This window comes from Heterocephalus glaber, unplaced genomic scaffold (assembly GCF_053883595.1).
Source record: "Heterocephalus glaber isolate CG9 unplaced genomic scaffold, H.glaber_assembly_v1.0 deba00001457, whole genome shotgun sequence".
Taxonomy (NCBI): domain Eukaryota; kingdom Metazoa; phylum Chordata; class Mammalia; order Rodentia; family Bathyergidae; genus Heterocephalus; species Heterocephalus glaber.
The window spans coordinates 8,916,910-9,061,088 of NW_028258305.1; the positions used below are offsets into that span (position 1 = coordinate 8,916,910).

A 144,179-nucleotide genomic window follows, 5' to 3' on the forward strand; every position below is an offset into this window, starting at 1 on the left:
GGCTTGTCGCTGAAATGATATAGGTAATTTCCTCAGTCCTCTACTTTGCTCTAGCTGTGAAGATCTGAATACAGAAACAAGATGCAGAGCTAAGTTGAAATTCAAACTCCAGTACACAGCCACTGCAATGTTTACATTTAGAGAGAGCACACAGTTCTGCAACTAATGTTAAAATAGCAAAACTGGGGGGCTCAGGGGCATTGAGGTAAAAACTGAGGTGAGTCCAGCAGAAAAAGTTAAGAGGATCAGTCTTCAAGGCTTGCTTTGGTGGCTGTGATCTAGTTTATAATGTCTCCCAAACTGAGCCTTTTTGGTAGGCTTAATTTCTTTTTATCTGTCCTAACTCTAGTATTTAAACAAGAAGACAAAAAACAATTTTTATAGAAGTGTATGCGATTTAATATGATAGACAAGTTTATAACAGTTTTTATGATTTGATCAAGAGCAAAGGCTCCTCCTAAACCCATTAGATTCTGTCATGTGAATATATATTCAGGCAATTTAAAAATGCATATTATGTATTCAATAGACCGTCACAGGTCTGAATTGTATCATGTTATTCTGTTCTATCGGTCCCCTCCCAAGTCTTAATATGAAAATCTGTAATAGAGTGACTATGGAGCTACTGTAATCTGTTTTCCAATGGTCCTAACTTAGTTGTTCCATGTATTTATTTTATTTCATTTTATTTTGAATATCAAAATGTCTAGTCCAGACTATGAGCTAATGGCCCACAAAAATTTCTTTTAATAAATAAAGTCATTTAAAACTGTGTAATAGCTGTATACACTGTTAACACTAACTTTTCTTTTTTGCTATAATGTCCTAGTGGGTTGCAGGATATTGTTGTACTTCACAATTTATTATCATTAGGTAACCTCTAGGAAAAATTTCAAACTTTTATTCTTTGAAAATGCCGTTTTGGATTTTGATGAAGCGTGTGTGCACGTGTGCACATGTGCGTGTGCGTGTGTGTGTGAGAAAAATCCATCTCTATGCAACCTGGATATTAAAAGGTTTTGAGATAAAATGAATTTTTCCAAATTTTAGACGGGGAAAGTGTTGAAAGTGAAATTGTAGTGAATTGCAGAAGTGAATTGCAGAAGGAACTCTGAACTTGACAGGATATGGCTGCTCCAGGAGCAGGGTCAGTGGGCATTTATTTCACATATTAACCAGACCTAAATGCTTCCAAATTTTATTTTCCCTTTCTTGGACAACCTGTGATTGCAGCAGGGGGCACCACCAACATGCGGATTACTTGGAAGAAGGCAGCTCCAGCTCTCTGGCTTCCCTTACTACTTGGAGGCATAACCACTGAAAACAGTTATCTCTCAGAAATTTGCATATTTATGGTGCCTCCTGCAGGTTCCTGTGATTGCTTTACAGTCAGGAAAGGTAACAGAAAATATATATCCTCCTTTAAAACATGAAAAAGGATCATATAGGAACATTGACTCTAATAGGAGACTAATCCTTGCAAAGTCCGTAGGATGAAATTTGTTTCCTGAACATTTTTGTTTTGGTTTTGTTTTAGGATTTGAAGGGAATATTTTGGAAGTTATAAGACTAAGTCTCTGATTTCTTAAAAATAGATATAGGAAAATACTTAATGTTTTGGAAAAAATTTAGCATAGATTTACTTATTCATTGAATGACTACCGTAATTACCTGTAATTTCTTACAGGCAAGAAACAGCCACCCAATATATCATTTAAAAGCCCAGTGCCATGGCACATATATTGTTTTAGTCCTCGTCATAAGCAATAAACAAATGTGCAGTGTACCTTTGGGTATAAAAGTTAATTAGGTCTCAGAAGAGAATAGTTTCATTTTTATTGGCTCTGAGTTCCAAGGATACCTTTGAAACACCTTCTCTTTCAGCCCTTTGTGACCTTCTTTGTGGAATCTGTTCGTGGTCCAAACACTAAGGCCTGGGGTTCTGAATGCTAGATTTTTGTTACTTTGTTTGCTCTCTCACAAAGCATTTCACCAAAGTAGCATCATAATTGAAATTACATCCAGAAAAAGATCTAATCTTATCTCCACCTCAGGTCCAACATGCAGTTAATGTGCTGTTTTATCAGGGGTTTTAGTTCAGTGAGAGATTTCACATACTCTTTAGTTAGCAATACCTGAACATAGAAATATTCAGGCAAGACAGAGACTGAAGCTTTAATTCTGAGTCACTCTGTTTCTGTGTATCTTCATCAGACCCTCATCCTTATTTTATTACAAGTCTGTTGTACTTAATTTCCTTTCTTCGTAGAAGGCCAGTGAACAGTACTCACAGAACTGGTATCAGCAATCATCAGCAAACATCCTTAGTGATCATGGAATTCTACATATACTGCTTCCTCTGTATCTCACTCTTTCTAAGGGAATGCCTATCAAAATCTAGAGGATAAAAATAATTTTTCCTGCAATTAGGTTTTATGTAATAAAGACATGATGTAGTAAAAGTAATATGTGCTATCAATAATGTGGAGTGGCATAAATGCCCAAACTGTGAGCAGAGAATTCTCTTATCACACGGTGTGCGTACTTGTATACTACCTTTCAATGTAACATTAGGTGATATATCTGTTTGTTATTCTGGCTGGGGAAATTCTCATTAAAATAATGACTGCCATCATCTTATTAATTCAGTGCCTGTTTACCCACAACATTTAGGCATTTGGTATTATGTTGAAAAAAATATAAGCTCCAGGATTCATATTTATTTTCTTGCTGCTGGTCAATCTGTCATCCCTCAAAATTTAAGTGAAGATATCAGCTGAAATCAGAGGCTCTTTTGCCCACTTTAGCGAAAAATTCCTTCCTTCTAGGATATCTAAAAATTGGAAGTAATGAATCACAACTTGTTAGCATTGTTATAAATACATTAATTTTGGATGTTTCTATGAATCAAATATCATGTCAGTCTTCCTGAGCGTAAAATAGCTGAAAACAAAGGCCTGGACTCAGCATTTAAATTTCTCTTTGTCACATTAATTTTGAAAGATTGAAATTCTTACACGTGAAGATCAGTGAAAATAAAATGGCCCATCTTGGAATTCCAAAGACAATGCTAAAGCTAAAGTCGTATTAATTTTTTTTAAAAAGAAGTAGTTCTTCTTTGGTTTGCCACTGCTTCTCAGTTGATTTATTTTTGCTAAAATAAAAAAAAATTGGGGGGTTGCAAGTTCCCATTCAGGCATTCAGGAGAGAAGACTTGTAAACTTATGTTTTCAAATGAGCATATTTAAAATTTTTACAACCTTTAAGTCAACACATGCCAGCAATCTATAGCCTCAAACAAAACCCCTTTACATGTTTAATATTCAAATAATTAATAAATATTCTTCCCCTTAGTATATTTACAATAAAGAATTGAGTTTATTTTGAAATTCCATTAATTCCATATTTTCTCTACAAATTAAACTCTGAGTTCAAGATTCAGTACTTTGAGAAGAATATTTTTCATGTATCATATTTGAAGAGTGTGTGCTCATATTTCCTTTGCTCCCTGAGCCAGGGGATATAGAGTGGTACCAATACAAGGTTCTGTGAGCTTCACCTCAGAGAATCACCTCTGGTTCTCCAATGAGAACCAGCTAGAACAGGCCTTGATATTTAAATAGATAATACCTGGAAAAGTAGGCTCCAGAATTCATCTTTCAGAGTTTCCCTGTGTTAGGATGCAGCAGGAATTTGTCTGTTTGAATATTTTATTTTATTTCAAAATCTGAGAATAGAGAATAACAAAAAGGGCATTTCATCTATTATAGGAATTTTTGAAGTTCCTTGGACTCTTAAGTGGTCTCATTTGTAAGTTTTCATTCATGTACCAGACAAGACATTTTCTTGAGGCCCTATTCTGTGCTGAGGGGGGAAAAAAGACGAAAATTACACAGGCTGCCAGAAGTATTAACAACTTAAAACTAGAGTGATATGGTGGTTTTTATGACATAAGTTATTATATGAAATATATAGAGAGATATGCAATTGTTTCTACTTGATGCACATAGACATGTAGTCTATAATATGTAGGTCAGACAGCAGCAGTGAAAATGCCTCATACTTTTTAACTATTTAAAAATGAAATAATATAATTTTCTACTAGGTGAGTAATTTAGCAATAAGTGGACCCAAATATCTGTTGTTACAGGCAGCAGCAACTGAAAATGCATTTGTGGAATTCGTTGCTTGTTTCAAGCATGTATTAAATGCCTACTATGTGTTAGGGAATTGAAACAATGCCATAATTTTAAGTATAATACATTCACAGATGCATCCCAGGAATAGTCTATAATGTTGCCTACAAAACAAATGTTAGTAAAGCAGTTCATTTTTTGCGAATAACTAGTTAAGCTATTTGATGACATTATAAAAACTGTGAAAATAACATATTATCATAGCTATCCATGATCAGACCTCATTATTCACCACTTTTATTTCTAAACAGCCAAATTCTTTTCTCAAAAAGTAAAAATCTGGTGTCAGAAGTAACCAGAATGGTATTGTCTCACACAGATTCTTGTTATAGATGGTTAGAACTATTCAAATCAGCAATGTGAAGCTACGACCACACTAAGCAAGGCTGCCAGTGTGAATCTGTATGGCGTTAGCATGTGTGACTGATGAACTTCATGTGACCTGCTTGTATCTGTGTATGTCTGTGCTGGTGCCTTAAAAATAAAAAGCATTCAAAAGTAGAGACCATGACTCATGTTTGCTCAGTAAAGAAAGAAAGAAAGAGTAACAACACTTAGATTCTTAAATTTATGGGAAGCTGGAGGTTTAGAAAACTGAACTTGTGCCGAGAATTTTTTAAAGAGAAAGAGAAAATAAACAAATTATTATACAGCCAGGAATGGGAAAATAAAGAGGTTTGTTTATTCTCTCTTAATCTGCCAATAAAGATGATAAAGGGATAGGCATTTTTTTTTAACCAGGAGAGTTCCCTTTACTGAATTTGGCAGGGGGAAAACCTGATGGCTACCAGGGAGAAAAAAAGGTACCTTAATTTCTGGAAAAGAGGCCAGAATAGCCCCAGCTATTTGGTGGGAATAATGGCATGCATCTAGAGTGGTTGTAGGGGTAGACATGTGTGGGGTTTATGAAAAACTGGCAGAGAAGGAATTTGAGTCTGATGACATGCTTAGAGGACTGCTTCCCTTTTGTCACGCAGCTAATTCCAGAGAAGACCAACTAAATCTAGTGTTAAGTGAGAATGATCAAAGCCTTATGGTACTTGCTGGTCTGATTTGGCAGTCTGACTGCAGGCAGGGAGAGTGAAGAAAAGGAATTGCTCTACCTCTGGAAGTGAGAAGGTTCCTAAACGCAGATGTGGTTGCTCACAGCGCTTGGTAGGTCTTTCTGTGTGAAGTCAGCAGTCTTCTGGATTGCCAGCAGCACCCAGCCAAGGTCACCTCTTGGTGGTGGGCACAGAGCTGCATGCATTTTAAAACTTCACTTTAACTCATCTTCCATCTGATATTTCCAGAACGACTTTTCCAAAGCAACAAGAATTGGAGAAACAAGGATTTGAGCTTCTTTTTTTTACCCCATCTGTTACCTTATTTCTACCGCCCTCTGCTGGACATGCCAACTAGAATCACTACCACCACTGCCACCACCGCCACCATCACTGTGCTCTCCACCATTGCTGCCACTACCACCGCACTGCCTCACCACACTGCTATCTCCACTGCTGTCACTACCACCACCACCACCACTACCACTCTCATCCCCACCCTCACTCTAGACCGCCATCACTCTTGTTTTCTTCACGTGTGGAATCAGCATCAGCCATATTATTAAACAAGCAAGCTCTGCTGGTGAGTATTCTCAGGGCAGAGGGTAAATGGGTTAATTACAGTTTATGGTGGTGATATACCAGGTACATCCTTCAAAACCCTGGTTTATTAGATAATCCAAGGTAAATTCCTCATCAATCTGTCAACAAGGTCAAGCATAAAAACAGACAGTATTGGTGTACAGTCCTAGGGCAGTTCATTGCTGACTGCACTGTATTAGCTGTTGTTTTCCAAACAAATCAAATGATACTCAGAAATCTATAATATTTATAAAATGAGAAGCTAATATTATCTCTTTACATCTGCACACGCACCTCTACTGCAGCACTGTTCATAACAGCCAAGACATGAAATCAACCTAGGGTGTCCATGCACATATGAATTGAAAAAGAAAATACAGTGTTTATATGCAATGGAATAGTATATAGCCATAAAAAGAATGAAATTCTGTCATTTGTAGCAACATGTATAGAACTGGAGGACATTACGATAAGAAAAAAGCCAGCCATACAAAGACAATACCACATATTCTCACTTATATTTGCAAGCGGTATAATTGGTCTCAAAGTGTCTGGCAAGAGTATGGGAGAGGGGAGAATAGAGAGAGGATGGTTAAGGGCACAGGGGTACAGTTGGAGAGGCGAGTAACTTTTAACATTATTCAGCACAGTAGGATAACAATGGCTAATAACTAACTGAATATTTCAAAAAAGATGCTAGAGAGAATTTTTAATGTTCCCAACACAAAGAAATGTATATGTAAGAGTGTTAGATCTATCAATTACCCTGCGGATCATTACACATTGTATACATGTATCAAAATGCCACATTTTATCCCATATGTATAATTACTGTGCATCGGTTAAAATAAAAATATACTTAAAATACTCTTTTATTCTCACCATACAGTTTCTAAAGGAAACGAAGAAGTTTATTTCTCTTTGGTAAAATGATACTTTTTCATGTAACATGGAAAGTAACAACATTTCTTGGCATACACTCTTGCTTTTTGTGTGTGTGTGTGTGGTACTGGGAATTGAACCCAGGGCCTTTGTACTGAGCTACATCCCAAGCTCTATTTTGTTTTTTATTTTGAGACAGGTTCTTGCTTAGTTGCTGAGTTGCCCAGGTGGGGCTTGAACTTGTGGTCCTCCTTCCTCAGTCTCCCCACATACTGGGAATGTAGGAATATAGGTGTGTATCACCTTGGCCAGCTACTCTTGAAAAAAATATATAATAAATATATAATAAAAACTTTTAAGAATAGCCAAGCATCTTGTCCAAATAAAGGACTAACTGCCTATAAAATTTCCTTTTAGACAGTGAAGTCATAGCTGGGAAAAGTTGGCCATAAGACCATATGAAATTACTGAAAATGATTTCTGCAATCCTGGGGGTGGTTAGAGGGAGGGGGAGAGAGGGAGAGAGAGAGAGAGAGAGAGAGAGATATTCAAAATCTTCCACAGCTGAGTTATTTTGCCTTTTATAAAACAAACTTCACATCTGGACTGATAACTTGAATTCCACCCAGTGCCATTTAAATAGCCCAAGTTATAAACCTCTTAAACTTGGGGTTTATAATAGAAACACTGACAGACCCCTTAACTATAGTGCCTCTATAGTAATGAAAGCACAACTATTTCATTATAGCAATGTCTGGCGAGGCTGCTATAATTAAGAGTCTGTCAGCGTTTCCATTATAAACCCAAATTTTAAGAGGTTTTTAACTCACATTGTTTTAAATCACATTGGGCTGAAACTTGCTCTACAAAATGTCAGACCAGATGTGTATGTGTGTGTGTGTTGCTTTCCCTTTTATTCATACACACAAAAAAGGAGACAAATAGGTGAAGGTTGTATTTAAGATTAGGTGCTAAAAACATGTACTGAAAAATTATCCCCTTGCTAAAAAGCAAAATATTCTTGGGAGGGGCACAGAGAATAAAGTCCAAAATATCTTTTATTTTTGGTTGTTTTGATTGCATTTTTTTCCTTTAGAACTGCTCTTATTTAGAAAAGCAGATTTGCACATATCCAGAAAGCAATGTTAAAAAAAAATGAATCATTTGATCCTAGGTTCTCGTTACTTATTTGGAAGACAAGTCATAATGTAGGCTACCAAAGATGATATAAATATCTTGCTTTGTATTGTTAATTGTTCAGCTGTTCTTATATTTGGAATAATCTTGTTTGAGCTCCCTGCCCTTGGTGGGAATCACTTTTGGGCTGAAATGTACTCTCACAGTAGGGTTGCCTGATCAAAGCCTCACTGGTTTCTGGGGAAATGAATACAATTTGGATGGTTATGCTTTATGAATGTGGTGATAGGATCTATTAGTTCATTCACTCAAAGACCATTTAGTGAGAATGTACTGTGTGCCCAGCTCTGCACTAGTTCAGTACATTCACTGGGGTGGCAGCATTGCCCAGCATCTTTGTCTTTGATGTCAATGTTAGGAAGCTAAGTTAAGCATTCACCAGGAAATATCTAATCAGATTTCCATGTCCCTTCCAAGGGGCCTCTTACTTACATGGTGAGGCTACTGCTCCTCTCCTTCCCATGCAATATTGACTCAGCACACAGCAGCCTGGTCTAGAGGCAAGTAATTCATCTTCCTTCCTTTCATCCTGTTCTCTTTTCTTTTGGATGGGTCCATCCAGGTGTATGAAGCAGCCCACCAGCCCTCTAAAGGCCCAGGACGACTCTGGGAAAAGATGCCGCACTGACTCATGGTTCTCCCAGGAGCCCCCTGGCAGAAGTCTACGCCTTTGCAGGAGGTGTAGACACTGCCCCCTCCAGGGGCCTCCTCCACCCCAGGCTCTAGGTCACACAGGGAGCAGAGGTGGAAGAAGCCCATCCCCTTCCTCAAACACAGTCTCTCTCACCCTTTTAAATTAATTTTCCATTGTCTAACAACACCCCAGCACCACCCCCAACAGCTCCAGATTCAAAACCTAAGCCAAACATAAAATCCAAAACTAAGCTTTATTTTTATGAAAATGTCTACCCATTTTCTATTTTCTGATCTGATTAGGGAAAAAAATAATGGGAAAGAAAGAAAGAAAGAAAGAGGATGAAGTAAAAAGCAAGGTGGGATTGACTGTATTTTTAGTCATTCATTTATTTATCTTTAAGTCTATAAAAATCCCCCTAAAAGCAGACGGTGAATATTTTACTTTAATTTTGTAGTTTCCATCGAGATAGGCCTTTTAACCCTTCATCCTCCAGCTCAGCCCGAGTCCCCGGCCAGGCGATCCTCGCAGGAGGGCTGGGACTGTATTAAGACTCCTTCTTCGAGTTGTTTGCTGACCACATTCACGTTCAGAGCCCTAGAGCTAAAAGCATTTTACACCATAAAATAAAAGCACTGTCTTTTTTTCTAAAAGGTTACGTCTGGAGGCCACGCGGCTCGTACTTCATACCGAAAACTACTGAAAGGACTATGAAATCCTCTATGATTTACACCCTCTCACTGCATTAGGGTATAGATCTACTCGACTCTAAAAATACGGTGGGTTTCTAACCGACGTGAATATACGTGCATTATTTCAGAAAGTCTGTTAGAAAACTTGTCAACACATTATAAAGCATAAACCAGGACTTGGTTATTAAGTACGGAGATCAGAGGCAGAATATATACTGCAGGAAGTACTGGGGAGTCTCCTCCTCGGGCAGGATAGAAAGGGGGAGGAGGAGGGGAGGGGTCGCCTGCTGGCCTGGAGTTTACGGGCAGTGTCGTCACCAAAGGTTTGGGAAGGAGCCCCCCCCCCCCCCCAGCCTAATTACCCTCTGCCTTCGGAGCAGTGAAGGGCCCACAGCCCCAAACCAAGTTAACTGACCGGCCAGAAAATAATTTTAACGTTGTCATAATTTATTACTTTCTAAAAGCCACTCCTGGAAAGGTAAATATACTTATTGTGTATCCAAGTGTGCGCGTTTAAAGTGATCTTTCACCTCCCTCTGCAAAACCACCTGCATCATCAATCAATACTTATGTAATATTTTAAAATCTCCTAAAACAGCACCTTTTTACTTCTTGAAACACACGGTACGAGCCCGTCCCCTCCCCCACTTTGGGGCTCGGTAGTGAGCCTCCGACAGCGGAGAGGAGGGGGCGTCGCCCGTACAGAGAGCCCCGGGGACTCGGGAGGGGGTCGGCCGGAGGAGCGGCCAGAGGCCGACGCGGACCTGGCTTTCCAGACCGGGTGAAAGCTGGCTGGGGGAGGGGCGGGAGCGGAGGGCAGTTATTTCAACCTGGGCATTTTATGATGGTGAAATCAAATATATGTTAATGGTGGAAACGTCCCTGCTTACCTCTCCACTGGCACCCAGGGAAAGCAGCTGCGATGCTGGCTTTTTAATGTACGTTTTAAGATGTGGTTTTGGAAGGGACCCCCTGGAATCTGAAACAAGTGCAGGAGCACAGCAGACCTACTTGTAACTAAGTGCTTAATTTCCTATGATTTTTTTTAAAAAAGAAAATCAATAAAACGTTGCCAGTTATTTATTGGAAATAAGCACAGATAGCGGCCCTGATAGGGTGCCGGTTTTAAAGAGCACACAATTGTGTAATGAATTGTAATTCAGAAGATTGTTAAATGTGAACCACAGAACCTTTCAGAGGTAATAAAGTCATTACTTTTTACACACCATTATATATAAATCACACACATACAGTCTGTATTTCCACAACACAATTCACCCATTTGTATATCTTCTCTCTGTATGGACTTTTATGGATGGACGGGAACAAGATTCAAATCTGCAAAGCTAGGTTCTGAAAGAACCTGGCTCACCATTGTTACCTGAAGGGGGCTTTTATTTAATTTATTTATTTTTCGCAGGCCTCCTAGTGGCACTTTCTTCTCCTCTCCTCCCCTTCCCTCCAGCGGGCCACCTCGAGGTCCAGCCTCCCTCCTCCCCCCGCAGTGACATTCATTCGGTGGCTCCGCGGCTGGTTTAACAAGACAAAGTACAGACAGTAGTGGAAGAGAGACAGATGCTGACCTGCTCGGAAGAACTCAGTGAAAAGGGGAAATGGTGTCACGCACATGCTACAGAGCTTTACTGCCAGTGAATCTTCCTGCTTCTTAAACAATTTGAAGTCCCCTCCCTGAACTGGAGGGAAACAATAACACCCGCCGCCACCACCGCCACCACCACTCCCATTTACCCGGACCCAGTCCAGCCCACACCTCTCCTGATGTTGGGCATCAAAACCTTTTCTTCTTTAGAGGGCCCCGAAGCTTCGCCGAGCTAAGGCAGCCAGTTATTTCCTAATAGGTTCGAAACTTTCCTAAGAGGACGCAGGAATAAACAGCCGCTCGCCGGCGAAGCTGGGAGAAGGGGAACGTGTGCAAGCCCAAGGCCCTGGCTGGAAACAATAAAGTCCCCCGCCGGGTGGGTGCGTTTACAGAAATGACCCTCTGAGACTGAGGAGGGGGACGAGAAGACGCGAGGGGACGTGGAGCCGCTCAAAGGACAGAGAGGGAAGGCTCCTGGCTCCGAGGACACAACTCACACGCCTCCACCTGCAGCTCGGGGTCTCGCGGGCCGCGGCCACCGGTGTCCACCCTGCACCCTCGCGCCGCCCTAGGACTCGAGTCCATTTTCTCTCCCCTCCAGGCCCTTCCTGATTTGGAATCGGAGCGCGATCTCCCCGGCGGCGGCGGCGGCTGGGTGGTGTAGGCAGGCAGGGAGGCTGGGAGGCGGGAGACGCCGGGGGACTTTGCAAGCACGTTTCTGAATAAACTTTCCAATCGCAGGGGGTGCTGTTGCTGTACATTTTACGTAAAACTGAAAGTATCCCACGCCAGAGTGAAGCCCGCTTTTTGACAGCGGTAGCGCGCGCGTGTGTGCGTGTGTGCATTAAAGAGACAGGGGTTTATTTCCAACAGGTCTCCCCTAATTTCCAGGCAACGTCTGCAGAAAGGCGGGACGGGGCCGCGGGCTCTGGCTGGTGCGCGGTGGCCTCCGGCGCCCGGGGAGCGCGACGCTGACCCGGGGCGGTCATCTCGCCACCGTGGCCTCCCCGCTGCTCCGGCGAGCTGGCCGCTCCCTGTCCTTTCCCCATTTTCTCTTTCCGGTAACAGCACAGGAACAGTTGTGCTGTGCCCGTAAGAGACATTTCTTTGCATCCCTCCGTGTTTTCGCAGTTGCTCTGGAACGGGAGGGGTGTGCCCCTCTCCGGGACCCAGCCCAGGGACCTCCCGGGCACCGGGATCGCGTTCCGAGGGATCAGGACTCCGGGGACTGCCCGTGCTTTGTCCTCCGGTCCTTGGCTGCTCAGCGGTGGACGCCTTCGAGCCTCCCTCGCCCCGGGCCCCAGTGCTCCCCTTCCCGGGCTGGAAAGCGCCCTGACTCCGGCCCCCGGGTCTTTTAGTCTTTATCCCTCCGCCCCTCTCCCTCTCTGCGACCCTTGGGAACTAGGGACTCGGGGCTTCCAGTTGCATTCAGACCCAGTCGCTGGTTGAGGTGCTCAGCTCCCCGATTCCTGGCTCGGCCTTGGGGGCGCCCTCCCCGGCCCTGGGGCCCCAGCCTGTCGGCCTCGACCCAACCCCCTCCCTTCAGGCCGCCCAGGTCCTGGAGGCCCGGGTGCTGCCCTTCCGGACCCGCAACCTCCGAACTTGGGCTGGATCCCGCTTCGACGCGTGCTCCCGCCCGCCTTCCCCTCCCCTCGCCCGCTGCGGAGCTGTAACTTGGAGGTTCAGCTCTTAACTTCGGGGGATTTTTCTTTTCTCTCCTCTCCTCGGCAAAGTTTCCCGAGCGCTGCCGCGGGCTCGGGGCTTTCACTTCGGCCCCAGGCGTCCGCAGGCGGGGAGCGAGCGCGGCGAAGGAAGGCGGCGGCGGGAGGGGAAGTGGGTGTGCGCACGGAGGAGGGTGTCCGGGAGCAACTCTACCTGGCTCCCTCTGCCCGCGCTTCCCGGGCCCCCTGGGCTGCAGCCTCCCGTGGCACTCTTGCCCCCCCTTAAGTAAGCTTTCATTTTAGGGTCCGCGAGCGCGTTGGGGGGGGAGCACGGTGCAAGTCTTGCTCCCCCCCACCCCCTCCTCCCTTTTCTTCTCTCCGGGCCACGCCACCGCCGCGGCGCTCGCTGCGGCCACTGGTGAGCCCGCGGCCCCAGACCTCCCCCCTCCACCCGCCCCTCCCCCAGGGGCCGCGCCGGGCGTCTGCGGAGCCCCCCGCCCCGCACCTCCCCCGCCCCACACTGGCCATTGGCTTGTCCTGGTCTCTTTTTCATGTCCAGCCCCTGATGTGTGTCCATTGGTGTTAGCTTCCCCTTCCCTCCTCCCCTTCTCTCCTGCTCGCCCTGCCCATGTTTTGTGTGTCTCTGTCCATCCAGACTCCTGACGTTCAAGTTCGCAGGGACGTCACGTCCGCACTTGAACTTGCAGCTCAGGGGGGCTTTTGCCATTTTTTTCATCTCTCTCTCTCTCTCTCTCTCTCTCTCTCTCTCTCCCTCTATCTCTCTTCTCTCTCTCTTTTTTTTCTAAAAAAAAAAAAAAGCCATGACGGCTCTCCCACAATTCATCTTCCCTGCGCCATCTTTGTATTATTTCTAATTTATTTTGGATGTCAAAAGGCACTGATGAAGATATTTTCTCTGGAGTCTCCTTCTTTCTAACCCGGCTCTCCCGATGTGAACCGAGCCGTCGTCCACCCGCTGCCGCCGCCGCCGCCGCCCGCCCCGCAGTCCACCATGTCTCGCCGCAAGCAAGGCAAACCCCAGCACTTAAGCAAACGGGAATTCTCGCGTAAGTAACCCAATAATAGTAATAATAATTATTAATAATCACGAGAGCGCGCAGGACTAAAAGCAAGAGCGAGGGGGGAGAAAGGGGTGTGTGCATGCATTTAAATTTTTTTTTTCACTTGAAAAACATCCGAGAGTCGAGATAAAAGAGATTAAAGGGGGTAAAGAGCCCCTCATCCCCTCTTGTTCGCAGCCGACTATGCACTTTTGAGATAAACGCACCTTTTAATTTTATTTAATTTTACAAACATTTGACGCCCCCTCTTTCCTCCTTTCTGAGGCGGCTTGATTTCTCTTTTCGAAAAGGAATGCAATGACCCCCCCCTCCAGTTTTGCAACATAATGAACAATGCTAAGGATGCGAACAACTCACTGCAAACCCGGGGGGGGGGTGCGGAAAGAGGGGTTGCTTCCACTCACTGTAGGGAAATGGAGGGGAGTGGGAAGGAAAGCGTCCAAGTCTAAAAAACAATTCCTAGGGAGAAAAGAGGTGAGACTGGCCCTTGGACCCCAGCGCGCTCACAGTCAAATGGGAAGCGGGAGGGAAGTAGTCATCGCCACAATAGTGAGAACGCGGGACCGTGGAAGGAAGGGGCCCTCTGGTACTGCCGAGGCGGGAGAGGGGCTGTGGCGGCAGGGAGCGCCGGCTGACCGGGAAGGACGCTGGACGCAGCCGGCGCTGCCGCCTTTTGTTCCGGCCCGAGGTGGGTGTTTGTCCCGCAGCCTTTTGTGCCGGCTCCTCGCGCTTGCCCTCCTGCGCCGCCGCCGCCGCCGCGGAAGGGCAGGAGCCAGGGCCGGGGGAGGAGGTGGCCGGGGACCCGCGGGAGCAGGAGGGAGGGAGCCTCTGCCTGCCCCTCCCGGCCGAACCTTAGAGGCGGCCAGAAGACTTGCAGAATGAATAAAGAAAAATAAAATTATAAATAAGGCAAGACAACCTACAGTTAATCTTGCCCCTAAACAAGCCAAACGCTCCGCCAGTCCTTTTCTTCACCGCTTTCCTCTTCGACTCCCCCAACTCCCCCCCCCCCCGCAAAAATCTCATAATCTCTAATTCAGAGGAAAAAAAAATTAACACTCACCCCCTTCCCCAAAACCTCTTCAGTTGCAAACTTAGAGCGCCGGCGGCACAGAGAGGGAGCGAGGAACTCCCTCCTCTTACTATTTTTTGGAAGATTTTCAAAAAAAGTGGAAGTGGATTTTGATTGGGAAAAATCTCGTGTCTGAATGTTTACAAGCACCGCGTGTGCGGGAACCTCCTGCCAACAAACAGACTGAGGACCGAGCGCCGCGCGGCAGCCCGGGAGCAGGCGGCGGCCGAGGCCGGGCCTCGCCCGACCTCGCCGCGCCCTAGCCCGGCCCGGGATAGCCCACCCGCCGCCCGCCGCCCACCCGCCGGGCACCGCGGAAGGCCGCGCTGTTTCGCCGAGCCAGTCCGGCCTGCGGTCCCCGTCTGCCCCCCAGCACAGTGCCACGCTCTCCTCCTGACCTCCCACACTACGAAAGCGGTGCAACTCGATTTTGCAAAGCATTTTTATTTTGCAAAGCAACTGTAAAAGCGCGCTCTGTTCGCCCCCTCCGCTCTGCCCGCCCCCTCCGCTCTGCCCCGGGCACTCTCTCCGACTTCTCATGTCCGTAAGTCCAGACCGCGGGGAGGTCACCACGTGCTTTCCCTGCCCCCCTCCCACTCTGTCTGGCCCCCAGCCTACTGCGACCCCGGGCGCGGCCAGGCCAGGTTGGGGCTGGGGCCGGGCTGGGGCTGGGGCGCGGGGGCGGGGGCCGCGGTGGGGTGTGTTGGAGAAAACCCTTCGGGGGCGCCGGATCCCAGGGCCCTGCGCGCCCCACCCTTGGGTTGTCCTCTACCCCGAGTCTGGCTCGGTCGGAGGTCCTCGCGTCTAGTGGCGGGGTAGTGGTGGCGGCGGCAGCGGCGGCCGTCTTCAGTTGAGGTGTTCCTGGAAAGGCTGGCAGTGGGCACTTAGGAAAGTTTGAGAGTGAGGAAAACAAAGCCGAGAGGGTCTGCATCAGATTCCCCTTCGGCATTTATGACTCTTAATTTTTGATGTAAGTTTAAAGGGCCACCTAAACCAGCTTTTAAACATTTTTTAAAGGGGGGGGGGTACGCGCAGGGAATTGAATTTTTTCACTGGGCCCTGGAACTTGTCACACACTTCGGAAGCTCCCCCGCCCCGGCACGTTGCGGGGCCCTCCCTCTCCCCACCCCCGCGCATCCCTCCCTCGCCGCTCTCCCCCGCCCCCCACTCCCCCGGCCGCGCCGGATGCGGAGCAGACTCGGCGCTCGGCGGTGTGAAGTTACAGTCCGGCCAGGTACCGGCGGGAAGGAAGGGCAGGCAGTGTTCGCAGGACTCGGGAAAGCCGGGCCGTTCGGAAGGATGCAGTGGGGGCTCAGAGGACCAACCGGGGCGCGCAGTCCTAGATGGTCCCTCCTCCCCTCCTCCCTCTGGGTCCACTTCGGGACACCACCAGGGGGGAGGGTTAGCCCCCCAAGCCCCGTCCAGGTGCGGGCGCAGGGTTGGGGGGCCAGTGTTGGGAAGGTTCGGGATCGCTCTTTTTTCTCATCTGGGTACGCCCTGGAGGCGGGAGCCGTCCGGGCCCTCAGGACCCCCCACCCCCTTACTTGGGCTGAAAGAACCATTTGGTCGCTAGGAGGCAGAACAAGATCAAGAAAGCTCAGCGAACTTGAACCTGTACCAGAGCCCTCTCCCACCCCCGGCCCGGTGTTTCTCGGCCAGGGAGGGACGAGCTTTGCCGAGGGTGGGGGTGGGGGGAACGTACGGTTAGGCAGATTTCCCTTTTTCTCCCCCCTACCCCATCAATCCTTAAGTCTTTGTTCTTCATTTTGACTTTTAAAATGCTCCTGGCCAGGGCCGTGAAGAAGCTGCCGGGCGCGCGGCCGACACCCCCGTGCGCCTGGGAGCGGAGCAGGGTGGTTTTCGCTTGTTTTCCGGGCAGGCATTTTTTGGTAGGAAGGAAAAGGTAGTGCTCCCTTTCGGGCTTCGGGGCAAGGCCGAAGAGGTGGGAAGTGCAAGTTTGCGCAGGGTCTTGTGGTTCACTTCTTCCAAGCCCTCATCCCCGCGCAAAGCGCAGACTCGGAGGCCGCGGTAGGTTTGCCAGGCAGCTTCGCAGCCCGGAGCTCCCCCTCCGCGCCTCGCCTCCAGCAGCTCTCGCCTCAGAGCCCGAAATCACAACAATAGTAATAGTTATCATCATAATGATACGGGCAAGCAGCGTCATTAATAATGAATAACCGTGGCCGCCGCCTGGCGCACACCGGGTGCCCAGAATTGCGGGCGGGGCGGGGGGGGACGACTCATTTGCACAAATCGTCCAAAGTAGAAAATGTTAAGCTTGTGGACACAGAATGAATTTTAGGACCCGCGCTCCGGGTATGTGCGGTGAAAATAAGAATGCACGAGGTTAGCCAGCCGAGTTTTCCAGACCCCTCACTTCCTTTTTCACCTACTGGCGGGCTCAGGGAACCATCACCCCGCGGCGGGGCTAGATGGGCGTGGAGGCAGCAGTGGAGGCCCCTGGCTGCCCGCCGCCTCCAGACCCTGGGTCTGCTGCCCCAGGGCCTCCGGTGCACGTGTTCGCAGGCTGCGCGGCCGGAGCCTGCAGCTAATAAGCTGCCCGCTTTGTGCCTCTTAGAGTCCGGGCGCTCAACTTCACTTTCTGTGCGGTCCCTCCTTGCCGGGCTCCTGGCCCCAGGCCTGTAGCCCTTGGCTTCGCTTTTGTTTCTTTGCTTCCCCCCCCCGCTTTGCATTTCAGCCTCCGTTTGCAATACTCCGTTAAGAAATTTCAGAGGAAGGACTTGGAAAGCAAACTTGAAGACAAATCGCCCTCCCCCCTCCCCCCTCCCCCTTGCAGCCCTCCTTTTCCCTTGCTCCTTTACATTTCTTTATATATATATATATATATATATATATATATTTGCAACTACAGAGAGGAAAGAGTCTGCCATTGGGACACTGAGACGTTCAAGTGTGTCTTGCTGAACGCTGAAGCATTTTATTTTCTATATTTTCCTCACCTTGTAGATAGAATTCGCGGTTAATTATTATGATTATTTGCTCACTCCCTTCCTCTTCAGTCGAGGACTCCCTGCTTTGTAGCCAGAGTTAGGCCAGAGCTTAGTAAAGGATGGTATTGTGGGGGTGAAGGAGGATGGGAGTTGAATTGAGGGAGGGGGGTAAAATGGCTGAGGTTAGGAATGTTTTTAGGGAAAGAGGAATTTGCATTAAAATACAGAGAAATTATCTGATGCCCAGAAAGGAAATGTTGATTGCCACTGAGCAAAGATGTCAATGCAAATCAGTAGACTGCGACAGGAGAATTGTATTTTCATATTTTCTTTGTGCCCCACTTCGTCTGATTTTTAATAATACAGCAGCAATAATAAAAACACGTTTTGGTCTTCCTCTGAACATTACTAGCCAAATGTTTTTCATAGAGCCCGATGTTAAATGTGTTTCATACATTAGGATATAATTCTTGTTAATTAGCAATAATTTACGTTAAGAGCATAGAAAATGTTGAGGTTACAGGTTTTATATCTGTACATTTGATCATCTTGTTATTTTCAAGAACTTTGCCTCCTATAAAATTAATTAGGTGAAATGTGGAGGTGTAATCAGCAACCTGTGAATTACCACTTCATTTCCTGGTTTTGATTGTAAATCAGTTCAGTCACTACGTTTAGAAGACTTTAGCCAAGTCTGTTTTGTACCGCAATACCTTTAACTATTTGATACCTAGGAGAATATTTCCTTTTCATCCTGAATAATAGTCCCACATTCAGAAATGTGTCAGGCCTTGGGAATAAAAACGAATCTTAACAGTGAAATTTGCAAAAATGGTTTAACTTTAATAAAACCTTTCTTCAGTCTGTAAACCACAGAACTTGTAGTTAATGCTAAACAAACAAAAAAGCTAGATTTGTCTATGTGTACTTAAAATCCTTTATTCTAATGGCAGAGATCTTGGAGAATGACTTCCCTATTACATTCCTTACTTGATCAAAATGAAAGAAAATGTAAGAGAAAAATTACATAAAGGCACAATGCAGAAGCGCTTGGGTTCATCTCCTTCCATTTGAAAAGTATCCATGTGCATTCTGTATTTGTCTTTTGGTCAGAATGTTGGGTGAAGAAACATTTAAATGCTTACTTTGCTGTCTTTATTAGTAAGGATATAACCTTCATATTCCTGTAGTGACCTTATGTTAAATTAGGAGGCGTACCAGAGGCTAGAAATTATGACATGTCCTACTTGAGCACAGGTGCAGCTAGGCAGGGCTCTCTCAATATTATTTCACCCAGCACATCTGGGAGTTACTCCAGATCTTCCCCCTCAATATTCAGCCTGGGTAGGGTTGAAATAAATTTAACCTGAGTTCACTGGATTTTTGCACTTTATCAAAAATCTGTTCCAATATTCTACACTCAAATTAAAATCTATTTTTTGATTCTCTGTGGCTTTAAGTTCATTAAATGTGAAATTGGCAGCTTGCTAAAGAAGGTCAGACTGATTAACTGTTTAAGACTTGTACATTTTCTGCTTCACTTTTATTAACTGGCAACATCCTGGGTGTGTTTTGTATTTTGTGATTTTTTTTTTTTTGCATACAGCAAGCATAAGGTTTCATGAGCAGACTTCTCAGTTCTCCTTTCCCCTTTGGAATGTTTTTTTAAAAAATGATAAAAGCTGTTCAAATAGATGCTAGGGTATTTTGGTGCAGTTTTTTTTTTTAAGCGAAGAAGAAAGAGACATGTCTACCTTGTTATACCATCCGCTGACAATTATGTGTGCAGAAATAGCCCCATAATGAAGCGTTTTGGAGCTCATTCAGAAAATTAGTCAACTTTGACAACATTAGGGGAAGTATTTTAAGTCTGAAGAAAGGACTTCTCAGCCTTGTTCTGAAATGTAGCATTTACTTGACCATTCTGATTTTTATGTCATGGATGCCACCAAGTGCAAAAATGTTTTATTTTAGGCATTCCTTTCTTCACAATGAAGAAATGACTAATTGGCTTATTTTCTTAAGTACTCAGAAGTATCCCATTTAGCTGTGTGTCTCAGAATTGCCAGGGAATTTGGTATTTCTTTGATTTTTGTGACACTGCTGAGAGTGAGATCAGAAAGGTTTTTGGCAGCATGAATTATAGTGCGATATGATTTTTATTCAGATCAGTTCACAGGTGAATGCAGTCGTTTTCTTATTATGGCAGTGTAAATGTGGCACATTTTCTGTATGGTGTAGTAGCTTTCTAATTTATGAAGCTACATCTGTATACTTAGGAGTATGTACATTCACACACAAAGGGTGTGTGTGTTTATTCACATCTTTTATTCTTTGGTACAATAGACAACTTCATGTACAAAAGAAAAAGAAACAAATTTGGTTTCAATCCCTGTTTTTACCAGTTTTTCTTGTACTTATCACTTAAGGTTTTTTAATGACCCCTGTGTTAACTATTTAAGTCACATTCCTTACAAACTTACGAACCATATAGTCATATTTTGTGTGTGTGTGTTCATGTTCATGTTCTCTGGAGTTATGAAAGTCAAACTGATTTCTTTAAATACATGATGATTTGCACTCATTGGTACATTTACTTTCTTGTTGATAACCTCCACGTCCTTATACATTTTGTGTGCTCACATTTTCTGAGTGTTTTATGGAGTAGGCAAGAATCATTTTACATATTGTGGTAAGGTGGGATGGGTTGCGAATGTATTTTGCCTCTTTTCTACCCTCCCTAGCACTCTTTAATAATTGTGCTTTTGTTTCTCCAACCACAGCCGAACCTCTTGAAGCCATTCTTACAGATGATGAACCAGACCACGGCCCATTGGGAGCTCCGGAAGGGGACCATGACCTCCTCACCTGTGGGCAATGCCAGATGAACTTCCCATTGGGGGACATTCTTATTTTTATCGAGCACAAACGGAAACAATGCAATGGCAGCCTCTGCTTAGAAAAAGCTGTGGATAAGCCACCTTCCCCTTCACCAATCGAGATGAAAAAAGCATCCAATCCTGTGGAGGTTGGCATCCAGGTCACGCCAGAGGATGACGATTGTTTATCAACGTCATCTAGAGGAATTTGCCCCAAACAGGAACACATAGCAGGTAAATGAGAAGCGAGGAGAAAAGCTGTTTGCATGTTTTCTTTTAATTTTCAGAGGCGCTTTAGCCAAGTAGTAAGGAGTGGTGAAGTGCTTTCTGTATTTCTCCATGTGACTGTCCATGACAGCCCTGCAATGTTAAAGTAGTAGTTCCCATTGCTTACATCCAGAACACAGAAAATAAATATTTTCCACCTTATGGAGTCAGATGTAGGTGGAATAGGTACACACACCTGATACCCTCTCTGGATCTGCTGATTCTGAATTTCTTTCCTCTTCTTGGCTGCCTTCTCATTTTAAAGTATTGGACCCAACTACATTACGCCCAGCTCAGTTTCCAGTGTCCATTTTCTGCTTTGGTGACATGGCAGAGGCAAAATGGCCATATAGACATTTGTAGTTCAGCCAGTGATCTGTCTGCCTCAGGATACCTGGTTGGGCCTCTGTAGTGGTGCACTTAGTTCTCTGGGCTTCCCTGAAGTGAGGGGGCCTGCCAGGGTGGTGTAGAGGGGGTGGAAAGAGTTAACTGAGCTCCAGGGCTAGCCTTGGATCCATACTGGCTGTCAGCTCGTATGGGGCTGTAATTAAACACAGCCCCGTGGTGGGATGACACTGTGACCTTGACTTTAAGATGCCATTTTCGACTGGCCAGGCCAGAGTAGAGAGGGCAGTTGCTGAAGCGCACAGACACGCTTACTCGAAAAGTTTAAGGGCGTGTTGGAAATTTCAAAAGGTTGGTTTGACAGGAACGGCTGCTCCCTGCAGCCTGCCTCCTCAGCTCAATGATAAATGCTTCTCTGTGCTCTCTCTTGTCTCTGATGTGGTTTTGACAGATGTATCTTGATTTTGTTTGTGGTTTACACAACCACATGTCACCCTTACAGATGTCCAGTCCAGACTCCACTGTTTCTGCTATAATACAATGTAAAAATTTTCTTGGGAAAATGCATATACATATTCAAGAGCTCTCCTTCCTTCCGTTAATTTTACGAGGAAGGTAGCTAGGTGTGTAGGTTTCTTAGTGGCCCAAGAGAAAAGGAATTAAAGGCTAATAGAGGGACTTAAATTCCCCACTCTGGATGATAAACAACAGTGCAATGTAGTGACCCTTAAAACATTTATTTTTAAATTTAGCAGATTAGACAAAATTAATGCAGATTCTATGATGACAGATATGCCACACCTGTCAGTGCTTCACTTTCTTCCATCTCTTCCCACTCCTGGAAAGGCAGAAATTTTGTTCAGTTTTAGGAAAGGTAGTGCATATAATCAATGGATTCAATGGAACTTGTTTCTCCAACATAGTTTGACTATAAAGTTGAACCATAATAGGTCAGTGGGGCGTGGGGAGTTAAATGACGTATTATTTCTCCTCTTTCCCTCTGGAATTTGATCATTAAAATCAAATGTGGCATTTTCTTTCTTCTTTTTAAAAACACATTCTACAATAACATCCAGATACTTTTCCTTTAGTGAAATGAGAAGTCTGGTACAGGGAAGCTGCATTTGCAAGGTGTTTTCCTTGAATCCACCATATTTAGCTTATGTGATGTGTAGGTTAAGATTTTTATCTCCCCCACTCCCCAGTAGTACATGACAATGACCATTTCCATGTGCTGCCTTGTGACTGGAAGGAAAATGAACAGAAGTGTAAGGCATGATTGATGAAGCAAGAGCAGGCGGAAGGGGATTTGTCGTCTTTGGAGATCCAAAGCCTTGCTAAATCACCAAATATGGAGTAACACTTGCGTGATGTAACATCGTATTTACATATCGAGCTGCTCGTTTAAAAGACAAAACACAGTGTCTGTCAGGCAAGAATTAAAACCACAATTCTTGCTGAGGTCCCGGATAGGTTATTCATTCTCAGATTAGCCAGTTTGAAATTCTGGGCCTCTGTATTTAGAGGAGGAATCTGAAGGCTGGAGAGGGCCTTATAAATAGTTAAGGCTTTTTAGGATAGATTATTCATTCTCAGATTAGCCAGTTTGAAATTCTGGGCCTCTGTATTTAGAGGAGGAATCTGAAGGCTGGAGAGGGCCTTATAAATAGTTAAGGCTTTTTATTCTTACATTGTGAATCTGCATAGTGAAGGAAATTGGCTTTAACTCCCTGGTTGTCATAATGATTCTGTTATTTTATTTTTAAGAATTTGTACAATAGCAAAGCCTAGGGAAGCCAAAAAAAAAAAAAAGAAAGCAAATTTAAAATATATTTTACAGGGCTAGTACTACATAATTTCACCAAGTCAGAAAGCTATCTAAGGTGTCTTAAGATATTCAATGGGTGCACAAGTGCTGTGACCCAGGTGAGGTAAACCTTTCATGCACAAATAATTACAAAGTCTTGATTCCTTTCATTGTGTTTAATCACCTGTTTCCACACTGGAATTGGCTGAACATAAATAGCATGGTCACATCTCAAAGTGAGATGTCAGTAACTAGAATCATGACTTCTCATAATTCATAGTAATGAATTAAGAGTTTCCTATGGTGAAATTAACATTCTACCATTGCACATAAATTATGATGTTCTGGCCCTCAGGTGCCCCTGAAGTGAAGTTCTGAAAGGATGGCTGTGTATTCCCAGCCTATTTCTCTAAAGCATTTCACAATTACAGGCCTGCTTTTCTTTTTTATGATGAAGAAGGAAACAATAACAGTAATCATTCAGTAGATATTTAAATTGCATGTTACAAAAAGTAAGGAGAAGCAATGTTATACATTAGGAAAGAGATATATTGATGAATCTCCAGAGGAGTATGTTCAGCAACTACATAAAAGTAGTCATTTGAGCACGATGTATGGGAAAGGCTTTATTAAAGTGTGTAAGTTAGATTTGAGTTCACTGTGTGCTCTGTGCCATTTTATAGGCAGGAAGCAGGAGTAAAACAGTGACAGGTTTTCCTAAGATAAATAAAGCTTAGAATTGAAGGCTTTCAAATAGGAGAATAAGGTAGAGTTCTTAAGATCTGCAGTAAAATGGCATGTATTTTTGACTGTACTCAGGCATCCCAAGGCTGAGTATTTCTTGGAGAATGCTTTTTTCCTGGAGAATAGATGGACATGTGTTCCCTTACTCCATCCATGTACATGTTACTTGTACACACAGACTTTGATGAGGTTTCTTTTTTTCACTTTATTCAGATAGTCAAGATATTGTGTGATTGTGCTCCATGGAGACCATTGACTAGAAATTAACTAGAAATTAGCAGCTTATGTTGTATGGACCCTATTCATTGATATGTATGTCAAACACCCCCCCCCATCAGATATGAGCAGATTTTGACTGACAAGAGCTTTCAATATGGGTTTTGTTTTTGAATTTCTTATTTTATGATGGAGGGGTATTCGCTAAAGATTAGTGAATGTAGAATTGCTGATCCATTACAAAAAAGGCCGAAAATGTATCCCACAGTGTTAGATTAGAAGTTTTGGTTTACTGCACATTGGAAACTTTAAATTAGGGTTGGGCTATCATAAAATTAGCATATAGACAGAATAAGGAAAAATACTACAAATCCTATGAAATGCAGTAAACTCTGCTGTTATTGATATGTGACATTGTTTTCTTCTCAAAATAATGAACATAGACATTTTTATCAGGGTATTTGAAATTATACTCCTAGATAGTGTAATGATATGTAAGACAGCCTACTGAAGGGAGAAATACTAATTCGAATTAGAAATACATTAGCATGTTACAGGTAAATCAAGTGTAATATACTTACACTTTTCAGAATTTAGAAAATTGACTTGCCTTTTCTACTTGTACCCATTCTAATCCTTTCCTAGCTCAGCATGAACTGGAGGATGTATTTGTATACTTTCTGGTATAATTGTAAATGAGATTATAAAGTATCCATTATGACTACTTATTTTTCATTTCTTTTTATTTGTGTGTTTCTGAATAAAAACTACTGACCTCTGAAGTGAATTTTCAGCCTAGCAGCTAGCTGAAACAAAAAACACCACTACAGAAAAAAAAAAGAAAAGAAAAGAAAGCAAAAGAAACCAACACCATACTGGCAAACATTTTATTTACCTTTAGAATCCAGAGAGTAGAGAATATTATTTCTTAATAAATATCTAGGATTTTCATAGGAAGCCTACTATGTCTGTGAGGTCACTATACCCAAAGACTCATGTTCATGAAACTGGAGTCCTATATACAAGCTGTATTTGTAAATAAGACAGAGAAAGGTTGTGAACTGGCAGCTTGGATGTTTTGTCAAAGTACAATGTCAGAGAAACTCTTTCTAAGACAAATTGTAAATAGAACTGTCACAGTGATTGCATGATTGAGCCGCAGAAGTGTCCTACAATTGTTGGCATTGTCAGAGGACTTTTGAAAGCTTAATTAAACACGGTGGCCCGCATGGCTGCTAAATTTACTTCGGATAGCCAAAAAAGAAAAAAAAAAATTCTGAAATGTAGAAGATCCCGAAGATCCGAAAGTTTTTCAGACATTACCTTTTTGGTGACACAGAAAAGATGCATTGTGCATTTTCCTAGTCGTCTTTTATAAATAATAGTTTTGAGAATAGGTCCACGTGATATGAAGATCATCCTGTGTGTGATGTGGAGATTGTGTTAGTTTTTCTGTCTCCTGCTGTTACAGACAGTTAATGTAAAAATGGCCTTTTATTGGAAACACAAATATGTATTCACTTCAGGAACAGGAGCAGAGGGGGACAAAGTTTCCCTCCCATTCTCTGTGTTTATTCTGTGAAAGCTTAAAAAAACAGTGCTGTCATTTCTCAAATCACCCCTTCCTTGTTGTGTTGCAGGTTGTGCCTTTTCCTTTAAAGGATCTGAAATATGTTTTGCACACCTTCCAGTGAATGTGGCATTTAATTGTGAAGCTGCCCATGGGCTGGAAAATGCAACTGGGTGTAGAGTCGCGCAGGCAGGGTCAGGACAGGCACCTTCAGCTCAGGGAAGAGGCGAGTTGGATGCATATTAATGGCACATTTTAGAGTCCTGGAAAATCATTAATTTCACACTGCAGCCTCCATGTAGTTTGGCTAATGTGAGAGGACTAAATTGGGGTACATAACAAACATGCAGATCTTCAGGAACCATTTTTCAGATTTTCGTGATTTCTCATGATGGTGTTTAATAAAGGAGAAAGGTAGATGCCTTCACACACTAGACATTGGAGAAGGAAGAAAGTTTGGCCCTCCTTTTGGGAAAAATATGAAAAGTAACTGAAGTAGAAAGCCCAGCTAGGCAGATGCACCGAGATTGTGTCATTCAGTGTTAATTTAATCCACTTTGGTTGGTCTGTTCACACCCTTTATTGCACAAAGAAATCATTTGACAAAATTTACCCCAAGCCCAAGTCTGTTTTTACATACAGTAGTACCAGCTTTGTGCAATAAAAAGCACTTAGCATCAAGCTGGACCCAGCCTGGCACCTTGCCACTTTTTTAGCATGAGATTTAATCGCCAAGGATCTTTAGTACCTTTCTGCTTGTTCAGATTTCATTTGGGTCACGGCTGTGTCAGCAGTGTTGTTATTTCAAGGACTTAAAAAAAAGGATTTTTAACTGAGGGCCCACTTTTAATATTATTTCAAATCAAGCAGGTTTTTATTTTATATGTCAATTTGGAGGACATTAATAAAGTTCATAAAATATGTTCAGACTATATAATTTAATGAAGAATGACTAGTATTTTTATTTGTAATACAAAATAGAAAACTGACCATTGTGTGCCTCTCTTCTCTGTTCTTTTCCCTGGCCCAGGTAACTAAGCACCCTTAAATCACTTTTCCCCTTTACTGCCAGGGTATAGAGCACTGGCCAATACCAGTAAATTTACCTTTGTAATTTGCCATGTAGTTTTTACAACAGTGACCTAATTAATTTGAGCACGAACCATATTATTGCTACTGGAGTCATTTTCTGTCACAAACTTAATTTCCAGGAAATGTAACCTGACGAATAAGAATTCTTTAGCTCTGTACATGTGCTCCTAGAGACCAAAGGCAGATTTAAAATAATAATAATAAAAAAAATCCCAGCATTATTAAAGCCGGTATGCTTGATGCCAAACTCAATTTGAAGCCAGTAAACATCAGACTGTATTTCTAATCAGTTTTAGAATGTAACGTATTCCATATGGGGTTCACTGGAATTTGTCTCCCTGCTTTTTACTGGCCAGCTGCACTCCCTATGCATTTTTAAAACATTTCAGCAAAGGCTTTTGCTGTTCTTAGCAGGGTTAGTAACTTGGGGTCTATTTCTGAGCTCATTCGTCATTCTGCGATGGCATTGAGTTAGGTTGGCAAGGGAAGGATTTGAGGCATGGGGGGTGGTGAGGTCACTTCTGATCCCAGCAGGGAATAGGTGAGCTTCATTTGCCTTTACAATAGGCGCACAGTTACTGCACCTTGGAGGGGCTCTCAGGTGCCGCTCAGATGGGCGCATGTAAATGCCCTGTCAGATGCGGAGCCGGAATATTAATGCTTCTTCCACCACCGCACCATAATAAAGCTGTACACAGCAAGCTTAATATGCAGCTAGTCTGGGGAATTGTATAAACTTAGATAGCCCAGTGTGAAAGACAGCAATGGAAGAATGCTCGCTATGCCACAGTTTCCATCTTGTTCTCCTTTGATCTGTAGCAAAATGAAAACATCATCCTTTCCTCCTCTCTGAGCTGTCTCCCCAACTCTACCACCTCCCAGTTCACCACCAGAATTTTTTTTGCATGTGCTGGTGTGGAGAAATGCGACATAATTTGTTTCGTATGGTTAATTACAGGCGTTTGAATATTTAAAATTTTAAATAGCCACAGTTCCAGATTTTCCTGTTAAAAGTATGTGATTTGAACAAAGGGATCATACTGTAAATATATGTGGTGATTTGTAACACTCCTCTTTCCCCATTTAACACATACACACACGTTCAGTTTAACTCTAGTGCTGGCTTAAAGGACTTCTGTACCTTCATTTATACTTTTTTTTTAAAGAACCAACTCTCAACTGGAACTCCATTAAAATATTTTACCATTGTATTTTTGAGTCCGCTGTTGCTTGAGGTTTTAGAGAGGATCCTTGTGATGTGTTCACTTAACAGAATCAACAGCTGTCAGAACCAGTTGTGGTAAATCCACAAAACGTTCAAAGAAAAATGCACACATTTCCTGAAACAAAACACTTGGAAAAATAAGCTGCCAAGAACTGGCGAATTAGAAGTTTGCAGACAGGGAACCAAAGTGTCTCATCTCTCCGTTTGCCCTGGAGACTGATCTGTGCAGGTCTGACGCAAGGCTTGGGGAAGGTTCACCTGGCAGCTTGCTCCTCTAAGGCAACACGATGGTGCGACTGACGTGCGCACCAGAGGTAGGCTGGGTCTCAGCTCTCCCTCTTTTCTCCTTTTTCCCCTTCAGTCCCTTTAGATAGTTAATATACCAAGTTCTAGAGTGCTAAATAACAAATTACACCTACCTAAATAAAGGTGAGATGATCAGGTTTAAACTTCCTGTAAAAGGGGCACGAAGGTGCCTTGCACACCCTTTTCCAGATAGCGTTGGCAGCATGTTATTCAGAACCAAATCTCCTCTCTGCCAGGCAATTCCCAGTGGAAACCTGCAGCAGATATGTTGATGAAGGGGATACCTGGGGACCTTTGGTCACTCACAATGAGTTTTTGTTTGTGTCTTCACTGTTACCATTGGTACTGAACAATTACACCTACAATTTGATCTCAGTTTTAGATAGAGGCAAATCCACTGATGAAAAACTCCCATTATAATAAATGGAATTATGAAACCTGCAAGGGTGCTTTCAAAAAAGAGCACAGGTGTTAGTGTCTCTCCCCCACCCCTTTTTAATTTTCTTTTTGAACTTTATAAAAAACAACAAGGAAGCCTCCTGCCAAGCATCAGGGCATTTAAATTTATATTCATCAGTTGTTCATTTTTTTGATATGTAATGATACATAAAAGGCTGTGAAAAAAAAATCACATCTGTTAATTTTTAAGGAAATAAGAAGTAGCTTGGCTTCTTACCTTAGTTGAAGCACAATGTACTATATGCCAAGTCCTATCTTTCATGTTTCAAATACAGTTTCTCTTTAGGCAAGAGGATGCAACACCCCCAAAACAAAACCAGAAGCATTTTTCTTCACCAACTCAAGGTATACCATGATTTTATGATTTATTTACATTTAGGGGGAGACCCACAATGAACCATTGACTGCCCAGTTTAAACCCCCCACCCTAAATCCTTTGAGCTCCTAGTTGAAACAATGCATTAACCAGTGTTAAAATTTAAATCTCAAGAGTTTCTCTTTCTTACTCCATCGCACCTTAAGATTTAAAAAACAATATTTTTTTACATTTAAAAGTGAACATTGGCTACTGAAGAACGATTTAAAAAATTTTTAATAATCATAACCTTCGCATGTTATGTTTTTGTTATGTTAAGGGGAAAAAATCAGTAAGGGAAAATTTAATTCTGATAAAGATACTCTTGGATCTTTGAAAACAACTGCTGTCCTTTTAACTAAAACATTTGAGCAGCTTCAAAGACTATGTATTTCTTCTGATCTTGGAGCTGTGTGACTGGTAGCAAGAAGGAGAAAAAAATCTTATTCTACATACAAGTGGATTGCTTAACAAGTCAGTACAGACACGTACTTGTTTGTACAATAGAGATAAAAATTCCTGTATAAAAATAATTCAGCTGCTGACAGCAGGCATTGTTGTTGGACCTGTCTTTTGTGTTTGTCCCAGCTCTGGGCCCTCCTCCCCTCCTATTTGCGTGGGGCAGCCTGATGCCTGAAGACTCCTGACCAGAAGTTAATTGCTATATATTAAATATGTAGGTATTATATTTAAAGAGGAGAATCCCAAATCCTCCTGTATGCATTTTACTCTGCTCTCTGATGTGACTGCTGCATTGCCAGCAGAGGGGTGGTAGGCAAACACTCTAATAGGGAAAATGACTTGAAGGCAGTTAGGGGAAATTTGGCCTTCAAGTCCCATTTGCTCTGCAGTGTAGCATCGGTTTCTAAACTTTTGTTTTTAATCTAATTCTGATTTACCCTGTCAAATCCCATATCAACCCTTATTGAACTCTACTCACGTAGAGTAACATTAGTGTCAAATGGAATTGGTCAGGACTGTGGACCTGTGGCTGATACAGATGCTTGTAAATGCAGGTTCCATGCAGCTTTACGTCCTGTCCTTTCTAACAAACGTTAAAATGTGCTGCACTTCTGAGCAAGGTCCGTGGATAGGAGAGCCTGGAAATCAAGAATAGTACCTGAGGCTTTTTTCCTTCTCTTTTCCATTTCTTGATGCGCCCACATTTTTGGTAAAATCAACTAAAAACTCTGAGGCTGGGAGGGCTGTAGGGGGAGAAGGGTGGCAGAGAGAAGTTACTGTAATGTTTTCCAGTAGGAGTTCAAACAAAATTCCCACAGCAGAGAGCCTTTTGGGTTTAGTAGTGGAGCTGTCAGGATGGACACGTGGCCCTTTCAAAGCTGTTAGTCTCAGGCTGACTTTTACACTGGCTGGAATAGCACTTCCACATACTTCCATGCTTTCACCTGGGTTGGGGTATTTGGGGTGGGGAAAGAGGAGGGCTTCATTGGGAATTCTGTCACTAGATTTTGTTAAATGTCAGGAGGTTAGTGAAGTGTCAGTTAGCATTCAAGCAAAGGATTCTTCCCCAGACTGGTAATTGGGAAGCATGGAAATCCAAATTCCCACGATACTCTCTAATAGCTGGGGTGGGCTGGTGGTGGTGGGTGGACAACACAACTTTCTGAATGTCAGCTGATGTCTGTATGACCTCTTCTTGGATTAAGTGCTGCCAGTGCAGAAAGGGAGAAATCAGGATGACAAATACCAAAGGACAGGATTTTCACTCTTCTGAAGTAAACCTCTGCCTTCTCTTCCCTTCCTCTTCTTTCTTACTCTCTTCCTTTGGGAAGCAGAAACTTCTAAAATTAGTGCCACTCTAAGCTGATGAAAAAGCTGTTTTTCTACCATAGTGGATGTTTACACAGGAGAGGCAACTTGAGGGGAGAAAGGCTTTCTGGGAGGGTGGAGGGACGTGTGTTAATCTGTGCTGTTGGAGGATTGCAGTACTGCCTATGAGCAACTCTGGGCTGTTTTTGATAAATTACCATGTTTAGAGATAGGTTTGGCTCTTAAGGGCTTAGTTTTATGAACAAAGTCTGTAACGATGTTTGCAGCCTCTGTCTGTCTCTTAGCCCCTTTGGCTTGACTAGAAGCTCTATGTTTAGTTTAAGCTCAGTCTGGAAGATATAACAATTTTGCATTAAAAAAATGAGGAAATCATAGGAAGAAAAACCCTTTGCTTTTTGGATGAATCTTACTGATAATTTGCTAAAGCTCATTTGAATTTTAAGCACTTCTTTAATCTTCAAAGGCTAAATTGCTTTATGAATATGCATGGTGTGGGCAGACTTCAGTTCATTACCTAGTTGTAAATTCTAATGACCATTAGGTCCTTCCAGTAATTGCGAATTGTTTTGCATTTTTGATTGGCCTATTAACATGTACATTCGGTGCACATCAGGCTGGCCTGTCAGCCTGCTGAAGGAGAAAAAAAAGGTGAAAATTGTTTATAGCACCAAGATTCTTAGATTTTCAATCTTGCAAAATTGATGATATAAAAAAATTAAAGCAGTGTTTTTTCTTCTCAAGATTGAAAGTTCACCAAGAGATTTGACATATTTAATTTACATGATGACTTTGCACTCCTTCATTAATGCAATTTGCATATGAAGCTGTTGTTAATCACTTTTGATCATGTTTTGTGTATTAGCTGCCTCAGTGGCTCTCCTCCTCAGATGCCCCAGTAGAAAGGAGCAAAATGATGCATCTTCTTGCCAAGTTTCCTTTAGTGAATTGAGGAATTAGAAGTCTAACCTTGAGTAATTACATATGTTTTATCCGTTTTCTTTTAACGTTAAGTACAGTTTGTGGATGTGTTGGCTGGAAATCGCTCTCATTTGGGGAGGAGATTGTAAAATTTAAGTATGTGATTGAGGCATATCCAGAGATGCACAGAAATACGGGTTGCTTGTCTCTGTCCCCCACAGACACTGCTGGGCAGCTTCATTGTTAGCAATTTGATGGCAGAGAGGTTTGAATGTTGTAGTATTAAGACATCAGGTTCCTCTTTTGGAAGAGTGAAAGCTACAAACCTTTCTAACAATGTTTTGGCTTTCTTTAAATAAACTGCTAGCACCTCAGTAGTCTCTTGGGCCTGGCTTTGCACGCCTCTTTTACCTTTTAGGTCCAGTAAGTTTTCTAGCTCTGAGAGACTGTGTGTCCTTTTCTAGTGGTTAAAGTAAATCGTGGTCCCCAGGCTCCCTCGTGCCTCCCTCAAGGTACATGAGTGCCCTGGTTGTGAAAACAAGGTGCTAACGGTTTCTGATTTTTGAGGGCCTGGGATTTTGGTGTTTTGGCCTTTGCTATGGAGTAGGCTCTGCTGTATTATTGACGTTCATCTTTGGTTTATGAGTTTATCACTGGTTAACACGCAGAATCAGAACACTGAAACTGATATTCTGATTAAAAGGAATGTTTAATGAAAGAAAATAAATTGTGATGGAACATGAACAGTGTGTAAGAAACATAACTATAATTTTAACCTCCTAGGGACCTAGCCTTGCCCTACCATGACTCCCATCCATACCATGCTAAAAGCATGTTTCAGTTCAAAGTTGTTAATATTCAGCTGGGAAACAGTATCCAGAACACAAATAAATTATTAAGTGCATGAACTTTTTAGGCAGTAAGATGAACTGATGGGGTCCATCTGTGAGATCCAGGGGCTTTTTATTTGTGTGTGTCGAGCGATTCTGCCCTCTCCGACTTCACAGCCTTTGGTCTCCGGCCAACTGCATGCATAATTGATTCCACACGCACTATCATTTTCTTGATGTAATTGCTTTACTAAGATATGATGAAATCTAATGGATAATTTGCTATTTGAAAATGGGCAAAAAAATCTTCATACTTTATGTTGGGGGGGGGCTGGGGAGTAGAGAAGGGTGTGTTCAGGTGATCCAGTATTTAAACAACAGCAACAAAAAGGCAAGACTTAACTTAGGCATACTGCTTCGGTTGCGTTGGCTGTGGACAGGAAGGTCTTTGTGACATAAGGAAGCCTGTGTATAAATCTTTCTCTCTGTCTCATATCAACCCCCTTCATTCCTTCTCTCTCTGTCTCACCCCCAAACTTTACGAGAAAGGGATCCTAACAAGGTAAAAAGTAAACAGTTTAGTCATCACAAGCCTTATTATTCAGTCTATCCAGGAGTTTTGCCATGTCGGTTTATTTAACTTCCAGGAATGTAAACACTGACACAGCCCTTGAAGCAGCAAGAAAGATTACAGTATTAGAGTTAAAAACCTGAGCATGGAGTAGCTGTGCTTTATACTCTGTTATAATAACACTTTACATTGAAACATAATGGGAAGTCAAAACCGGCTGGAAACTTCTGCTTATATGGAGTACAAATTTCACTCTAAAAGATTGGCATAATCTAGTGTAGCCAGGGTAGATTGTTATATAATGGAGAAACTGTATAAATGTCAAGTACACAAATAATTCTACAGGAAGTAAATGAAAAGTATTAGAATTTCTTAAATCACCATTAAATTTTGTTGGGGGACCATCTCATTAGCTCCTTCTAGATCATGTGTGGCTTTACATAAGCCCTTTGAAAATGTATTTTGAGGGAATTTACAGACACTGAAACATTGTTTTAATCCAAACCAGTTCATGCTTTAAATGTACTCAAAAAATTGTACTGTTTTTCAAAGTACTTAAAGGGAGTGGAGGGTTAGAAAGCATATAAAGCAAATCCATCTCACTGTGGCAAACTGTTTTTCAAGTAAAGTCATAATAATGAACAACACATGATCTGAAATTTGATCAGCAAACATATACTTACGCCAAGGAATTTTCTTTCTTTTTTCTGGTGTGTGTGTGTGTGTGTGTGCGTGTGTGCCATTCACATACCAAGATTTTGTAAATCAGTAAGCCAGGCAGGGAGTAACTACTCTAAGGGGTAGACCAAATCCTAATAGTCAGAATGTTGCAGAAGCTGTCTATTTGAAGAAACATTAACACCACCATCACCATTACCAGAAAGAACAACAAAAACTTTTTGCAAAACTGGAAATGACAGAATAGTTTTAAGAGGGTTAAAAAAACCACTACCTTCTGATGCTCAAAACTTCAAACTATTAATAGACCACCAGTGAGATAGACTGCCTTTGTGCCTTGAAATGCAAAATGAGGGAAATAATTAGCAGAGGAACAAAATTCTCAAAAATTGAAGAACTTCTGTGATTACTGAGGGTACAGTGAAAGGAAAATGCAAATTTCTTCCTGATCTTAATTAGATTCAATTGTGCAGTGGGTGTGTTGGATTTGGGAGGAGGGCTGGGGGCAGGGAGCGCTCGGGTGAGGCAGAGGCTGAGTGATGGGGAGACAGGTTAGCAAGGGCCTGGCTGTGTGGCAGGAACAAAGGCGGCTTCCAGTGCTGTGCACTGTATGGTGCCTTAAACCAGGTGCTGGTGGTTCTGGAATCCTGAGCCTTTTAAGTTGTCTGGGCTTGTTACCCACTGGGGCTGGGGGGAGCTCATTTGTCGTGCATGGGGTGAGTGGTCAGTGACATTTGTCCTGCTGGGGCTGATTTAGAAAGAGGAAGCAGCCCGTGGCCAACTTTTCCTGACCACATGGCTAAGACGTTAAAGAACCTTACCTTGGGTGCTAGGGCCATTAGCTTCTCCATGTAGCGGTTGCACAGAGGCCCCGCCCTGGGCACAGCCCAGACACACTCTTTAGAGTTTAATGGTGGTGGTCTCTCAGAGTTCTGCCAAAGTGTGTGTAGCAAGTTTCGTTGGCTGCTTTTCCCTTTGCATGAAATAATAAAAGCCCTGGCTAAAGCTTATGAATCTGTTTTTGTTTCGTTAATATTATTTATTATGTATTTTATTAATATTTTTAGGAGGGACTGTGCTCTCATTTGACCATTTGTAGTTATAATTAATACATTCCGTACTGGTTGTAAAAAATGTACTTGCATTTAATTGCAAGTCAGGCTAAATTAATGGATATGATTTAAAACAAAACTCACTTAAAATATTCTTGCAGGGAGCAAAGGAGGGGCCAGTCCCAGCATTTCATTTATTTTCTGGGTGAGGGTCTGTGGTGAGAAAGTGGAAAGGCTTGTGTGGGTCTCATGGGATCGGGGTGCGTGTGCAGGAAGATGGGGCACGGAGGGGGAGGGGAACCTGCGCAGGAGGAGGGGCTCCAGGAGCTCTGTTCTTTTTTTTAATTTCTGAGGTTGCCAGGAGGGGTTTAAGCAAAGTGGTCAAGTCCATCTGCTCTGGAGAAGGTGGTAAAGAAAAGAAGTTAGTGGCAAGAGGGAAGGAGCACAAAGGGAAAATTGTATGTTGGGAGCTTTGCTCTCCCTGGCTGTGGTGTTGTAGCCAGACTGGTTTAGCAGACAGAATGATAGATTGTTTTGTCAAGGGTCCCAGGGTGAGCCCTGAACTTGAAGCACTTTGTTTATCTTGAATAGAAAGGGAAAAGCACAGACATAATCGATGTCTAGTTTTTAGGAGCTGGAAAGAGGTAGGAGAACAGAGAAGACTCGGGAGGGGCAGGGGGTGGTGGGGGAGGTGCAGGCCCGGGTTGTGGCTGTCCATTAACAGATGAACTTGGCCGAGGGCCAGGCTTTGGATGAGAGCGTGTCAGGGCCCCAATGTGGCCAAGTCTTTTCAGCCCCCTCTTCGTTCTTTCTTTCCTCTTTTTAAATACCTGCTGACTGTACATCAAATGCTCTTAGGTCTTTTGGCTAAAGGCTAAAATAAAATAAAATAAAAAGACACACAGGTCAATATTTTTCTCCTCTGAACCAGTTGAGGCTAGTCTTTTGGCTAACACATGGGTTCTATCATCTTTCCTGGCTTGCCATTGGGAAAAAAGAGCTGTGATAACGCCAGAAACCGGAGGGCTGGGATTGGAAGGGTTGGTTGTGTTAGGAGACCAGCGTGTGTGAGCTCATGGGTGCAGCTGGGCAGGGCATGGCTAGTGGGCCTGTGTGTGCAGGTAGGAAATCAGTGGAAACTATTTTTTTTTTAATGGCTGAAGTTTAACTTTTTGGAAAGGACTTGTGAATTAATCTGTTGGCAGCTGAGAAAGATAATACACAAGAAAGGCCCAGGATGGGAAAAAGCCACCCTTGTTGGCAGCATAGTATTTCCTGTGCAGGGCTGATGGCAAATCCATGTGTTTGGGCTGGTTTTGTTCTCGATTATCTTATCCTTTTTGGTCTGTTTCTGTGTTTTTTAGTTTACTGTGTCATTATGCATTCCACATATGAGTGTTGGCAAGCACAAGTCATCAGCCCAATAACTTCCTGACATTTTTAGCTCTTTTAATGTGCAGTCCTGGCCCTCCTGCCACCAGTGGTGAGGTAATTGAATTTCCCTGTTACTTACTGGCAGGAGGATATTCTGATTCCCACCAGAGAGGCTGCTGGGGCTAAAGCTGGGCTCATAGAATTCCAGATAGGGGACACCCAGGGATCCAAGTGGTTCACGGACCTGTCCAAAATACTATTAACATAATACATTTCCCCCCTACCGTAGCCTCAAAAAGGCACCATTGTGAATATCTATATAAAATGTGATAAAGTCATGTTTTGTCCCCCAGGCTGAAACCTCATAAGGGAGGTGGATCTTTAGACTCCTTATTTGTTAGCAAATAGAAACTGGAAAAGTTTAGGGGCCTCTGGGCTCATCCTATACATTATTCACAAAATTCAGCCTTAAATGCAGTCTTACTACCTAGGGGTCTTTGTAACCTAAGTTGGTAGGAAAGGAAAGAGGGCCTCAAAGAAGGAAAGGAAGCCTTTAACATGTTTCTCCTTTCTTTTCTTCAGCCTCTGATTACATGAAATACAGTGGTTTAGGCTAAAAGCGAGGAAGTATTGACATTTCTAGTTATGCAATCTTAGGCACATTTTATCTCTCCAAGCCTCAGTTTTCCTCATCTGTAAAGTGGGGGGAATTGTAGGGCCCACCTGCTATGGCCATGTGAGAACCCTTACTGGCATTTGTCTTAGTGCTGGACACATGGTAAACACTTACCAAGCACTTATTAGGGTAAGCACTTATTATGATCATGCCTCGAGACTTGCACTTTTTTCTCCTATAGGAACAGGGGTCTGAGGTAGTTCCCTGTGTGTGGGGAGAGCAGGTTGGTCTGAGAGGAGAGCAGAGCGGGAGGGTCTTAAAGTGCTCAGAGTCTTTTTATACCTCAGGGTGGGGTTCTTCCAGGCTGAGCCAGTGGGGAGGGCTCCTGGATGGGGGCTGTAATTCAGTAGCCATTGCAGATGTGGTGAGCTGAGGTGTAGGGCAGGGGCTTCTGACCACTGGCAGCTCCCACAATGGATGGGATTTTCCTGTCCCCTTAGAAATGTGCTACCTCATGTGGAACACGTTCTTGGGTATGTGACAAGGTCACCATGGGTTCAGATTTCTTCTTCACCATCAACTTATTGGAAGAATTCTGGCAAATCCTTTAACCTCTTTGTGAAACAGAGACTGCCCAGGTCCCCACCTTATGGTGTCTAGGAGGGTAAATGAGAGAAAGCACACAAATCACTTGCCACCCAGAGTGCACATAAGAGTTGCTGTTGTCATCACTCTGTATCTGATGCACCGTTACTCTGTCCCATAGCAGAGCCAGAAGTGAGGTACTCTCAGTGCCATTAAGTAGGGTAGGAGACTGAGGCTTATCAAGGGTTGGATAACTCTCCCAAGGGTCCGTGGTTGTCAAGGATTCAGCCCTTTGGTTTTTAGTTAGTACCTTCTGCTACTTTCTCAGTAGCTTTGCAGCTGTCTGCAGGGGGGGATGGTCACCCACTGGGGAGGAAGCTTTGGTGCAGGACGGTTGGCCCTCCCATGGGTTCTGTGGTCAAGTTTTTGTATTTTCTGGGAAAGAGAAGAATTTTCCCATCCAGTCCCTGGGTGGATGTCTCAGGCGTATTGGAGGAGCCTTGGAGCTGTTGGAACAGTTACAGTGTAAGGAATTTTGCTTTGCATGTAGTTCCTTCCTGCCTCTTTCTGAGCCAGAAATTGGGTGAGGGTCTTGTGAAGTAGAAGGAGAATGATTTATTATTTGTGTGTGATGTGGTGTAGTTAGGAGGCAGGAGTGGGTTGACTAAAAAAACAAACTAGGACTTTTAAGGACTGATAAGTTCTGGCTTTCTCTTTGCCATTGGCTTCTCTGGGCACACCTTTAAAGGGTGTGGAGATTGGAGATTCTGAATTATGCCATGAGGTAGGAACTGTGAGTATATGCGGGTGTGTAGGGGGAGGGGGTGTTGGGGACAGTAGTGTGCTTCAAGTGTTTCAAGAAGGTTTTTATTTCTCACTGAAGAAGCACTGGGGCAAGGCAAGTCCAGAGACTGAGGGAAATTCTGAATGGAAACTGCAGTCAACAACTCCATATGATCCACTTGTGGCTTTCCCTGAGGCAGTTTTCAGCTTCATGGTGCCCTCCTTTAGTCACTCAGCAGGCTGCTCTGACACCATTAATATTTGCTGAAGCAAGGCTTGAAGTTCCTTCCAGCGGGATTACATAATGTATTCCAAAACCAAACAGCAATGTTCCCCACATTCCCCACCCATTTGTGCCACTGTAATAGTTAGAAGGCACCTACTGTGTGCAGAGGCTCCGTGAGCAGTGGAAGGTTGGCAGAAGGGAGTGCTGCTCACTTGGAAAATTCTGCTCACACAAGGAAGGCTGTTCAGATCCACCCCTGAGGTTCTCATTGGTGTAGATACAAGGGGCCTTCCCGGTTGGGGATGGGGATAGAGGTAGCTGCTCCAAACCTTCAGCTTCATTTCTCAGTCTGTCCTGGGGAGACATGTCCACCCTTGACGGCTTGTGTGCAAGTCCCTTCTGCCACCCATCTCCTTCACTTTTCCCTCTACTTTGCCTCTACAACCATGCCTCTATGTGGTTCAAGAGTGTAGTGGGCCTCTCTGATTGCCCTGAAAGAGAAGCTCTTGGTTTTATTTCCTGGGACTTCTGGACCGGAAAGCTGAAATGATAAAAGGAACACTATTGCTTTAGAACCCTTATTTTTCTCCCCCTGCTTTTTCTTTAATTTCTTTAAAAATCAGGCTAGATCTCAGATGGTGGCCTTTTGTTTCTCTTTTCAGTTCTGCCTTCCTTAGGGTAAGCATGAATTTAATGTCCCAAGAGGCAGGCTGGTGACCCTTCAGGCCAAGTGCCTGGATGTGGCAAAGCTACAATAAATATCGAGTGGTGAGAGCAATGGAAATTTAACAAAGCCGTAACAGGGGAGACCTCAGAGGGGCAGCAGACTGGTTAAGAGGCTGTTGGATGAACTGGGTAGTATTTCTACTTCAACCTGATTGAAATGTCGACTAAAAATCAATGCTGTTGACTAGTGATAATTTACAACGTTTCTGGTGCTAAGTAGTTCCCTGCTTAAGAATGTGTTGGCTGGGCAGAGATTAGTGCAGGGAGTTGTGTGTGTCACGATGAATCAGACGCATTATAGGTCAGCCCTTTATTTGTCTCATCATGACTTTTACACAGTTGTCATGTAATTTATGGCTGCTTTCACGTTGTCAAACATTTTCATTGCATCTTCTTCTTTAACACACTCCTGACACAGACACGCTGCATTTGAAGGCTTGGTATTGTTTCATAATCCAAGAGGAGGCCTATAAACCATCAAATTATACTATCTTTGGGGTAATCTAAATGTGCTGCAGATTAAAATCAGAGCTCATTTGTCCCTGATGCAAATTATTAAGTTCTAATTATAAATATCCTTTTAATTATCCCATACATTTTTATTTTGCGGACCCTTTTGAGCACTGCTGTCTGCGATGGGGGAGGAGGAATAGGAGATAGTCTGTGGTAATTAATACACACTTCCCAAATGGTAAAGGATAAACATATGCTGCTTTGTTTGTCTTATTTATTGATTGATTAGATGTATAGAGACTTTGGCATTGGCACAATCTGAAGTTGAAATTCTTTTAAAAATGAAAACTATTTAAAAATCTTTGGGGGAAGAAAGCAAAATATAACCAACCAGTAGCTTTCTGCTAGAACATATCATCCTAAAATATGGGATTCTGCATTTGATCAAATCACCAGTTTCTGAATTTGATCAGATCTAGAATTTCCAGGAGTTAAGGGTAAAAGAAACGGTGACTGTTTTGTACCAAGAATGTGAAATCCTTGTTATAAAAAAAAGCCTAAGTGTTTTTAAAAAAAAAAATCCTGCATCCGTTTTTCCAGCCCTGCTATGATCTTCCACTAGAAAATAACAGTATCTGCTTGTCATGTGAAGAATCTTCAGTTGAGAGCATTATGATAAACTATTTTTGATTACCAAATGATAAAGCAAGATGAAGATCACAAAAAAAGTAGTAAGGGCTTTACAAGTAGACATTTGCCCTTCTATGAAGGCAGTAGAAAAATTACTGAGACTAGTTTGGGGTGGTGATGAATTGAGGTCTTTGGGGCATTATGGGTTTTTCTAGAACCAATTGACTTTTAGAAATAGTGGAAAGATACTGGTCTGAGAACCAGGGTGACTGAGTTCTGAGCCTGGTGTATCATGCTGTGGGATCTTGGGTTCCCTTCATATCTTGGCATTTTGGTTTTCTCATCTGTAAAATAAGTTGTTTGAACTAGGTGAATCTCTAAGCTCCTGGCACACTGGCCAGAACCCCTGCTGATTTCCTTCCTCATCATTTTGGAATCTAGTTGTACACTGGGGACTGCAAAGTGGGCAGAATATTTTCTTGATTTGCCTCGGTGATGGAAACGATGGTGAAGAATCAGGCTTAGGCTCATGATTCCCCCAGCAGACAGCTTAATGGCATCTTCCAAATTCCTGGAAGCAAAATTAAAGCATGGTATAATGCAATGGTGATAATTCATAGAAGTTTCCAGCCTTATAAGATCTCTCCATCTTTTAATTGTTGCAAGCTGGGCTTTTTTTTTTTATAAACTCCAAAGAATGTAATGTGTATTTTCCCCAAGCCTGCTTTTTTTTTGGACAATTGTTAAGTATGTCAAAATAGAAATGCATTTGAAAAAGAAGTCAGTTGAATTCAAACAACCAGGTATTTTGAATTCAGTTAACTGACTGAATTTAACGGTATTTTCCTCCTTCCTTCTCCTAAAAGCTGGTTTCTCTGTATGGACATAGCTTGCATTTGCTGAGTTCTTGGAGTTTCAAATTCTTGCTTGTTAAAGGGATCTGATGCAACATGTTTAGAAGAACTATCCCTCTGTTAGTGTTGGAAGACAGCATAAATTGAGGGAAATGTTCTTTTTTATTTTTTTTTAAATTCCCTGTGAGTAGGTAAAAGCATATGGCCTGTTCTAGGACATGTGATCTTTTTTTTTTAAGGACATGTGATCTTTGCAATCCATTTTCTTTTCTTTTTTTTTGGTACTGGGGATCGAACTCAGGTCCTTGTGCTTGCGAGGCAGCTGGCAGAACCACTGAGCTAAATCCCCGGCCTTGCAATCCATTTTCTAAACTTGGTGTTTACCACTGACTTTTAGCACGGAAGTTTGTTTTCCACACTGTCCAGAAAATTCCATTTTGTATGTGGCATTAAATTAGATGTAAGATGATGTTTTCAGAAGTGCATTGAAAATTATCTTTTGGATAATGATTATCTAAAACTTTCTTTTGTGATCTCATGTGCTCAGAATAAGGGGAAAATGAGCCAGTTGTGAAATATGTGTTCCTTGTAGGACACGGACACTCTTGAGATCTATAGCTTCAATAAAAAAGTAATTTATTTAAATTACTGCCTCTTTAATTTATAATGTTTTAGGGTTTTTTTTTTTTTAGTAGCAGTGCTCTATAAGGGCAATGATAATCAGCTATTGCAGATTTTGCATGGTTTTTTGTCTCTGGTTAAAAAAAACACCCCCCAAAATGAGAGAGGGAAGAAAATAAAGTTTAGCCTTAACCCAACCCAAAGAAAGATAAATGGACTGACTGAATGAATGGCAGCTACCGGAGTCTGTCCTTTCCCCTTCAGTTATTACCTGAAATGAAAGCACAATAGCATTCATGCCAAAGAGATAGGCAACAAAATATGTATTCAGACATGAAGTTTAGGATTTCATAGCCCGTTATTCGCTCTTCTCCTCCCACAATCTATTGTATTGTGCCAGTGTATCAGCCGGTGTATTGTTAATGTATGATAGGAAGCTGCTGCTAGGACAGTCTTGGCTCGCTAATGGGGTCAGCTGTGTCACAATGTGATATATGGATTATGTTTACCATGGCATATTTTGTTTGCAAGCTGGGCTGTGAGATGGGAGCAGATGATAAATGAAGAGACCCTCCCTACAGCTTTCATACTAGTTCATGTGGTTCTGAGTCTCCAAAACAATAAAGCAACCCTGATCATGGAGAGATATTTATAGGGACATAATGGACTTCAAAGTTTTAGATCTCTGGCTGAAGTTTAAGCTGTAATAGTCCATTACTTTTATGTCTTTGCTTAAAGTGCCTATTTGACTTAAATAAGTCATTTAGGGTTTGTTGCTAAAACCTTTGTCAATTCATGAGCCACTAGGCTAGTTGAATAACTTTTCAGTGGCTATATCTGCCTTTGATTCATTTTCTTGGACTGCTGTGTGTTTGTACAGTTTGTAAATGTATTTCTCAAGTTTCATCTGGGATTGAATGATTTTTCTTAATGATGTCCTGTGTGGTAATACCTGTAACAGACTTACCTCTTTTTGGAAAGAAAAAATCCCAAACTCATTAATACTATCACCATAAGATAAAGCATATATATATATATATTTGTACATGCTACATATATCCATGGAGAGAGAGAGAGAGAGAGAGAGAGAGAGAGAGAAATACCATGATTCCATTAAGTAAGGATAGAAGTTTTAAAACATTGCCTATGAAGATACCATTTTTCCTCAGACTCCATCTTAGGGCTGCCCATCTTCATGTTACTTGTCTGTGGGTCTGTTACTCACATAGCTCTGGATTGAGGATCACATTTGCAAATTTAGGGACCCCAGTCCCAGGCAGAAGTTCTGTGTGGCAACCTGTTCTTTTCACCTCTATTGTGTTGAGAAGGCTCCTTTTTATTCCTTCTTTCAACACTTGTTGCCTTGAAGCCTCTCTCCTGGAGAGTTCTGCCACAAGTGTATTTCCTATGACCTGACTCTGCATCTGGTTAAATGGACTTCAGTAATCTGTACAGTTACTTCTTACTTATTTTATATCCTGAAAGATATTAAGTCCAACAAGTTCTTACCCACTGAGTCTACAGAGAAAACGGCCAGGCAATTTTTGTTTCAATCTTTGTGTCTCTCTGGAGCACTAGTTCCCCAGGCTGATCAATAGGTTTTACTGTAGACCTCACTGTCTCTAAAAGCATTGTGACCTTATCCTGTCTAAAAATAGTATTTGCTCTTGCCTGCAGAACCTTGACCTGTGAAAACCCATTTGAAACATAACTGACATATCTAGTCAGCTGTAGATCCAAGACATGCTCTGTGAGTGAATTCAGTGCAGAACCATCCAAGAGAACACATTCTTGGAAGGAAAATAAATACCAGCTCTGAACACTGGGAGTGCACCTGCTAGTCTGCTATAGTCATGGGCCACATGACGGGGAGTGAGGAAGACTGGAGGATGGTGGGGCAGTGAAGAAGGTGAGGACTGTCATGGAGAACTGCTGGAGAGTTCATTCAGCCCTCAGTAAGGCAGAGGACTATACAAGGAGCAGGGATTTGGGTTGACATGCAAGGTGGCGTTCAACCAGGTTCAGGGTCCTGTTACAGTATGATTCTCTGGGTGCTTTCCTTGGCAGCTTCAGTCTTGAACCTTGGTAGAGGAGATCCTCCACATGACCCAGGTGGGAAGAAGTATTTCTGAGTTTAAAGTAACTGTGCTCTTGCTTGCTAAGAAACTACTGTCACTTTATTTATTTATTTTTAGGTGTGACAAGGGTTTTATGGCTGTGCTTAAGAGAAAAAAAGAGTCCTTATCTTTTAAAAATACATATTGAAATGTTTACTGATTGTCTTAGTTACTTTTCTCTCATTGCTGAGACAAAATACCCAACACCCAAAGTTAAAGGGGGAAAGGTTTATTTAATTCACGGTTTGTAGAGGTTTCAGTCCATAATCGGCTGGGTCCAAGGCAGGGTGGCACAGCAGACAGGCATCGCAGAGGAGAAACAGTTCATGGTGGGCAGAAGGTAGCAAAACAACAAAGGACATCCACAGTCCTTTCTATCCCTTATATCTTATCCAGGCTACTTAGGCCGGGTAGCACTCACAGCCTTAATCCTAGTGCCCTTGAGCCTAGCATTGCAACATGAATCAATTCCAGCATCACACACTCTAGATCCAGCCACCTCTGAAAAATCCCCACCACATGAGGCTTTGGGGGAAAATCTAGACATAAGCCATAACACTGATGAAATGATATGATGTCTGGGCTCAACTGAAATAAACCAGTGGGCAGGGGAGGTGATAGGGTTATAGATAAGACAAGAACAGCTGTGAGTTGCTAGTGGTTGAAGCTGGATGACTTTGGTGTACTTGCGGATTGACTTATTCCATTCTATCTCTGCTTGTGTATAGTTAAGATTTTCCTGAGTATAAAAGTATTGCATCACTGATAGGGAGCAAAATGTCCGTTCTCAGTAGGTACCCTTTCTACACCAAGATTTGGGCTCAGAGGTAGGGATGGGGCAAGTGCCCTGTAGGGAAGAAAGTACCCGTGAGCTTAATTTGCCACCTAGAAGATGCATGGTTACTTGGCAGATGTCTTGGGGTGTGTGCAGTGCACTGTGCTCAGTTCTCCTGAAGAAAAGAGTTCCCGAGCCTTTTGCACCATTGGAGGGGGAGTTGGAGATGGAGTTTGACTGGGTGTTGGTATAGGTAGGTGCCTCTTTTCGTTGTGATGGGCTTTGGGAAGAATCTGGTGGAAAGCGCCCACCTGGCTGGCCGAGCTGATGAAGACAAGGCCCTCTGAGCCCTGGCATTAGGGAAAGATGATTTGCCTGACAGGAGGCCGACTTCACTTTAAGGAAGGAGGGGACAGAATGCAGTCCAGGGTTTTACAGCATCCCCTCTCAGGGCTGGGGCACAGTGTTGGAAGGTGACAGAGAGCAGGGCAGTGACTACAGTGCTGGGAAGGAGCGTTTTGTTGCCCTGTGCAGCAAAAGCCAGGTCACTGATGTGCCTCACACAGCCAGTCACACCTGCTGTGTGGCCTGGAAGCCGAGACCAGTCTCACCGAGTCCTTCCCAGGCTCGGGTCCCTTTGGTTTCACAAAATGTCTGCTCCTGCTCACTTCTCCAAGAGGCTATTATTAGCAAGTGTCACTCAGTTATCTGAGAGTAGCGCTTTTAGCTGCCATCTAAGTGCCTGACACTTGGGCTTACAGCAGATTAAATTAAATTTTAGGCTGGTTTGGCTTCACTGGCAATAAACAATAGGAGCAGCTGTTGTGGAAATGTAACCTGGCACCCTCAAGGATGTGTGTGTATGTGTGTATGTGTGTGTGTGCATGTGTGCGTGAATGAGCCTTGTGTGTGCTCTCATGTTCATGTTTGGGACTTCGGAGAGCATGCATGTGACTCTTGGGGAGATTAAGGACCTGATGAGTCACCTGCCTCCTCCGCTGTTGTGGGATGGGGGAAGGGGACTAACTACTAGACAACACCTCCTTTTTCTCTGCTCCCTACTTCATTCTTTCCCAAAAAGTGTTTGTTCAGACTCATAGATTTTCAAACTCAGTTTTATCATGCTTGGCTGAGAAAGGAAATATACAAAGCTGGAGTAATTTTTTCTTCTTTCTACTATTGGCATGTCTGTGTTAGGGTTTATCTGCAAAGAAGGGGCTAAGCCTGCATGCATGGACACCCATGGACACCAGTGGAAGAACAGTAGACAGTTTCTGGCTCCTGGAGAGACTGGTGACCGTGTTGGTCTAATGGATGGTGTAAGCAGCAGATTCCTGTAGGTTCAGTTGCAGACCAGCTCAGGGTGGGGCTGGGGGAACATCTGTTCTTTTCGATGCACATACCTTCACTCTGCTTGGTTCTGTAGCTGTACTTGAAATTTAGTACCTTCATGCCTCATAATGTTGAGTCAGAGTGAAGCAGTGTACATCAAAGGCCACTTATTTAAAATTCTTCAGAAACTTCTGTGGGCATAATTTCTCCTTCTTATAAATGGAATGCAAATGTGCACATTATTCCAGTGAAGGGTGATGCTCTTTACTTTTATAACCTAGATTTTAAAAAATTTGGTGGCACTGGATTTCAGTTCTTCAGATTCCAGAATTTATACTTACTGATTAGTAATGCATTATGCAAATAATTCAGTTTACATATCCAAATACTGTTTTGCATCATTCACACCTCAAGTCTTGGAAAAAAAAAGTGAAATGTTTCCTCAAAATAAACAAAACCTGCAGAAGAGTTTACTGTTAGGGTGAAAATTAAAGAGGCACCCATTTGCCTGGGAACTTTTGAGGAAATTTTTAGTACTCCTGCATAAATAATTTTGCAAGTTTTTAAAACCCCTACCAACAGCATGTGCCATTCAAGGTATATTGTGTTATATTTGGCTTTCTGAATTTTTCAACTTTTGGCAAAAAAGAAGCCATAACACTATATTGTATACACATTTATGCACAGACATGTGCAGCCATAAATGAATATTTAGGCTGAATTATTTGAAGGAGATACAGTACAATAATTGCTTACCATGACATGACTTTCATGCAAGAGAGAGGGAGGAATAAGTAGATGCAACTTTTTTTTCCGGGACTGGGGATTGAATGCAGGACCTTGCACTTGCCAGGCAAGCGTGGCACCATTGAACTACATCCCTAGCCCAAGTAGGTGCAACTTTTAATGCTCTGTGTTGAGAGAAAGCTAGCAAAAACGAGCCATTAATTTCTAACTTATGGGTTGGCAAATGGCAGTGCCATCTGAAAAGTCCCTCTTTTATCGTCATTGGAGTAACTGAGGAGAATACAAGATGTGACCTGGAGCCCTTATCTGAAAAAACAAGTCCCCATGTCCACATGAGTGCTACTCATGTGGGGTCTCCCGACCTCAAGTGTCAGAACAGAGTTGGCTGCAGAAATCTGCACAGGATTCCCATAGTTCCAACCTTGCTCTTTAGAGCAGTGAACTTAACTGCTATTGCAGAGCATGTCAGATTTTAGTAGCCATTTCTCTCAGAAGAAGAGGGAGGAAGGAGGGCAGGGAGGAAAAAAGGAAGGAAGGGAGGGAGGGAAGGAAGGAAAGAAGGAAAGAAGAAAGGAGGGAGGGCAAGCAAGGATATTTGTTTTTCTTTGCAGTGAGTGCAGTCATCTTTCTTATACGATGCTCCACGCCCATCTCTCCTTACAGGTTATGGACACGTTTTTGGCACCGCATAAAGTAAGCGTTCCAACATGTTTTTAATTCTTAACTTTCACGTCATTAAAAATCTGATGTACTGACTTTCAGCTGCCTGGAGATGGTTCAGGGCCTAGCACTTGACAGGTGTAATGTTTTGTGTTTTGTGCTCTTCAATGTAGAGGTTATAGAATAAAAAAACCCATAAAATATCTTAAAGATGTTGATACATGTAGACAGAGCATGCATAGTCCTTAGGTTCTCTTTCTTGCCCCACTGTCATACCTACTTTTTCTGTTGCACCTGTGTTTAAAAGGGAGTCTTGGTTTAGTTGGTTGAAAAGAAACTTCTTGGCTTGGTATTACCTACCAGACACTCTCTGCTTCCTGTGAGTGTTGGGATTGAAAAATCTCACTTCCCTTCATTTTTCTTTTAAGGGCTGAGAGAAGTGTGCCACAGGTCTTTTAAAAAATGAATTTTGCTATTGCTAGAGATTCCAGGGAGGCAGATTTGGGGCCTACTGTGGCTTCAGGTCTCAGCTTGAATGACAGAATGTCAGTAACAAGTAGCCCTAGGAAATAAGGCTTTGAATAACTGCATCTGATCTTTGCCCATCGAACAGCCACATGTTAATGAGGTTTGTCTAGCTCAACTTGAACTTGAATAATAATTATGGAGTCCATAGGAACCCAACCCCCACTCTACCCAATGCTTTGTGGCACCCCTCTTACATTCTGATTCAGGATAGACTTAATTCTATTATGGCAGTGAGTTGGCTTTTGTTTTCCTGCAGTTTTGGGGATATAACACAGTGTGAAATCTCTGGGTCTTCCTCATTGAGTTACATCCCCAGCCCTTTAAAAATTTTTTTTCCTGAGACAGAGTCTTGATAAGTCACTATGTAGCCCTAGGCTCAAACTTGCCATCCTTCTGCTTCAGCCTTCTAGAGTGCTGGGATTACCAATGTGTAACACAATGCCAGCCTAAGAGTAGACTCTTAAAACTCTAGCTTCCTCAGCATTCTCTCATAGACTCATGTGTTGTCTTTTACCCTTCTCTAATGTGTGATAATTCTTGGATTTAGGGCTACTGCCTTGTCCCCCATGTCAGGAAATGATATTTGAAGGTTTGATGCCTTCTCATGCCAGTTTTTGCTTGGTGCCCACCCCTCTCTCACCGCTTGAGTGAGCACGGTATGATTCAGAAGAATTGGAATGTCAATTCACAGGCATGATCTTGAATCTGTTCCAACACAGGCCTTGAAAAAGTGAATAATTTTTGAACTTTCATACTGAGTAGTAACAAGAACCTTTGAATCTACTTCAGACAGGCTGTAACACACCAGTGTGGAAATGTAGGTCTAATTTGGTGGCTCCTTCATCTACATCAATTTGTGCAGTATGGGAGTTCAGCAGATGAGAGAGGGAATGAGATGAGATGATTTCAGGCCCAGGCTTGGTGGAGGGAATCCAGGTAGAGAAAAAATTTGGCCTAATTCTTAAATTAAAATAGCTACATTTCAGTAAGCATGTTAATGTATTTGAAGTTATTTGAAAATTTTCTGTCTTCCCCTAAATTGATTTAGGGTAAGGCTCTGGTTCCTGGATTTGACAAGAGTATCTGAGGAATCATAGTCTTTGAGCACAGACATTTTCCTTTGTGGCGTGATAAGGTCAAGTAAACATTTACTGAGCATCTGTTACATAAATGTTGAATCTTGAAGTCATATCGTCTAACCCCTTTAATTTGCAGGCTGAGAGGGGAGTGACGTACCACAGGGCAGTGATGGAGTGATGGCGCAAAGGTTGGGGCTTCTTCACTTTCTCTTCTTCTTGGCCCACACAGCCATGGGCAGCATAAACCAGAGTGGCCCTAGGAAGGTGGCCCTCCTGTACCTTCCCGAGGAATTTGTGCCAGTGCTTTTCTGGGCAATGGCTGCAATGTTTTTCTGAACTGAAGCTTTGCTAATGAAGAGCCTGGAGCTCTCATGGCTGCACCAACCTGGGGGATCTTGTGGTGCGATTCAAACAGGATACCCTGTGACCTGTGCTTGTGCCTTGAGGATTTCATCTCCCCTCCTCCCTTTCCCTGTTTCCTCTGCCCTATTTTAGGCTGGATTTCCCACCACTTTTGCTGATAGGGCTGCCCCAGGGTGGCAGTTCTAAGGTTTGCATTGTGCCCAGGGGACAGCTTGCCTTTCTTATTTAGTTATTGCACATACTGGGTAGACAGAGTCGGGGTAGTAGAACTGTACCTTTTCAGAAGCAGATCTTGAGACCAGTCCAGCCTGTCTTCTTCCTTACCACATGAGTCTATTTTTAAAGATAAGGCTCAATAGCAGGAAATCCTTTCTTTTATCTACCTTCAATCCCTTATGCTTCATTTTAAACCCATTTCCTCTTCCTCCAGAAAAGACAAAGTACCTCATCACCACCCCTGAGCTTAAACACTTGATATTTTCGAATTCTTTGCCCTGCTCTCTGCCTTTGTGTCTTTCCCTGTGCGTGAATTCATAGATCTCTTTAACCTACTTCTTGTTTTTTGCCCCTCTTTAGAACCTGCTGGTTTCCCAGACACTAGTCTGGTAACTTCAGAGTACAATGGCAAGACACCTGAGTGTTTTCCACATTCCTTACACTTGCGTCTACATTCTTCTATCCTGCTTGCTTCTTAAAAACCCAAACACATCATGAATAACTCATGCTCAGGTTGATGTTCACTATGGATCCTAGGTTTTTGTTGGGATCTTGGAATGCAGGTCCTCAGTGTTGATGCTACATCTCTCCCCCTCCCCCATCCCCTCTCTGCCCCTCTCTGCTCTTGGACTCTCCTCTGCGGACCCAAGTTCCCTGATCACCTCTGTGCTTCACAAGATGATGAAGAGTTATAATCCCTTCTCCAGAAGGGCCTCCTCCCTCCTGACTCTTCTCCCCTCAGCAACTTCACTCAGCTGAGAAGTACAGTGAGTGGCCTTTCTTGCTGCTGGGTAACTTTGCTTAGGAGAGAGCTGTTTGTAACTTTTTGCTGACATCTGGAGAACAAAGGTTTTGGAGGAACAGAGCCCACATTCCCAAGCCAGTAGAGCCAAGTTTGTTTAGAGTTTCTAGCAGACCCTATGTTAAAATGATAGGTCTTGGTCATTATGTTTAATAGTAAAACAAAATGGAAGTGCATGTAATCAGCATGTCTTTTCTGTATGCTGGAGTGAGGAGAGGTGACATTGAGTGTGTAGGATGATATGAAGCGTTACAGACCTGGGAAAGCATTTCAGAGAGCACACAAACGTGGTATGAGTAATACCAGGCATATAGCCACGAGGCTGGATTTTCAATCCCTTCCTCCCTTTTTGGCACCCCAGTTCAGTGAAGATGTAGCCACCCGGCCTTCCTACTCCCAGGTATCTGTACCCCAGCATTCTTTTGTACCTTTTGTGCCCTAGAGGCCATCCCCTCATGCCATGGGATCTTTCTTGGATTGGCTTGCTCATTTCTTGTCTTGCCCAGCCCAGCAGTCCCTTGGTTATCCCCACAGGATGACCTCACAGTAAGCTTGGTGTCCTGGGAACCTTTGTCTCAAGTCTCAAGTCAGGAACAGAAATGGGGAAGCTGGGAGGCTGAGTGAGGTGCAGTCATTGGGAAACTCCTGTGCCTGTGTCAGACTCTGCTTTCACCTGAGAGCTCTGGATTGTTTTGTAGAGAGGTCCCCTGGCTCCAGATATTTCTTGAGTTCTTATATCTGTGTCTCCACAGGCTATTTTTCTAGGTAACTAAGACTGTGGGTGGGGCTTGGCCAAGCACTAACTCTACTGACAACTTTCCCTTTGGAGGAGGTGTTCTGGGGTTAGTGAAAGGGAGTCAGTTGTGTACTCATGGTCTGTGAGTGTTAGTGTTTCCTCCCTAAATTATAACCTTGTTTTTCTAAATTGTGGTCCTAGGATTGATCACAGGGCCTTTGCACTACCCCACATCCTCAGCCCTTTTTAAATTTTTCGTTTGAGACAGGGTGTTGTTAAGTCACTAAGTTGTCCAGTCTGGGTTCAAATTTGTGATCTCCCTGCCTCATCCTCCCAGAACACTTGGGATTACAGGTGTGCGACACCACACTTGGCTAAATTATAACCTTTTTGAGGGCAGGGATCATGTTTTATTTTGTGTATCTTCATGGTACCCCACATAATGCTGATTTATATATGGTACTTAATTCATACTTCATTCAGATTGACTGACTGAGAAGGCCAAGCTTTGCACTGAATTTCCTGGCTTCCTGTCATGGAAGTGGATGAGGCTGGGTGAGTTCTTTCACTTCTTCGTCCCTGTGGAGTGCAGAAAGGGCTGTGAGCGGGGATGGCCTGTTTGTGGCCTTCACTCCATGGCCAAGGGATGAGCTCTGCTTGCAGCTTCTGCACCAGCCTACCTGGAAGTCGCGTGGGAGACTCCTCTGAGCTGAGAGAAAAGGCTGAAGAGTTCAAGATGCCCTAGGGCTGTGGGAAGCTGGAGACACATCATGTATGCATCCCAGAACCTCCCTCACTGGAGTGTGGTCCAGTCGTTCAAAGGGCCTGAGTGGTGCACACCTGTAATCCCATCACTGTGGGAGGGCTGAGGCAGGAAGATCACAAGTTGGAACCCAGCCTGGTCAACTTAACAAGACCCTGTCTCAAAACAAAAAAATAAAAAGGGTTGGGATATAGTTCAGTGTGAAGGCTCTGGAGTCAATTCTCAGAACCACACACACACACACACACACACACACACACACACACACCCTCGAAAAGGGAAGGGCCCGAGTATGCTTCCCTTTGGGTAGCTCTGACTGGCTCTTGGTTGTGATTAAAAGCTGATTTGCTTTCTTTTTTTTTCTTTTGGTGTGTGTGTGTGTGTGTGTGTGTGTGTGTGTGTGTGTGTATGCAAGACCTTTGATATTCAAGTAGGGAAATCCTTTCTTATCAATGGAATTCACCGACTCTTATAACCTCTTGATACCCTTTTCAGGGTGCTATGAAAAGAGCCAGCCAGACTGACTAGGCTTATTTGCACAACTGATTTCTTTTCTAAGGGGAAAAAAAACCCCTAAACTTAATTCTATTTTTAAATGACTTGTTCTCCAAACTCTGGGACTTCCAGAAATAGATTGCCTAGCCAGGCTAGTGGCTTGGGACTGAGAGTATGGTAGTGGAGTGGGTGGCCCACAGCCTTCTAGTTCAGTTGTGGCCTTTCTGCCTGCCTCCACCTGCATGCTGGAGGTAGCCAGAGGAAAAGCCTTCTTCTTGGAGAGCCATAGGAGGGAGCACGGCCACTGGCGGCTGAAAGTGTGCTCAGCGAAGTCTGGGAAGAAGTGGCTCGAGTGGCCAGGAGTCTGTGTGCATGCCGTACTCAGGCAGCTGTCTCCCTTCCCTGGAGCCTGCCTTCTCTCCTTAGGAATGCTGGATTGGGAACTGAGGAAACTCAAGATGGAGGAGCCAGCATCCAGGACTCACTCCACCACAGTTTACGGAGTGGCCTCTTTCCCTGGAGTGCCTGTCTGTACAAGGCTTGAATTGTGGCTCGTTGAGCAGGGAGGCCACTTAGTCTTCACATTCTGGACTGTTGGTAGCATAGGACCCTCCTGAGGGGCTGCCTGGAGATGTTGCCCAGTAGTGCTCAGTTCCAGAGCAAGGTCTCTGTGCTTGTGCCCTGCCGCTGGTGTGGTGGGAGTATTAGTTGTGGTGGAGGCCTTTCTTTCTTATCGCCTGTTCAGTTGTCTGTTCTGTTGTGGATGTGAGTGGGGAGATTGAGTAGGCGCTAGACCTTGGGAGGCGGGAGGACCCAGGAGGGAGAGGGACCATCCTGGCAGGACATGAAGATCTGCTCCCTGAAGAGAGAATCAGGAGGAGTTCTGGCGAGAGACTGCCCAGTGCCCGTGCCTGATGAAGGTGCTGGCATGGGGTGGGTGGCTTTGGGGCATCTGGCACTGGCTTCTGCTGCAGACAGCTCTGGCAGCTATGGAGGCAGCATCCCCTCACCACCCAGCAGTGACATCCCCGAGGAAGTGGAGTAAGGACTCCATGTAGTGCCACTCCTGAAATTAAATTCCACCCCTCCTTGTTCCCTGTTCCACCATCCTGGAGCAGCATGAGCTGCATAGATAAGGATGGGGCAGGATAGGGGTACACCTGGAAACTATTTAACATACTCGTCCCTCAGCCTGGTTATCTTTTCTCAGGGCTAACCAGAGATGCCACTAAGGTGACTCAGTGTTCATTTTCTGAGATGTCTACGAGGTAGAACTCTTTTCTCCTTGTATTATCCAAATGGATTCTTTGTGGGTGGGCCGTGTGGCCAGGTTTATCCCTCCACTTTGTGGGGTATAGCCTAGTAAAACTTGCTTGTTCTTCTACACCTGGTTAAAGGTGACTCACAGATGAGAGACTGAAAGAGTAAACTATCGTCACCAGGTTATGAAAATTGCCAGACTGTAACCAGCTTCAAGTAACATAGGGAAAGCCTGACAACTATATTATCAAAGCCATCTTTTTTTTTTTTTGGTACCGGGGATCGAACTTGGGTCCTTGCGCTTCCTCAGCAGGTGGCAAAACCACTGAGCTAAATCCCCAGCCCTATCAAAGGCATATTAAATGACATAAGCAACATGGAGTTATGGGGGCTTTCGCTTTCTTTAGACCTAAGAATTTAGAGCTGAGAGGAGATATCATCTTATCTAATCTTTTTTTTTTTTATTAAACTTGTGTTTGTTGAGCAGTTACTCTATGTCAGCAGTTGGGTGGGTGCTGGAGAAGGAGGTGAGGGAGGCAAAGCTCCCTCTCTTGAAGCTGACTTTCTCACTGGGGAGATAGGGAATGGAGGAGGACAGAATGGAGGACAGCAAGACATGCAACCAGAAAACGCCAAAGAAGGTGAAATGACTTGCCCAGGTCACCTAGTTACCTAGCAGAGCTCAGCCCCGAACCCAGATCAATTATTTGTAGTCTTAAACCTGAGCCTTTCCCAGCTCAGCAGGCACCATCTTTGGCAACTTCACTGGTGTAGATGGGGCTCTGGGTACCTTCTGAGTCTTCCCTCTGAAACATCCTAAGCAAGCTAACTTTCTGTCTTGATAACTGTCCAGGGATAGTGAGCACAAGCTTTATGTTTCTTCTTTTTCCAGGTTATTAGAATAAAGTTGCAAGCCGAAGTGGCTGCATACATATCCATTTTGCAGTTATGGTGACACTGGGAAAAGTTACTGTACGTTTGGCCCAGTAAATCCTAAATCCTGAGCCATTTCCTTTCTTTGGCCTTTGAATACCTCCCTATGCCAGTTGTGGGAAGGACAATGACTTTCCAGGACCTCTGGGTGGAGCAGATGAGACACCTCACAATCGCATTGATTTAAGGTTTTATGCCACTTGCTTTTGCCTTCATAGAAATAGAGTGCTTAAAGCTTAGAGAATTAATGGCACCCTTCCCCCATGTCTTACATTATAAGCTGCTTCTTTGCCTACTGCATTTTCAACTTCTTACAGCTTTTCTGTGGCTTGGAAAATACGTTGACTGAGTGATGATTGTTTTCATGAAACGGTGCAACATGTAAAGCAATGGTTGTCATTAATAGTGTAGTTATATAGTGTAGCTCTTTAAGTCTTCAGTTTTGAATCAGATTAGCTCTCAGTTAACTTAAAATAGCTCCCAAAAAGAAGAAAGAAAGAAAGAAAGAAAGAGAACTGTTGGAAATGAGAGGGAAATATTAGCATTATGAAACATGTTAACAAGTGGCCATTAGCGCTTTATGTCTGCATGAATAGCATCTTTAAGTGCTTTATTGGTAAGAGAATAGAGTGGAGCCACATAAAATGGCATTACTTTCCAAATTGGCAAGTTCTCTTAATTCAGACTTCTTGTTACTGCCTACTGGGGAACATTTATTTACCTGTCAGAATGTATGCCAGGCTAGGAAAGGGCATGCCAGTACTTCTGGCTGCATCCTGGGCTTTCAGGTGTAAGGGATTGGCCCCTTTACCTTATCCTCTTTCTCCTTCCCTGCACACCAGGAGGAGGCAGGATATGAAGGTACCCGTGGAGGAAAAGTAATGCCATGGTCGCTGGCATCTAAGGGCTCTGTGCCTGGCCATTGCCCCTGCACAGCACTGGGTGTGAGCAAGGGCTTTCATTGTGCCTGGACTTGTGGTTGCTGCAGGGGTATGTGGGGTGGGGGCCACCAGGTGGTGCTTAGAAGTTGGGTCTTCCTTCTCCTTCTAAAGGCTCCTCAGCAGTTTTAGGAAAAAGACCCTCGTTTGGTCTTTACTAGCCCCGGTAAGAGTGCCCCACTCTTCTTTTTCCTTTCCGCTAACCATTTATATTACAATGAAAAATGCTCTTCCCTCTAGATATCAGGGCCTGTGGGGAAAACGGAATTTGGCTCAAAACCAAACTCATAAGCCAAGTGCTCCAGGTTGGGCTGCTTTGCACTTTTATAGATACAGCGTTGAACAGCCTCCTGGCAGTGTGGAATTATGAAGGTTCACTCATTCATTTTTCAACAAATATTTTGAGCACCTACCATGTGCCCGGAACTGTTCTTAGAGTTGGGCATATAGCAGTGGTCAAAACATTAAAAATTTCTTGCTCTTGGGGCACTCCTTTTCCAGCTGAGAGAGACAGAAATAAAGAAATACATATATAAATACATGAATAAATATGTGCATTATGTAGTAGGTCAAATCAAGCTGCCTTGGAGAAGATTAAGGTGGGGAGGAGGGATAGGGAATGTGTGTGGGCACGCTTTTTAGTGGGATTGTTAGGGAAGCAAAGATTCCAGGGAAGTCAGGAAATTGGCGATGTGAATTCTGGGGAAGAAGAGTCCAGGCAGAATGACCAACAGATGCACGAACCTTGTGCATCTTCTGGTTGTTGAAGGAGCTAGGGGCCCTGGCCACGAGTGACGGAGTATGTAGGAGGTAGGTAGGAGCTGAAGTAAGAAAGGAAGCAAGGACTAGCTTCTGGAAAGCTGTTGAGCAGACGTGGCTTTGACTCCAAGAGAGATGGAAGCCACTGGAGGAATGATATTACATGATTTCTAGAAGGCTATTTCGGCAGCTTTTTGAGACTTGAGCATGGGAAGGTGAGGGAGAAGCAGACAGAAGGCACAATCCAGGCAAGGTGATGGTGGGTTGGACCAGGGTGGTGGGTATGTGAGAAGGGACTGGACTCTGGATATATTTTGAAGGTTAAACCAATAAGAATTGCTGACTGGTTGGGTATGAGGTGTAAGAGGAAGAGAGGAGTCAAGGTAGACGTTGAAATACTGGGCTTGGTGACTGGAAGGGTGGAATTGCAACTCTATGGGGATGGCCTGGGAAGGCTGTGGGAGGTCTCAAGAGAATGGGCTCATTTATCCTCCCCCTTCTCCTTTTCCTCCCCAGAAGTTCTCTGGCTGGACTACTGCTCCTGTTCAGGGAGGGTTTTTGGGGAAAGCTAGTGGCCCCCTCCGATAGGAGACTTCCAGCTGACTGGTGCTGAGATGACAAGTCAAAATCTAACTGGAGTTCTTCAGGGAAGGCTGGTTCCTCCTCCTCTCCCTAATCTCTGTCATTCTTTAGCTGCCAGGGACGACTTGATTTTTGACTCAGAAATACAAGCTTTGTTTCTTGTACCTCTTTTCCTTTGGCTTCCTTGAGGCTCAGGTGAACAATCGGGGGTGCTTGCAGCCCATGGGATTTGAGAGTGAGTGCATCTTTTCCTGGCTGAGGACTCCCTGCACTGTGCCTGCGATCCCCAGACTCCCTTCCTGAAGAAGTCTTTGCGTCTGTGCTGTGTGCAGGTCTGCCAGTCAGCCCAGGGGACTGAAATTGCTTGTGGAAATCCCTTGTCCTCCTTGCCACAAATCCTCCTCCTCCTCCCTTTCCCCTTTCCTGGAAAGAAGTGGGCTGGCAGATAGAGCATTTTTCCTTGAAAGGAGAGTGGAGAGCCCTCTAATGGAAAAGTAAAATATTTCTTGGAATCCTTGCAACATCCAAGCCAGCCAAAGCTGAGATCAAGTAAATTATTCGGGAGTAATCTGCAAGGTCCTGAATCAAATAAATTGCTTTCTTGCTCTGACTTTGGCTTGAATCTTCAGACCAGAAGCCCGTGACTTTAGGAATATGAAGAGAAATGGGGGTGGACATGTGTCAGCTTTGCCGTGGTACTGCAGGTAAGTTTTCATCCCTCACCTGCCAGTCACATCCTTCACACTCTGGAGGAAGCAAAGTATTCTGCAGAATGGTCAAAGTTCAGGCTGAGTGTGATGGCGCATGCCTCTAATCCCAGCACTCTGGAGGCTGAGGCAGGAGGATCGAAGCAAGTTCGAGGCCAGCCAGGGCTACATAGTAAGTTCAAGGCCAGCCTGAACTACATAGCAAGACCCTGTCTCAGAAAACTAAGGAGGGAGGGCCAGGGATTTAGCTCAGTGGTTCCTCCACTGCCTGCCTCCCTCGAAAGCGAAAGGACCCGAATGCGATCCCTGGTACCAAAAAAAAAAACAAAAAAAAAACTAAGGGTGGGGGTGGGCAGAGAATGGGCAAAGTCCAACCCAGTTCCATATCACGCTGTAACAGATCCTTATAGTCTCATTTCCTTAAAAATGTGTTCAGGAGGTTGGTCCTGTTGGAACTGGCAACCTTTTTGTGTCAAAGTCAAAAGTGGTGATTGGGGTGGGGCCCTCCTGTGACGGAGGAGCTTGGCCTGGGGCATAGGCCTGTGCACTCAAGAGACCTTTTTCTGGCTCTTCTCTCCCATCCAGCCTTTTCCACATCCTGAACCAAGTGTGGATGCTGTTGAGTTTCCTCCTAATTTTTATTTGTCTAATTTGTTGGTGCTGTTTGAGGGAGGGGGTAGACACCCTCAGGCTGTCAGCATTTTAGGCTGGTTCTTTGAGATGAATAACTACTTAGCTGTTGCTCAACTACTTTTGTTTGTGAAATAAAGGGCAGTAAGCACCATGACATGAGAGAATTTCAGGTTTATTATGATTTCTTTTGTGTGTTTGCATCTGTCCTGCTCAGTCAAGGCATTATCCATAACCCCAGAGGAACCAACTCTGAAATCTGCGTGTGTAATATGTCTTTTGTGGATTTATTTTTTTCAGTTTTCGTTGTTTTGCTTTAGAAACTATAACAATAATCCACAGTAATTATCCATACTATGCTGCCCTTTGCTACAGAGTGTGAAAGTGTATTGTGTGTGCAGTTACAGCGGTTTGCTTTTCATTCTGTACCCTTTCTCTCCATTTTCTGTCTTGTGCTATTTGGAAGACAATTTCCACACTTCTGTCATATGTCTTGTAAAAACTCAGGACTTGGAGACAGTAGCAGGGGACTTCGTTCAGGTGGGGAGAAGGCCCTGCACGACCGAGACTCTGTTAAGCAGACAGCAAGTTATTGAAACAGCTGCATTTGGAGGATTTCTTCCCCTTGCCTGCCCTCTTTTCTTGAGAGACTCCGAAACATTTGAAAATGCAAAAGCACTTCACTAGGTTTTAACTTCATTGGCTCCAGCAGAAGCAGCTTCAAGTCAACAAGATTGCAGTAGCTTTGCAGATTTTTTACACATTTTCCAACCTTTCAAGAAAGATGAGCACTTTCTTTTCTTTTATTCCTCCTTTCTTTTTTTTTTCCTTTTTGGTATTTTGTTTTGGATTCTGCTGAACTGGAGAAACATTGAATCCTTGGACTCCTGTCTGCGGGGATATTATGTTTTTTTAATAGTACTTGTTTATGACTAAGGTCAAAGACAGTATTTCAGAACAAAAATTAGAGTTAGTTCATAATTGAGTACATATGTATGTTACTGTTTATTTTTATAGTTTGCTAATTTATTTTTAAACAGCTCAGTTACACCAACATGTTTATAGCTCTGTTCATCACATGCCTTACCAGTCAGGGTGTTAAAAGGCACATGCTTTTCAATAGTTTGGATCCCAAGTTAAATTAGATAATGCCATCAGGTAGCGATTTAATTACATTAATTGAATGTTTAGGCGGAAAGGTAATTTTGCAGCGGCTATAATGAAATCACATTTATAAGTACACATGTATAAATCTGAGCATTATTGACATCATTTGAGGTTGCTGACAGAAAAATGGAAGTACATCAGGCATTTAGGAGGAAATGCCAGGGAGTTCTCTTGGAGGTGGTAAGTGCCACCTCACAATTTAGGAGGCTGCCTAGCAGGGCCGTTTCCTTAGTGAGCGGCCTGTGTCATTTGTTCTCAGAGCTTCGATACACAAAGGTGTTTTAGGTACCTGGGCTCTCCTGGAAGGCACAGTGCCAGCTCAGACTGTGAGGCTGAAAAGTTGAGACTCAGTCCAGTGAGGTCTTTGTCACCTTGGAGGCTCTGAGTGTTGGCATCCTTAGCTTTACTCTCATGGCGCTCCAGGCCAGCTCTGTTCTGAATCCAAGCAATGCTCTCTCAAGGTTCCAGCAGATTGTACAGAGCAGGCCAGGAGCCGCATTCACACCTATATTGCAAAAGATGTGGTAAGTCTGGCCTGTGCCTGTGCCTGTGCCTGTGCCTGTGCCTGTGCCTGTGAGGGTTACTTTCCCTTCAGAGGGAGGGAATTAAATGAGGAGGCCAGAGCCCTGGCTGATGGTCAGTGCCTGTCCCCAGGGCCCCCAGACAGGGTGCGAGTCCTGGCATTTGGCTAACAGGACAAGTTCTTTGGGGCCCAGGTCTTCTTTACCACTTCTCTGTGATTTAATAGGGTGGGTGTCCACTGATAGCTGGAAAAAAGGGATTTTTAGATGTGCTACTCCTTTTGCCTAGGAGTAATTCGTTATTTCTTACACCGTCTGGTGTCATTTGGGCTGCAGAGTCTAGTGTGGTGTCCCATATCCTGCAGAATCCTATTTGGGTTATTTGCCAATGCCACTATGGCATCGGAGATGTGTCTAGCAGATAAATCAGATGGGTCTGCTTTTGCTCCTGGGTATTTACTGATTGCAAATTTTTCTGTCTACCTTTTTTTAGGGGGTCCTTGGCCCCTTTTCTCTCAGGTAGTCATGGCCCTTCCTATGTAGGAGTCAACCACAATTGACTTAGTCTGAAATTATAGACTCACATTCGAGGAGGGTAGCGGTTATGCATTGTCGCCAGAGTGGCCAGCTAGTGTCCCCTGGGATGTGAGGGTGAATGGGGAAGGGAAGGTCATTATTTCCTACCGCTTGTGCCTTGGTGGTCTGAAGAGTGGTCTGTCCCCTGAGCAGGAGCTGAGGGAACTGGAGGAAGGGTGGGAGGTGTGTATTTGAAGGAAAGGGGCCTCGCTAGGTAGGACGAGAAGGTGGAGGAGGGTTGGCTCAGCTTCCCTGGGGAAGACAGGGAAGCTGCTGCTCTCAGAGCAGATGCAGTGTTTGTCCAGCTGAAAGCAGCCCCACTCGGTTGACTACCTGATGAGTGATTTTCCCCAAGCTGACAGCTGCTCCAGCACATTTCACCTACAAGTCCTGACAAAGTGCTGTGTTCTTTTGGGGCTGTTTTTACTGCAGCAAGCATTTGGAAAAATCTGGAAGAATGGAGCTCTTAAAGAACAACCTTGAAGCAATTTCTGAGTCTCTCTCCAACCCTCTTTTTTGGTTTATGAAAAACTGGGCCCATCCCTTTCAAACATCCATTGTGTTGGTCATAATGAAGGCAGAGATAAGATCACCATCTGTTTTTGTAGGGCTTGAGTGCACTTTGATGAGCATTGTCATATTTGAACCTCATCTCATGAGTTACTTTGTGAAGAGGCAGGAGGGGGTGGTAGCTAAAGCCCAGAGAGGCTCAGTGTCATGTGTGGGCTCACACAGCTGAAAGGGTGGGCTTGGAATTCCAGCAGAAGGCTGGTTTTTGGTGGAAGATCTGTTTTAAGTTTGGAGTAGGGATGACAGTGGGGGTGCTCCCTGGTAGGAGAGGTAGGTGGTATTAATTTGATCTTTATAGGGCTTGAGGGGGATAGGAACATGCATGACAATCATTCCTCTCTGTGATTTCAAGGTTCTATCACCATAGTCTCTAAGCTTTGGTGAAAATGTGAACTCGGTGATGCTGTATCAGTTATCCTTTCAGGTGAGCCCAGTGTTGCTGAGCCACTGAGGAAGGAGCTCTGAATAGGAAGGGTGGAGGAGGCAGACAGTGAGCCGGTTGTTTCAGCAGACACATTCTTCCATTTGCTTTTTGCCATCGATTTGACTTTTCCTGGGGTCCAGGATGCTGAGCTCCCATAAGAACATTAGTATAAATCTAGAAACCACAGGTAGTCCGAGGTCGACTTGTTTGTTTTATTATACCTTCCTCTTTGAGAGAGCAGGCTGGCAAGTTCAAGTGTGTGTAATATTCTGGCATGCGCCTTCGTGGCCTCCTCTGCCTTTGTCATGGGTGGCAGGGCTGGGCAATGCCCAGTCAGTGACTTAGGAAGGGAGAGAGAGGTAGCCCCATACAGGCCTGGCAGAATGAGTTTTCATCATTCTCTGCATGACAGGGGCAGTAGTTCTGGGATGGCAGGGGACACTGCTGTGTGGGGTGAGCCACGGCTCCTGCTTTCTCTCATTCTGCTTTTGGCTGAGCCCCTCTGCTTTGTGTGGGGAGTCCTGCCCTGAGAGTGTGGAGAAAATGGAAAGCAAGGCCCTGTGGCGCAGAGGAGTGTAGGCTGCATGTTCTCTGGGTTTTCCAGTGGTGCCACCCTAAGCAGTGAATGCTGCCAGCAGGCACTGGGAAGATGGGTTTGGTTTGGTTGGGGCTTAACTCTTCTTAGTATCTGCCTTTCCCTATGGACCTCCCTCCTTCTTTCTTCCCTTCCTCCATTCTTTTTTCTTTCTCTTTTTGTAAAATCAATAAAACAGCCTATAATCAATTTTCAGGAGGTTTAGATAAATGCAAATTACTGTTTAATTGTAAAATTATATAAAAATAATTGAACTCTGACAGAAGAGCTAGAATATTGTCTCTGTCAATGGGCATTAGGTTTGTGTCCTGTCTCCCAGATCTTCTAGACAGATTAAATTGGTCCTTGCAAGGTGTCACATTTTCCTGGCAGGAGCTGTGTGTTTCCACGAGGGTGAACAAGGGCCATCTGGGTGTTTGATGAAGGCTTTCCAGTGCTGGGTAGGAACTGCTGCTGGCTGTGGAATCTGCCAAGGCTTTATAAACGCTGGTGGTGGGAGCTTGGTTAGTACTCAGACCCACCCTCCACAGTTCTCCCAGACTTGGGCAGGCCGGGGCAGATTGCCCCACAGGTGGGCGTGTGTGACCTGTCTGGGGAATAGGTGGTGGGAAGGGGACGGAGAAAACTGTCAGAGTGCTCAGGGGAAGCAAGTTAGACATCCCCAGGGAGAAGCCTGGTTCCTGGGATGCCTGCCCAGGCTGGGGTGGGCTGTGTGAGTGAGGGTTTAATAAAAACTCAGAATCTCTGGAGAAGTGGGGATTCTTTGCACCTGTCTCCCCTCATCTGCCTTGGGCCTCCTCAAGCGCCTCAGTGTGTCCTTTCAGCTGCTTGGAGATTGCTGTGGCTTCAGAATGGGGCCAGCACGATCTGGGGTGATGTGGTGCCACCCTCGGGGGACTGGGAGTGTCCAGGTTTGGGGGAGGTGGCCTCCTCCTTGGCTCCACAGCCAAGACAGGAGCAGTGAGTGGTTCTGGGTCTTCCCCCTCCCCACAGATACCTTCACGACTGGCTTTGAGCCTTGCTTGAAACACATTCCGTGTGTATGAAGATGACAGACCCATTGGTTTTCTCTAAGCCAGCAGCCGTCCACCCTACATAGGTCTGGCCCTAGAAGACAGGTAGGTGTTAAGAAGAGAGTCAACAATCAGTCTTCTGTTGTTCTTTCTCTTTCTCACCCCTTCCCCGTCTCATTATATCCACTTGAAACTTGACTCCCTTAGAGTTTAAGAGCCTCTTCCTGGTCACATAACTTCATAGTAACAGGACTGGAGTTTATGTCTGTTGAGCGGCCGGCGAGTGCTCTTTCTCCTCCACTGTGACACAGTCAGAGCGAAATGCTTTTTCTCCTGATGGTGACTGAAAACAAAGTTTTATTAATACATCAAGAACATTAGAACAGAAAAGCGTATTATGTTTAGGAAACTTTCCTAGTAAGTACTTCTTACATTCCTATCTTAGTATTATAAGGCATGGGCAGAGTGTGAAGAACGTTTTTTGTGATGAGAGGAGGAAGTGGACGGGCCAGTGTGGAGCAGGTCCTGAGGCCCAGGAGTCATGGGCAAAGCACAAGACAGCAGAACTCACCTGGCAGGCCTGACCCGCTGCCCTGCTCCTGAGTTCCACGAAGACGCTACTCTGTCTGTGTAATTTTATTGGCCGAGCCTTTTTCCAATGGTTTATTTTTCCATTTGCTATGACTTCTAGAAGAGAGCCAGGGAGGAAGCCAATATGTTTGCATTATTTACTTACTCTCTGACTTGGGAGCTCAGCAGATCTGCTGTGCGTTGTTTTGTTCTGCCGACTTCTATGAATCAGGCCAATAAAACTTAAGCCCATTTGCCCGAGTGCAGGGATCTTGATCTCTGATTGTTGCTTGGATAAGTGACTGTACAAACATTTATGATTCTGATAGTCGTCTTGAGTTACCGTGTTACAACATGCAAAGCTGTCCAGTTTCCAGGACTTTTGGGGGCCCAGCTTCTCTGCGGAGTAAGTGGTATGTTTGGTCGGGTCTTGAAGCTCTGTTAGCCTGAGATTTCATCTGGGGCAATCCAAATTGTGCAGAAAAAACCCAAAATATAACTTTATTCCTCCCTTTACTAGTGAAATAATTGGAAGAAGCCACTCTAGAAGGCAGAGAGGTGGAGAGGCCCATAGGACATGACTTCTCACAACATGCGTTCCCGCTTCCCTTACATTTTATGTGGGATGGGCGCACTACTACTGTGAGAAAGCATAGTTGGACTTGTGCAAAGCCTGCATTGCTCACCACTCAGGCAAGCTCCTGAGAGAGAAGATATAAAGCAAACCGTTAGGAAGTGATCGATCCTATTCCGGAAGTACCCTTTGTTTCCCTAAAGGATCCATGGCCCCCTGGGATGCTGACAGGTGTGTTTACAGATCTCTGAAGACAGAATGCCCAGGCTGTGTGCTCTTCCAGGGCAAGCTGTGAGGCCCACACCATTTGCTTTCTCAGCAATTAACAAGTTTGGAATAAATGAATGAGATTGCCTGCCATTGACTACAGAGCAGGATGAAGGTAGTGTTTCCAGAATAGTGAAGGAAGTAAATGCAGAATTAGACGTTTACTGACAACTTGCCAGAAACAGATCTTATTTTTGGAAGCTGCTCCAAAGGCTTCTCATTTGGGAGAAGTTTGTGGGACAGTCAGAGACTTCCTTTTCTTTCCCTTCTCTCTTTCTTTTCCTTCCTTCCTTCCTTCCTTCCTTCCTTCCTTCCTTCCTTCCTTCCTTCCTTCTTTTTCTGAGACAGGGTCTCGCTGTGTAATTCAGCATGGCCTTGTGCTGCCCAAGCCTATGAGGCCCAGGCCTGCCGCTAACTCAGAGATTCTCCAGCTTCAGCCTCCCGAGTGCTGGATTATAGGAGAAGGCCACCATACCTGGCTCCCTCCATTTCTGAGTTAGTTAACTATGAGTTGAGCCAAGTAGCTCAGATTTTCCTCCCTACTGTAGAAAAGTGCTTGCAAGCCCTCCCAGCTAGGTTGCTGAGTTCCAGGGCTTATAGGGCTCCTGCTCTGGGCTGAGTGCTTCACAGACACTCCTACAGCAACCCCAGAGGGCTGGTGACATGATATTGTCATTCATATTATACTGATGAAGAAACTGAGGCTTGGTTAATGAGCTGCTGAGCACTCACAGCCAGAATGTGGCGGTAGATGAAGATCCTAGCCTCCCTGCCTCACTTGGGGGCCTGAGCATTCTCCCTACTGACCCCATGGCTTATAGACCCGCACCCTGACTCCAGGCTCTAGGTTTGCTCTGCTAAGCCATCAGTCTTGCATTTCGACTGCTGGCAGGTGCTGCGCCTCTGTAGGTAGCAGACTCCAGCCTGGCTGTGGACTGTCCTGAGAGAGTGGGAAATGTGGGGTGTCTGGCTCATCTCTCAGTACCATTAGTCCCTGATGTTCTTTCCCCATTTTCACGGTGCCTCACCTCTCCTTCCTGGCTCTGGGGAGCCTGTTCTGATGCCCATGCCCACTGAGGTGACTTCGCTGGCCACTCCCCACCCTTCTCTGAGGGCACATGTGTCAGCCCACAGAGGCACTGCACATGAGGAGTCAGGTAGTGTGGCCCCAGGGACAGGTCTCAGAGAACTTTACCTGCTCCTGTTCCCCCTCTGTCCAGGCTGGACTTGGGGATGTTCACTCTCAGGTGCTGCCCCCAAACTGTGCCTGGGTTTCCCATCAGGGCAGAACTGCTAGACTCTGGGAGCCTTAGCTCTCGGTGCTTGGGGCATAGCCTTGACATGCAATCACTCTGGCAAGCAGCCTCAGGCAGGCCTGGGCAGAGGCTCGAAAGCAGGCAAAGCAGGAAAGGGAGCTGCCGCTTGGTGGACCAGAGACAAACCCAGTTCTAGTAAACAGCCTGGTGGTGGGGTGGTTGTCCTGACTGAAAGGGTTCGTCCAGGCTGGCCTGCCCTGGCAGGAGGCAGAGCTGCGCCTGCTTTCTTCAGTCTTAGTCCTGCTTCAGGCCTGCCAGCTGCTGGGCTGCATTCGGGGCTGGAAGTCTGCTGCTGATGGGTTGGGCGGAAGCGAAGAGAGAACTGAGGTGGCACAGCACCAGGCACCTTCCAAACGTGTCCCCTCTCCCTGTCATACACTGGTCCTGAACTTCCCCTTTAGACCTGAGAGGCTCATGTTTGCTGGGGCTGCAGGGGGAGGCACAGGGCTATCTGAAGGTCTCTGCTCCAGCCCTGGCCTGTGGCAAACATTGTCTCGAGAAGGCAGGACTTGAAGGATTTGGAGTCTGAAGCAGGGCACACCTGAGTTTTCACCTGCTAGCCAGGTGGCCTTGGATAGGCCTCAGGAGTCCATCTGTAGAAGGAGCTAATTCCCTTCCTTGCCCCTGGAGGAAATGTGCCTCCACCCTGATTCCAAAGTGTTGCAGACTCTGCAGCTTGTAGGGAGATGGCTCTGGAGGGGAAAGGTATGAGGGTCTTTTGACTTTAGCCTCAAACACCATGGGCCACATGTGTGTCAGGGGAGTGGGAGTGCTTGGGCCCCGGCAGCCCACCAGAGGACACTGTCCACTCATCCTGCTCGTGGCTGACTCTTGCTCCACTCATCCTCCCAGGCTGTGTGACCTTTGTTCTCCAGCTTATTGGCTTGGACTCCAAGAATAGGAGAAGGTAATGGTCGTCCTAGAAACCTGAGTAGTAGGGGACACACCAGAAAAGACAAAGATAGATGGGCTCTGGCCCTGGCATTCTTCCCTTTGGATGCCCATATATGGACAGAGGAAGAAAAACGAGAAGAAGCACCAACTCTGCCTCTCACTCTGCCCTACCTGCTTCCCGTTCTGGTAAAGAGATGTAGTTTCTGGGGTTTGATCAAGGTTTACGGGTGATTCAAATACATGTGTGAGATATATATATTTCTACATAAATTTAAGTGGCTTCCCCAAGCAACAAATCTGCAGGCTCCTCAGCGAATCAGTTGTCTGGCCAGCACTGGGGTGAGTTTGAATGACCTTGAACCTACACATGACTTCACTGGCTTCTAGCCTCTTCCGCTCATCTGCCTACTCCCTTCTCTTTACTGATCTTACTTGTTGAGCAGATGGAGAGATTAGATCACTTCTGCTAAGTTCTTTTCTCCACCCTAAATCTATTTACCGTTGACATTTGAAAAATAATGCAAGTGCCAGAGGTAGCTAGTTTATGAAGGAGCCAGGCCATTTCTAGAAAAGGACAAGGTGGACATGGGCAGCCTGTTGCCTTCCTGGCACCAGAATGACGCAGTTCTTGGAGGCTGTGACCTCCCTACCTCCTATAAGGGTGCAACCTTATAGGGACGCCTCTGTCCAGCTCCGCCCAGGCGTGCATCTTTGTGCACTTGATAGGCACTAATAGCAGTCACTGGAGGGGAGGCATTCTCGGAGCACATTACTTCACGTCCTGTGAGCTGTTCTGAGGCTTGCCCAGCCTGCAATGTCCAGGCCTCTTCTGCCTGGGCCCTCTGGTTATCACTGTGGGCATTATCTGCACTCACCACCTCTCTACCCAGGGCTGTGGTGTCCCCTTGGGAAGCCACACACCCATCTATCCAAAGGCTCATCTTGCTTGGAGTGTGACCCAATTTGCCCTTCACAACTTGCTGGACTTTGGACTTGCGCCAACCCTGCTCAGAATAATGTCCTTCCTTATAGGACCAGAGCCCAACTCTCTAGGGGTTGACCTGTGCTTCCCCTAGTCTCTCACCTCTGTGGGCTTCCTGGCTTCTGTGCACAGCAATCTCTACAACATCCAGGCCTTTGTGGGTTCTCCTGGTGCCTCTTGGCTAGTGGAGTGGTAGGTCCAGGTTCCCCTTGCTGTCACCTGGGCCACTTGCATCCAGCAGAGGAAGTCTTAGTTTCCTTTAGGAAAATGCATGGGACCCTTTTGATCATTCTCTACTAGATCATTTTCCTATTATCAGTAAAGGAAGGAACGGAATAAAATGAGGCCACAGACTCCTTTGGGGAAATGTATGTGATAGTAATATGGTAGCACAGCAAAAAGGGAAAGTAGAAGATTGGTCTTGAATGGCTTCAAAGGAAGTAAAGGTTGTTAATTTGCTCTGTAAGCTGCAAAGCGCCAGTGGAAGCTATTATTATTATGATCATCATTATAATGGTCATTATCATCACCATTATAGGTTGTAGCAGTGATGGAGGTGGTGACTGGTGAGAGCTGATTGAGTTTCCAGCCCATTCTTAATGTTACAGACCATGAATTTGTCTACTTGGAACACTCCAGTTCAATTCAAGAGCTGGGGTTTGAGTCTAGACTTCAAAGCTCTCTGATAGATTCCTGGCCTGCTCAGGTGAGGGCTAGTATTTAGGAATTGACTTGAAGACAACTTACGTATACTTGAAAACTAGTTACTTATGTTCTGAGATATCTGAAAGGAGATGTTTCATTTTACAAACTTTTTTGTTTTACTTTCATTTATTTTTATTTTTGTTATTAACTGCCCTATGAAGGGACTTTGGTAGAGAAAAGAGAGGCTGCAGGGAAATGGACCCAGCATTAGCTTAGGAGATGCTGGTTAAAGGCAGTTAGAATTGATTGGTCAACAGGTGTCTGCTGAGTAGCCCTGGTGCACCCAGTCCTGCCATCTGAGAACTTCAGACTTATGCTGAAGTGATCCTGAAGATAGACATTAAGTACTCAGTTGTGTTTGCCTATGATTATGGATAGGAAAGTGGGTCCTGCATCAGTTTACACTGCTTTTTAGGTACACCACTGTTGCCTACAGGGAGGGAGATCCACAGAAGACTCCTCTTGGGAGCATGCATAGATCCCATGATGGTATCTGGAGGGTGGGACTATGGTTTGGCTGCCCTGGCATGTCAGCATGTGGCCAGTGTTTATACTCCAGCATTGTCTTGGGTGGTAGCAGGAGAGAAGTGAACTCACCTGATTGTTCCAGGACGGGTAACTGGCTTAGTTCCATCTCTCCTCCCACTCTCTTGCAGGCAACTGCTCTGGACTTACTTTCTGTGTGTGTCCACAGCTGACCAGAGGACAATGGCAGACTGATCATCAGACTCGCCAGGAGCCTAGCACTCTGCCTCTGCCCTGGACACCTGCCTGATAGGGCTACCAACTGCCCTTTTGGTAGCACCTTTGGGAAGGTCCGTCTTTGCCCTGTCCCCTTGCCTGTGGCAGCCTGTACTGCTCCTCCAGCAGGCGTTCCGTAAATGTTGGTTGGATTTCCATTGTACTGGTCATGCTTTGTTTTCTGGCTTCAGAGACCTCCTGATCCTGGCATTCTGGGGTTCCACAAACAAATCCATATTGTAATCCATTTTCTTCATAGATGCACAGTATTCAGTCATCTCCTGTCTTGTTTTCCTAAAAGCCGTGATCATCAAATTTTCACATCTGAGGGCAGTCTCTGGGCTTTTTCTCTTGTTCCCTCTGTTTTGGCAATCTTTCCTGGGGTTAAAATATGTTTTTTAGGTGTTTTAAAAATTAGTCTAGGAAGATGAAAACATCCATGTGGCTTAGAGCCTCAAGACACAGCAGCTCTGTCGAGAGGCTGGAATTCCATTTTCCCATGGTGTAGGCCACGTCTGCTGCAGGATTCCACAGCAGCAGCGCTCTGGCGGAGGGAGGAGTACATAGGTACTGGAATTGGGGTCTGCCAGACTTCTTTTATCAGACGTCTTTTATCTATTTGTGTAGCTTGAGGGTCAAACATTGTGACTTTCAGGGAAGCCCCAACCTTCCCTGACCACACGGAGACCACAGCAGACACATGTGTCTGTTGTGACAATAGATACATGATGTCTGTACCCTGACCCAGAAAGCAGTGGGACTGTGCCCACGGTTGAAATGGACTTGTTCCTAGGAGGGTCTGCTCTGAGGTACTGATGCACCTCACTTGCCATCCCTGTGACAAGGAAGGAAGCTGGGAAGAACTTAGGGGTCTGTGATGTGGGTGAGGAGAGGTGTGGGGCTGGTCTCTGTCCCAGAAGTGAAAAGGTAAGAGCAAGTAGTTGATTCTAGTGCAGGATCTCAGCAGATAATAACCTTGGCCAAAAAAGACAGACAACAGGGGTGGGTATTTAGCTCAGTGGCATTGTGCCTGCCTCAGAAGCGCAAGGTCCTGAGTTTGATCCCTGGTACTGCCCCCTCCCCCCAAGACAATATCCACTCTTGGGCATATTGCATCACGGTCCTCACAACTCTGATGCTGGCCTGGTGCAGATTAACACTTGCTTTTATCACAGGCGACAAAAAAGGGCTTGCCCTCTGCTTGTGGAGATGCTGCAGGGTCTGTGGCTGTTTGCTTAGGTGGCTTCTTTCAGAAGGGTTTCTTGTTGGTGGAGAACTGGTTTTATTTCTCAATGGAAATGAAATGATTTGTAGGCCCTCCTGGGTGTACTTTCTTTAATTTGTTTTGGTACCAGGGATCGAACTCGGGTCCTTGCGCATGCGCAGCATGCGGCAAAACCACTGAGCTAAATCCCCGGCATGGGTGTACTTAAAATAGTACAGAAGCTGAAGGTTCTCGGTTTGCACTCTCCTCACCTCATCACTGTCCATTTCCCCCTTGTTCATCCATCCATCCCATGTAGTCACCTATCAGGTACCAGCAACTGTTCTAGAGTCTGCATTCCCAGTTGACTCTCCCCTAACCCTTACACTCTTTTCCTTTTTTTCTTTTCTTTTTTTATTCATTAAGTTTATTGCTACATTTTAGGTATACAATGTGATGACATTCATCATTGGGAATTCGTATCTATATATGACATATGTTGGTTCTTATTTTTTCCCCATTCCCCTCCCCTCCCTTCAACCCTCTCTATTTACAAAGATTTTGTTTCTGTTTTTTCTTTCTTTTCTCATATTTTTTTCCTTCTTCTCTTTTCTACTGACCACACATGCTCTTGGGAAAAGAGCTGACAAATTAACCTCATTTCTGCTGAAGAGTAACTAATAAATACCAGGAGATGTATGTTTTAACAAGTGCAGAGCACTTACTTTGGTCTGAGTACTTTACAAATATGCACTTATTTCATCTTCATAACAACTCTGAGAAGCAGATACTATTATTATTCCATTTTACAGATGAGTCACTTTTTAAAAATTCCAGCTAAAGAAATCAAGTTTGGTGGTGAATCATTAGTAAAGAGCCTGGAGTTATTTGTCACTACAGAACCAGTCTTCACTGTCCCAAGTCTAGCTTTGCCAATTGGAGATTAAGCAGATGGAATGAACACTTTCTTCCCTTTCCGTAACTCATCTCAACTGGCTCTGGGCCATTTCCACCCTCCTCTTCCTATTCTCCCAACTCTGCAAAGGTGGCACAAGATTTATATGACATCAGGGTGTTAGACATCATTTATTCTAACTTCCTTGTTTACAGTGGGTGTGTGAGGTCCAGAGTGGTGAGGAGACCTAGCTATGGTCACCCACCAGTTTATAAGGCAGCGCACAGATAAGCCGAGATCCTCAGCCTCACAGCTTCCTGCACCCTCACAGTGCTCTGTTGGCACCATCTTCATTCTTCCTCCTGCTTAGCTATTTAGCTCCACTTACTTAGCTAGAAGAGCTACTGCCCTTAACTAATGTGGGCGTGCCTCACTCATGGGGCCTTACTTTCTCTTTCTCAGTTTATTGCTAGTAGTAGTCTCCGTTCTGTTTTCTTAAGCTTCTTCCCTTTATTCTTTCTATTTAGGATGGCTACCTTCTCTTTCCTCTACTTCCCCTTGGCTCCCCATGCCTTCCCTTAATCCAGTGTCTGGGGCCCATGCAGCTGCAGTCCTGAGGCCCTGCCTCCTTCAGGACCCTGCCCTTGTCACAGCTGATGAGGGACGTGGGAGAAGGGTGAATCTTAGTTTTCTGCACTGATTCTTTGCCCTCTACAATGCAGGGCAGCATCTGGCCCCTGGGTGTAGTGTGAGACGATGATGGTGCTTTCTCCCTGAAGTCTTTTGGTCAGGTAGAAGTTATTTGCAGGAGCCTCAGCTGCTGTTTATTTCTCCTGCTAATGGGGGAGGTCAACCACCCATTACTTCACTGAATTGGGGGTCTCTTCTCATCGTTTCCTTAGCATATTGGAGAGGTTTCTGCTTGGAATAAGGTGACATTTGGTTGTTGAGCCAAACAGATGGCTGGGACACAGGCTTTGGAGTTGAACTCCTCAGGGAATGGGGTAGAAGTGGGGCAGGCGGAGGAAGATGAAAGTAGGGTCTCCCCGGGCTCTCAAATGCAACACTTTTCTATGTTTTCAAATTGCCTTAGGTATTTTTCTAAGAGAAATGAAGAGGTACATAGTTGTAAACATATGTGCATAATGCTTATTGTGTTATTGTTCATTATAGTAGAAATAGTAATATCATAAATATCAATCAGTAAGTGAATGGATAAATAGCCAAACAATGGAATTATATGTCAACAATAAAAGAATGAAATAGTAATATGCTTAGCAACGTGAATGCATCTCAAAACCATTCTTCTCAGTGAAAAAAGTTAAACACAAAAATCCCATATGATTGCACTTATATGAAATAGTGGAAGACTCAAAAACTATAATAACAGGAAGTAGATCAATGATTTTAAGGGGGCAAGGCTTAGGGGAGGGAATCCATAGTGAAAAGAAAACTTTTTAGAATGATGAAAATTTTCTATATCTTGTATTTGGTGCAGGTTACCTGACTGTATACCAAAATTCATCAAACTGTACATTCAAACTGGTGACTTATTGTATGTTAATTATCCCTCAATAAAGCTAAACAAATAAAAAACCACCAACTACTTGAGTTGGACCGGCATAGAAGACTGTCTGTCTGTCTGTCTGTAGCCTTTAGCAGTTTGGGTTTTCTTAAGACTGCAGCCATCTCTGAGGGGCACCAAACCCATCTCAGGGAAATGAGAATGCTCTCAGGGTGAGGAAGAGGCTTCAGAGAAGTTGATAACCATATGAGAGAGTGACAGAGGCCAACTGGGATGGGGTAAACCACCACGAACAGGGCACATGTGATAGAAATGTGTGTGAACTGTTGAGTGTGTGAGGGAAGAAATGGGGGGGGGGATCTATTTCCTAGAATTCCGCTGGACGTTGAAAAATAAGAAGAGGAGGAAGTGCCCAATTCTGTCCTATTCACTGATACAACTTCTTTTTTGGGTGGAGATCCCCATGTGTAACTGTTTCATTCCTGTAAAGTGAGACTTTTTCTTTCTTTTTAACATCCATCTTCCTCTTTGAATTGTCTCTCATGCAGTTTCCAAGCTTGTCAACATAATGGGATCCCTGAACAGTACTATTTTATTTAGCAGACTTCTGTAGGGTGCCTTTTCTGACCTTGGCTGTGTACTGAGGGCTCTGTAGGTTTGGGTCCTTAACATGGAAAACCTTCGTCACTATGTACTGTTGGGTCCTACCTGGCCACCTCCTGATTCCCAGTCTTGGCTGTCAAGGTAGAATGAAGATGCCCAGGGTGCTTTGATATGAATACGCAGCCGCTGCACCCCCTCACCCCCACCCCCGCCGAGAATTTCAGCTCCTTAGCATTTTAAATAATAAATTAGTTGCTGCCTTCATTTTTACTAGGACTTCCCTTTACAACGCCCAGTAGCTAAAGGGAACCAAGAATTTTGCTTGGTTTGCTTGCTTGTCCATGTTTGCTGCTTTCTAGCATCAAAACAAAGTCATTTTTTAGTGGTACTGGATATAAAAGAGCATTAAAAATAATTTTTTGTCCTGGGGATTGAACTAAAAATACATTTAAAAAATACATTTTTAAAACATAGCTTTTTACATTCAGGATATGCTCATGGTGAGCCCAACTTTGGAGATGACCGTGGTTCAAATATAGTTATAGAATTGCACAGCTCTAAACTTGGGTTTCATTTATAGAAGACGTTAGTTTTTGGTAACTCTGACAGTCAGAGTCAAACTCAACATGGTTTGGTTGGCCCATAAACTTTGTGTTTGCTCTTTGGGGTGTGGGGTGGCTGTTTAAAGAGGGTGGATATTAGTGTTAATCTTTGTGTAACATAACATGTTATTGCTACTTGCTTTTTTATCAGGAAGTTCAAGCAGATATCAGAAAGGAACTGTTTGTGGATGCTGAGAAGGTTAAAATTACCATTTTGAACAGAAATGATGTTTGGAAAAGTAACTTCCTCTTTAGGAAGGTAAATCAGTCATTTAACTATGATTTGTTGCATTCCTTGGACATATGAATATCATGTTACATGCTGTGCTGGGCATTTTGAAATAACAAGTAGAGGACAAGTAGAACAAGTCAAAGGTAGAGTCCCTGCACTTAAAAAGCACATTGGGAAGACATGAAGTTAACTGGAGAGGTTTAACAATGATTAAGGAGAGGTGCACGGACCGGGTAAGGTTGGAGAAGAGCAAGATTGACTCTTCTTGCTAAAGTGACTAGATGGACCTTCAGCTAGGGCCTGGAGCATGTGTAGCATTCCAGCAAGTGAGAAAGGAAGAAGAAAAACCAGAAAGGAAAAGAGGATAGAAGGGATTTGTACTTGAGCTGAATGTTTTCATTGACTGTAGAGGAAACTTCAGAGTGAATTAGAAATTTGGAGGTGGATTACAAAGCTCTAGAATGGTGGCTTAAGGAGTTGATTCACCTCTGTAGGTGAGGGGAGGCTGATGAAATGCTCTGAGCAGAGGACATAGGCAGCACCTTGCAGGAGACACAGATGAGGGCTCTGTAGAGGGTGTTCGGTGGGTTGTTGTTTTAGGCGATGGAGTTGGCTGACTGCAGGATTTCCTTTCCCAAGTGGAATGGAATCAGGCATTATAGGAGACTAGCACTTGGGTCTGTTACTAATGTAGAGAATGCTTAAATCTGGGGAACTTTTCATTGCTCCTGTTGTGAATGGGGAGTGTGTAGGAATGAAGTTTAGCATCGAGTGCTCATTAGTCTCCCTGTTGGCTCCTTGTCCTTCTTCTCTAGCCCATCCATGTTAAGCAGTTGTTCATGGCCAGGACAGTTTTTCATGGTGGTAATTATCCTTCAGGTGGTGTGTGATGAAGTTTCAACAAGGCAGACGCTAAAATTCAGGTCCTTATGAACTCCCTTTAATAGCACCCTCATACTTTGGGGTTAATAGATTAGCCTGAATTTGAACGAACTTTTTTTGAGGCGGTAAAAGAGGGGCTGATAATGGGAGTAGTTGATGGGTCACTAGAAAGGAAAAGGGTCTGGGGGGGTATAAGAGATTAACCAGCAAACAAGGAAAGCAGAGAGAACTATGTTCTATGTTCTAGACGAGAACCACTCTGTGGATTTAAAATGTCAAAACTTCTCTTCAGCCTCCTTCAAGGCAGTTCTTCTTCTAGCCAGAATTTTCTTTTGAGATAAGTGTTGGTCTGGTTTTGTTGTGGTTGGTCACTTGGCATACATCATGGCTGCTTAACCTGGATAATGAGGAAGTTGTTTCAGGGTTAGGTTGGGCAGCCATTTGCTCACTGCCAAGGCATAGTGGCTTCTAGACGACTTCATGGCTTTAGAAATGAAACTTTTTAAGTGGCAACAGTTATTAGAAAGAAGAGTAAGAACTGGGTTCCAAAGGTTCACAGTCTATGAATTTGGATATGCTATGGGCAAAATGACATAAAGGAAATGAAGTGGGAAATACTGTGACCGGCAAGGACTCTGTGCAGATAGGCTGCCTCCCTTAAATGTGCACTTAGGGGTCTCCACTTTATCATCCCCAAACTCTAAAACAGCAGTTGCATTGGGGTCTAAGATAACCCTCAGAAATGTCTTGGCCACCTATTGCTTATGACTGACAGCAGTTTTTCTGTTTTAAGGCAGATTTATCTGTGGAGGCTCATTTCGGGTATTTCTTAACCTTTGGCTATTGATTTGAGATCTTTTTGTTAATTATTTTCACATCAACCATTTTCCAAAGCTGGAAAGTTTTCACAAATCCTCTTGTAGTGTAGTAAGTGTTTCCTTTCATCGGGGAAACAAATTATTTACATCCGAACTGGGCTTACAATGAATTATGTAAGTGATACTGACTTCTGTGTCAGCAAAAAATGAAACAGAAACTGATCATAGATGACATTACCTAAATGACAGTACCTACGTGTGTAGGTCCTTTCACATTTGCTGTAATCCTGTTACGGCATTGTCCTTTTATCTCAAGTACTGTCATCTTTAAATGCTGCCAAATCGCAACTGGATTGCCAAGGACAGGAGCGGAATCCGGGAGAATACAATGGCTTTCCCAGCACACCACAGAGACGGTCTTCTTCCTCCTTTCAGAGGTTGAATTCTTAGGGAAATTGTTCAGGTGAAATCATGACTTGAATATCTTTTATAGGCTTTAATGAAATAGCCAGATTCACTGTTCGTGTTCCTACAAAGAAAGAAACATTCTTTTTAACAGCCAATGAGATCACCTCTTCTAGGATAATTTTAGTGTTTCTGCATAATGAAATGAATTATAAGTATTATCTTTTTTTTTTTTTTTTTTTTTTTTGGTACTGGGGATTGAACTTTTTCCAGGCAGGTGGAGGCACCACGGAGCTAAATCCCTGGCTCCCTATCATTGTGTTTTTAAACCAGGATCAAATGTAATAACAAAGAGAAGGATTTAAGACTTTAAGTTCTTATTGTTTTTCATAATGCTCCCCTAGATTTGGTTGACAGACTTCATTCTAGAGATGGGAAGCTGAGTGAGAAGACTTTTTAAAAAAAAATTCTTTTATTGGTACATTTTAGGTATACAAAAGGTTTACATTTATCATTGGGTGCTTGTACCTGTACATGAAGTATCTTAGTTCTTATTGTTTTCCCCATCACCTGTGCGCCCTTCACCCCCTGTACCCTTCCCTATTTACATAGATTTTGTTTCCATTCTTTTTCTTTTCTCATAATTTTTTCTTTCCCTTCTTCCCTTTCCCTTTCCTCCCACCACCCCTACACCTTTGGACCTTTTCCTATTTCAAATTATCAGTTATTCATTTTAATCATTTTAATCCTTATTTACCCCTTAAGTTTCTCACACTAGAGAAACTATTCAGTATTTACACATGTGTGTCCTTTTTATTTCACTTAAGAGTATTGCCTCAAGATGCATCCATTTAGCTATGAATGACTCAAGTTTCTCCTTCTTTATGGCTGAGTAGTACTCCATTTTATTAAAAAACCACATCTTTATCCAGTTTCCAGTTGATGGGCATTTGGGCTGTTTCCAACCTTTAGCTATTACAAACTGCCGCTATAAACATGGGTGCACATATATCACTGTGGTATGATTCTTTTAATTCTTTTGGGGAAGATACCCAGCAGGAGAATAGCTGGGTCAAATGGGACCTCTAGCCCTAGTTTTTTGAGGTATCTTCATACTGATTTCCACACTGATTGCACCAGTCTACACTCCCACCAACAATGGAGAAGGGTTCCTTTCTCTCCACACCCTTGCCAGGATTTTTTATTGGTTGATTTCTTGATAGCAGCCATTCTTTCTGGGGTGAGGTGGAATCTCCGTGTTGTTTTCATCTGCATCTCTCAAATGACCAGTGATGTTAAACATTTTTCCGTATATTTATTTCCTGCTTTTACTTCTTTGTCTGAGAAGTGTCTGTTCATTTCAGATGCCCATTTTTGAATTGGGTCTTTGAATTTGGGGGTCTGATTTTTTTCAATTCTTTATATATTCTAGATAGTAGACCTTTGTCTGAGGTACAGCTGCTAAAAAATTTTTCCCACATTGTAGGTAGTCTTTTAGCTCTGTTGGTGGTTTCTCTTGGAGTGCAGAAGCTTTTTAATAAGATGAGATCCCAGTTGTTGATTCTTTGTGCTAGTTCCCATGCTACTGAGGTTTTGTTTATAAAGTCTTTTTCTATGTCAATGTTTTCAAGAGTTCTACCTAACTTATCTTCCAGCAAGTTCAGTGTTTCTGTCTTAATATTTAGATCTTTAATCCACTTAGATCTTAGTTTAGTGCATGGTGATAAGTATGGGTCTAGTTTTAATATTTGGCAGGTTGAAATCCAGTTTTTCCAACCCCATTTATTAAATAGGCTATCTTTCCTCCAGTGAGGGTGGTTGGCTCCTTTGTCAAAGATGAGATGGCTGAGTATGTCTGAAGTTGTTTCTGCATCTTCTAATCTATTCCACTGGTCCTCAGGTCTGTTTCTTTGCCAGTACCATGCTGTTTTTTTTTTTAATCACAGTAGCTTTGTAGTATAGTTTCAAGTTGGGGATTGTGATACCCCCAGCCATGTCTCTGTTGCCTAGAATTGCTTTTGCTGTTCTAGGTCTCTTCTGGTTTCAAATGAATTTTTGGATTATTTTCTCTAGTTCTGTGAAATATATTGTTGGAATTTCAATTGGCATTGCATTAAATCTATATAGTAGTTTTGGAAGTATGGCCATTTTCACTATATTGGTTCTCCCTACCCAGGAACAAGGGATGCCTTTCCATTTTCTTATATCCTCCTCGATCTCCTTTCTTCAGGGTGCTGTAGTTTTCAGTGTAGAAGTCTTTTGCTTCCTTTGTTAGGTTGATTCCTAGATAATTTCATTTTTTTGGATGCTACTGTAAAAGGAATTGTTTCCCTAATTTCTCTCTCAGTGAGTCTGCTATTTGTGTATAAGAAGGCTCTTGTTTTTTGAGTGTTGACCTTATATCCAGCTACTCTACTGAATCTGTCAATTAAATCTAGAAGTCTTTGGGCCAAGTTTTTTGGGTCTTCTATGTAAAGTATCATATCATTAGCAAATAATGACAGTTCAACTTCTTCCTTTCCTGTCTTTATTCCTTTTATTTGTTTCTCTTTTCTAATTGTTGTGGCTAATGTTTCCAGAACTATATTGAACAAGAAGACTTTTATTTTGTTTTCTTTTTATTTTTGGTACTGGGGATCGAACCCGGGTCCTTGTGCTTGCACAGCAGGTGGCAAAACCACTGAGCTAAATCCCTGGCACAAACAAGAAGACTTTCAGAGGCAGATGCTATCAGACAGTTGGAGTTGGCAATACTTATATTTTGGGTTTGGGCTACCTTCTTATATAGATAGTTCAAATTCTTATAGGATTTCCAATAAAAGTTTTGTAAATTTCCAGTTTTCATCCTCCTGCAGCTTTCTCAGATAGAATGGTTAATGGAAATATGACTGTATTAAAATTAAGCCTTTTACTTTTAAAGCCTTATAAAGAAGGAGTGAGAAGTGGTTACTTGCTTTGAACACTCATTAAAGGCTCGTTTGGTTGCCAGATAATAGGGTAACTTAAGGGAGACCAGTCTAAGAGCTTTTTCATGCTTTTTTTTGGTTTTATTTTGTGTTTTATAGGGTCATGATCTAGTTTTTCATTAATCTGATTCTGTATTCATTTTTAAATATCTAATGTTGATTAGTATATTCTATTATTTATAGCCTTTCAGAAGGATCCCAAGGGAAGGAATTTCCAGACAAATGACAGAAAAGACGCTGCCCATTGCAGGGCTCCCCCTGTGAAGTTTCTTCCTATCTTCTCGGAGTGTGGCATTGTGGGGCACAGACACCCAAAAGCCTGGCTTGAGGTACAGCCTGGGCCATGCTGACATTAGCATGATGAACTTGGCTAATTGACTTGCAAAATATAGGTTAGGGAGTTTTATGGGATATCAAATTATCTTACACTTTCTCTGATTAAAGGCAAAATATTATATTAAGTAGATCATTACATGGGTAAAAGGTTAGACCTTTGTGCACTTAGGGGTGTCACGCTGTCTCTCTCCCTCCTGCCTTGTGGCAAAGAACAGACTGAAGGCAGAGAAGCTCATTGTTCACAGAGCTCTAAATGTCTGAATACTGTGTCAGTATTATAGGAGGGGTGTGTGCCTTAGCTTGGAATTTCTCGTGTTTTTTTTTTTTTTTTTGAGAGAATAGTTATCTCAAAATTAAATATTAATTTGTTTTAATTCCACTTCTGAAGGCAGGGAAAAGGAACATGGGCAGAGGTGGAGCATTGGCCAAGTTTGGAAACACAGGGGCACGTCTCAGGCTGTTCTTGAGTAGTGTTCACAGGGCGCTGCCGAAACATTGCTTGGGGAAGGGATGTGGTCATTCTAAGACCATGGGATACTTACTTGTCACACTGTCATCCCTTGGTCAACCATCTGATACTAGCAGGTTCTTTCTGAAAGAAGCTGCAGGCCTAATCCTGAGATTAAGTTGAGATTTCCATGTATCTGATGATAGCTACCAGCTAGTCCAGCATGCTTCCCATTTCTGTGCATTATTTCACATCCATCATTGGGCTTGGCTTGTGCTTTGTGGAAAGGGATCAGGCTTTTGTGGGCCTGATGTACCCATTTTCTTGTAATACCTTAGATTGGTAGGTCTTTAGAAATTAATTCTTAAAATGTGTGTATCTATATATAGTTTCTTGATTTCTCACTTCAGTATTTAACTACACTTACATGTGGAAAGTGAACTCTAGAATTGGGCAACACATTCTCTCTGGCTGTGTATTGCCAAATTGGAGGTAGGGCCAGGTGGGCTAGTAGAGCTTTGATTGGTGTTTTAATTTGTTATGTGGTTGGGGGAGGGAAATAAATCACAAGTCATTCTCTGGAAATGAGCCCTGTCCACCCACAGAGCAAGAACTCTGAAAGCCTAGTATCTGTCTCCACAGGATCTCTTGCAGCTACTGAGCCCAGTCCATAACAGAATGGAAAAGAGCTTACAGACTCTGCTCTTGTCCTGCTGATAGAACAAGGGGTTGGAGAACTTTGGGTAGATGTAGTATATTCCTAAATACTCTAAAGAGATTTTTTTTTTTTTTTTGATGAGGGAGAGGAGGACTAGAGCAGAGGTTTGACAAAATTAAGCTAGGGAGGGAAACATTCAAATGAGCAATTTCACTCTTCCTTTTCACGTTGAAAGGGGCAATCACATGTAGTAATATGTATTTTCTTTTCTTTTTTTTTTTTGTACCAGGGATCGAACTCGGGTCCTTGCGCTTGCAAGGCAGGTGGCGGAACCACTGAGCTAAATCCCCGGCAATAATATGTATTTTCAAGAGAAAACAAAGCTATCACTTTGGTGTGAAAGGTTATATCTGGAGGACCTCTAATTGCTGTGTGACCTTAGGGAAACGCTTCTCTGCATTGAGCTCAGCTTATTGTTCACAAGGGCTATTTCTGGTATTTATAGACTTATGTGTGACAGTCCCCCGTGAAAAGCAACTTCACTTCTCACCCTAGAATAGCAAGCATTGTTTCTCATATCTAGGTTGCTGGGACAGCTTCCTAGGTACCTAATACTCAGCAACTTTGTGATGTTGGATGGAGGGTTTTTCTTTTTAAGTGAATTGATCATATTTTGCCTCTTTTCATAGTATTTTCTAGGTATAGGGTTATTTTTCTCTCCTAGGCAGGATCAAAAAGATGAGAAGTCTGCCCTGGCACACACATTCCTGTATTTTCAGTTGGCTTAAAGGCATGGAAGGCTTTCCGGAGCTGATATCTGGATGGCCAACTAAGGGCACCAGAGTGTCCGTGGAGGTGTGGTTCCCCGGGGGTTGGTGGCACACTATGTTGGCTGCTGATGGCATCCTTAGCATTCTTGCTGGGGCTGTCTCGTTCCACCTTGTCTAGTCCCTGTGCCACAGTGCACTCTAGGTTTATCTATGACATCCCACCCAGTTCCTTTCTACTGCATATCATAAGTCAGCTACTGCCAGGCTCCCATTTGTTCAGGGACCTCAAGGAAAAGGAGGGAGGGGACTTATTTAGGGAACTGGGGTTTGGCCTGGTGAGATGAGTCAACTTTGAAACTATGGCTACAAGGACTTACTTGTTCTTCCAGGGCTGAGTCTTGTCATTGGTGGGGGTAGGGGTGAGGATGGAAATACAATAGTTCTTTTATTTTCTATCTAGATTTAGATACTGGGTTTTCCCCCCACTTCCTAAGCATGTGCCACAGAGAATTTCTTTTTAGATTGAGCTTGATGAAATTTAGAATATATATGTTCACTTTCATATAGACAGGGACATACCCCCCCCCCCCCGCGCCCTTAGCACATATAGCCCATAATGAGCTACTCCTAAGTGAGAATTCCTATAATTTAGAGGTCTTACCTTGGAATGGTGATGAGGTTAGTGAGTCCCAGCCCCGTATGCATTTTTGCTTTAGTTGTTAACCCTTTTTCCCTTCCTTCGGCTTTTTGCTGACCCTCCAAGGTCCCCCTTCCCTTAAAAAAATGTGAGTCATGTTGGAAATATAGACTTGGGGACCTCCACTTCACCAGGTGTGGCTGGCCAGTGCAAAAAAAATGGAAAATACTTTAAAAAGAGGATGGGGAAGGGGAAAGTTTCTGTTCCACAGTCACTGCTGTTTCACTAAAAGCAGCCGGTTCCCATTCTGGTGAATAGGCCCATTTTCCATAGCACAGGACCCTGATTGTTGGGTCAGTAAAAGGAGCAAACCTGGAAGAAGGAAGACATAGTTAGAGAGGATGGGGGAAGAGAGAGGTGGAAGGGAGAAGAGAACGGATGAAAATGAAAGGCAGAGGGAATGAGAGCATTGAAATTGGAGCTATTTTCAGCTGAACCTGAGTGCAGATTTCATCAGGCTTCGTGGCTGTGGGGAAACAGGCTCTGCAGACTTTCTTGTGACTTCGAGTGAAGCGGCCGTGGTGACTGAATTCTCTGACACTGTCAGAGTCTGGACAACCCTGCCGGCTCCCGGAAGGGCAGCCGACAACTGTCACAGGCGAAGCATCAAAAGCACGAGCTGTCGATAGTGACCTGCATTTGTAGAAAAGCTGAGGGCTTCCTAATTAACGGAGGAGCTCTAAATGAAAGTGAAGCAGCCGACAAGCCCCTCACACGCGGTCAGTGTCACGATGCAGATAATCATTACATCTAACAAGCTTCTGATTTTCAACAGCAGCTATGAGACCAACTTGCTTACCTTGTGGTTCAGTTGCAAGGGGGAGAAAAGCAGCCAAGAAAGAAGGAAGGGAAGAAAGAATAAGAAGAAAAAAAATAGGAAAGAAGAATATAAAGGAATCTGCACCCCAGTGCTTGAGATGAATGCTCAGAGCCCCCTCTCTGGATTCCACCTTTGTTGCTCCCTGAAGCATTCTGATACATCTTCTGCTTTAGGTTTTTCCTCACTGTAATCTGCTAATATGCCACCTCATTCATTTGACGTTTCTTGGAGATGAGCATCTTCTGTGAGTTATTTCTGACCATTGTAGCATTCCACAGGGTCTAAATTGCTGCATGCAGTGCATCAACTTAAATATTACAATCAGAACACACGATACAATTGATTTGGGTTCCATCTAAGATAAAGAAATAAGCTAGGGCTGAAGAGAACCTCACCTGTACCCAGGACTTGCCAGGACTCTTTACATAGGGCAGAGGAATTTGAGTTCTGGTTTAAGGCATTGATTTAAGCTAGCTTTCAAAAGTCTGAGTGAAGTTGATTTTTTAATGTGGTTTTTTTTCCCTGGGTGTTCCCACTGTCAAAACAATTTTTCCCCCGTGGAACATATACCAGAGGGTAAAGGGTTGCGAACCCGATTGTTGGCCAGGATTATTCAGGAAACATAGCATTAGCAGCCCTCCTCCTCCCGCCTGTACTGATTCCTTCCAAACTCCCCACACTATACTTGCAATTATTCATGGGAAATAAAATAATATAAATAACACTGCCTGATTCTTCTCCAGCATCTCACAAAGTAATCACAGGGTCGAGTGCAGGTTTTCTTGCAGTGCCTTTATCAGTAAATCAGATTTTGAGCATTTATCAGTAAAAGTTAGATTTAAGCATCATTCCTGTAAGGTTTGAAAGGAAGAAGATTTGTTTTGGTGGGGACTCTGCCAATCAATGATCTTCCAGCTTGACTCTGCTATCAATTATTGCTGCAATTATTTGTCTAGTTGGATATTTAAAATGTCATCAGAAAGAGATGATTACATATTCCAGAAAGCAAGGCAGTGCATAATCAGATGAACTGAATCCAGTTAAATGTAGTGTGGGACCAACCTGTCCTTCAAAGTAGAATTCTTGAGCTACCACTGAAGCAGCAGCCTTCTGCCCTGTTTCCAGGCAGCTGATCTTAACCTTGGGATGCAGTGCACTGTCGGAGTCAGGCGATACTCAATTATGGGGAACTTTCCAAGTCTGAAAATGGAATTGCTACTTCAGAGACACAAGAAGTGCATTTTGGTTATCTTCTTCAATTCATCTGCAAATCTATAAATAAGCAGTCCCTCTATTCTTCTTGCTTCCTGTGGATTTAAATGCCAAATCCTGATTTGTGGCAAACTTGTCACATGCCCCTTTCCCACTCTCTGTGCCTGGTGCCCAGGAACTAAGCAGTGGCGTGGAAATTACAACTATTTGGAAGCCAAGAAAAAGCTCCATTTCTCACTTTTCTCCAGTTCCGGATATTCTCGGCCCTGCTCCATCTCTCAGCCTCCTCCCCACACACCTCCTCCACTGCACACGCTCCTTCTGTCCTCTCCATGAACAGGAAACTGAAATACAGCTCCAATTTTTTAAATGGAGGAAGGGAAACCACAACCTGAACAACCCAAAAAACTCCAACCAAACAAAATTCCTTAGATAGAATGACACTAAATGTACTGAGCACATAGAAATTCCCCTTTAATAGGTCTGAGAGTATTAGTCCACCTCTGACCTTTGGACACTGGGATTAGAATTGACCAGAGGCTCCAAGGAAGGGCTCTGTCTCTCGGTGGGTTTCCTGAGTTTGAGAATTTTCTGTGGGGCTGTCTGTTGAGGCATTTCCCAGTTTACTTCCCAGGGGGCTTACTGAGCTCTTATCATTCCAGGATACCACAGTGGTCCAAAGGCTCCCTGCCATATCACAAACTGTGCTGGGGATGTGTTAGAGAATTAATCTCATCTGTGGAAAAAAAGAGAAGCCTTTGAAACCACTGAGCCCTGGGTTTTTTGTGTTGGAGAGAAAAGATATAGGGGTGCAGCACCAAAAAATGACTTTACAAAGAATCATGAGCCATTGAAATGGAGAAGAAACACTGTTTCTGCTGCAGTCAGTGGTAGCCAGGGGCCAGCTGTGGATAGTTCCATCATTTTTATCCCCTCTCCTCCTTCACTGCCCCCCACCCCCCAGGTTTTGGACTGAGTGGCCTCAGCTTTAGCTCAGTCTAGTCCCACTAACCTATCAGGGACAGAAATTACTTTGACCTTTTTTTTTTTTTTTTGAGACAGGATCTCACTGTGTAGTTTAGGCTGGTCTTGAACTCATTATGCAGCCCAGGCTGGCCTTGAACTTGCAGCGGTCGTACTACCTCAACCTCTTTAAACCTGGGATCACAGGTGTGCACTACCAATCCCGGCTACTTTGATTCTTGAAAGCTTGTCTGTATGCTGTGGGAGATGAGATGTCATGTGTGAATACCACAAAACGGAAGTGTGAAGGACCTGGTTTAGCTCTTAGGGGATAGAGGTGAAGTCCTGGGTTCTGAATGTTTTTACTTTTTCTGGGATTCCCACCTCATTTTTGTTTATACACAATTAAATGTACTTGTTTCTTTCTTCATACCTTCCCGTGTGTGCCAAGCAGAGGTGAGTGGCTAGATGTTGGCATGGGGTTCTAGAGGGGTAGGGAAGCCCTGCAGGGGTGTCTCCCAGCTCATGCCGTGGTTTCCAATTCCTGGCTTCCTAGAGCACCTTGGGGCTTGGCATTATTTGTTCCATGGCTGTAGCTGCCCTCGACTGTGCCAGGATCTGGCACAACTTGGGTGACAAAGTGTGGGTGGCTGCAGGTGTCCTGCGTTTGAGACAGAGAGACAGGTGAGGGCAGCCACCAGCCCTTAATGCATCTTCCTTGGCTAGCTCCCCAGCTACGTTTTAAGACCCTTAGTAGAACAAAAACTATTTAGAACTATGGGTTCCAAACAGGACTGTTTGAATGGATGAATTTCATACCATTCTTTCTTTTGAGGCAGAAAATGGGGGTCCAAGTGCATGTGTGGGGGGCAGTAAGAATAGAGGAAGGTATTGAAGATTGCTTAAAAAAAATTGAATCCGGGGAGAGCAAAGGAGCCCAGACTAGTAATTGGGATGAACTTATCAGAAAACTTAAGGAAATTTGACATCTATTGGGGCTCTTCTAACTGTGTAATTGCACAGCATTTGGAAAGTGAATTATTAACCTGATTGTCCATAACAACCATTGAGTAAATACACAATTATAGATTTCTAAAATAGTACAGCAAACCGATGGGCCAGCAGCCACTTTCAAGGGACTATAATCATCTCCTGATTCAAGGGTGACCTAGAGGCTCCTTGGTTAGTGAATCATTTACTAGGGAGACCTCAGTGACTTGGGGAAGGGAAGGTTTTCCATTGGTCACTACTGGCTCCATGGCCAGGTCCTTCCAGCAGGTCATTGAAAATAGCTGTCCAACAAGAAGAAAAGTCCACTATGTTGCACTTTGAATATTTATTATGGGGCTGTTCTTTGTCCAGGCGATATGGTGTCTGGTGATTCAAGGCTGGCAATATAGCCTTGGTTCTCAGAAGGTTTGGACCTTAGCTGGGGAACCAGTGGTAGATGCATGCTGATGACGTGGTGCCCTGGATCTGAGAGAAAGTAGTTGGAGAGCAAAGGCCAGGAGAAAGGCGAATCCTTTGCAGCACTTTGCATTGTACTACTCATTGGCTTGATGTCTCCAGCCCTCGGACCTTGGTACCCACGCCCTGCCTTTGGTGCACAGGGAGAGTAATCTCAGTGAGGCCTCTTCCCCGGGAAGTCCACAGCCTGCTCCATGCTAGAGGAGCTGCCAGAGTCAGCCAAGAGCCGCAGGCCATAAATGCAAAGTATGATTTAACAAAAGCAGCTTTTGAGTGAGAAAGCTGAGTGGAGTTGTCCCAACCTGTCAACTTCAGATTTCTTTCCTCCTCTCCATAAATCAAAAAACGGTTGGTGGAAGGGAGGGACAGAAGCGTTTCATTTTCAGATTTTGTAAGAAAATAAAATCAAATCAAAAGAACTTGTCCCACGCTGGTACCTTACATGCCAGGTTTGAGCCTGAGGCAAATTTTTGTGGCCATGTAATAAGCCTTTTTAAAATGGTGACAGACCCTTGACTCTTTGCCTTGAATTACATTGATAAAAGACATTTTATTGTGTTAGAGCTGGGGCAGGAGTACAGGACGGTTCTTGCCTGGTCGGCCCCTTTGAAACCATGTCAGCCCTGCTGTCCATACTCCCTACCGCCTGACAGGGCTTGAGCGCCATGGCGGCAGAGATCTGTGGGCTGGTGACAGAGGAGGCTTTCAACCTGGCCGTTGAAGGTTGAAGCTCTGGAAGTAAAAGGATTTCAGCCTGAGGGGCTTGTTAAGGGCGAGTAGAGTCTTCCACATTCTTAGTAGACCTGAGAGATCTTGACATTGGTGGCCCCAAGTGAGCCCTCATGGTCTGGACTGTTGGAAATACAGTGTGGCTGGGATGCTGGACCTCAGAGATGTCATTTTCCAAGCAGCCTGGAAGGGATTCAGAGTTTTAAAAAAATGATCCATGAGGTCCCTTTAGGCAACCTTGATGGGTGTGGGATATGGCTCATCTGCCTATAGAAGCCAGGCCTCCACAGGCTGAGTTTCCAGGTGGACCCATCCAGTGGGTAGAAAGGAGTTGACAATGGTGGGTTTTTGGTTTGAGGAACTTGGAGGTGTCCAAGCACTTGGGATGTTACTTCTGTTGCATCAGCTGAATGCCCACCTCGTGGATTGGGGCCTCCTGAGTGATTATAGATTGTACTTGCGGGCATCTCCTTTTTGTGCAGGGAACTTTCCAGATCAATCAGTGGTATAAATGAAGGATTTGAAATTGGATAAAAAGGTAGGAAAATAACCATGATCCCAAGAAAACAGGTCTGTCTATTGTTCTGTGGGGCTCTGTCAGAGATATTAGGGCTGCTATGCACCTGGGAGGCGTGAAGGTGATTAGGGACGATAGAGATGGTAGCAGTTGCTGCCTGCCCTGGGCAGAGGCCTGCTTCTGAAAGAAGGACTTGCTGTCAGGGGATGAGGCCTGGTCTCACAGCACCGGAGCCCTCCTTGATTCAGCTCACCTCAGGCTAGATGGCAGCCTAGTTTTGTTTCTGAAGAAATGTCAGAGTTTGACCTGCTAGACCTTTTTTTTTTTTTTTCTTTCTTTGAGGCCTAAATTAGTTCTTATAATTTTTGAGCAGTTCTGTGTTAACCATAGGACATAATAGGTTTTTAATTCTGGAGAATGGCCGGTTCTGGTTCTAAGAATCTCTTAGCCAAGAATGTCAGAGTCTTAGGCCTGTAGTGTGTGTCTTCCCCACTTTCCCTGAAGTACACATACCACTTGATAGTCCCAGAAAGGCAGCGCATTGCCTGTAAGGACATTTGACAGCCTACTCCCCTGTGGGCCGCAGCGGGGGCTGCTGAGGTGAGTGCCGAGAAGCACTGGTCCCCATGTACGTGGGTAGGGCTCTGTGCTCTGGCCTTGCCCTCAGTACTTGCAGCAGGCCATTTCCGAGACTTTGCATTTCTCCCTGGGGAGAGGAGACAAAACTTACCACAGGGCCAGGACATACTTCCCTGAGAAGAGCTAGGCTTAGAGGGAGGAGGATTGTTCTACTCTGTTGGTAGTCGGAGAGACCTGCTAGAGCCTTCGTGGGGGTGCGGGGTGCCCATTCTTTAGGCTGCCTGCTCCATGGCAGAGTTGCTTGGACCAGTCCTGGAAGATAAGACCAGAAAACTTCCAGGCTAGCTGGGCTGTCATGTGGCCTGGGACTGCTCACACCTACTGTCCTTGTCTCTCCTTGTCTTCTCACCCTAAGCCTCCACAGAGCCCAGAATAAAAGATCAGTGGTCTTATAAATGCCATGTTTGGTTTTCTTTAGCTTATTCCGGGACTTTGTCAAGACTGATCACAGTTGTGATATATAGGCATAAATGACATTTGTTGTAAGTTAACAGAGATAAAAAGGCTGGGGTGGCCTCTTCAGAGTAATTTGGGAGTTGTGTGTTCTGCTGGCTTTGATAGACAAAGCCCTTCTCTGCCCTGGCAGGTGTTATCAGAATTAAACGTTTGCTAAGCTAATGGTCATTCTCCTTAGATTCATCTTCACAGACCAAATGTTTCTTCTTCCCTTCACTTGAAAATACAGTTCTGCCCTCTTCAGTCATCTCCTACTTAGCTGGGGGGCACTCCTGAGTAGTTTTCAAGACTTCCCAGGTGTCTGAGATTATGATTTCCCATTCTTTATTCCTTGGGTGGGAAGTCTATAAATACATTTGTGTGAAGTTGGTCAATTTGGGCCAAAAAAAGATGTGTTGAGGCCGGCTTTTTGTATTATTCGCCCCTTCTAACCACAGAGGCAGTAACTGCAGTTGCGCCCCCCCTTTTAGAAGGCCCCCAAAGCACCAAAACCTCATCAATGGAAACTGATAAATTAGAGGGTGATTTTTCACATTACAGAAAGATTGTTAACTTTTCAAAAGGTTTCACCACAGGGTTCCTTTAATAGTGAGCTCCCCCACTGAATGTAAAGTGTTTGTTTACAGATCATTAACTACTTGACAGAGAGGATGTTGAGGGGTGGGGGGACGCACTTAAAAGGTAAAATGTTAGAAGCCCTGCCAATTTTAGATGAGCCAGGGAGGGTGGAGAAATCTCTGAAGTTATGTCGTTAGCAAATGTGATTCAGTTTACAGAAATTCATTTTGCACGGGGCTTTCCAGGAACCCTCCATGCTGATTGAAGGCAGGGCCACAGGGTGCTGAGGCCTTGCCACCCTGGTTGCAGGTGGCTGGGAGAGGTACTATGTATGCTTTCGTGAGCAGAGAGTGCCTGGCTCTGGCACGAGGTCCAGCTTTGCCACTGGTCTTCTGGCACGGGACACAGAGACCTTTTCCCTTGACATTTACCCTGAGTGTGTGGGAAGTTTCTTCCTGGTTCTCTGACCTTCAGTCTCATTGGCTCAGGACTCACCTGGGTTTTTTCCTTGAAATTCAGACAAGTGAACTTTACAAGTCTCTATCCCAGAAGTTTGAAACACACCATCTGGCTTACTGTCCCAGACTGAGGAGTGAACACGGTGTCTGGGCGCAGGCCACACTCTCCTATGGGTCCCTGCTAATCACTGGAAGGTCCCAAGGAATTCAGCAGCTAGCATGGCTCAAGGAGGCTGAGATTGATGGTGGGAAGCAGAAGAGAGAAGTCACCCGCCTGATCCAGCCATCTCTTTTTTAAGTTGAGAAGAGTTAGGGCCAGAAAAAGGATGGAATTTACTCAAAGGGAGAAATATCTGGTGAGTGGCAAAGTTAGGACTGACAGACACACCAAGGTTCCTGGCTTTCCTCTAGCAAGAAAAGGACCTGGGGACGAACTGCATTGAAAGTCAGTGTGTTGTGCAAAGGCATCTTTCAAAGTAGTTCCCATATTCAGCCCAAACATTCTGAAAAATACCTCCTATAAAGACAAGTGTGTGCACATGTGCGCGCACGCATGCAGACACACTCCTCAAATAAGTGCTCAGGATTAGGGTAAGTTTCTCCTGCCCTCCCCATGGTTTTGAATGGAAGAAAGAGAGGAAATTTGGAGGGATGGTAAGTTGATGGTGGAAGAGACAATGTGGAATAGGAAAATCTCAATATTTTTTGCAGTCATTTGTTGAAAATGTTTCATCAAGTACAAGCCCATCTTCAACTGGCAGTGATACATCTGAAATAGATTACTTAAGCTAGGGAGGCAGAGAAGAACATAGCTATTAACGCTAGTTTGTTCCACTCAGAGGATTCTGCCTTGGTAGACCACCCACCATTCATCAGGGGAAGAAAAATTTGAAGTGGGGGGGACAGAAGAGGAGAGATGAGCTTTCATAGAGTTTTGCAATAGTCCACATGTCTGTGTCCCTTATTTTAAGAAAATGAGGTATTTGAAAATACGAATTTGTGAAAGCTAAAGACTTCATAGAAGCCCTCAGAGGATGTATTTAGATGACCATATCCTCTGCTGTTGCCCAGGTGAATGAATGTACAGTGTTTTGATTTGAGTATAACTGGCTATTGAGCCCCCTTTACTCCGAACACCCTTGGGCTTTGCTTCTCTTTGAACAACCATAGCTGTTTTTTCTCTTTGTCTAGAAAGTGGTTCTCTTCGCTTTCCAAGTCTAGCTCCTAAGGTACTTCTTCCCTAAAGCCTCAATACTCTCTTCCAAAGGAAAGTATATAGTTGGCCCTCTGGATCCAGTGGGTTCTGCATTCAAGGATTCAGCCAACTTCCTTGGATTGCAAATATTTGAAAAAAATTGCATCTCAGGACACGTGCAGATTTTTTCCCTGTCATTGTTCCCTAAACAATATAACCATTTATTTGGCATTAAAACAGTTTGCATTGTTTTAGATATTCTAAGTCATGTAGAGATGATTTATTTAGTATGGGAAGATAAATATTTGCCATTGTATAGAGGGATTTGAGCATCTGGAGATTTGGATATCTGAGTGGGTTACTGGAACCTTTCTCCCAGGGGATACTGAGGACTCACTGTAATTTCTATTCTTTTGAATTTCCACAGCACTTTTCTGTGTCTTTCTCATGACACACTTTCTACGCTGGAGTAGGGCAATTTCTGCCAAGGCCTTATCTTCCTGCTAGATGAAGGCTTCTGTGAGGAAGTCTGTGTCTGAATTTTCTTTGTGCTACCCACAGAGGCTAGCCCATTGCTTTGGTCATTATGGGCATTCAGTAAATATTTGTTGAATGAATGCATGAAGAATGAATGGATGGAATATATCCTGGGAACACACAATTTGCATAGTGAGGTACATGGTTAAACAAACAAAAAAAATTGTCCTAAGACAATTTGTCTTTTTATGCAGTGCCCCTTCCAGCCTCTTAGAGAAATCTTTCCATTCTAAGGCAAAAGCTTAAAGTGTAATAAAAATTTATCTAATTCACGATCAAGTGAAAATACTTTGGGCCCAGAGCCAAAGAATATTATTGGAGTGAACTTTTTTCAACACCCTAAATTTAACCAGCTGGAATTCTTTTTTTAAGTACCATCCTATTCAACCTTTGAAATGAAGGATTTGCCTTTTAGTGGGAAATCTGCATTTCAACACAAAGATGGAACACAATGTCTCTGGTTTAGTTATTCTTCCGAAAAGCAAGCTCTTTTTTTTCTTTGAATTATATGCTTTGCTTATGTTAAAGACACAGATTGCAGAAAATTTTGTTTAGGCCCGACAGATTGGTGGCTTGCATTTTTTGCATTTTTATAGATAAAGGGGCATGAAAGATGTCATCTCTCCCTCTTCCCTTATGAAAAGAAGACCTGGTACAAGAACTCTTAAAAGGTGAAATTAATAACCTGTGTTTTGGATAATTACGGCTCTGAAGAGATAGAATTGGCAAAAAAGAATGTTTAAATGAGTGATTGATTTAATTGAAGTCACTGGTGAAAAGTATCAAGTAATGTAAAGACCATGAGCAGTTTCAGCAAAGAAATTCTGTAGTGTGGTGTCTAGAATCCTTGCTTGTTTTCATTTTTGCAGAATATACTTTTTAAAGAGCATTTTGATTTGGTAAAAATTTAAGCCAGTAAAAAAAGCAATGAAGGAAAAGAAATGGTCATGGACATGCTCATTTGTAGAACAAAAGAGAATGTGATTTTGACAATATCAGAAGGTTAATTAGGAATTGTGTTAGCAGTGATAAAACTGGCACATTTTCAATCCAGATCGACACAACTCAAGACACAGTCATGGCTGTTTGTTCTAGAATACTTTGATAAATCAGGGGATCTCAGAGAAGAGCAGGTAGCCAAGGTATATGCAGGGTCAAGAGCTAGAAGCTGTTGACAGGAAAGGTCATTTCAGGGGATTTGCTTTCCGGTTAGATAAAGAAGCTTCTAGCCTATACTAGCTGCACTGTGGTTGTTTGTGTGCCTTGAATTCGGCAATGGGATTCATATTGGAATTGGGTTCTTCGAGGAACTTCCCAAACATTCAGGATTTATTGTAAGTGTAGTTCGGAAGGCGGCTACTTGGAGGATGGGCACCTTGAAGATCGTCGAGCTGAAAAAGAAACAGGACTATACAAGTCCTTTTTCTGGCCTGTCACCAATATAGATTCTTCCTGTTCATGGTGAGTTGTCAGCCATTCTCTTTTTGGAGACTCAAGGTGAAGGAGAGCTTGCAGCTTCACAGAATAGTCTGTTTCACTTGGGGACATGATTATCTAAACATATACAGAGTCCATCAAAAAAGGTATACACCAGGAAAAGAAAAACTTGTGTAGCTATTTTAACATAAAATTTATTGAGATACCATGAGATTAATACAACTCATCTTTGGCCTCTGCAATTTTAAGAGGTGTTCAAAGTGGTGGCCATTAGCTTCCAGATATTTATTAGTATGGCAAACTGCTGAAGTGTTTATATTTTGGGCAGACTTTGTATATTTAGGAAAAATGTATATATACACACATAGACATTTTAGTGAGCAGCATGCCTCTCTATACTCTTGTGGAGAAGCCTGGGATATTTGTGTGTGTGTGAATGCATGAGTGTGTATGTGTGTGCATGTGTGTGCTGCGGATCAAACTCGGGGACTTGCACATGCCAGGCAAGTGCTCTACCACTGAGCTATATCCTCATCCCCTAGGCCTGGGATTTTTTTTTTTTTTTTTTTTTGGTGCCGGGGATCGAACTTGGGTCCTTGCGCTTGTGCAGCAGGCAGTGAAACCACTGAGCTAAATCCCCGGCCCTAGGCCTGGGATTTTAATACCTGATAACAGTTGAGCTCCCAAAGTAGTCATTAAGTGTGTCAGACATGATGCTTTGTGCTTTGCTGTTTGGCACACACATTTGGAGATCAGTAGTATTATTTGTGGAGTAGAAGACAGCAACATGGCTATATTACATTCCCAATGGATAGTTGAAGAAACAAATAGCATGTTAATAGCCATGGTATCTTTGAAATGCCCTTGAGGAAACTTAATTTAATGACTTTAAATTCAGGGATATCTCACTAGGCTTATAGAGCTCTGGGTCAAAAGCTGATATCCACTGTATATAGAAATGTGAAGTGACCAATGTGTAACATTAAATCAAAACCATTCCCAATTTGTTGCAGATTTTTAATGAGATCTGAAAAATAAGATTCACCAGTTTTTATTCAGCCCTGAGGAAACTTTGCAACCTGATAATGCATAAAGCATTTCTGAGACCCAAGTGGAATGGCACTAGAGAGACTTTTATGAAGCAGAACAGGTTGAAACACCTTCCACCAGAGAAACAAAAGGCATTTGGATAGAGATTCCTTCAGAGAAGAGTAACATGTCACATTCCAGAGTCCAGAAAGGGAAAGAGAAGTCCAGTTCTTGCTCTGTCCATGCAGAATGCTCATTTATTCATTTATTTTTGTGGTGTTGGGGATTGAACCAGGACCTCACACATGCTAGATAAGTGCTCTACCGCTGAGCTATATCTAAGACAAACATTTTAGCTTTTATGGAAACTGAGGACACTATGTGCCCAACACTAGATGTTGTCTTATGTCGGGTGAGCTCCCTACTTGAGACTGGGTGTGGTCAATGATGGATGGATAGAGAACCCCTTAGGAATTCCCCTGATTTTGAAAGTTCCAGTCTCACAGAAAGTGGGTCCTGATAGAAGGGTCAACAGCCTCGTGGCCCACAGGTCTCTGCCCAGGGAACATCAGAGCTTCAAGCTTCTTACTTACACTCACCCTAGGATGGAGCTTATTAAACTTGACTGTGCATCAGAATCACCTGGGGGACTTATTCAACACCGACTGCTGCTCCCCCACCCGCCTGCAGTTTCAGTTCCTGTAAGTCTGGGGTAGTGACTAAGAATTTACATTTCCAACTAGCTGCCAGGAGTTGCTGTTGCTGGGCCTGGGTCTGCACTTTCAGAACCACTTCGATGAGTGCACCAAGAAAGAAATCCAGAGGGCATAACTACACCACTTAACTGAGCCCCTTTCTCTCATGGGTAAACAAAAAGGAAGTCGGGAAGAGAAGCAGCCCTCGACCAGTGCAGATCTTTTCCCCTCTTGGCCCAGGAAGGCAGAGCTGCTCATTGAGTTTGATGTTCAGAAGCATTAATTGTGATACTTTACTTTGCCTAAGCAGTGATGAAATAATTGAAGGCATCATAGCAAGAAGTTAAACCTTAGGGAGGCTATGAAAAATTTAGCATTTCCAGTTCATGTGGGAATGTCTCTTCTCCTTACCAAGGAGAGTATATGGATGTGTTTAGTGGAACAAGCAGCAGAATCAGCTAGGTTCTCAATTGGGTCTGTTTTTTTTTTTTTTTTTGGTATGGGGGATGGAACTCAGGACCTTGCACTTTCGAGGCAGTTGTCGGAACCACTGAGCTAAATCCCTGGCCCTGGCTCTGGTTTTTTACCTTCTTCCTGGAAGATGAGAAACGCAAGTCCACGTCTCTGGCACAAAGACAGTGTGCTGTGTTCTGAAGTAAACAGATTGTTAGTCTCAGAGCAATGCTTTGTTTTTCCTCAGTGGGTTAATTCTGCAGGGGAAGCATAGGTAGAGGGTGAACCTACTAGGGCTAAGGCCAGGAGGCTTCAGCGCCCGAGCAGCCACTGTTTTCCAGTTGCAAAATCAAGTCAGTTCCTTGGACTCTTTTGAAAGCCAATCTTCACTCTGCTGGCTGGAATCTCCCATGAGAAGTTTTAAAGTGCTGCCCAGTGGATCAGTGGACATAGAACCAGCCCTCTCTAGGGCAGTCTGCGCAGTGAAGACCATGACAGGGACAGCAGAGGGGAGAGATAGATGCCCCAGGAAAGAACACAGACTAGGAGTGGGGAGACTAACTCTGATCTTCACTTTGTGATTAGCCCCAGTTCAACTATGAGCAAACCACTTAATTTTCCCAGCTTGTGAAAAATGAAGGCATAGGCTTGGTAATTAAAGTTCTTTGTAACTCAAAAAGCAAAACCCCAAACTAACCATGATGCCAGGTACTCAGACTCTGTGGTTGATGAGACTTCATTTTGTCTCTTGGTCCTGGCTGCTCTGAGTGCAGCTTGTTCAGAGCCAACAGATTAGTAGACAAGTCTGCCAACCAGAGAACCGTGTGCCAACCACACAGCTGAAGGCGGGATAGGGTTAACAGTTTGTCCACTTCTTGTTGGAGGCCTATTGAAGGACCTCAGTCAGGGTCTCTTCCCAAAGTGGCAGGGAACTTAAAATTAGACTTTCCCCATGCAAGGGTCCAAGGACCTTGTCCCTGCTGTGCTGGAACCACAGAGATTCCTTCAGTTGTGCAGGTTTCTTAAGAAAGGAATTTTAGTCTCGGTGACAAATAACTTTGCTGAGGCAAGAACAGGTGCAAAAGTGGATTCTCAGATTTCTCTTTGAAAACTGCAAGGACTAAATCTGTAGTTAATTTTATCCTAGCCTCTCAATTTATTTAACATAACCAAATGTAGACATACTTATTTCCTGAGTTCAGTCTTCCCACTTTTGTTGGTCATTTTGTGGTTTTTATTTTGTTTTGGATCAGAGAGGAAGAAATGTCTCTCTCTAGATGGTCTCAGGCGAGGTCCTGGCTCCCCGATGGCTTCCCTTTGGCGGCCTGGCAACAACAGATTTATGCTATCTGTATAACAGCTTTCTCCAGCCATACACTATTGTAACCCACCAGGGTCCTCATGAAAGGGAATCTTGTCCCAACTGCCCTGGATGCACTTGGCAGTGTGGCTTATAGAAGAACAGGATGTATTTTACACTTGGGGCTTGCTATCCTAGAGTATACCCAACAACACTTTTAAGTGCTTTTATTAAGCTAGTGGAAAACATACTTTGCTCACCATCAAGATTAGTTTTCTCCTCTCCTGCCTCCTCCAATCATCACAAACTCCAAACCTCTCTAGAACACACAGAGTGTCTCCTATTCCATCTACCCTCCACCCTGTCTCAAGGTTGACATCTACATGGTTAGTTTTCTGAGAAGCTGGACACTTACCACAGTAACCATACAATTCCCAGGTCAGACAAACCGAATTTCCTTTCCTGCAAAAAACTCAGTGCTAGAAATGCTTGATTGACATGAGTGTGAAAGGTTATTTTTCCTCACCAGGTGTGCAATAGAATGCGGACCCTGGTTTCTGGGTGCTGCTATTATTGGATGCTGGTTCTTTCCTTGTCATTTTATGATACAATTCCTCAGCCTCAAGGAGAGAACTTGGCCAAAGTTATTTAACTCCAGAAGTCTGATCTTCATTTTCAACCACTTAGTATTGTGAGAAAACATGCCTACACAGGCTACTCCATTTGATAGAATGTTAGAGCATGACCTAACCAAGTCCTGAAATGCCCGAGGTTTCCCTGTCATTGAAGGTACTATCATAAATATAGCATGGGGTGGGGACTGTGGGAGGGGGAAGGCCGTGTGGGAGTGTCCCATAAAATATGGTTCACAAACCAACTCATTTCCTATTATAGTGTATTGCTTTTTGTTTAGACTTGCCTATAAAGTCAAGCTAACGTATGCATGTAAACCAGCCTTGCAGATAAATCCTATTATTTTCAGTCATAATAGTACCAATATTCTCTTTGCTATTTGGACACATCTCTTACCATGAGACAATAACCATATAATAACAGATAATTGAGCAAATGAACCTAAGAACCACCCCCACCTCCATACCTAAAACAAACCCCTTCCTTTCTGTCCAAAAAGTCCACAATTAAAAACAAAACAAAAACTATGGGAAACAGTTCACAGTTCACCACTGTTCTTTTGTTTCAGGCCTTGGGCCTATTAACTATCTGCAAGGCTGTTGTAATGATGTTAATCTATTTTAATGGAATTGAAATGTGATATCCTGTGGTTTACGATGCACATTGTTTATAGCTGTAGTGCTTGATTTTGGGTTTCTTTCACAGATAAACTTCTGCACTGGAGAGGCCTGTCCTCCCCTCGTTCTGCACACGGAGCTCTAATCCCCACGCCTGGGATGAGTGCAGAATATGCCCCACAGGGTATTTGTAAGTTGAGCATTATTTCTTCTACCAGTGTCCATGTGTCTAGAGATTAGAGGTTCTAGAAATTGCCCTTACTTTTTAAGCACTGAAGGGAGTTCCTTCCAAAATAGATTGGCACCAGCATACGTATTATTCCAGTACTCACTTGGCACCTGCTCCTCCACTTCACTCAGCCCCAGAGTGATATGTCCTTGCCATTTTTCTTTCTTTCCTCACTGAAGGCACGAAGCTCATAGCAGCTCAGCCCTGTGGGTCTCTGCTCAGGGTCTTGCTTGGTTCCATGGCTGATGGCTGTATTTGTCTGTGCATTCAGATCCTATTTTATTGCTGGACATTCACTCCCATCACCTCATAGAGGGCTTGAATTTATTCCATGACATGTAGCAGAGGCCAGAGTCACAAGGAGCCAGTTTAGAGTTACTCTGGACTTTGCATGTTATTTTTGCATGTACGTGTGTATTTGAACATGGTATATTTATATATACACATGTGCATATATAGATATAATTTGTGCTTATTTTACTTTAGTTTTAGAGAAAAATGCCCAGCATTATAGTTAAAATGTAAAGATTTTACCACCACTACCACCATCATCCATTTACTTGTTCTAGTCAACTTTTATAGTGGAGACCTTTTAATGAAATTTAGATTTGTTCATTTATTAAAATGTTTTCTGAAAGATTTTTTTTTTTTTTTTTTTTTTTTTTTTTGGTACCGGGGATCAAACTCGGGTCCTTGCGCTTGTGAGGCAGTCTGAAAGATGTTTTAAAAAGTAATTCAGTTTGCTTCAGTATGTAGAAACACATGGTATGAATCATGCAAGTTTGAAATGTGGGGGGCAGAGGTTGATTCTACCTCAAATGCAAAAGAAGCAGATTCAAGAAAAAAGAAGTGTGACATCTACCTTTTATTTTGAAAGTAAATGGAAAAATAAAACCTGCTGTGGGAAGAAAAAAAGAAAGGGAAAGGATCATGGAAAGAAAATAACAAAGAATAAGATGCAAGAGTTAAGGCTAGAAAAGGAACTTTTTTTTTAAATAAGGGAGGGAAATTAGACTTATCTATCTCCTGAATGGACTCTGCAGGGCAGGGCATGCACCCTTAGACCAAATTCTAAGCCAGTTATTTATTTTTGCTAACTCCTAGGTAATCCCAGGTAACAAAGAGTTATTGTAGGAATTTCACAAGCCCTTAGGTCCTGAGGGCTGGGTGGTACAGGGGTTTAAGCACCTCATCATTTCTCCCCACCTCCCTTGCTGGGCCTAAGCCTGGGTTAGGTCACACACTGCAGAGAATTTAGGGGGTTGGGCTCATGATTTTGAGTCCCTACGTGGTGGCTGGATGGGGAGCACCCCTCCTTTTGTTGGGGATTCCTGGGGCACCCTGGGAGGGAGAGGAAACAAAGGGGGGGGCATTGAGAGGAGGATGAAGTTGAGATGCTGCTGGTCAGGGAAACAGTTCAGTCCTCTGTTCAGCTTGGTCTTCCTGAGGGCAGGGGTTTGATTGATAGATGGGAAAGTGGGAGCCCAGTATGGAACCCCTGTCCTCCTCTCCCTGCTACTCACCAAGGCAGGGCATATAGTTCACTGGTGTCCGGTCTTGCAGGAGGAATTTAGGAGTGACCAGAGCAAGGTATGTGGAAATGGGTTGCAGGGTTCTAGAAAGCTCCATGACAAAACTGATGCCCTCCCCACTCAGCTGCATTGCCCATCTGCCCTTGGCTTTGAGAGCCTGTAGCCTGTGGCCTCTCTGGTTGTGCAACTGGAACAATGACTTAAAATCGCCCCTTCCTGTCTCTAACCAGGGCCCAGGGTGAGACTATACTCAGACCTTCCTCTGGAAGCTGTTTGGGCATGTAATGTGGTTAGTCATTACCCTCGGTAATTAATCACGCCCAGTAGTAATGAAAACTCACATGCACGTTGGGCCTGATAGTTTACAGAAGGCTTTTATGTGCTTCTGTTGTTAGACTCTTACAATAATTCTTTAAAGTTAGTATTTTTATACTCATTTTACAGATAGGAATCTGAAGGCTCAGAGAAGTTAGACCATCCTATAGTTGCAAGCTAGAGCCAGGGGTTCTGCCTCAGTCCTCCTTATTCCAAAATTTGTGGCTTAAATCATATGACCTTTTGCATTGGTGACACACTAGAAATGGGAGGTCATTCCTTCCCATAAAGTAAAATGAAATAAAATCTAGTAGGTAGGCTAATAGCTGCTTTTAACCCTTTCAATGCCTTGAGTTCTTGTGCGTGAGGCCTGCATTTCAGTTTATTGCTTTAAATCAAAGCAGTCCCCGTGAATGCCCAATGAGGCTCTCAAATTGAGAAGTTGATTTTCATCAGAGTAAATGAAGAATATTATTATATTTTACACGTCAATAAATCAATGTAGGCCTAATTTTGCCATGCAGGAAATCAATTCTGGTCTTTCTAAACCATCAAAGATGTTATGAACAAAGTAATTTCACAAATTATGGCAAGTAACACATTTATTGATGACTGCAGTTTAGGAATTTAGAATCTGTGAAAACTGTAATATAATATGGTGCACTGGCATGAGCTGAGTGAAATACAGATTATATGGTGAAATTGTAATGCATCATTTGCTATTAGTGGACTGGTAATAATTACCAGTTTCAAGCAGCTCTTTCCATGTAATCTTTAGTCTCAATCGTAACAGCCCTTCTCATTGACATTATGATTATACTAGCTGCCCTCATGATCTAGAATATCTAGTTGATGGGAATACTAAAATGTGATAGTGAAAACTGTATGTTGTATGCTCATTATAAGATAAAATGCCATTTTCACTGACCTGATGTATGGGAGGGGGAAGGATAGCGTCAGTGTTAACATACTACAGTATAATCACATAAGTGGCTCTGAAAAAATTTTTTTAGGAAGCTCAGGGCAACAAAATAAAATACGCTTTTATTGTTTAAGCCCCCTTGGAAAGGGTACAAATGAGATTCTTGATGTAGTGCCACAAGCCACAGGCTTCGGCATTTATCAGTGGTCGCATCATGGCACATGTGAAACCAGCATCACTAATTATGGGTCCAGTCCTGGTTTTCAGGAAAAGATTATAAGGGTAAAATATGATTTGAAGGCATTTGGAGTGATGAAAGTGTTAAGGACTTGGTTCAGCTGACAAATCTCTTTTTACTTATCCAATTCCAATTGTCAGGCTAAATGTATGATAATAACCTAGAGTCCTACGGAGGCAGAGAAAGCCACAGCAGGTCACGGTAGTTGGAACTGGATAGTTTTTTTCCTGCCTATTTGGGACCCAAGTCATTGTTCAACAACAACAAAAAATTTATGAAAATATTCTCAATGAAGCTTTTTATTTCCCTTTGAAGAGAGGAGGCAAACGAAAATAGGCAGATAATGTGATACTAATGTCAGCGTTTTCTTTCAAAATCTTGCTGCCTTTTTTCCCCCTTCCACATTAGACAAATGTTTGAAACCTAATTTTGGTATCTTACCATCTAATCTTGTTAAAGAGATTTACCCAGGAGTGGGATATATTGAGTGAGATTATAAATGCATTGTAAAGTAAATTACAAGGTCGGGGCAGGAGTCCATTATTTAGACAAGTGCTTGAGCGAGCTGGCTTGTTTTGGAATATGAGTGTTTGGGGCTCCTGAGAAGATCCTGGCAGCTTTTCTTCTTGACTTGCTAAATGAGGAATCATATAATTGATTAATTCCTCATTGCTACTCTTTAACTCCCTGGTGAATTTTGTCCTTTTAAGAAAGTTACTGACAAATGCTAGCTGTGGGTTTAAGGAACTCTGCTAGGTCCTCTTTAAAAGAGGGAGAAAGTTTATTTCTGAGTTATATTTTAAGCCTTACCTTTTTCAGAATCCCTGAGACATGTATTGCTCTCATCTTTGTCCCTAGGCCACCATCACTTGTGTGCCTCTTTTTAAGGCCACAGTTGACTGATAAACTGTTGAATATATATAAATATAAATATATATATATTTCAATTTAGCTATCTCTAAAAATGAATGATTTTGTGAAGTCAAGCTGGCCCCCTCTCTGCCAAAGTGGTATTTACCACTCTCGGGTTCTTTTCAGCAAGAGAGAAATAATGTGACTTCAGCAGGGCCCCTCTCCAGACGGCTTGGCTACTGGCCAGAGAGTTGACTAGCTGAACTGTGTCTTTCTGTTTCTTTCTCAACTGGAGCCGAGTCTCAGCCGAGGGCGCAGGATGTTGTATAATTTGGTTCACGTTGTTAGCCTCTCAAAATAATGAGGAGGAGGCTAGTGTAGCATTGCTCAGCCTGCTGCCTGTCATGGTGCTGGCTGCCTGAACTGTGCCTTCAACCAGGGTACTGTGTTTGCTGAAGTTGGCACCAGCCACTCCTCCTAACTTCTCTAGACTTGCATTGATTGCACTGGGGGACAACTCCTAAGGATTTGTTACAGGCTTTCAGTTAAATCTAAATTAAATTTTCTTTTGAGATTTTCACAACATCCCTTGAGATTAAAAATGGGTGTCCCTGTGGGGTGTTATGAAGCCAAAATTAGAACTTTCTGACCTGCACACAGGCTAGGATGGGAGAATGTTGCTAGTCTCTCACCCACTGAAGAGTTTTGAGTCCCTTCTCATTTTAACACTATCAATAATTAGTACATTTTAGCCTAAGCCACTGTAGGGCCATAGAGAATTGTAGTGTGTTGAGATTTTCTTTTTTGGTATCTCTGTGCAGCTGTTGCATTTTAGTAAGTGTACCTGCCATCCATCGGGGAATAGACAAGGACAATAGGATTTAGGGAGCAAAACTGTTGCGTGGGTCACTAACAGTTGAGGAAACCAAGATACACAGAAATTAAATGCCTTGTCCCCAACTGCAGCTGATGACAAGATCAAAAAGTTCAGAAGACATCTGCTGAGGTCCCTAGATTGTAGGACTCCTTATCTTCAAGCTTGAATTGGTCAGAATTTTTCTGCTTTGGGAATTGGGTAAAGAGTTCTTAGAATTGAGTTTTAGGGAGGGAAGACTGATTTGACAAATATCTGTTTGGTACCAACCACCGCATGTGCTAGGCACCATTTAGGTAGAGGGTTAGTAGGTGCAGGAGGGGGTAGACCTTGGGGTTGGGGGTGGGGGCAGGGAAGGCTGGAGTTGGAACATGAATAAGCAATTGCTCAACTCTGCATGGTGATTAAACATTGATGTTGGTGTTGTATTATTTTGCAGGTAAAGATGAGCCCAGCAGCTACACATGTACAACTTGCAAACAGCCATTCACCAGTGCATGGTTTCTCTTGCAACACGCACAGAACACTCATGGATTAAGAATCTACTTAGAAAGCGAACACGGAAGTCCCCTGACCCCGCGGGTTGGTATCCCTTCAGGACTAGGTGCAGAATGTCCTTCCCAGCCACCTCTCCATGGGATTCATATTGCAGACAATAACCCCTTTAACCTGCTAAGAATACCAGGATCAGTATCGAGAGAGGCTTCCGGCCTGGCAGAAGGGCGCTTTCCACCCACTCCCCCCCTGTTTAGTCCACCACCGAGACATCACTTGGACCCCCACCGCATAGAGCGCCTGGGGGCGGAAGAGATGGCCCTGGCCACCCATCACCCGAGTGCCTTTGACAGGGTGCTGCGGTTGAATCCAATGGCTATGGAGCCTCCCGCCATGGATTTTTCTAGGAGACTTAGAGAGCTGGCAGGGAATACGTCTAGCCCACCGCTGTCCCCAGGCCGGCCCAGCCCTATGCAAAGGTTACTGCAACCATTCCAGCCAGGTAGCAAGCCGCCCTTCCTGGCGACGCCCCCCCTCCCTCCTCTGCAATCCGCCCCTCCTCCCTCCCAGCCCCCGGTCAAGTCCAAGTCATGCGAGTTCTGCGGCAAGACGTTCAAATTTCAGAGCAACCTGGTGGTACACCGGCGCAGCCACACGGGCGAGAAGCCCTACAAGTGCAACCTGTGCGACCACGCGTGCACGCAGGCCAGCAAGCTGAAGCGCCACATGAAGACGCACATGCACAAGTCGTCCCCCATGACGGTCAAGTCTGATGACGGCCTCTCTACCGCCAGCTCCCCGGAACCCGGCACCAGCGACCTGGTGGGCAGCGCCAGCAGTGCGCTCAAGTCCGTGGTGGCCAAGTTCAAGAGTGAGAACGACCCCAACCTGATCCCGGAGAACGGGGACGAGGAGGAAGAGGAGGACGACGAGGAAGAGGAAGAAGAGGAGGAAGAGGAGGAGGAGGAGCTGACAGAGAGCGAGAGGGTGGACTACGGCTTCGGGCTGAGCCTGGAGGCTGCGCGCCACCACGAGAACAGCTCGCGGGGTGCGGTGGTAGGCGTGGGCGACGAGGGCCGCGCCCTGCCCGACGTCATGCAGGGCATGGTGCTCAGCTCCATGCAGCACTTCAGCGAGGCCTTCCACCAGGTCCTGGGCGAGAAGCATAAGCGGGGCCACCTGGCTGAGACCGAGGGCCACAGGGACACTTGCGACGAAGACTCGGTGGCCGGCGAGTCGGACCGCATAGACGATGGCACTGTTAACGGCCGTGGGTGCTCCCCGGGCGAGTCGGCCTCGGGAGGCCTGTCCAAAAAGCTGCTGCTGGGCAGCCCCAGCTCGCTGAGTCCTTTCTCCAAGCGCATCAAGCTGGAGAAGGAGTTCGACCTGCCCCCGGCCGCGATGCCCAACACGGAGAACGTGTACTCGCAGTGGCTTGCCGGCTACGCGGCCTCCAGGCAGCTCAAAGATCCTTTCCTTAGCTTCGGAGACTCGAGACAATCGCCTTTTGCCTCCTCGTCGGAGCACTCCTCGGAGAACGGGAGCTTGCGCTTCTCCACGCCGCCCGGGGAGCTGGACGGAGGGATCTCGGGGCGCAGCGGCACGGGAAGTGGAGGGAGCACGCCCCATATTAGTGGTCCGGGCCCGGGCAGGCCCAGCTCAAAAGAGGGCAGACGCAGCGACACTTGTGAGTACTGTGGGAAAGTCTTCAAGAACTGTAGCAATCTCACTGTCCACAGGAGAAGCCACACGGGCGAAAGGCCTTATAAGTGCGAGCTGTGCAACTATGCCTGTGCCCAGAGTAGCAAGCTCACCAGGCACATGAAAACGCATGGCCAGGTGGGGAAGGACGTTTACAAATGTGAAATTTGTAAGATGCCTTTTAGCGTGTACAGTACCCTGGAGAAACACATGAAAAAATGGCACAGTGATCGAGTGTTGAATAATGATATAAAAACTGAATAGAGGTATATTAATGACCCGCCCTCACTCCCACCTGACACCTTCCTTCTCACCACCCCTCCTCCCCAGGGCCCTCCAGCCCCACTCCCTGTAGGATTTTTTTCTAGTCCCATGTGATTTAAACAAACAAAAAACAAACAAACAGAAGTAATGGAAGCTAAGACTATGAGAGTGCTTGTCACCAGCACACCTGTTTTTTTTCTTTCTTTTTCCTTTTTCTTTTTCTTTTCTTTTTATTTTTAAAAATTTTTTTCCTTTATGTTCTCACCGTTTGAATGCATGATCTGTATGGGGCAATACTATTGCATTTTACGCAAACTTTGAGCCTTTCTCTTGTGCAATAATTTACATGTTGTGTATGTTTTTTTTTAAACTTAGACAGCATGTATGGTATGTTATGGCTATTTTAAATTGTCCCTAATTCGTTGCTGAGCAAACATGAGCAAACATGTTGCTGTTTCCAGTTCCGTTCTGAGAGAAAAGAGAGAGAGAGAAAAAAAGACCATGCTGCATACATTCTGTAATACATATCATGTACTGTTTTTTTTTTTGTTTTTTTTTTTAATAATGTGAGGAGGTAGAACAGTCTTTGGGTTAACCCTCTAAAGACAGAATACATAGCACTGAAAAAAAATCTCTATGAGCTAAATGTCTGTCTCTAAAGGGTTAAATGTATCAATTGGAGAGGAAAGAAGAAAAGGCCTTGAATTGACAAATTAACAGAAAAACAGAACAAGTTTATTCTATCATTTGGTTTTAAAATATGAGTGCCTTGGATCTGTTAAAACCACATTGATGGTTCTTTCTACTTGTTATAAACTCGTAGCTTAATTCAGCATTGGGTGAGGTGATAAAACTTAGGACCTAGCATATAATTCTATATTGTATTTCTCACAACAATGGCTACCTAAAAATATGACCCATTATGTCCTAGTTAATCATCATTTCCCCTTTAGTTTAACTTTGTGAACAAAAACTGATTATACCAGTATAAAAGCTATTTTGCTCCTAATGAGAGCTTAAAAGAAACGGGCTGCTTTGCCCAGTTTTATTTTTTTTAAACAATGATGAAACTGAATGTGTAATGTGCAAAAGCCCTGGAACATGATTAAATGCATTAGTAAAAAGTTCATTTTATGAAGATACTTATTTTAAAAGATATCTTAAAAATTCTGACATCAAAAGAAATAGATCCAGATCCACTTGGTTGTCAAATGGACAATCAAATGATAAACTTAAGACCTTGTATACCATATTAAAAAGAAGAGGCTGACGATAAGGTTTGACAGAGGGTAACAGAGGAAAAAAAACAAGTGATTTTTTTAGCACAATATGGTACTATTTGCCATTTTAAACTAGAACAGGTATATAAGCTAATATTGATACAATGATGATTAACTATGAATTCTTAAGACTTGTGTTTAAATGTGACATTCTTAAAAAAAGAAGAGAAAGAATTTTAAGAGTAGCAGTATATATGTCTGTGCTCCCTAAAAGTTGTACTTCATTTCTTTTCCATACACTGTGTGCTATTTGTGTTAACATGGAAGAGGATTCATTGTTTTATTTTATTTTTTTAATTTTTTCTTTTTTTATTAAGCTAGCATCTGCCCCAGTTGGTGTTCAAATAGCACTTGACTCTGCCTGTGATACCTGTATCTTTTCTCTAATCAGAGATACAGAGGTTGAGTATAAAATAAACCTGCTCAGATAGGACAATTAAGTGCACTGTACAATTTTCCCAGTTTACAGGTCTATACTTAAGGGAAAAGTTGCAAGAATGCTGAAAAAAAATTGAACACAATCTCATTGATGAGCATTTAAAAAAAAAAAAAACTAAAAAAACTTTGCCAGCCATTTACTTGACTAATGAGCTTACTTACTTGGACGCAACATTGCAAGCGCTGTGAATGGAAACAGAATACACTTAACATAGAAATGAATGATTGCTTTCGCTTCTACAGTGCAAGGATTTTTTTTTGTACAAAACTTTTTAAAATATAAATGTTAAGAAAAATTTTTTTAAAAAACACTTCATTATGTTTAGGGGGGAACTGCATTTTAGGGTTCCATTGTCTTGGTGGTGTTACAAGACTTGTTATCCATTTAAAAATGGTAGTGAAAATTCTATGCCTTGGATTACACACCGCTCTTCAGGTTGTAAAAAAATACATTGGGGAAAGGTTTAAGATTATATAGTACTTAAATATAGGAAAATGCACACTCATGTTGATTCCTATGCTAAAACACATTTATGGTCTTTTTTCTGTATTTCTAGAATGGTATTTGAATTAAATGTTCATCTAGTGTTAGGCATTATAGTATTTATATTGAAGCTTGTATTTTTAACTGTTGCTTGTTCTCTTAAAAGGTATCAATGTACCTTTTTTGGTAGTGGAAATAAAAAAAGACAGGCTGCCACAGTATATTTTTTTAATTTGGCAGGATAATATAGTGCAAATTATTTGTATGCTTCAAAAAAAAAAAGAGAAACAAAGTGTGACATTGTACAGATGAGAAGCCATATAATGGCGGTTTGGAGGAGCCTGCTAGAATGTCACACGGACGGCTGTCATAAGGGTTGTACATATCCTTTTTCGTTCCTTTTTCCTGCTGCCATACTGTATGCAGTACTGCAAGCTAATAACGTTGGTTTGTTATGTAGTGTGATTTTTGTCCCTTTCCTTCTATCACCTTACATTCCAGCATCTTACCTTCATATGCAGTAAAAGAAAGAAAGAAAAAAGAAAAGAAAAAAAAAGGTTTTGCAGTTTTTTTCATTGCCAAAAACTAAATGGTGCTTTATATTTAGATTGGAAAGAATTTCATATGCAAAGCATATTAAAGAGAAAGCCCGCTTTAGTCAATACTTTTTTGTAAATGGCAATGCAGAATATTTTGTTATTGGCCTTTTCTATTCCTGTAATGAAAGCTGTTTGTCGTAACTTGAAATTTTATCTTTTACTATGGGAGTCACTATTTATTATTGCTTGTGCCCTGTTCAAAACAGAGGCACTTAATTTGATCTTTTATTTTTCTTTGTTTTTATTTTTTTTATTTGGATGACCAAAGGTCATTACAACCTGGCTTTTTATTGTATTTGTTTCTGGTCTTTGTTAAGTTCTATTGGAAAAACCACTGTCTGTGTTTTTTTGGCAGTTGTCTGCATTAACCTGTTCATACACCCATTTTGTCCCTTTATTGAAAAAAATAAAAAAATTAAAGTACACAATGTAAGCTTCTTGTGTCCTCATTTGACACACTCTGTAAATTACTTTCAAGAAAATAGCAGGTTTTAAGAGAAGGCCAGTCAGTCTTTTTCAGGATTATTTCAATGGGCATTTTGATGCGTGTATTATACCCTAAAGGAACATAAAGTACTTACTAAAATAGACATATCTCAAACCATGGACATGGTTTTTAGGCTTTACAGTTCTAGAATAATTTCCAAGAAATGGAAAGCGTTTCCAGTCTGATGTTAAAAACTTGCTCCATCTCTTAAGAGAAATCCATTCAGATGTAAGTGGTAAACTTGCTGGTAATAGCATCTGAAACTTTTATTTCCTTTGGATTTTTTGCTGTTCTTGTTGTCTAAAAGTTTTCTTCTATTCTGTCATCACTGCCCTAGCTTAGAACATAAGGTAAAAAGGGTTTGGTTTTTTTTAAAATCAGCTTTTAGCTTCTCCATAACAGGCTTTCCTCATAACAAAAATGACCCCACTCCTCAAACCTAAAAACCCAGAAACAAAGGCATCAAGTTAAAAAAATAATCAAAAAGGAAGGAAAGGAAAAGAGAAAAAGAAAGCAGCAACCAGGGGTAGCCAGACACAGCCAAATCTCTGGGATCAGCTACTGATTTCCTGAGGTGCATGGTAGCTTGCCTTAGGGTTCTGGGAGCCAGTGGACTGTAGATGCTACAGACTGTTTTAAGTGTTTTTATAGGTACCTGGCTGACAGCAAGAGAGGATGGGGTACCCCTTCAGTTATACTTTGATCAACCCACAGATTTATGAAATGTCTTTGAAAAACAAGTTAGGTCTATTTAAAAAAAACAAAACAAAGCAAACCCTCTTTGGAAATCTATGTTGTCGGTTTCTCAAATACTGCATGTTGCAGCATCGATTTGCTTGATTAAAACTAATGCCTCTGTGATACTGTCTCCCTGTTCCCAGTGTAGATGAATGGATCTGACATTGTTCTTATTTTTGTAAAAACCAAAACCAAAGCTGTTCTGTTGTCTTCTTGTGGTAGCAGTTTTGTGCTCAGTTCTTAGGCCCTAGGGCCAGTGAGTGAGGTGGACTTTTCAAGCAATGCCTTTTATTGGAAGCAAGAAGAGTTTTATCATTTTAAAGTATAGAGGAAGTAGGTATTTTTAAAGACAGTGTGGTGGGAAACAGGGATCCATGTAGGACAGTGGAGAACACTGCACAGGAGCTGAGCTGGTGTAGGGCTGGGTACCTTGGAGAACTTGATGTTTGTCAGTGAACTGAGAAAAGATAAGTGTGTTTTAGATTAGGTGACTCCAAAACTGAATCCAAAATGCTGTTCAGACAGATAGAAATATTCCCCAGTGCCACGGTTTTAGATGTGGTAATTTCTGCTCTATCATATTAAATGTTCATAAAACTTCTGTGTGTCCCTATTGCTCTTTTATTAGGAGCTCTGAGTGCAGCTGTGTAGGTTTTATATACAGTATTCATTTTAATTTTTCAGTATATGATGCTGTTAGTATAATTAGGTTTTGCATCCTGACAGAATTAATGGATACTGTATTCTTGTATGTTCAGATTTCTTAACTCAAACGGAACAGGGAGGGGGGAAAACAGCTGGTGATAAATCACAGATTATGTTTGATTTACATGGTCCCAAAGTTAAATAAATTTATTGGGAGACAGATTCTTCAGGTTATTTTGTCTCCTAACTTACGATAAAATATTATTTCTGAAGCTGAGTGAATAATAAGACCATGAAAACAGCCAATAAGAATATAACTTACAAGTAACATTTTGTATCCAGAATCCTAAAATTTAAAATCTTACTATAAAATAACATTTTTAGAGGTCCATAGAACTATTAATTCCTATTGTAAAAATAAGAAAATACTAAGAACATTACTATGTCTCAGATTTCTCAGTTGTTTTAGTAACATTCTTGAGGTGCTGATGGAATTTTCTCTATGTATCTGAACTCCTGACAAAATGTTCCTTTGGATTTTTATTTGAAATCAAGTTAATAAACAGGAATATAGCAAATACTCTTCTCACAGATTTAAATCCAGAAATTTCTCCGGTACATGTACAGTACTACCTCCTTCCCGAGATCATTTGCTATCCTCGTGTTGTTTAGGACCTACAAAAGGACTGAAACCAACACGTTCTAAAGGTTGCTAAGAAATGGGGTGAACATGTTCATCATGTGTACAGCCGTGGCAGAAAGTGTGAAGTAGCTGAGTTTTTCCCAGGGTGTTCTGTGACTAGAACTGTTTATTTAAATACCATTTGTTGTGTATGCAATAAGTCCATTTTGTACATATTCATAATGGTTGGGGTAGAGGAGGGAGCAGTGGATTAGATACCATTTCAACTGGAGAAATAAGGAAATGAAGTGGTTTATTCACAGACACTGAAAGTTTGCTGAAATGTACTGGGATTGTTTGGGGCCATTCTGAAAAGGAATTAGAAATCTCAGGGCCCATCTTGTCCTGCCTCTAGTACTATACTCAGAGACTAAGGGAAGAAATACTGGGTTTTTCTAACCTCCTTAAACACACATGCATGCATGTGTGTGTGTGCGTACATACAGATACACACAGGATTGCTGATGACCATTGTAATTGTGTATTCCTCAGTATGAATGTCACTCCATTGTCCCTGCCCTTCGTGTGTTCAAGAATGTATCCATCCCATTCTTTTTTTAAAAGGCAGTTTCCCTAAAAAAAAAAAAAAAAAAAAAAAAAGGATGGGATTGGCAGTGTTCTTTAAACCTGCATAGAAAACTTTTTAAAAAGACTACTAACTTTTAAAAGGTATGAGCTTCTTAGTAAATTTTCCTAAGCATCTTCTGAGGCCCTGCAGCTTTACCAGTAGAGAATAAATGAACCCATTTTTAGAGAAGTGGATACTAAAATATAGAGATGGGTTGGGATTTTGTATGTTTCCTCCAGGGCCGCTACAGTGGCAAGTTGTAGACATGGGCAGTTTTGCTTGCCAGCGTCTCCTTACTCCATATCTTGTTTATTACTGTGCATGGCCAGGGGATCCACCTTCAGGAGGACGGGCCTGTTTGTCTCTCTCTCTCTTTCCCAGTGTCACCTGTGGTCATGGGATGCAATTAATTTCTCCCTTCCAAATGGAAAGGGAGACGAACATGGTTCATGTGGGTTATTGTACTTTAGTATCTAAACTTGATTGAAAACGACTAAATGGTTGATCCAAATACTATTTTTCCTTTCTGTAACATGGCAAATCTATGTAAAGGAAGTACGTGTTTCTAACAGGTCTTTCATAAAGATAGCAGAAAAGGCAAATTAAGCAATTTCTCCCCAGTTTCTTCTAAAGCAGGAGCCCCCAGATCCACCAAGGGTCCGCATTTGTTTGTTCAGGCTTTTAACTATCAGCAGCAGATTAGACAAAGAGGTTTAACAGGGGTGTCAGCTAACTGGGCCTCAACGACAGTGACTAGTGCTGGACTGAGAGTGGGAGTCCCCAGAGCCCACCTGGACACAGCAGGCCCCGCAGCCCAGGTCTCCTCTGCTCAAAGGGGTATGCATGAGAGCAGCTGAGCTCCAGACCCCAGGCCTCCTGCAGCACCGAGTCAGGGGAGAGGAGGCCCCAGGCCCCTGCTTCGGGTCACCATGGCAACGAGGCCTGGCCTGCCACAGTGGTAGCCCTCCTCGGCACATCCACATCCGGACTCTCAGTTCTGCTGCTTCAAGTCAATGTCCACAGCAAGGGAGGAACCTGATGAAAATAACCACTCCCTTTTTCCCTTCACCAGTGCCTTACCCCCCTGACAAAAAAGAATAAAGAAAGAAAGAAAGAAAGAAAAAGAAAGAAAGAAAGAAAGAAGGAAAAAAAAGAAATAAAAGAAAAAAACTGCATGTTTGAAAGAAACTACAGGCAGTTTTGGTGCAATTTGAGAGCAACTATTTTGGGTTCTGGTTTTCTCTTCAGAGATTTGTTCGCCTCTTGTAAATCGTTGGCTGCTTTGACGTTGAACTTGATGACATTTCATGTTTTTGTTGTGCTGCTTTCACATCAATTTTTTTTATTTCTTTATAATTTTATTATTATTTTAAGAAAACGACCCCCTCCCTATTCCCTCCCTTGTTCTCCTCAACCAAAGGACTGTTTCCTACTAAGTTTTCTTAGTCATAAAGGAAAGTGTTTCCTTCCAGGTGTGCCCTGAGTTTAGTAGAACTATCATATGCCTGGGTGGGGGGAATCTGGGTCTTTTGGGGGATGGAGGGGAGGAGGGTCTGGGAAAGTCTCTCAAAGCTCAGGCATCTGGGGTGGGGAGACAGCATTGGAAATCGTGCTTAAGATACCAGTGGCTCAACCTGTGGTTGATTTAAATCATAATTTAAAATGCTAGTGAAAGAACAGAAAATCACCGGGCCAAGTCACACCTGTACTTTTTTTTCCCCCCTCCTCTGTCTCCAACCTCTTTCTAGGTTCTTCACACACCCCCATTCGGCGTAGTACCCAGAGAGCTCAAGATGTGTGGCAGTTTTCGGATGGAAGCTCGAGAGCCCTTAAGTTCTGAGAAAATTTGAAGCCCCCAGGGGCCGGGTGGACACGTGCCGCCCAGCCGACGTCAGCGTGGTCCGTCATCCTGCTAGTTTGTGATGTTTTCTGACAGTAGCCTCCAAGAAGCCGTTGTGCGAAGACAGAGTCCTGCGGAGTCCTTCCAGCCTGGGCCTGCAGTGCCATTTTATTTATATTTTTTAATAAAAAGTAAAAACAAAAAAACAGACCCACATTGGAACAGTGAATCAGTCCCATATAGAGGGCTTTTGGACCATCGCTGTCCTGAGCTGTGTCCAGCCCTTTTGAAACCAGCCAGCCTAATTACCTGTATTGTGGAAATGAGCATGAGTCCCCAACCCCTTGTTTCTATACATTCTATGTTGTCTTTTAAAAAGTGTGCTTAACATTGACACAATAAATGTTGGAGCTTTAGGTGGTGTTTGCTTGTTCTTTAATTTTTAAAGCTCATGAGACAATGCAGCTCCTTATGACTTTGTATTTCTTTAACAGTTTCCTGTAGACACCCATTGGGTGGGTAGGAGGAACAGATTTGAGGAATGAGTAGAAGATGTAGGAGGGGAAATAGGTTATCACTTGTCAGATGGCATACATTTTCAAGAAAAATCAGAATCCAAAACTTGGGAATAAATCATAGCAATATCATACTTAATATCATACTTAGTAGTAGTATTGCTGTTTATTAATGCTGAAGTGTGGTTTTCCTGTCTGACTTACGATTTGCATACCATTAAATAATGCATAATATGGCATGCTGAATCTTGTTTTTCAAATATATGTTTTTGGTGGCTACCATGCAGGATTTGAATTTGTCTTTTAATTTAGCTTAAGAAAGATAATGTCATTGGGTGTATGGTAAATCCTAAAGAAGTTGATTAACATCAGTAGTTGTTTATTAAATATTCTATTTTTAGGATCCTAAATCTTCAGCAAATATATCTTAATGCAAACAACAAACAAACAAACAAAACTTTAGTACTTCCATTGGAAAGTTGAAGCAGATTTTATTAGGGGAAAAATTATAGGAGGAAAGAGGGTCGCATTGGAATAAACCATTGTAATCATAGCAATGCACATTCCTTAGGAATTAATGACAAATAAATGATATGTACAAATATGTGATAAAAATTCCTGGCCCAATTAATTTGCCAAGAAATTTTCTCAATTTGGTGTTTTCTACTGCCTGGAGATCTAAAAAAGAATTAGACACAATTTAGCATATTAAAATAGGTTTATAAATAATAGAATGAAGACACTGTGTATTCTAGATTTACATATTGGTTGTGAACATAAGTGGGGAAAATCTTCACTCACCCTCTGACTAGATTACCTTACTTAGTGACAGCAAAATAATTGCCACTGGATTCTTTCCTGCTTCTTCATCATGAATAATAGCGTTCTACCTTATACTTTATATAGTGCTTTCATGTGCATTGTTTCTTCTGATCCTCATTGGGACAGATCTCACAATGTCCACTCTATTAACAAGAAGACGAAGGCTCACCATGGTCACAGGGTTTTCAGGAGACCACATCAGTAAGAGGGGGAGCAGAGAAGCTGGGTTTTCTCTAGTCTGGGGAATTAGCTGCATTCTGCTTAACTAATCAAAGGTAATGTTTCTCCTTAGAGTGCTTCTCCCTCTGTTAGCACACAAGGCAAACACATTCACAGACCCACATGTGTGGTTTACACACATGGACACCAAGAGAGGCCATTGGCAATGGTACTCCTAGTTGTCTCTTCCTATCAATAGCTGTGTACACTGCAGATGGGAGCAACCATCCCTCCTTGGCATGCATGGCTTTTCCATGACAGATAAAGAATCCCGAGGGTGCAGATTTCATTATGAGTTTTCGAGAGTTCCTAGGTGAACACGGGACTACCAGACAAGAAGTTACTTCACCAAAAATTTTTCGTTCTGCCCCATGCTCTGCCACTGTGTTGTTGAGACCTAAGACCATGACGGATTTTGTAATAACATCCTCCCCAAATGCGCTCAGCACCTTGCTGATACCTGGAAAGAGTGGTACCAATTTCAAAGAGAGACTCATTCAAACAGAGCAATCATGGTTTTGAGACAACTTCAGCCTTGGAAGCTGCACTTGGTATTCTCTGTGTTTTTACCCCACCTCTTAGTTCTTCTCAGAGTCAGTATCTAAATAAATGGGTATATTTAGAAATGGTTTTATCACTTTTTTGGATTGGAGGGAACAAAAGTAGATAAATGCTACCTTTTTTTCCCCTTCCCTCTTTGAATAAGAAAGATCCTTCACTAAACAAAGCAAGTAATACACTTCATGTCTTCCCTCATACTTTTTTTAGTGGAAAGAAAATAATTCATTTATGGGATTCATTATGAAATGGTGTTATGCAAGGGCTAGATCTTTTGAAACTCCACACAAGATTGATGATTTGGGAAATCATCCCTCTGTGCAGTATGTCAAGGTCATGGTCATCAAGACTAGTAGAAGCAGGGGAAGGGACTGGCAAATCTGACTGAGGTCCTTGCCATGCCTTCTCTTGAGAGGAACTTCAAATTGAAGGGAGATGAATTGGTTGCCTGGCATGCACTGAGCACAGATTAGAGGATACAGTGCTGGCTGCTAGGATGACGGGGACCAAATATGGGGATTGTTCTTATCCTCCCAATTGTGGTCTGTGCCCATTAGTTTTGTTATCTGTCCAGATTGTCACACGTAAAAAAGGTCTGTAAGTCCGTGGTGACAGAGAGTGACTCAGAGTCCCTGTAGCACCTAGCACCCAGCGTGTTGAGTATTGAGACACAATTGTATCAAAATCCAATGAGTTTAAAGAAAAAACTTAGAGACAGATTTCTCAATTTTGAGCTAATTAGGATTCTACTGAGGCATAGTTGAGGGCCCAAACTGTGGCAGAATATTTGCTGAGCACTTTTGCTTGGAGTTTTCAAGAGCATTTGGATTACCGCCAACCTCTGCAAGTGGTCAGGAGTCTCCTTCAGGTTTTATGCTTATTTATTTAGTTATGCTTGTAGTGAAGTCAGTATTGAAGGAGACAATTATTAATATAGTCCCTAAAAACCTCAGTATTAATATTTGTTTCTGTAAAAACAATTCATATTTTCCTCAGCAGTGTTCTGAAAGTAGTGGAAACGATTATTAGAATTGGAGTATTTTGTAGGCTGTTGATTTTCTAGGGGTGTAGTGTTAAAGAAATAGATTTGAGGAGTGTTGGGGATTTAACTCAGTGCCACCGCACCTGCCTTGCAAGTGCAAGGTCCTGAGTTCGATCCCCAGTACCAAAAAAGAAAAAAGAAAAAAAGAAAAAAAATAGATTTGAGGAATTGTGAGTCTGGTAGAAGTTCAGAGACAAGACATGTTACCAGTACATTGTCCTTCTTCAAGATTCTTGTCTGAGGGAAGTATGAGCACCATAATCCTTTCCTCTGACTCCCTGATGGAGATGCACTCTTCAGCTAATACACCCCTTGGAGTTACATCAAACCAAAGAACTCACTTCCAGCAAAATCTAGGAGGAGTGATTATTTTCCTTCCTATCTTAGTGCAAATAAGATACTTTATTGCTAATCACCTTTCCACTTGTGTATAGTTTTTAAAATGTTCCCAGAAAATCACTTAAGTATTATAGAACAATTTCATATACATGATGGAGTCAATTTTCTTTGTGATTTTATAAATTAGGTAGGAGAAGAATAGATTAAACTGAAAAGAACCGTAACTATCATTCAATTTATAGGTCAGGCATCAGAAGTCCAAAGATGAAGGACGTACCTAGATCACATGGTTGGGGGAAAAAGAGTCAAGCAGAAACCACATAGTTCCTTAGTGGTTGAGCCAGAAATGGAACCAAATTTCTTAGCTCCTGTCCAAAGGAATTGAGGTGGCGAATCTTTCCTTGGTGACCCACTAGATTCAGAAGCCAGAATAGCAGAAAAGTGTGCATCTTAGAAATATTTAGGAACAAAATCAAAAGTTTGTTTGGTGGTACCAGTACTAGTAAGAGAACACGTAAACCTACCCTATATTTCAAGGGCTTCTAAGTAGTATCCTTATGACAGGGAACACTTAGGTCACTACCTGGCAGGATTATTCTTTAATTCACTTCTCCAATGATAGAAATAAACTTATGGACCAAGAATTGCTGAGAGAAGGCTTTTAAAGTTAAAAGGGCATAAAAAAAAAGAGCTACTCATCAAACCAAATTCATCTCAAATGACTTAAATAGATCTCACAATCTGTTCCATTCTCTAGTCGGGATTTAAGAGAAACACCCACTTAATTTGAATTTCGAGGCCACATCATATTCTGTTAGGGAATCCAAAGAGCCAATAGCATGACCTGAATCTTGTTACTGGGCTATTTAATTTTGAGTTCAAAGGTAGGGAAATAGCAATGAACAGAAGGGAGGGTTGATGGAAATTGCTTCTAACTCTAAGTTTTGAGGATTGTTCCACTTACTGTGCTGTTTATGTCTCACATTTTCTCTGTGCATGATGAAACCTTCATCATCTTCCTCTGGAATGGGGACTCCAGGCTCCCTTTAGAGATGTATGTACTTTCCCTTGCTCCTTCTTTAATCTGCTATGTGCAGCTCTTCTGCTGTCATTTCTCTTCTTGCCAGCCACCCTCTGATTCACATTTACTTCTTGAAGAGGACATGGGTGGACTTTGAATGTCTTGGGCTGATGGGGCTGCAGTTGATAAGTGCAGCAGCTGTTTAGATTCTGCATGGGCCAAGCCAGTCCTGGAGTTGGAGCCAGATAGTGGGCATCTTCACCAAACAGCAAGAATCAAATGTCCTTGCTGAGGATGGTCTGAGAGGGTGTAATTTGCCTGTTTTTTTCCCCTGGTGGTTGTTCCCTGCATTTCCTTAGACAGTAATACAAACAAGCATCCCCTGCTGCTATTTGGTCCCTTATACCCCTCTCTCCCTGCTGGTTTGTGCTCTCATTTCAGATAAGGGGAAAGCCGACCAGAGGTACCTGAATACCAGAGCTGGTCTTCCTTCCTTTCCTTCCTTCCTTTGAGCTCTGTGATTTGCAGAGAGTCATTCATGCCTTTTTTTTTTTCAGAGTGGCTGATTTTGTCTATTGCTTGCTTTGCCCCACAAAAGGGGAAAACCAAGATGCAAATTGTTCTCTTCAGAGGCTCACCCAAAGCTCAGAACTCAGGTACACAAGAGATTTTTCCTTCAAAGCAGTTCCCTTTGTGTGGATTTGCCTGCAGCCACTATGCCTTACTTGTGGTGCTCTTTTTAGTTTTTAGCTTCTCTCAGAGTATGATTTTCTTTTCCCTCTGACACAGGCTGATGTGCCAGGGGTAGCCTGCTGCACTCTTTGGTTCACACTGGTGAGTGAGGCTGGTCTCCAAGCTGGTGGCACAGGGGTGCCATCATGGTATTATTATTGCCTTATTGACTTGCCTGGTATCCCCTCTTTCTGTTCTCCACCCCATTCAAAGTCAGTTCTTCTCTGCTATCTCCTCTTTCAGGCAGCACATGGCAGTCACAGCAGTGTGGAACATTCAGTATACTGGACTCTGCGGAGTAGGAGTCCTGACAGCCATCAGGCTTGATGGCTGTGGGGGAAATGGAGTAGTGACACATATCCTTTGGTAGTGGGTTTTTCTTTGCATTTGGCTAGTAAACCTGTATTCTTCATACATTCATGTCACAGAAAAAAAAATGGCAGTGATTTTTGTTTGGAAACTAAAACTGTCAGCATGCTGACCTTTTTTTGGAGGGGAGGAGGAGTACTGGGGATTAAATCCAGGGCCTTTCTCACTGAGCTACATCCCCATCTCTTTTTTATTTTGAGACAAGGTCTTGCTAAATTACTAAGTTGCTCAGACTGGTCTTGCATTTGTGATCCTCTTGCCTCATCTTCCTAGAGTGCTGGGATTATAGGCATGTGACACCACATCCAGTTCATGCTGACATTTAAAAAAAAATGGCTGCAAGTACATGAGCTTGGGTTGCCCCAAATTGCTTTGGCTGCATGGTAAGATGGCAAATTTCTCTCTGGATCTTGCCTTGCTGGTAGTGCTGGAGGACAGCCCTCTCCCACGGGGCCTTGATCATCTATCTCTCCGAGGCGGGCAGAGCACCACACATCTTTTGCTGCTTGGAGATCAAGGGCCAAGATGTGTCTGAAATTCTGTGATGTAGAACTTAACCCATCTCATCCTTGGCTGGCTGATTACCAGTAAAGAGGAAAATATAGGAGAAAGTAGAAATAATAATATCAGCCAAGGCTGACTGAGAATTCTCTAGATTTTAAGCACAGAGATAAGTGTTCTCTGTGCATGTTCTTTTGCTTCTTCATAACAAGCTTGTGGAGTGGGTACTATTATTATTCCCATTCTACTGAAGTATAGAGAATTAAAGCTATATTCAAGGTTGTGCACATAGTACTGTTATGATGATGTGACTCACTCTTAATCTCTATATACTGAATCTCAGTATCATATGGGTCACATTCAAGAATTTTGTAAGGCTGAGGGTACCATAGTAAAAATATCAACAACAATGCTAATTAAACTGATCAGGAAGCATATTCTAAGTGGTTTTGTTTTGAGTGCTTGGTCCTCTGGACGATGGAGCCAGGCTGCATCATTATTTACCATGGTGCTTGCATTTCTGCCCATTTTCAGGCTGGGAGGACCAGTATGATTTTGTGAAACATATCTGAAGAATTCACTCATGAATCTCCATCTGCAGCAAAGCTCATTCATTTGTTCAATCAACAAATATTTATTAGGTCTCTGCTATATGCAACCTACTGAGTTAAGTGCTGGGGAAGGAATGCAAAGAGGTAAAAGGCGCATTCATTGCCCATCAGAAATTGCCACCAGTGGAGAATTAAATTAATTAGAATCCTACTAAATAACTGGTCTCGGTTAAGCTGATGTGGTGAGAACAGTGGGCCTTTTTAAAATGCTAATATATAATTCACTTTGCCAATGTAGACAGCAGTCCCAGGCAAGGGGCTTTGGTGCCCTGGAATGAATTAGAGTGTTATTCTTTATATATTATCAGTAGGATGCACAGTTAAAAGTTGCTTTTCAAATGGCAAGGATGAGTATTCATTGATGGTTTCCCATGTGTTTGGCTCAGTCTTTCTTGTAAATAATAACATTAGGTAATTTAGAAGGGTAATAATAGGAACACAGTCTTTGTCCTGTGATTAAAGATAAGTGACCTATAAAGGGGATAAGTTCATGTATCTTAGCCCTCTGGATGACCTATAACTGATGAGCTGTCACTAATTCCTTCTAATGGAACACAATAAAGAAATTTGTACTACTCCCATATTCAGTGTTATAAACTTTCTCAAAACATTAGCATTTGCAAAGTTTTTCTCCTATCCTATATTGTGTGAGGTGGTATCCTAGGCACTATGGGGAACTATTAGGAGGTATTCCTGTTCTCAAAGGAATTATAGTTGGTCCTACTTGAAAGATAAGTTTTGTAAGCATTAAAACACACAAAACCTGGAAGCAGGAGGATCACAAGTTCAAGGTTAGCCTAGGATATATAGGGGGTTCTAGGACAATCTGGTTTACCTAATGAGACCCTGTCTTAAAAACAACAAACAGCTGGGCCTGGTGGCACATGCCTGTAATCCCAGCACTTGGGAGGTTGAGACAGGAGGATCACCATGAGTTTGAGGCCAGCCTGGGCTCCACAGTGAGTTCAAGGCCAGCTTGAACTACATAGTGAGACTATGTCTCAAAAACAAATAAACAAACAAACACATGACTATGGAGGAGTGCAATATGATTAATTCATAAATAAGAGACACAAACTGGAGGAACATAGAGGAAGATCATTCTCTGGGACCCACAGAGATGCTGAGCTGTTTGCTGGTTCTCAAAACTTGGCTAGGATTTAGATGACAAAGATAAGGAAAGTAGGCAAAATAGGTCAAGAAAATACTCTGATGTTTGATGGGCAATGTGGAAGCAAGAGGTTTGTCTATAAAAATATTGAAAGATAAAGCTGAAAACTAATTTCGGACCATGTTACCGATGTTCTCTAATTATATGTTCAGGGATTTGTATTTTATCTGATGGTCAATACATTTTTTTCCCATTAAGTTTACTGGTACATTTCAGTATAAAATACAGTTACATTCATCATTGGGATCTTGTACCTTTACATGAGTATCTTGGTTCTTATTTTTTTCCCCTTCCCCTGCCCTCCCTTCACCCTCTCCACCCTTCCCTATTTGCAAAGACTTTGTTTCCATTGTTTTCCTTTTCTTGTATTTTTTCTTTCCCCTTCTTTCCTTTCCCCATCCCTCCCATTTCCCCTGCTCCTTTAGATCTTTTCTTCCTATTACACAATATGAATTATACATTTTTAAAATTAGAATATCAAGATCTAGGAAACATTACCACAGATTTTACAGAATTTAAAAATATATAGAAAGCATATTACAAAAATCTGTTTTGAAATAAATTTGACAACTTCTAAGAAGTACCCTGTAAGACAAATTAATGAAACTAACTCTGGAGGAAATATAAAATTTGAATAGCACCTATTACAAAAGAAAGTATATTCCTAGCTTGAAAACCTACCTATATGACAACAACAGGCTCATATACATTTTAACTGATAAATTATATCAAACATTTAGAGCAGAAAAAAAAGGAACACTTCTACTCTCATTTTAGGAAATCAACATTGTGCTAATCCTAAAACTGGATAAAGATAATAGAAGAAAAAGTATGAACATAGATAGAAATTTGTTTAACAAAACAAACTATCAGAAGTCAGATCTGGCAGTATGTAGAAAGCGATTTTATTATAGGGATGGCAGTGTTGGTTCAGCATTGGAAGATCCACCCCCAAAAGTCATCATTTTAACAGAGGAAAGGAAAAAGCCATGTGATCCTGTCACTAACTGGTTGGAGAAAAAGTATTGGACTAAATTCCACAGCTGTTCATGGTAAAAACTATCAGGAGACTAGAAGTAGAACAGAACCTTCTCAACAGATCAAAGACATGTACTCCATACTTCCAGTGAGAATGCCTTATATGAATGGAGAAGATACAATGCTTTCTCCTTAAGGTGGGCAACAAGGGCAGATATGCCTACTCTTCATCTGTCCATTAAACTTTGAAACCTAGGCCCAAGTCAAAATAGTCTGGCAATAAAATGACACAATTAGGATAGGATTGGCAAGGTAGAAGCAAGATCTTTATATGTAGATGAAATGATCATCTACAGAGAAAATACTAAGAAATCTCTAGGAACTCCTAGAACTTGTATTTGAATTTAGCAGGATTAGAAAACACAAGATAAATATAAAAATTCAGGTCTATGTATACTTGCTATAAATGAAGAATTGGATATTGAAATTTAAAAGTTATGTAGGAGTACAAAGGACCTAGGAAAGTAAAAAAAAAAAAAAACAGTGTTGGAAGACATTTAGTACCTAATTTTAAGACTTCCTCTAAAGCTACAGTAATCAAGGCAGTGTTGGTGTAAGGAAAGACATATAAATCATTGGAATAAAACAGAATCTAGAAATAGAACCACATATATATGGTCCATTGAGTTTTGAAAGATTATTTAACATTAACATTTTGTAGAATATAAACTCAATTCAAGAGCAGAGGAAAAGATAGTGTTTTCAGCAAATGGTCAATACTTTTTAAAAAAATATTTTGGTCAGTAAATAGTTTTTCAAAATCATGTTCATGGAAAAGTTTTAGGGCAGATATAGCAGTGCATGACATAGAGTGAAAGGGAGCTCAAAGACAGCCAGGAGATCAGTGGCAGGTGAATCCCTGAAGGTCCTGGCCTTTGCTAGAGGAAGGGCTCTGTGGTGAGGATAGCAAACTATTTAGCTATCTCCACATTCAAATAAGACAGTGTTGTATCATTGTTGCATGGAGTATGTAAATTCCCCAAGTGTGTTGGTCTAGATCTACCTTAAACTGGCATTAGAAACCAACAAAATGTCGTCCTTATTGCTTGACTGTAGTTAGAAGTCCCCCTCCCTGCCATGAAAAGCCCAAGGATATAGACCTAGAGGCCTAACAGGGGAATTAGTTTCTGGAGATTGACAGTTTTCTATAATACATCATGTTTCCTCAAGCCTTTGATACTTCAGCATCATGTCTTAAAGTAAAATGGTAAACCCAACTGGAAAAAGAACAGGAAGCTACATGATTTTTGTAGGTCAGCCTGCTCCAAGGACTTTCGAGGAGAAGATTTAATGGTTTGAATTTTCCTATTTGTAAAAGTTGTGTTATGCTGCCTTTCTTTGCAATATGCTACAGACCATGTCCTGTAATAATATTAGTTTCTTGTCATTTGGCTATAGTATTAGATGACTTTCATAAGGAAGGACTGATTTGGAAGTGAGCAGGCATGCTTGCATGAAACCACAGAAGTACTCTTTGGACTAAAGAAGACAGAGCAGGCTGGGGCTTCCTTCTCTGGGAACTTATGTTTCAAAAATAGAGACCTTGTATTTTTGCATTGCAGTCATGTGCTGTATCATCTGGTATCCTTCCATACTACCCTTCCCCCACCTATCATCCTGCTCTTCTTGGAAGCAGAACTGGCCTACATCTGCCCTGTGTCAAAAGTCAGGATATTTAAGGCGCATTAAGAACTTGTTTTTGATGCTGAATCGCAAACTTTCCATTTCATCCAGAGTTTCTCCTAAAGTCTCCTCAACATTCTGGTGGATTGTCCTTGGCCATATGTCCTAAAAATGTCCCCATCCCATAAGAGAGTAGCCTAGATCCTTAGCATGTAAATACATGCTAAGGATCAGTCATAAGTGAATGGCTGGAAGTCACCTGAGGGATTCAACACAAATGGAACTATTTTTCTGAGGCATGAAAACACTTTGATATTACCAGGATGGCCCTAATTTCACCTCCTGATGAAATGTAGGAAAATATAACTAAAAAAGATAAGTACCGCCTATAGACCTTAGTAGGGCATGGAAAGGGAAGGGAGATGAAGTCTGTGAGCAGAAGACAAAGGTTCCTTTACTAGCTAAGCACCCCCTGCCATGTCCACACAGGGCTCAATCCATTCCTCAGCAACATCACAATTGCTCAAAGTCATGTGTTTGGGTTAGGAAACAAAAGTTTGCATTCCAAGGGCCTGTTTGCATATAACCTCACTTTCCATTTTCCCAATGAGTTGGCATTATGTTATAGGTACAGGAAGTGTGCATATATCCACAGTTACACACATAAGTCCTTATGTATGCTCTTATTTATAGGACACACATATTCATGTCCTATTGTGCTGCACACACACACACACACACAAACCTGGACAGGAGATCATACTTCACCTGTAATGACTGTGATGATCTCAATGATATTAACAAGCCTTGATTTTTTATAGTCATTATCCCCCTTCTTTCTAGAGTCTTCCCCTCAGATACTGTACTCACTGAGGGCTCACACTCTTCTTTTCCAGGAGTTAAAGGTCAAGTCTAGAAAGCCAGGCTGGAGAAGACTAGCTCATCCTTTCCCAGCCTAAGGAGTCACTGTGTCTACAGAACAGATGTAGGATGGGCAGCAATGGAGTAAACCTATCCCCTCTCCTACTGGAAATCACATTTAATTCTGACCCAAGGGGCCTCCATGTTGCAAATGGAAAGGTAATTAAGCCGCCAGACTCTGAGCCTTTTGGAGGGAGAGGGCTTAGTTTTTCACATCCAGCCTATTTTTTGAAGAGCAGAGGGTGGAGGTCAGAGAGACATAGGAAGCCTTGCAAAGAATAGAAACAAGATGACAGGTGTTGGGTGTATTGCTACAGGTGACATGGATCAACAGCAAACATATTTAAAATTTAATTTGAGTTTTCAAAAGCTCTACAAATTCAACCAGCATTCTTGATGGTGTGACAGAAGAATGGGGTCACCAACATGCCCAGTGAGAGCTGATGGGAAGGAGTGTGGGTTGGAGTGTTCCTCCTGCTATAATTATTTCTTTTTAAAAAATGATTATTGAGATGGAAAAGTTCTACCTGCAGAGATCTGGATTAAGACTTTGAAGGACAGGAGCCTTCCACAGGTAACGACACTTGGCTGTTAACCAACACAGCCCAGGAAGGACAGAGCCCAGTGTCTAGAGGGAGGTGGCAGAGGAAACAAATCCCCAGGAGCAGTCCCCCAGGAATGGCGGTCCCATTTCGGCCACTGCTAGCAAGGAACATTCCACTTGTTGCTACACTATGTTGACTTAGATGATCCCTCCTGGGTGTACGGCTATGCTAGAGCTTGGAAAATCTGAAGCAAGTGAGAGGACTTGAGATTTCCATTTAGGAACTTTGACATCTTACTGTGTTCAAAGGGCATAGCGTATGTGCCCGTGTGTGTGTGTGTGTTTGTGTGTGTGTATGTGTACACATATGCCTGCACACCTATGTATACGTTGAACCAGTACAAGGGTAGGAATCCACTCCTTTACTACCACTCAGCTGTGTGAAGCCTGGAAGTGGGAAGTGCTCTCCATGTATTGCTAGTCCCTCTTTCCATCACCCTCCTTTGGAACCAAGCTGAGAGAACTCTTTAGCATGGGCACCCTTAGTTTTTTTTGTTTTTTTTTTTTTGATGGGCCAAGCTTACAGTTTGCAAAGTGCTATGACAGGATGGTTGCAAAAATAAAAAGCTAGTGAAAGCTTAGTCACAATATTTCTATAGCTGGCAATCAAAAGATCATATTGCATGCAACTGGCAAAATCATCATAGGGAAATTATGCATTTTCCAGAATACCTTATTCCCTTCTGTGTATTAAACATTACTTTAATATTCTGGTGACAATGTTTTATAATTAATCTAAATGTAAGGGAATGAACACACCAGAGATTATGGCTCAGTGCAGAGGTGAAAAAGGCTGCTTGGCAGTGGCAGACTGGATTACTGACTTGACTCCTTTCACTTCCAAGAAAGCACGGAGATCACGGAGGGCCAATATCCCACCACATCCTCAGTGAGTGCAAACATCCTGTACACTTTGGGGAGTAAAACCCTTTCAATCATAAGGGTGTTAATGTTAACACAGAAGAAAAGTGTTTTAAAAATTGCATTAGTTCATAGACTTATATTGAACTCATGAGGGGGAATCTAGCCCCAGAGAGATAAAAACTAAAGAGCTGAGCCATAAACCAGTATGATAACATCCTTATTATAAGATGCAAATTGAGGGACCCAATTCACTAAAACACATGTTACTGGTATTTAATTTTGCTTGTGGGAATATATCAGAAGTTGGCCTATGCCTTATGCACAATGTACTTAAAACGAGGGCGAGTAACTTTAGCTATAAAAAAAAAGTGATAAAGAAGCACAGGGCAAGCCAGGATTGAGAGATAATTGCAAGGATCTAATTTAAGTGTCAATGTACACAGCTTGCTTTCCTGGCTTCGGCTTGGAGGCACAGTATTGGTGTGCTGACGGCGAGTGTGGCTGAGCTCTGGGTGGGAGGCTGCGGTCCTGCCCAGGATGGGGCTCTGCACAGTGGTCCAGGAGGGAGCCCCTCTGGGTGGGGCCACAAGGGGCAGGCCTAAGCCCAGTGGCCAGGGCAGGAACTTCGGCCTAGCTCCTGGGCTTTGCAGCCTGTGGTTTCTCAAACAGAATATGCACTTCCCCATGAGAAAGAGGCCAGTTCCTCTTTCCTGGGTGGCACAAACAGCCTGGGTGTGGGGGACGTACTCAGACTTCCTGCCACCACATTCACCCTGACCAGGTGAGTTATGCTTCCCTCTTGGGGTGAATGTACCCCATGTCTCTCCAGGTGGTTGTTCCTGTGGGGCTCAACAGACAAGAAAACTGTCTCTCAGCTCTCACCTCCTCTCAGGAGCCTTCCCTACCCGGGGCTCTGGGATCTCCCCTCTGTGATTCTAGGTGTCATCTGTGTACCACAGAACCACAAAGTGTCCCCTGGAAACCGCTAGAAATGAACAACCGGTGACCTCTCACCAGAGCAACCGAGTCATGCTCTTGGTTTTAATGAGATACATTAAATTGAGAAGCACAACTCAGACCTACTGCATGAGCCTTCATCTGGCTCGCATCATTCAGAGTTGGTAGGATTTGGATAATTGAGAAGGCCTTATAAACATCCATTTTTTCCTTTGGTCAAAACTTTGGGATTAGAGAGAACAAACATTACAGGAAGCATAATGATGCACTGGAGATCATCAGGGCATAAGCATGAAATCTCATCAAACACTACCTTAAGTAACATCAGGGGCTACCTTGAGGATGGCTGGGGAAGGAAGTGGCCTGTGGCACTTGAGGACTTAGAGGCCTGCTGAGGGTTTATATTTGCTCACACAGTGAACTGGCTCAAGACCAAGATGCTGTGGATGTGAGGGTAAGGGGCCCCTGCCTAGCCCTTTCCAACAATAGGCAGCTGCCTCCCTGAGAGTGGCCCAGCTTTAGAGAGCAGGGAGGAGGGCAGAGGGGTGGGGAGACAGGGGCCTTAGATCGTCTTAGACGCTGAAATGTGGCTGAGTGAGCCTGCAGTGATTTCAAGGGTCCCTGGACGAACACTGCCCCTCAACCTGCCATCACCTGCAACTCCTCTAATAAGATGAAAATTCTTCTATAACACAATTAGAATAAAGGCTTATAAGTAGAAGCTGGGTTATGAGTAAAAGAGGAACCAGACAATCTACCACCAAGTCTCAAGGACTATGTGTTTGAGCCCCATTCTGCTTTTGCTAGGTGAACTGAGCAAGGATGCTTCATCTCTGAGGTGGGAAATGGACTCAGGTGACCAGGAAGGGGGTTGGGTGCACCATATGAATTATGGAGCCTTCACTCTTGGCCATGCATCATGTTCAGTTTACTTCATGGTGGGCAGGAGAGGATCCATCTAACAAAATATTTTAATCTCGCAGCTGCAAAGGCCAAAGCTCAATTTTGTATTATTCAGTGAAGGTTTTTGATTTTTGTGTTTAAGCCCAGGTTATCTTGTACCCAGGAGTGTGTTTGCTAGGGCTTCATGAATTGGAGCATTACTTTTAAATGTCTTATCTCTCTATCTTACCTTTGTGGCTTCCCCTATGGCAAGCCCAGTGCCTTGTACACAATTCCTGAGTGATTATGTACCAATAAAAATTTAAAAAAATTCTCAAGTGATACAGAAACTCTACCGATGTCCAGGTGGAAGTGGCCTTGGAAGGACTGACAAAAATTCTGGTGTGATAATTTTCTTTCCCAGGATGGCTTTTACCCATTGTGTTGTCACCAGAATGGTCACATGGCTCCTGGTCTCTAAAGTAACTTATTTTTTTTCTCCTATGTTTAAAAAGCAAAGTGGACATTTTCTTGAGGCTGTTGTTCCAATTTCACCTTAAGATAGATCTAGATGCAGAAGACTGAAGATGAGTGGAGCAGGGTTATAATTAACACTTTCATTATGTGGACTGGAATACTTGTTTTTTCAGTAGACTCTCATCTCAGTTTCCAACTTGGCCTTTGAGAGCCATCTCTCCAGGTGCCTCTGTGGAAGTAAGAGCTTTAGGTGCCTCCCTCTGAGGCAGATCCTTGCTCCAGCTGCACTTGACTCTGCCACATGGGACCAGGAGGAACAATCTGAGAGGCTCAGAGAAATGCCCAAGTGGCAGCGCTCTCTTGCCAGGAAAGCCACCGCTGGATTTCGGAGGAGGCGTAACAAGTTCGTGGAAGGTGTAGTTCTCTTTAGACTCCCACCCATTGTCTTATTATTGCCATTCTTTACATTTGTGGAACTAACTCTTCACTTACAAAAATACTCCCAAGCATTCTCTCATCTGGTGCTCACTGCACCGCTGTGGTACTACAGTACAGGGCAGGTGCCGGGCCCTCTTTTCATTGTTTGGGAAAGTGAGACTCCAAGTGGTTTGGGGTTCTCCTGAGATCACAAACTGATGAGAGGTCAGGTCAGGCCCTAAGGCAGATGTTGTAGTACTGTGTTGGGATGGCATAAAATCTAAAGGTCTTCAGACTACTTATTTTCTCCAATTCAGATCCTCTGCCTTGCTCTTCTTTCCACCAAGTAGGTTCAGTGCTCTCTCCTGGGGCAGACTTTGGAAGCATCTCATCAGTGTTAAGCATAAGTTACATCAATGGTTTTCTTCACAGGAAACTCAAAGAGGCCTGAAGCCTTGGGGTTTATTTATGGTTTGGGAAAAATTCTTCCCTAAGGCCTAACCCCCATCAAGCAAGCAAACACCACTTCACACCTACTAGGATGGCTATTAAAAATGTACAGGGAAATAAACATAGACAATGGGACATACTAAGCACTGGCTAGGAAGTGACAAGACTAGAATCCTTATGCAATGATAGCGGGAATGTAAAATTATGGCGCCACTGTGGACAAAATTTTGGCAATTCCTCAAAAAGTTAAACATAGAACTTACCAGATGATGCAGAATTTCCACTAGGTATATATCCAAAAGAACTGAAAGCAGGGACTTGAACAGATGTCTGTAACACCCATGTTCAGAGCAGCCTTATTCACAATAGCTGAAAAGTGGAAGCAACCCAAGTATCTATCAATAGATGAATGGATAAACAAAATGTGGGATATACACACAATAAAATAACATTCAGCCATAGAAAGAAATGAAATTCTGACATATGCCACAACATGGATGGACCTTGAAAACATGTTAAGTGAAATAAACCAGATATAGAAGGACCAATATTGTATGATTTTACTCATATGAGAGTCCTAGACTAGACAATTTCATTGTGACAAAAACAAAAATAGAGATTACCAGGTGCTAAGAGAAGGGGGAATTACTTTTAATGGATACAGAATTTATATTGTGATGTTGAAAAAGTTCTAGAGATGGTTAGAATGGTAGATATTAACTTTTATGTATTTTACTACAATGAGAATGTTTTAGAAAGCAAGTAAACAGGTCCAAATAGGAAGCAATAGCAAACAATAAATACCACAACAAGAGGAGGCACAAGGCAGAAGGCACTAAACCAGGGCAAGGGCTGGTACGGAAGAGACAACAGCACTGCTCATGAAAAGGAAGAGAAAGGGAAAGGGTGGCCCTGCCCAGAGTCCAGGAGGTGCCTTCCCCATGGCTCCGCGGGCCTTGGTGCTGGGTACAGGGGTCCTCTCTGCAGCTGTATGTTCCGGTGGGGAAACTGTTGCCCTGTCATCCAGGGAAGGGCTGACTTCTTTTACTACTTGGCAGAGAGCTGGAGCCCCAGGGCAAGATCATATCCCTGGGGCAGGAGAAGTGTCCATTTCCAGTTTATTTATGTGTTTTATCCCCAGAGTGGGATAAATGACTGCAAAACTGACCTGATATTTATGTCCACTTTAAGGCCGGTGGTTTGATATGAGTGCTTTCTCTATGAACTATGCCCTCAAAGCTATTTACTTTAGTAGGAGGTTTCTGTTGAGGAGATTGAGAAAAGTCATCAAATCCCATGGTTGCTGCTCCATCTGATTGCATTCTCACTTTTTGATAATTTCTGAGCACTTAGGAAGTGTAAGAAGTTGGACATTTTAAAGTTACCAGAACATTCCAAAGATAGCCAAAATGTTCCCTTGCCCCACTGGCTCTTTACTGTTAGTTTGTGAAATCTTTTATTTTCTAAAACTTTCATGTTGTCACATTGCACGACAGAAGTGGATGATTGGCTTTCAAACATGCCTTTGGATTGGACCAGAGAAGACGAAGACCCAGTGGTGCCTGTGCTCGTTCGGGTGGTCAGGCCTTGTTTGCTTAGACTTGTTGTCCTCGCTTCTGCCTTCTTAAGGGAGTAGGTGGGTTAATCACAGTCCTTGCCTGCACATCTCTGTTTGTCCAAGCCTGAAGGTTAAATTCTGTAGATAGAAGGAGACTGGAATGCAAGGTGTGAACACAGATAAAACAGTGTAGGCAAATGTTTTGTCTGGTTGGCATCAGGCTCTAAAATGAGGTCAGAAACTGGCCCAAAAGTAAAGGCACTTCAGAGACTTGAAGATTTTGTTCTAGGACCAGCCCAAAGGAACCAAGCATTCAGTTCCATGACTTGCTGTCAGGCAGGGTTGAGCATGTATTTCCTGGTGACAGAAGCACGTGATTTTTTTTTTCCTTAAATTCTTTTATTGGTACATTTTAGGTAAACAATACATTTACATTTATCATTGGGTGCTTGTACCTATACATGATGCATCTTAGTTCTTATTTTTTCCCCCATTACCTGTGCACCCTTCACCCCCTCCACCCTTCCCTATTTATATAGACTTTGTTTCCATTTTTTTTCTTTCTCATAATTTTTCCTTTCCCTCCTTTCCTTTCTCCTCCCCCTCCCCAAACCCCTACCCCTTTGGACCTTTTCTTCCTATTTCAAATTATCAATTATTTGTTTTAATCATTTTAATTTTTATTTACACTTTCAGTTTCTCACACTAGAGCAACTATTTGGTATTTACACATGTGTGTCCTTTTTATTTCACTTATGAGTATGGCCTCACTATGCATCCATTTAGCTATAAATGTCTCTAGGTTCTCATTCTTTATGGCTGAGTAGTACTCCATTTTATAAAAAAACCCACACATTTTCTTTACCCAGTTTCCAGTTGATGGGCACTTGGGCTGTTTCCAAGCTTTAGCTATTACAAACTGTGCTGCTATAAACATGGGTGCACATATATCGCTGTGGTATGATTCTTTTAATTCCTTTGGGAAGATCCCCAGCAAGGGAATAGCTAGGTCAAATGGGACCTCTAGCCCTAGTTCTTTGAGGTATCTCCACACTGATTTCCACTGTGGTTGCACCAATCTTTTTTTTTTTGTTTTGGTACTGGGTATTGAACTCGGGACCTTGCCCTTGTGAGGCAGGCAGGGGAACCACTGAGCTACGTCCCTGGCACAGAAACAGATGACTTGAGTAAGTTTTTTATCAAATGATTTTGTTTTCTGAGTCTTGAGAAATGAACCTGGCCAAGCCTTCCTTTGGAACCTTACTTTAAAAAAATTAATTGGCACTGGCTGGGATTAACTACAAGGGAATTTAGGGAAGAGGAGAAGCTAATTCTTGTAAGCTACTCGATAAACATGGCGAGTTCTCTGAAAGGATTCAGAGTGAGTGTCTGGGAAGGGCAAGAAAGTGATCGTACTGTTACTAATAACATAATGAGGTAGTTATACCTTTGACAAAGATTTTTAACTTTCTTGAAGGGTTTTTTATTTCCTCATTTTATCTCCATGTCACCCAGGTATTGCCAATACCCTCATTTCTCAGATGAGTAAACTGAGGCACAGGAGGAGGTCAGAGGACTAGTTAGAAGGAGGTAGGAATAAGGATCCAGGTATTGTGCTTGTCCTGCAGACTTTCCATGGGGTTTTAAACTTGTGCTTTTTGGAATGCCTGCTCCTGGGTTTTGACTCATGCTGGTGCTAGATGGAGAAGTGTTGAATGTGGGTGGGATGAGTGTAGGGTGGAGGGTGGACGTGAGGATGCCATTGTGCTCAGTCTGAAGCTGGCCCTAACCCTGTCATAGAAGGGGTGGAAAACTGAGGACAGACCCTTCCTGGATGGAAGGAGTATAGCGTTCATGATATTGGTTCTCAGTGACTCCATCCAAGCTACAAAAGCAAATGGATCTGACTACCTTCCTCCACAGGGACACATCTGAGCCTGGCCAGTTTCTATGCCTAAGAGGATAGCTCTCCTGCCACCCTCCAAATTCAAATGCTTTCTTTTAAAGTTTTTGTTTTTTGGGATAGCAAAGGCATGTCCTTCAGAAGGCCCTGTTTTATTATTCTCAAGTTATCTGGGAGGAGTCTTGAGTTTCTTTTCTTCAGCTAGATTAGTTGTCAGAATCTCGCTTTGGGTAGAGTCTGACTTTGAGAGGATGAGATGCAGCAAGTCAGCAAAGACAAGACTGGTGCTGTCAGGGCAATAGGAGGGAGGGTGGCAGACATACCCAGGTAGAGATCCTGGGGGCCATGCTGGAGGCCATGAAAGAAACTTTTCCACTTCACCAGGGAGCTGATGGGAATGGGTGCCAGGGGAAGGGCTGCTGAGGACAGCTTCAGACCAGGTGCCCAGGGGGAGGGGCATGGCATTGGGTTCAGAATCAAGTTAAGTTCTAGTCCCTTTCGTTTAGTGTTTTGTTTTTCAGTACCAGGGATTGAACTCGGGTCCTTGCGCTTGCACAGCAGGCGGTGAAACCACTGAGCTAAATCCCCGGCCCATTTAGTTCATTTTTCTCTCTGGACCTTAGTTGCTCATCTGTAAGATGGGCAGTTACATACTTCTAACCTGTATGTAAGATTCTGTATGGTTTTCTCTGGAAGGAAGAACTAGGAGGGGCACCTGGGAGACTACTGCTCTGTTGTGGTATGAAGCCACCAGACATAGCATGGGAGGAGTCCATGAATCACTGAGAAGTCATTGGTCATGAGCAGTCTGTGATGAGAAGTAGGGCACAGGCCAGTCAGGGAATAAAAGTGACCATTAAAAAAGCCAGGGAAGTTTATAAGTTTAGAAGGAGGGCTGGCCTAAGTGACAGGCAAGTAGGTGCTAGTAGCAAACAAAGCAGCTCAGGGTCTCAACTTGGTCAGGAATGGAATGCTGTTTTATTTTTTTTTAAGGAAATAAATCCAGTCAGGTCTTTTATCTCGTTTAGAAATCATAAATTTAACATGTATTGGGGCTGCTTGGGGGCATGAGTTCAGGAGGCCGGGAGTATTTATGAGGCAGGGTTTAGAGGACGCTGTACAACAGTTCTGGGCCCAGGGCTGTTTGGGTCGCAGCTGTGGAGAAGCCTTTGGAGTTGCCTTTCGGAGCTCTGTTTGTTGAAATATAGTTCAGAACACAAAGAACTGAATTCCTTTTGAGAACATTTTCCTCCTGCCCTAACCAGTTAAGTTCCCAGTGCTTTCGAATCCTGACCACAATTCCCTTTGCACACACAGTGGAGTACCCACTATGTCTTGTGATGAGCAGGACTCAGGTGTTTTGAGGGAAACAACAATGAATGATACTAGGGCCACAGCAGGTGACTCAAAAAAACATTTTCTGAGTTGTAATGTTTTTCAGGAATTTTTGTTTTTCAGATAAGAAGATGTATCAACATACATCTGCACGCTGACCTTCATGTGTTTTTTTGTTTTTGTTTTTGTTTTTTTTGGTCTTGGCAGGACATGGTCTTAGTTCTTGGGAACTTTTTCACAATTCATAGATCAAACTTTGTCCTAATCAAAATAGGCTAGACGTGTCTCAGAATGAGCACTATGTTTTTAAAGTCTCTGGAATACAAACTGGTTTTAGACAATCCATGGATCCAGCCTACTCATTGGGCACTTGGCGAGGGCAAAGGACATGCTGGTTTTTTTGAGATAAGGTTTCACTTTGTAGTTAACGCTGGAGTTGAACTCATTACACAGTTCAGGCTGGCCTCAAATTTGTGGTGATCTTCCTGGCTCAGTCTCCCAAGTGCTGGATCACAGGCATGTACCACTATACCAGTCATGCTCTGTTCGTGAGCATCTGCTAAGTGTATTTTATTTATTCCTCTGAGCCAGGTGGTATTATTGCCATTTTAAAGATAAGCTGACAATTAAGATACTTAAGTAACTTGATAAAGGTCATCTATCCAGTAAGAGGTGAAATCAGGTCTTTCTGACTCAAAAATCTATGCTCTCATTCATTCATTCATTCATTCATTTAACAAATACAGTCGAGCATTTCTAACCAAAACTGCTGCCTCCCACATGGGGGATTCTGTGTACCCTAAGCGAGATGAATCCAACAATCGGGAAAGACAGCATAAAATGTCATATTTTGTAATAAAGGGTCACTTTAAGAGCTACAGAAATTTGGGAGAGGGAGACTGATGGGGCTTCAGAGGCTCAGCGTGATGCCTCGGAGGATGGACAGAGAACAGAGGCACAGAGCCAGACACGGTGTGTCTGGGGCCCGGTGTGGGGCAGAGGTAAACCAGAGCAACATCACATTCTTTGGGATTGAAACATATCTATCTGGAGTGGCCTTTTAACCCCAAATATTGGAAAAGATGCAAGTAACTTTCATTGTCTTACCCCCATGTTCATCTGCTTTAATAGTGGCTGTTTCTATGTGTAGAAAGAGCTCAAGGGGGGAGAATATACAATATTACTCATTGAGGCAATTTCACAGGCTTCCTAAAACAATACCCAACTCAGGCAATCTCCTACAAGTATGTCCATACAGGTAAAGTTTCATAAACTTAATAATGAAATAGGAATAAAAGTAGAGAATTTGAAAGCCCTGTATTCCCAAGGGCTGAGTATCACCAGTTGCCAAGTGCTCTTCTCTGTGTATGATCCAAATTTTTTTTTTGCCCACTTTAAAAATAATACACTTACAAATAAGTTCTTCATCAGGTGAAGAAGTAGTTCCTTGGCTGCTGGCTTGCCTTTCGGAGAACAGAAAAGACATTTCTCTGGGATTAACTCGAACAGATGCTTAACTCAGCTTCTCAAAAGCTGCCAATGAACTTTACTTAAAGTGAGTCTCAGAGGAGGCTGTTGGGGTGAATCTTTTGTTTCTGGTAATGGGGATGGAACTCAGGACCTTGTGCTTGAGCGGCAGGTGTGGCGCCACTGAGCTAAATCCTCTGCCCACTCTTCCCTCTCTTTTGGCCTTTTTTTCCAGTCCTGTATAAGTCTGAAGAATGGAAGAGGAAAGAGTTATAGGATGACCTGGGACTGTGCAGTGGGTCAAGAGAAGTTGGCAGTTGTGGAGTGGAGCTCCAGAAAACCATGGCTGTGAGGTGGTGTGGTCTGGCACTGAAAGCATCAACGGTATCTACTCAAGGGGATGCTGCTGCAGCTGTCTTCTCCTTTGCCACTGGTGGTGACTATTGGGAGCATTTCTCCTAGGATTTGGGATGGATGTCCAGGTCATCTCTTGGGGCCCATTAATTTGGTTGCTTGGCCACTCTGGTGATGGATTCATGCAGTGTGGTGGAAAGAGCACTAGATTAAAAAGAAGCTGTGGCTCCAGATATTCTGCTGTGGAGCCTTAAGTGAGTTCTTTTAGGTTTCTCCATCTCAGTTTCCTTATTTGCTATATGAATGGTTGCACCAGATGATCTCCAACCTCCCTTCCAAATCTGTGACTAGAGACCAAAGTCACAAATTCCATCTAATGGGGAGGCAGTGGTGTTTTGTGCTGGAGTCACAACCTGTCCTCGTCTTAACCCCTATGGGTGAGAATGTCAGTGGCTCAGACCAAAGCCCTTGACCTCTTGCATATACTAATCCCAGTTGATTCTGTCTGCAGAATTTTGTAGGCAATCCAGGGGCACCAACATGCTAGTTTGTCTGAGAGTGAGGGTTTTCCCTCAGTTTAAAATTGGCAAAGTTCTGGGCAAACAGAGATGAAGTAGTCACCCTGAGAAGAAAGTGCCCATGAATTTAATGGTAAGTTGTTGCTCAGAGTAAATAAAGGCATGACTAAGAGATGTGAAAAAAATTCTAGAAAGTTCCAATTTCTCTTAGCAGTTACTTGATTTCCTTGGAAGGCTCTTCAGGTCTCTTTTAGATGAATATTGAAATGTACACGATGAAAGGCTTTCTCCCTTGGATCCCCCACCTATGCCACCAAGGTGCTTCCTGTCCCAGAGGCTAGTTTGGACCTGGTCTAACTGACCTTGTACCAGATGTTCCTGAAACCATGCCTCACTCCTAGTGTTTACCTGTCCTAGGTTTTGAAGATGCAGGGACTCGGTGCAGGGTCAGGGGGCAGAGTATTCATGGTTTGGGTTTTGCAGTGGTTCTCCCATACCCTCCAGCTCTCATCCTGTGCTAGAGAAATAAGCAACTTCTCAGGAGCATGTGCTCTGACTGGGCTGCTGGATATGAAATTCATGGCCATACTAGGGCAGAGCTGTGAGAGATAAGGATGGTTGTTTCTTGCCTAGGATTGCAAGATGTCTGATTTGGTTGCTTTGTTCTTGTTAGGAGGGTTCTGTGTGTGGCTCTAGAGTCGTAAGAACCCATTTTAGCCCAAGCTGTCCCTGTTGTCAATAGCTACTCTTTATGGGGTGTAGCAGCTTCTTCCTGGGCCTTAGACTCAGTTTCCCCTTTCTTCTTCTTCTTTTTTTTTTTTGGTACCGGGGATCGAACTCAGGTCCTTGAGCTTGCATAGCAGGCGGAGAAACCACTGAGCTAAATCCCCTGCCCAATTTCCCCTTTCTTCTGAACCTCTTTTGAATTGGTGAGCAATATGTCAGTGGTTCCTTAAGTCTCTTCTACCCCAGATCTGCTGATAAGCTGTTCTCTGTATTCTCTGAGGGCACAGAATACACAGGGGTCCATTTTATAGTTTCTAAGTCTATTTGAATCACATGATTCATACACATACTTATTTTTGTTGTAAGTAAGGGGACCAAGAGATGGAGGAATGAGGGAAGAAGGGAGAGGAAAGGGGTCATAGAAAGAATTAAGATGCTGGGGCTGGGGATTTAGCTCAGTGGCACTATGCCTGCCTCGAAAGTCCAAGGTCCTGAGTTTGATCGCTGGTACCAAAAAAAAATTAAGATGTGTTATGTACACGTGCCAACCTCCCGCGATGAATGTAATCATTTCATACTGCAAACATGTACTAATAAACATAAAAAGTAAAAATCTAACATTTTGTCAGTCTGGGAGGTAAGGGTGATATATTCTTGGTTTGATTCACATTTCTCTGGGTCTCTAATGTCTGGGTGGAGCACATCCTCCCTCACACCCCCATCCCCCGCTGACCTGCACTGGGCTGTGATATAAGCAGGAATATATTACAGCAGGAAGCTGTGATATAAGCAGCTTGCTATGCTGTGTTAAGCCAGAGACTGGGGTTATTTGTTCCAGCCGTTGGCCTATCCTGACCCATCCAGGACATTTCAAATAATGGCAGAATATAGAAATATTTTGGGTTCTTAAAACCATACCTTGAAGGTCCTGCTCTACCTGGCCTAGGTGTGAAGTAAACTTTGATTTCTTAATAGTTTAAAAGCCTACATAACTATGGAGAATGGAACTAGCCTTTTCTTCCTCTGCCGTTTTCCCCCAGAATTCTTCCATTGTCTTTTTGAATATTTTTTCCCTCTTTCCCTCTTTTCTTCTGACAATTCATAAAAGTAAAATGGAATTGTCTAAAGGTTAAAATAGGTCAATGATTCTTTGGCTATGTCAATGCATAACAAATTGGGATGGAAAATTTTAACAATTAAAAAAGATCATTCAGATTCTTCCTTTGGCCCTAAGTATTATCTAGAGCATTATTGCCACAGTGGTATCTTTTCTCCTTTTACTGGGTGACTAAATATTTGTACCCCAACTCCCTCTTCTCTTTGTGTATGTGTATAGAAATAATTTCAATGCCCTAACTTAAGATCTGGCAGTGAAAAATATCCTTATCCCCTTGGAGAAGGTCATCCAGTTCTGGAAAAGCTGCCTCAAGGAAGGACCATATACACATTTTGTAAAAGCTTGATTATTAAGTTCCAGGTTTATTATCATGCAAATGCTTCCATTTCCCCTCTTACCCCACCCAATCCCCTCCTACAACCCTGATAAAATGACATTGGGGACATTGGGAATTTAACCAGCCAGTCAGGAACGCTGAACAATGTTTCCTCAGCCGGTGGTTCACAGGGGTCCTCAGAGGGCTTTTTTAGGGGAACTTACGGAGTTGTTCCTTTAAACAAGGTGCCAGCTTATCTCACATTTTAAAATTCCCTTTGCTTTCAAAGTTAAGTGTTTATCTCTTTGGGAATATGAATCGGCACAACCTTTCTGGGAAGCAATTTGGCAACATGTATCAGGAAACCTTTAAAAAATGCTCACCTATATGACCTGGCAGTCTCACTTCTAGTGCTCTATCCTAAGAAAATAATCAGAGAGGTGATCACAAATGTACGTACAAGAATGCATATCACAGTGTAATTTTTGGTAGTCAACAACCTGAAAATAGGCCAAATGGTGAATAATAAGAGTCAGGTAAGTCAATCTGCTCAGTAATGGAATATTATGCAGCCTTTACAAATAGCACTTAAATTTTTTGACTTTTTCTTTAAATAAACTTTATTAAGAAAGATTTTAGACAAATAAAATTAGAATAGTATAATGTCCATATTTCCATCACCATATAGCTTCAAATAATGAATCCTTTTATTTCACCTAAATCCCCCATTCTCTTTTCCTATGTTATTTTGTAGCAAATCCAGGCATCGTATCATTTCATCCATAAATAACTAATATAATATTTCTTTCTTAAAAAAGGAAAGGGGCTTCAAAAAAGCCATGGTGATATTACCATATCTAAAAATATTAGCAAAAATTCTTTTGTATCATCAAAAACCTAGTCAGCATTTAAATTTCCAGTTGTTTCACAAATATCTTAATTGTTTTTATAGTTTATTTGAATGACTATCCAAATAATAGTCACATATTGTGATTTTGTTTGGATAGATCTTTTAAGCCATACTAATTATAAGTCTCTTTCTCCTTCCCTGTTCTTTTCTCTCCTCTTCCTACAATGTGGTGTATGTGTTGAACACAGGGTCATTCAGCCTGTGGAGTTTCCACAGTCTAGGTGGTTTTGTTTTGTTTTGTTCTTGGGAATTTAATCCAAGGCCTTCTCACTGAGCTGCATCCCCAATCCTTTTATTTTTGATTTTGATACAGGGTCTCGCTAAATTACTAATTTGCCCTGGCTGGGCTAAAATAATATTAATTACATAGGAAAATATTCATGCTAAATGTTTAGTGATAAGTGGGGGAAAAGCATACAAAACAAATCCATTATACCTTTATTAATAATAGTTTATTTAGGACCAGACACATAAAAGACAAGCAGTAAGTAAATACCATCAAGAACAGTTTGATTCTAACTCGAGCTCTGACAGGTTCTAACTGCTTACCAGGGAGCAAATGATTCAAACTCACTGAATTTTCCCAGGGTTGTGGAGAGACTCCAAAAAAAAAAAAAAAAAAAAAAAAATTTGGAAAGCTCCTGGCACATAGTAGTTGCTCAATAACTGATAGTAGCTGCTATTACTATTACAAGTGGTACAAGTTTGCCAGGGACAGAAGCCAGGTAGGATTAGTTTTGTGGGCACAGCCTTCCTGTTCCTGTCAGCACATCCACTCCCTGGCTTCTGTGAGGTGGTCCTGCCCACAACCTAGCTGTGAAGCAAAAACTGTGACAGGGATAACAACTTGCAGGAAAGTGTATGGATGGAGGCTTCTAGCAGAGAGCAGATCTGGACATGCAAAGGAAGCAAGCTTACCACTTAAGAATATGACCAAAGTTCACTGAGCTGAAAACAAATGATGATCCACATCTGGGCAGTTCTTCACTGTTGAGCACCTTACTATTTTGTGGGAGAAAACTGCTGTGAAGTAGTTTATATGGTTTTATCTCCTCCAAATACTGTATATAGTATTAGTTACTGTTACACAGCACATTACCCCCCCTGCCACTTGGCTCTTACACCAACACACACATATGATCTGACAGTCTATGGAGCGGGAGTACCTGTGTGGCTCAGTGGAGCTCAGGGTCATTCATGAAGCCATGACCAGTTTGCTGGTGTCCGAGCTCAGCTGGGCAGGTCCATTTCTAGGGTTACTCAGAGGCTGGTGACAGGATTCGGTTCTCTGTAGGTCGCTGGACTGAGGGCCTCTGTTCCTCAGTGGCTGTTGGCTGGAGGCTACCTGAAGTTTCTTCCTACGTGGTTCTCTGTAGAGTAACTTGCAGTATGGTTGCTGGGTTCATCAGGGTGAGCGAGGAGAGGGAGGGAGAGGGAGAAGAAGAAGGAGGGAGAGACAGAGAGAGCCAGTCTTTTGTAACCTAATCTTAGCACTGACCTCCAGTCATTTTTGTTATATTCTTTTTGTTAGAAGAAACAATTAGGCCCATTCCCCACTCAAGGGGAGGGGATTACACAAGAGTGTGGATAATAGAATGGGACCATTTTAGAAGGCCACCTACCACATCCCCTTTTCACAGAAGAGGAAACCAAGGCTTAGCAGGGATATGAGACTTTACCTAAATCATCCACAGAAGAAGCCTCAAACCAGGGCTGTTATTCTGTCTACTCTATTGTGCAAACCCTACTATCCTAATCCAAGGTCAGCCTCCTGCAAAAGGGCCTGCACCACGTAAGTTACTGAGTGTTTGAGTATTTGCACATAATAAAAAAACTACAACAATTTATGATATTTAAGGATGGGGCACATTTTAGAGATAGAAAAATGTAATGATAATTAGAAAAATATACAGAGGCTCCATTACCTACAAGTACCATGCACTGTATATTCACAGAAGAGGCCGTGGAAAATAGTTCTTAGGCCATTCAGGGTAACAGCAATGATTAATTCCAAGCTGTTAACGCATTTTATTATGCAAATACTCCATCAACTCAGCCAAGGAGAAAGTGCAGCACCGCCTCCACCCCATTCACTCTGGACACTTGATTTGCATGGAAATGTGGCGCTCACTTGGAGATGAGACAGTAGGCTCTCCTGGGTGGGAGGGCGGACCTGGGGTGGTGTGTTTTAGGCTGTGGGTGGGGGAGGCAGCCTGGAGGAAGATCCAGCCACTTATTAACAAGCCACAAGGATCATTTTAATGCTATTTGTGGTTAGAAAAACAATGGTATTACCTTAATTTAGTAATTAAATTGCTCAAAGCAGGAGAGATAAGTAGGGCCCAGGGTCAATTCCAGACCACTGAGTTTTGGGCCATCTGGGAAATGGAGTTGAATCCTGGATCATCAAAAAGAAGGCCCTTTTCATGAAAGTACTGTTCAGCCTCTGTGGAGATGGAGGATCTTCTTTCTGGGGAGAGAAAGGTAAGGAAAAGGAATGTGCCTCTGCGAACCAGATGGAGTTTGATCAGTCTGTGAATTCTTAGAACGGTCAGTGTTCAGTGTCAAGGAGTGATTGCTATGGCTCTTCTGGACCTTCAGACTTAGTAATTCTTAGGTGGGCTCAAAGAGCTGCTAACTGAACAATCAGCTTTAGTTTAAGCATGGCAGACTTATAAGGGCTTTAACCCTGGCTTGTCTAAGATAGCCACTGAGAAGGAAAATCAGAGCTGCCAAAGATATCTCTCAGGAGACAGTCCAGATCACTGACAGATTGACACAAGAGGTAGAGGATGGTTGTTGCAGGTTTAGGATTCCAGCAGCCCAGTTGTCTGGGAGCTTGAGAGATTTCCAAGAGCACAGCAACGGTGAGCTTAAATCTCTCCATCAAAGTCCAATATCTAGAAAGAGAGATGGAGTTGGAGATATGGCAATGGGTTGGAATGTCCACTTCTCTGTACACACAAAGCCCCCAAATACACACTGGAGAATAGAAAGACTGAATCAGTCTTTCCTACCAGGAAGGAGGAAGTTCATCTGCACGGGGTCAGTATGAATTCAAGATACCCCTAAACCTGCTTCATAATGCTTATTTTTGCCAATGAGGTTTCAGAGAAAGTTTGGTTTTGGAGGGTAAATTTCATGGTGTGCCACTTCACAGGCATTTGAAGGCACTTCTGCTCTGTTTTCATTATGTTCTCATAAGTCTCCAAGTAGACTGCATGGATGTTATCATCTGCATTTGTTAGAGGGGAAAAACCACGGTTTGGAGAAGTTCAGTGATTCTCCTGAGTAAAAGGCAGGTCTCCCAACTTCTGGTTCAGATTCATTTCCAGTTCACTAAAATACCAAAGTTGGCTTGCATCAAATGGCAGGAAAAGGAGCCAGCTACATAAAGTGGGGAGTCTGGTGAGGAATCCACTAAACTTTTTTGAAAATGCCTTGGGCTATAATACAGATGGAAACAGATTTCCAGGAGATTAAAAACTCCATTAAAAGTTTACACAGAAGAATAAGCCAATGTGAGGACAGAAATTCAGATATAGAAGGTAAGATTGCAATTAGTGACCAGGAAAAGAAAAATTTCTTTAAAATTGTAAGGGACCATGAGAAAGCAATATGATACAAAGAAGAATAACATAAAACTGATCGGTCAATGAAGAAACAGGAGAGAGTGCAGACGACATGAAAAAACTGTTCACAGAAGTGATGGCAGAAAGCTTCCCAAGCAAGGGAAAAGAACTTGCAGGACTAGCTAGCCTCTTTGCAGATCAAGTGGATTTCAAACCAACACTGATTAAGAGAGACAAAGAAGGACACTACATCCTCGTAAAGGGAACAATCTAAGAGGAAGAGAAAACAATCATAAATATATATGCACCAAACACTAGTGCACCTAACTATATAAAATAAATACTAACAGAAACAAAAAATTATATAGGGGCTAATACAATAGTAATGGGGAACCTCAATACCCCACTGCCATAAATAGATTAACTAGACAAAAAATAAGCAACAAAATACTAGAACTCATTCAAACTCTTGAACAAATGAACTTAACAGATGTTTATAGAGTGTTCCATCCCACAAAATCACAATGCACATTCTTTTCAGCTGCACGTGGGTCGTTCTCCAAAACAGACCACATACTCACTCATAGAACATGTTTAAGTAAGTGCAAAGGAATTGAAGTGATCCCCTGTATATTAGCAGACCATAGTGTGATGAAATTGGAGATCAATAGCAAAAGAAACTGCAAGAATTTCATGAACACATGGAAATTGAACAACACACTTCTGAATAACCAATGGGTCACAGGAAATTAAAGAAGAAATCAGACAGTTCCTTCAATTAAATGACAATGACAATACAACATATCGGAATCTATGGGACACAATGAAAGCAGTTTTATGAGGGAAATTCATAGCAGTGAATACTCATTAGGAAAACAGAGCAAGCCCAATTAAACAACCTGAGGCTGAACCCGAAGCTTCTAGAAAAAGAAGAGCAGGACAAATCCAAACCTCATACAAAGGAGGAAATTATAAGATCAGAGCAGAAATTAATGCAATGGAGACTAAGAGAATGATACAAAAAATCAACAAAGCCAAGAGTTGGTTCTTCGAAAGAATCAACAAAATTGACAAACCCTTAGCCAACCTTATCAGAAAAAGGAAAGAAAAGGCCCAAATCCATGTAATTAGGAATGAAAAGGATGAAATTACAATGGACCCAGCAGAAATCCAGAGGATCAATACCTATTTCTAGAACCTATATGCCAATAAGATGGAAAACACAGAAGAAATAGACAGATTCCTAGATACATATGATTACCAAACTTGAACAAAGAAGACCTAAAATTTCTAAACGACCCAATATCAATCAATGAAATTGAAAACGTAATTAAAAATTTACCAACTAAGAAAAGCCTGCGTCCTGATGGGTTTACCGCTGAATTCTACAAGACATTTAGAGAGGAACTACTGCCACTACTGTTTAAAAAGT

General features: G+C 43.1%; 1 protein-coding gene across 13 annotated transcripts; it reads left to right on the forward strand.

Moving 5' to 3' along the window:
- The first annotated feature begins 13,014 nt into the window (after nucleotides 1-13,014).
- On the forward strand, nucleotides 13,015-113,254 carry Bcl11a (BCL11 transcription factor A). 13 transcript variants are annotated; one of them, XM_004867244.4, is made up of 5 exons: nucleotides 13,016-13,554; nucleotides 20,373-20,702; nucleotides 97,744-97,845; nucleotides 103,057-104,799; nucleotides 112,747-113,254. In XM_004867244.4, exons 1-5 carry the CDS (start codon nucleotides 13,500-13,502, stop codon nucleotides 112,836-112,838), a joined length of 2,322 nt encoding a protein of 773 aa, XP_004867301.2. In that variant the 5' UTR covers nucleotides 13,016-13,499; the 3' UTR covers nucleotides 112,839-113,254. The 13 variants fall into 13 exon arrangements, with proteins under 13 accessions (XP_087072468.1, XP_021101948.1, XP_004867301.2 ...); XM_087216341.1 differs by having other exon boundaries at nucleotides 13,021-13,554; nucleotides 103,057-105,079; XM_021246287.2 differs by having other exon boundaries at nucleotides 13,022-13,554; nucleotides 103,057-104,951.
- Nucleotides 113,255-144,179: the final 30,925 nt, after the last annotated feature.

Bases quoted from the DNA above. Each gene is read 5' to 3' on its own strand.
- Bcl11a (XM_087216341.1), top strand. From the start codon at position 13,500: ATGTCTCGCCGCAAGCAAGGCAAACCCCAGCACTTAAGCAAACGGGAA. The intron at 13,555-20,372 runs GTAAGTAACCCA...CTCCAACCACAG, and splicing joins AAGCAAACGGGAATTCTCGC to CCGAACCTCTTGAAGCCATT. The intron at 20,703-97,743 runs GTAAATGAGAAG...TTTCTTTCACAG, and splicing joins CAAACAGGAACACATAGCAG to ATAAACTTCTGCACTGGAGA.